Genomic DNA, 144,179 nt, shown 5'->3' with positions numbered 1-144,179 from the left:
AAAGGATGAAAAACGAGGATTTGAAAAAATGTTGAAAATCACTCCGAGACCATGGGCTATATATAGTCCATTGTCTCGGGATGATTTTCGTCTTTTTTTCAAATCCTCAAAAATGATGAAAAACGGAAACGGCAAGCTATAGTATGCCGTCCGAGACCATGGGCTATAGTCCATGGTCAAAAAGGATGAAAAACGAGGATTTGAAAACATTTTGAAAATCACTCCGAGACCATGGGCTATAGTCCATTGTCTCGGGGTGATTTTCGTCTTTTTTTCAAATCCTCAAAAATGATGAAAAACGGAAACGGCAAGCTATAGTATGCCGTCCGAGACCATGGGCTATAGCCCATGGTCAAAAAGGATGAAAAACGAGGATTTGAAAAAATGTTGAAAATCACTCCGAGACCATGGGCTATAGTCCATTGTCTCGGGGTGATTTTCGTCTTTTTTTCAAATCCTCAAAAATGATGAAAAACGGAAACGGCAAGCTATAGTATGCCGTCCGAGACCATGGGCTATAGTCCATGGTCAAAAAGGATGAAAAACGAGGATTTGAAAAAATGTTGAAAATCACTCCGAGACCATGGGCTATAGTCCATTGTCTCGGGGTGATTTTCGTCTTTTTTTCAAATCCTCAAAAATGATGAAAAACGGAAACGGCAAGCTATAGTATGCCGTCCGAGACCATGGGCTATAGCCCATGGTCAAAAAGGATGAAAAACGAGGATTTGAAAAAATGTTGAAAATCACTCCGAGACCATGGGCTATAGTCCATTGTCTCGGGGTGATTTTCGTCTTTTTTTCAAATCCTCAAAAATGATGAAAAACGGAAACGGCAAGCTATAGTATGCCGTCCGAGACCATGGGCTATAGTCCATGGTCAAAAAGGATGAAAAACGAGGATTTGAAAACAATTTGAAAATCACTCCGAGACCATGGGCTATAGTCCATTGTCTCGGGGTGATTTTCGTCTTTTTTTCAAATCCTCAAAAATGATGAAAAACGGAAACGGCAAGCTATAGTATGCCGTCCGAGACGGCATATAGTATGCCGTCCAAAAAGGATGAAAAACGAGGATTTGAACTTTTTTTTGAAAATCACTCCGAGACCATGGGCTATAGTCCATTGTCTCGGGGTGATTTTCGTCTTTTTTTCAAATCCTCAAAAATGATGAAAAACGGAAACGGCAAGCTATAGTATGCCGTCCGAGAACCATGGGCTATAGCCCATGGTCAAAAAGGATGAAAAACGAGGATTTGATTTTTTTTTGAAAATCACTCCGAGACCATGGGCTATAGTCCATTGTCTCGGGGTGATTTTCGTCTTTTTTTCAAATCCTCAAAAATGATGAAAAACGGAAACGGCAAGCTATAGTATGCCGTCCGAGACCATGGGCTATAGCCCATGGTCAAAAAGGATGAAAAACGAGGATTTGAAAAAATGTTGAAAATCACTCCGAGACCATGGGCTATAGTCCATTGTCTCGGGGTGATTTTCGTCTTTTTTTCAAATCCTCAAAAATGATGAAAAACGGAAACGGCAAGCTATAGTATGCCGTCCGAGACCATGGGCTATAGTCCATGGTCAAAAAGGATGAAAAACGAGGATTTGAAAAAATGTTGAAAATCACTCCGAGACCATGGGCTATAGTCCATTGTCTCGGGGTGATTTTCGTCTTTTTTTCAAATCCTCAAAAATGATGAAAAACGGAAACGGCAAGCTATAGTGTGCCGTCCGAGACCATGGGCTATAGCCCATGGTCAAAAAGGATGAAAAACGAGGATTTGAAAAAATGTTGAAAATCACTCCGAGACCATGGGCTATATATAGTCCATTGTCTCGGGATGATTTTCGTCTTTTTTTCAAATCCTCAAAAATGATGAAAAACGGAAACGGCAAGCTATAGTATGCCGTCCGAGACCATGGGCTATAGTCCATGGTCAAAAAGGATGAAAAACGAGGATTTGAAAACATTTTGAAAATCACTCCGAGACCATGGGCTATAGTCCATTGTCTCGGGGTGATTTTCGTCTTTTTTTCAAATCCTCAAAAATGATGAAAAACGGAAACGGCAAGCTATAGTATGCCGTCCGAGACCATGGGCTATAGCCCATGGTCAAAAAGGATGAAAAACGAGGATTTGAAAAAATGTTGAAAATCACTCCGAGACCATGGGCTATAGTCCATTGTCTCGGGGTGATTTTCGTCTTTTTTTCAAATCCTCAAAAATGATGAAAAACGGAAACGGCAAGCTATAGTATGCCGTCCGAGACCATGGGCTATAGTCCATGGTCAAAAAGGATGAAAAACGAGGATTTGAAAACAATTTGAAAATCACTCCGAGACCATGGGCTATAGTCCATTGTCTCGGGGGGATTTTCGTCTTTTTTTCAAATCCTCAAAAATGATGAAAAACGGAAACGGCAAGCTATAGTATGCCGTCCGAGACGGCATATAGTATGCCGTCCAAAAAGGATGAAAAACGAGGATTTGAACTTTTTTTTGAAAATCACTCCGAGACCATGGGCTATAGTCCATTGTCTCGGGGTGATTTTCGTCTTTTTTTCAAATCCTCAAAAATGATGAAAAACGGAAACGGCAAGCTATAGTATGCCGTCCGAGAACCATGGGCTATAGCCCATGGTCAAAAAGGATGAAAAACGAGGATTTGATTTTTTTTTGAAAATCACTCCGAGACCATGGGCTTTAGTCCATTGTCTCGGGGTGATTTTCGTCTTTTTTTCAAATCCTCAAAAATGATGAAAAACGGAAACGGCAAGCTATAGTATGCCGTCCGAGACCATGGGCTATAGCCCATGGTCAAAAAGGATAAAAAACGAGGATTTGAAAAAATGTTGAAAATCACTCCGAGACCATGGGCTATAGTCCATTGTCTCGGGGTGATTTTCGTCTTTTTTTCAAATCCTCAAAAATGATGAAAAACGGAAACGGCAAGCTATAGTGTGCCGTCCGAGACCATGGGCTATAGCCCATGGTCAAAAAGGATGAAAAACGAGGATTGAAAAAATGTTGAAAATCACTCCGAGACCATGGGCTATATATAGTCCATTGTCTCGGGATGATTTTCGTCTTTTTTTCTAATCCTCAAAAATGATGAAAAACGGAAACGGCAAGCTATAGTATGCCGTCCGAGACCATGGGCTATAGTCCATGGTCAAAAAGGATGAAAAACGAGGATTTGAAAACATTTTGAAAATCACTCCGAGACCATGGGCTATAGTCCATTGTCTCGGGGTGATTTTCGTCTTTTTTTCAAATCCTCAAAAATGATGAAAAACGGAAACGGCAAGCTATAGTATGCCGTCCGAGACCATGGGCTATAGCCCATGGTCAAAAAGGATGAAAAACGAGGATTTGAAAACAATTTGAAAATCACTCCGAGACCATGGGCTATAGTCCATTGTCTCGGGGGGATTTTCGTCTTTTTTTCAAATCCTCAAAAATGATGAAAAACGGAAACGGCAAGCTATAGTATGCCGTCCGAGACGGCATATAGTATGCCGTCCAAAAAGGATGAAAAACGAGGATTTGAACTTTTTTTTGAAAATCACTCCGAGACCATGGGCTATAGTCCATTGTCTTGGGGTGATTTTCGTCTTTTTTTCAAATCCTCAAAAATGATGAAAAACGGAAACGGCAAGCTATAGTATGCCGTCCGAGAACCATGGGCTATAGCCCATGGTCAAAAAGGATGAAAAACGAGGATTTGAAAAAATGTTGAAAATCACTCCGAGACCATGGGCTATAGTCCATTGTCTCGGGGTGATTTTCGTCTTTTTTTCAAATCCTCAAAAATGATGAAAAACGGAAACGGCAAGCTATAGTGTGCCGTCCGAGACCATGGGCTATAGCCCATGGTCAAAAAGGATGAAAAACGAGGATTTGAAAAAATGTTGAAAATCACTCCGAGACCATGGGCTATATATAGTCCATTGTCTCGGGATGATTTTCGTCTTTTTTTCAAATCCTCAAAAATGATGAAAAACGGAAACGGCAAGCTATAGTATGCCGTCCGAGACCATGGGCTATAGTCCATGGTCAAAAAGGATGAAAAACGAGGATTTGAAAACATTTTGAAAATCACTCCGAGACCATGGGCTATAGTCCATTGTCTCCGGGTTGATTTTCGTCTTTTTTTCAAATCCTCAAAAATGATGAAAAACGGAAACGGCAAGCTATAGTATGCCGTCCGAGACCATGGGCTATAGCCCATGGTCAAAAAGGATGAAAAACGAGGATTTGAAAAAATGTTGAAAATCACTCCGAGACCATGGGCTATAGTCCATTGTCTCGGGGTGATTTTCGTCTTTTTTTCAAATCCTCAAAAATGATGAAAAACGGAAACGGCAAGCTATAGTATGCCGTCCGAGACCATGGGCTATAGTCCATGGTCAAAAAGGATGAAAAACGAGGATTTGAAAACAATTTGAAAATCACTCCGAGACCATGGGCTATAGTCCATTGTCTCGGGGTGATTTTCGTCTTTTTTTCAAATCCTCAAAAATGATGAAAAACGGAAACGGCAAGCTATAGTATGCCGTCCGAGACGGCATATAGTATGCCGTCCAAAAAGGATGAAAAACGAGGATTTGAACTTTTTTTTGAAAATCACTCCGAGACCATGGGCTATAGTCCATTGTCTCGGGGTGATTTTCGTCTTTTTTTCAAATCCTCAAAAATGATGAAAAACGGAAACGGCAAGCTATAGTATGCCGTCCGAGAACCATGGGCTATAGCCCATGGTCAAAAAGGATGAAAAACGAGGATTTGATTTTTTTTTTTAAATCACTCCGAGACCATGGGCTATAGTCCATTGTCTCGGGGTGATTTTCGTCTTTTTTTCAAATCCTCAAAAATGATGAAAAACGGAAACGGCAAGCTATAGTATGCCGTCCGAGACCATGGGCTATAGCCCATGGTCAAAAAGGATGAAAAACGAGGATTTGAAAAAATGTTGAAAATCACTCCGAGACCATGGGCTATAGTCCATTGTCTCGGGGTGATTTTCGTCTTTTTTTCAAATCCTCAAAAATGATGAAAAACGGAAACGGCAAGCTATAGTATGCCGTCCGAGACCATGGGCTATAGTCCATGGTCAAAAAGGATGAAAAACGAGGATTTGAAAACAATTTGAAAATCACTCCGAGACCATGGGCTATAGTCCATTGTCTCGGGGTGATTTTCGTCTTTTTTTCAAATCCTCAAAAATGATGAAAAACGGCATGCTATAGTATGCCATCCAAGGCCATGGGCTATGGGCCTATAACCTATTTAGGTTCATCTTACGGTGGACATGTTTGCCTGAAAAGGAATCTTTGACATGTTTCATAGTTTTAGAAATATAGTGCTTTCAAATTTGAGAATTTTACAATGGGGCTCAATGGCAGATATTGGCACGTCAAAAAGGCACTTTCACCTAGAAACTCCGTTCACACTTTTTATAATTCAGCTTACTGTGGAGACACATGCTGGAACTTTTTACTTTGAAATGTTTTGTAGTTTCTGAGTTATTTAACTTAAACGCCCAATGCATTCTCAATGGCAATAGCACAAACTTTGGCATGCTACCAGTCCTACATACTTACACCTAGAAACCCCATTCAAACCTATTTAGGTTCATCTTACGGTGGACATGTTTGCCTGAAAAGGAATCTTTGAAATGTTTCATAGTTTTAGAAATATAGTGCTTTCAAATTTGAGAAATGTACAATGGGGCTCAATGGCAGATATTGGCAAGTAAAGATTTGAGTGGGGTTTGAACCCACAACCTCCAGATCATGTAACCAGTGTGATAAGTCACTGATCTACTTGCTATCTGCCACAACACAGTTTTTCTTTCCCTTTGAGTAACAACACTTGTACAAAAATAAAATAAAAATAATAAAATAACAGGAGATTTGTCTATTGTTTCTTGTGCTGTTGTTTATCTCTAGAGGTTTGAATGTTTATGAACCACAATGGAAACAAGTCTCTTCTATCATTATCTTTTTTGCTTTTAGTACACAGCAAGCACAGTGGCTCACTGGGTACAGAGCCTGCCTGGGAATCAGGAGGCCACAGGTTCAAGTCCTGGCTCTGACATAGTGCCCCAAAATCATGAAAAAATGATTCACGCCCAGACCATGGGCTATAGTCCATTGTCTCGGGGTGATTTTCGTCTTTTTTTCAAATCCTCAAAAATGTTGAAAAACGGAAACGGCAAGCTATAGTATGCCGTCCGAGACCATGGGCTATAGTCCATGGTCAAAAAGGATGAAAAACGAGGATTTGAAAACATTTTGAAAATCACTCCGAGACCATGGGCTATAGTCCATTGTCTCGGGGTGAATTTCGTCTTTTTTTCAAATCCTCAAAAATGATGAAAAACGGAAACGGCAAGCTATAGTATGCCGTCCGAGACCATGGGCTATAGCCCATGGTCAAAAAGGATGAAAAACGAGGATTTGAAAACATTTTGAAAATCACTCCGAGACCATGGGCTATAGTCCATTGTCTCGGGGTGATTTTCGTCTTTTTTTCAAATCCTCAAAAATGATGAAAAACGGCATGCTATAGTATGCCATCCAAGGCCATGGGCTATGGGCCTATAACCTATTTAGGTTCATCTTACGGTGGACATGTTTGCCTGAAAAGGAATCTTTGACATGTTTCATAGTTTTAGAAATATAGTGCTTTCAAATTTGAGAATTTTACAATGGGGCTCAATGGCAGATATTGGCACATCAAAAAAGCACTTTCACCTAGAAACTCCGTTCACACTTTTTATATTTCAGCTTACTGTGGAGACACATGCTGGAACTTTTTACTTTGAAATGTTTTGTAGTTTCTGAGTTATTTAACTTAAACGCCCAATGCATTCTCAATGGCAATAGCACAAACTTTGGCATGCTACCAGTCCTACATACTTACACCTAGAAACCCCATTCAAACCTATTTAGGTTCATCTTACGGTGGACATGTTTGCCTGAAAAGGAATCTTTGAAATGTTTCATAGTTTTAGAAATATAGTGCTTTCAAATTTGAGAAATGTACAATGGGGCTCAATGGCAGATATTGGCAAGTAAAGATTTGAGTGGGGTTTGAACCCACAACCTCCAGATCATGTAACCAGTGTGATAAGTCACTGATCTACTTGCTATCTGCCACAACACAGTTTTTCTTTCCCTTTGAGTAACAACACTTGTACGAAAATAAAATAAAAATAATAAAATAACAGGAGATTTGTCTATTGTTTCTTGTGCTGTTGTTTATCTCTAGAGGTTTGAATGTTTATGAACCACAATGGAAACAAGTCTCTTCTATCATTATCTTTTTTGCTTTTAGTACACAGCAAGCACAGTGGCTCACTGGGTACAGAGCCTGCCTGGGAATCAGGAGGCCACAGGTTCAAGTCCTGGCTCTGACATAGTGCCCCAAAATCATGAAAAAATTATTCACGCCGAGACCATGGGCTATAGTCCATTGTCTCGGGGTGATTTTCGTCTCTTTTTCAAATCCTCAAAAATGATGAAAAACGGAAACGGCAAGCTATAGTATGCCGTCCGAGACCATGGGCTATAGCCCATGGTCAAAAAGGATGAAAAACGAGGATTTGAAAAAATGTTGAAAATCACTCCGAGACCATGGGCTATAGTCCATTGTCTCGGGGTGATTTTCGTCTTTTTTTCAAATCCTCAAAAATGATGAAAAACGGAAACGGCAAGCTATAGTATGCCGTCCGAGACCATGGGCTATAGTCCATGGTCAAAAAGGATGAAAAACGAGGATTTGAAAAAATGTTGAAAATCACTCCGAGACCATGGGCTATAGTCCATTGTCTCGGGGTGATTTTCGTCTTTTTTTCAAATCCTCAAAAATGATGAAAAACGGAAACGGCAAGCTATAGTGTGCCGTCCGAGACCATGGGCTATAGCCCATGGTCAAAAAGGATGAAAAACGAGGATTTGAAATTTTTTTGAAAATCACTCCGAGACCATGGGCTATATATAGTCCATTGTCTCGGGATGATTTTCGTCTTTTTTTCAAATCCTCAAAAATGATGAAAAACGGAAACGGCAAGCTATAGTATGCCGTCCGAGACCATGGGCTATAGTCCATGGTCAAAAAGGATGAAAAACGAGGATTTGAAAACATTTTGAAAATCACTCCGAGACCATGGGCTATAGTCCATTGTCTCGGGGTGATTTTCGTCTTTTTTTCAAATCCTCAAAAATGATGAAAAACGGAAACGGCAAGCTATAGTATGCCGTCCGAGACCATGGGCTATAGTCCATGGTCAAAAAGGATGAAAAACGAGGATTTGAAAACAATTTGAAAATCACTCCGAGACCATGGGCTATAGTCCATTGTCTCGGGGGGATTTTCGTCTTTTTTTCAAATCCTCAAAAATGATGAAAAACGGAAACGGCAAGCTATAGTATGCCGTCCGAGACGGCATATAGTATGCCGTCCAAAAAGGATGAAAAACGAGGATTTGAACTTTTTTTTGAAAATCACTCCGAGACCATGGGCTATAGTCCATTGTCTCGGGGTGATTTTCGTCTTTTTTTCAAATCCTCAAAAATGATGAAAAACGGAAACGGCAAGCTATAGTATGCCGTCCGAGAACCATGGGCTATAGCCCATGGTCAAAAAGGATGAAAAACGAGGATTTGATTTTTTTTTGAAAATCACTCCGAGACCATGGGCTTTAGTCCATTGTCTCGGGGTGATTTTCGTCTTTTTTTCAAATCCTCAAAAATGATGAAAAACGGAAACGGCAAGCTATAGTATGCCGTCCGAGACCATGGGCTATAGCCCATGGTCAAAAAGGATAAAAAACGAGGATTTGAAAAAATGTTGAAAATCACTCCGAGACCATGGGCTATAGTCCATTGTCTCGGGGTGATTTTCGTCTTTTTTTCAAATCCTCAAAAATGATGAAAAACGGAAACGGCAAGCTATAGTGTGCCGTCCGAGACCATGGGCTATAGCCCATGGTCAAAAAGGATGAAAAACGAGGATTTGAAAAAATGTTGAAAATCACTCCGAGACCATGGGCTATATATAGTCCATTGTCTCGGGATGATTTTCGTCTTTTTTTCAAATCCTCAAAAATGATGAAAAACGGAAACGGCAAGCTATAGTATGCCGTCCGAGACCATGGGCTATAGTCCATGGTCAAAAAGGATGAAAAACGAGGATTTGAAAACATTTTGAAAATCACTCCGAGACCATGGGCTATAGTCCATTGTCTCGGGGTGATTTTCGTCTTTTTTTCAAATCCTCAAAAATGATGAAAAACGGAAACGGCAAGCTATAGTATGCCGTCCGAGACCATGGGCTATAGCCCATGGTCAAAAAGGATGAAAAACGAGGATTTGAATTTTTTTTGAAAATCACTCCGAGACCATGGGCTATAGTCCATTGTCTCGGGGTGATTTTCGTCTTTTTTTCAAATCCTCAAAAATGATGAAAAACGGAAACGGCAAGCTATAGTATGGTAAATGGTGCATTTATATAGCGCCTTTATCCAAGGGCTTTACATAGATTGTGCATTACATTCACCCATTCACACACACATTCATACACCGATTGCGGCGGAAGCCATGCAAGGTGCCAAACAGCACATCGGGAGCAATTTGGGGCTCAGTGTCTTGCCCAAGGACACTTCGACATGTAGACAGGAGGAGCCGGGATTCGAACCGCCGACCCATGGATCATTGGACGACCTGCTCTACCTCCTGAGCCACAGTCGCCCCTGTATGCCGTCCGAGACCATGGGCTATAGCCCATGGTCAAAAAGGATGAAAAACGAGGATTTGAAAACATTTTGAAAATCACTCCGAGACCATGGGCTATAGTCCATTGTCTCGGGGTGATTTTCGTCTTTTTTTCAAATCCTCAAAAATGATGAAAAACGGAAACGGCAAGCTATAGTATGCCGTCCGAGAACCATGGGCTATAGCCCATGGTCAAAAAGGATGAAAAACGAGGATTTGAAAAAATGTTGAAAATCACTCCGAGACCATGGGCTTATAGTCCATTGTCTCGGGGTGATTTTCGTCTTTTTTTCAAATCCTCAAAAATGTAGAAAAACGGCACGCTATAGTATGCCATCCAAGGCCATGTGCTATGGGCCTTTAACCTATTTAGGTTCATCTTACGGTGGACATGTTTGCCTGAAAAGGAATCTTTGACATGTTTCATAGTTTTAGAAATATAGTGCTTTCAAATTTGAGAATTTTACAATGGGGCTCAATGGCAGATATTGGCACGTCAAAAAAGCACTTTCACCTAGAAACTCCGTTCACACTTTTTATAATTCAGCTTACTGTGGAGACACATGCTGGAACTTTTTACTTTGAAATGTTTTGTAGTTTCTGAGTTATTTAACTTAAACGCCCAATGCATTCTCAATGGCAATATAGCACAAACTTTGGCATGCTACCAGTCCTACATACTTACACCTAGAAACCCCATTCAAACCTATTTAGGTTCATCTTACGGTGGACATGTTTGCCTGAAAAGGAATCTTTGAAATGTTTCATAGTTTTAGAAATATAGTGCTTTCAAATTTGAGAAATGTACAATGGGGCTCAATGGCAGATATTGGCAAGTAAAGATTTGAGTGGGGTTTGAACCCACAACCTCCAGATCATGTAACCAGTGTGATAAGTCACTGATCTACTTGCTATCTGCCACAACACAGTTTTTCTTTCCCTTTGAGTAACAACACTTGTACAAAAATAAAATAAAAATAATAAAATAACAGGAGATTTGTCTATTGTTTCTTTTGCTGTTGTTTATCTCTAGAGGTTTGAATGTTTATGAACCACAATGGAAACAAGTCTCTTCTATCATTATCTTTTTTGCTTTTAGTACACAGCAAGCACAGTGGCTCACTGGGTACAGAGCCTGCCTGGGAATCAGGAGGCCACAGGTTCAAGTCCTGGCTATGACATAGTGCCCCAAAATCATGAAAAAATTATTCACGCCGAGACCATGGGCTATAGTCCATTGTCTCGGGGTGATTTTCGTCTCTTTTTCAAATCCTCAAAAATGATGAAAAACGGAAACGACAAGCTATAGTATGCCGTCCGAGACCATGGGCTATAGCCCATGGTCAAAAAGGATGAAAAACGAGGATTTGAAAAAATGATGAAAATCACTCCGAGACCATGGGCTATAGTCCATTGTCTCGGGGTGATTTTCGTCTTTTTTTCAAATCCTCAAAAATGATGAAAAACGGAAACGGCAAGCTATAGTATGCCGTCCGAAACCATGGGCTATAGCCCATGGTCAAAAAGGATGAAAAACGAGGATTTGAAAAAATGTTGAAAATCACTCCGAGACCATGGGCTATAGTCCATTGTCTCGGGGTGATTTTCGTCTTTTTTTCAAATCCTCAAAAATTATGAAAAACGGAAACGGCAAGCTATAGTGTGCCGTCCGAGACCATGGGCTATAGCCCATGGTCAAAAAGGATGAAAAACGAGGATTTGAAAAAATGTTGAAAATCACTCCGAGACCATGGGCTATATATAGTCCATTGTCTCGGGATGATTTTCGTCTTTTTTTCAAATCCTCAAAAATGATGAAAAACGGAAACGGCAAGCTATAGTATGCCGTCCGAGACCATGGGCTATAGTCCATGGTCAAAAAGGATGAAAAACGAGGATTTGAAAACATTTTGAAAATCACTCCGAGACCATGGGCTATAGTCCATTGTCTCGGGGTGATTTTCGTCTTTTTTCCAAATCCTCAAAAATGATGAAAAACGGAAACGGCAAGCTATAGTATGCCGTCCGAGGATGAAAAACGAGGATTTTAATTTGTTTTGAAAATCACTCCGAGACCATGGGCTTTAGTCCATTGTCTCGGGGTGATTTTCGTCTTTTTTTCAAATCCTCAAAAATGATGAAAAACGGAAACGGCAAGCTATAGTATGCCGTCCGAGAACCATGGGCTATAGCCCATGGTCAAAAAGGATGAAAAACGAGGATTTGAAAAAATGTTGAAAATCACTCCGAGACCATGGGCTATAGTCCATTGTCTCGGGGTGATTTTCGTCTTTTTTTCAAATCCTCAAAAATGATGAAAAACGGAAACGGCAAGCTATAGTGTGCCGTCCGAGACCATGGGCTATAGCCCATGGTCAAAAAGGATGAAAAACGAGGATTTGAAAAAATGTTGAAAATCACTCCGAGACCATGGGCTATATATAGTCCATTGTCTCGGGGTGATTTTCGTCTTTTTTTCAAATCCTCAAAAATGATGAAAAACGGAAACGGCAAGCTATAGTATGCCGTCCGAGACCATGGGCTATAGTCCATGGTCAAAAAGGATGAAAAACGAGGATTTGAAAACATTTTGAAAATCACTCCGAGACCATGGGCTATAGTCCATTGTCTCGGGGTGATTTTCGTCTTTTTTCCAAATCCTCAAAAATGATGAAAAACGGAAACGGCAAGCTATAGTATGCCGTCCGAGACCATGGGCTATAGCCCATGGTCAAAAAGGATGAAAAACGAGGATTTGAATTTTTTTTGAAAATCACTCCGAGACCATGGGCTTTAGTCCATTGTCTCGGGGTGATTTTCGTCTTTTTTTCAAATCCTCAAAAATGATGAAAAACGGAAACGGCAAGCTATAGTATGCCGTCCGAGAACCATGGGCTATAGCCCATGGTCAAAAAGGATGAAAAACGAGGATTTGAAAAAATGTTGAAAATCACTCCGAGACCATGGGCTATAGTCCATTGTCTCGGGGTGATTTTCGTCTTTTTTTCAAATCCTCAAAAATGTAGAAAAACGGCACGCTATAGTATGCCATCCAAGGCCATGTGCTATGGGCCTTTAACCTATTTAGGTTCATCTTACGGTGGACATGTTTGCCTGAAAAGGAATCTTTGACATGTTTCATAGTTTTAGAAATATAGTGCTTTCAAATTTGAGAATTTTACAATGGGGCTCAATGGCAGATATTGGCACGTCAAAAAAGCACTTTCACCTAGAAACTCCGTTCACACTTTTTATAATTCAGCTTACTGTGGAGACACATGCTGGAACTTTTTACTTTGAAATGTTTTGTAGTTTCTGAGTTATTTAACTTAAACGCCCAATGCATTCTCAATGGCAATATAGCACAAACTTTGGCATGCTACCAGTCCTACATACTTACACCTAGAAACCCCATTCAAACCTATTTAGGTTCATCTTACGGTGGACATGTTTGCCTGAAAAGGAATCTTTGAAATGTTTCATAGTTTTAGAAATATAGTGCTTTCAAATTTGAGAAATGTACAATGGGGCTCAATGGCAGATATTGGCAAGTAAAGATTTGAGTGGGGTTTGAACCCACAACCTCCAGATCATGTAACCAGTGTGATAAGTCACTGATCTACTTGCTATCTGCCACAACACAGTTTTTCTTTCCCTTTGAGTAACAACACTTGTACAAAAATAAAATAAAAATAATAAAATAATAGGAGATTTGTCTATTGTTTCTTGTGCTGTTGTTTATCTCTAGAGGTTTGAATGTTTATGAACCACAATGGAAACAAGTCTCTTCTATCATTATCTTTTTTGCTTTTAGTACACAGCAAGCACAGTGGCTCACTGGGTACAGAGCCTGCCTGGGAATCAGGAGGCCACAGGTTCAAGTCCAGGCTCTGACATAGTGCCCCAAAATCATGAAAAAATGATTCACGCCGAGACCATGGGCTATAGTCCATTGTCTCGGGGTGATTTTCGTCTTTTTTTCAAATCCTCAAAAATGATGAAAAACGGAAACGGCAAGCTATAGTGTGCCGTCCGAGACCATGGGCTATAGCCCATGGTCAAAAAGGATGAAAAACGAGGATTTGAAAAAATGTTGAAAATCACTCCGAGACCATGGGCTATAGTCCATTGTCTCGGGGTGATTTTCGTCTTTTTTTCAAATCCTCAAAAATGATGAAAAACGGAAACGGCAAGCTATAGCATGCCGTCCGTCAAAAAGGATGAAAAACGAGGATTTGAAAAAATGTTGAAAATCACTCCGAGACCATGGGCTATAGTCCATTGTCTCGGGGTGATTTTCGTCTTTTTTTCAAATCCTCAAAAATGATGAAAAACGGAAACGGCAAGCTATAGTATGCCGTCCGAGACCATGGGCAAAAAGGATGAAAAACGAGGATTTGAAAAAATGTTGAAAATCACTCCGAGACCATGGGCTATAGTCCATTGTCTCGGGGTGATTTTCGTCTTTTTTTCAAATCCTCAAAAATGATGAAAAACGGAAACGGCAAGCTATAGTATACGGTGGACATCTTTGAAATGTTCCATCTCTGAGCCTCTCTGGCTCAGAGAGGCTGAGTGTGACCGGTGACGTCAGACGCCGGTTTGACAGCTGTCAGAGAGCTAAAGCGGTATACAGTTTGGTTGACAGAAAACTCAAACTATAACTTGTAAGTAAACAAGAAATATTGTGAAAACTTACTACAAAAAGATACAATGCCACCTAAGAAGAATGCCGTCCAAAAGTCAATGGAGGACGACATCGAGGATATTAAAAACTCACTCAACTATGTCACGGCTGAGCTGAGCACCCTGGTCAAGCAGCAAGCATCGCTGCTGGAACTGGTGAATGAAGTCAAATCATTGAAAAACACCATCAAAGAGAGGGACAAAAGAATAGACGCATTGGAGCATAGGCTACATGATGTGGAACAATACACAAGGATGGAGGACGTGATCATAAGCGGGCTGAAAGTGAAGCCAAGAACCTACGCCGCAGCCGCGGCTGTAGGCAGAAGCGATGGCGAAGACGCTACGATTGAACATCAACAATCACTTGAATCACAAGTAATCACATTTTTCGAATCGAAGGAAATCACGATTGATCCGGGCGACCTTGTGGCTTGCCACACTCTCCCGCGTAAGGATCTGGCCGGGAAACCCACCGATCCCAACATCATCATTCGTTTTTGGAATAGAAAAAAGAAAACTGAATTGCTGAAGCAGTGGAAGAAACTACTAGACTCTGAGGTCTTCATGAATGAACATCTAACTAAAAAGAACGCTGAAATCGCCAGGGCTGCCCGTTGGCTAAAGAAGCAAAAGAAAATCAATTCAACGTGGACCAGGAACTGCAGAGTAATGATAAAGCTAAACGGGGACACACCAGAAACAGCCAAGGTTCTTACGGTAAGAGACATCAATGAACTCGAGTCTTACAAATGAATGGCAATCGACCTTCTGGTAATCATTCCCTAAACTTTATGGACCATTATTTTTTTACTCTTTTCTTCCGCTTAACATATTTTTCTTTTGTGCATACTACCACTGAGAACCCCCCCTGCTGGCTGAAGGATTTATTTTTGTATAACTATGCAAAGACCTATAATAGCCCAGACTACTTCCATGTAGGGCTATGGCTTTTGATTGGAGGCCTTCGGCATATTTTTTTGCTTCTTAAATATCGCACTTCCCGTGCATATGCTTTCTCTAAACTATTCCAGAAGAGAGACATGAATGGATTAACCTTCATATACGAAGAATTGACTACATCAATCGACAATAATAAATATGCACTAGGCATTTTTATAGATTTAAAAAAGGCTTTTGATACAATAAATCACGAAATATTATTACAAAAAATGGAAATCTATGGGATTAGAGGGGTAGGGCTAAATTGGATCAAAAGTTACATTACAAACAGACAACAGTATGTCCAGATGGGTGAGTACAGGTCAAGCAGCTCACCCATCAGATGTGGCGTACCGCAAGGCTCTATTTTAGGACCTAAACTTTTCATATTATATATTAATGACATATGTAAAGTATCAAGTACTTTGAAATATGTTGTGTTTGCCGATGACACATCTTCTGCGCCGGAAAGGACTTACAGCAGCTGTTGGAGGAGGTCTCCACGGAATTGGGCAAACTGAAACTATGGTTTGACAGAAACAAACTATCACTAAATTTGAAAAAAACCAAATTTATGATCTTTGGGAATAAAAAAATACACTCAAACATATCTGTGGAATTAAAGATAGACAACATAAAATTGGAAAGAGTATATGAGAATACCTTCTTGGGAGTAATTATTGACCATAAATTCACTTGGAAACCCCATATTAAATATGTCCGGACCAAAATAGCTAGAAGTGTTGGTGTTCTATGCAAAACTAGGTATGTATTAAACTATAAGTCACTGATGACATTATACAATACACTAATATTACCATATCTATCCTATTGTGTGGAGGTTTGGGGAAATACGTATAAAAGTAACCTCCAGCCTCTAGCCACATTGCAAAAAAGAGCCATTAGAATAGTACACAAGGTGGATTTTTATGAACACACAAATGAACTGTTTTCAAGGTCACGTACACTGACGTTTTTTGATTTAGTAGAATTTAAAACATTTAAAGGAAGTAATTTTTTTCTTACTTTATAAATAATAAGAGCTTATTATTTATAAAGTAAGAAAAAAATTACTTCCTTTAAACATCCTGAAATGGTTTAAGGACAGGGAGGGGGGGCTACCAGTTGAGGTGGGACTTAAACTTCCAACAACCCAGTACAAATACCACTCGAAAAAGTATGTGTATCTCTGTCTGTGGGGTGAAGATTTGGAATGGCTTGACAGAGGATGTCAAACACAGCAGTAATATATCACAATTCAAAACATTGCTCAAGCGTATTACCCTGGCTAAATACAGTTTATCATAGGTGTGTGTGTGTGTGTGTGTGTGTGTGTGTGTGTGTGTGTGTGTGTGTGTGTGTGTGTGTGTGTGTGTGTGTGTGTGTGTGTGTGTTTGTGTGTGTGTGTGTGTGTGTGTGTGTGTGTGTGTGTGTGTGTGTGTGTGTGTGTGTGTGTGTGTGTGTGTGTGTGTGTGTGTGTTAAACAATACTAATATCTAACTAAAGCAGTCATAATCACTATGGATCCTGGTGGATCTCTACAGTGACACGGGTGTGGGTTGGGTGTAGGGTTGTTATTTGTTTTTCTCTTTTTTTGTCTCTGATTAATGTATTGTTAAACTGATAATTATGCTGAGTATTTCTAATGCTGTGCTGTGAGTAGGATGGGCACTTATAAGCTTTTAAGCTTCAGCCCATGCCTTTTGATCACCTTCACGGGTCTTCATTATTTTTTCCTTCTCTGCTGATGTAAACCGTGCACTTGAATCTGTTCTGTGAAGATGTTCAAATAAACTAACTAACTAATGTTCAAAAAAAAATATATATATATATATAGTGCTTTCAAATTTGAGAAATGTACAATGGGGCTCAATGGCAGATATTGGCACGTCAAAAAAGCACTTTCACCTAGAAACTCCATTCACACTTTTTATAATTCAGCTTACTGTGGAGACACATGCTGGAACTTTTTACTTTGAAATGTTTTGTAGTTTCTGAGTTATTTAACTTAAACGCCCAATGCATTCTCAATGGCAATAGCACAAACTTTGGCATGCTACTAGTCCTACATACTTACACCTAGAAACCCCATTCAAACCTATTTAGGGAAAATCACTCCGAGACCATGGGCTATAGCCCATGGTCAAAAAGGATGAAAAACGAGGATTTGAAAAAATGTTGAAAATCACTCCGAGACCATGGGCTATAGTCCATGGTCTCGGGGTGATTTTCGTCTTTTTTAAAAATCCTCAAAAATGATGAAAAACGGAAACGGCATGCTATAGTATGCCATCCAAGGCCATGGGCTATGGGCCTATAACCTATTTAGGTTCATCTTACAGTGGACATGTTTGCCTGAAAAGGAATCTTTGAAATGTTTCATTTTTTTGAGACAGACAAAAAAAAAAGACAATACGAAAAAAAGAAAAGGGAGAAAAAAAAAAAAAACACAAGGCTGCATTTTTCATATTACAAGATACATTCGTTGAAATCCTCACACATTAATGCTAGGCTGAAAGAAGAGATCCCACTTTTCCCACTTTTTATAGAACTTATCCTCTTGTAGTCTAAGTATGAATGTTAGTTTTTCCATAACATACAGTTCCTCACTAATGTCCATCTGATATTCTTCCGTTGGTGGGTCCTGTTGGTACCAGCGTCGTGGGACCGCTTTCTTACTTGTTGCTAAGAGGATCTTGATTAAATATTTATCATGTATTAGAAACTCTTCAGGGATATTTCCCAGCAATAAAAAGGAACAAGTCTGAGGTATCTTAAAACACAGAATGGTCTCCAAGGTGGAGTGGATATCCTGCCAGTATTTCTGAATTTTAGGACAAGTCCAGAATATATGAGCGTGGCTCTCCAGCATGGCTGTTGTTTTCAATTGTCTCAATTTTAGGTGTTGTAAAAAATCTCATTAGGTTCTTCCAACATAATTCTCTCCACATTCTTGAGTTGGTAGACGTAATTTGTGTTTTGCACATATTTACCCATTCCTCTGTAGTGATGGTAATCTCCAACTCTTTTTCCCAATTAGTTTTGTTTCATAGTTTTAGAAATAGTGCTTTCAAATTTGAGAATTTTATAATGGGGCACACTGGCAGATATTGGCACGTCAAAAAATCACTTTCACCTATAGAAACTCCCTTCACACTTTTTATAATTCAGCTTACTGCGGGCACACATGCTGTAACTTTTTACTTACTTATTAAATGTTTTGTAGTTTCTGAGTTATTTAACTTAAACGCCCAATGCATTCTCAATGGCAATAGCACAAACTTTGGCATGCTACTAGTCCTACATACTTGAGAGAGAACACTAACACACAAACACTGTCATAGTAAGTTACTTTCATATAGTGTCATAGTAATAGAGTTTCATAGTGAGTCTCATGACTTTCATAGTAATAAAGTTAATTTCATAGTGTCATATAGTGAGTTTCATAATTTCATTAATGAAATTAGATTTCACTGACCCAAAAAGTGTTTCCTTAAAGTGTTTTCCTGTGATGCGTTTTTAAATTTTTGTGTTTTGTATGCATAGCTTATCTCTCAACATGACTTTTTATTTACAGGGATAAGCTAGCATATCACAATTTTATGCAGTGTCTTTCTATTAGATGTATGCGTTTCTGTAGTGGCGTCCTTCAGATGACATTTTCCACAGATCCCAGTGTCAGGTACTCCTCTCCATGTCTCTCATGGCACCACAATTCAGAGGTGTCCTCATGATGCATCAGGCAACCCAGAAAAAAAAAAAAAAAGCAAAAGATTTAAAGATTTAGTTACACAGACATAACAATTAACATCCCTAGCTGGAATACTGTAATTGTGAGAAAAAAAACAAGCAGTGGTGTGTCGAGGTCGTGCACGGCACCCCCTGTCTACTAATCCAATATTTATTAAATAATCACTAAGAAAATGAGCTATTGCAGCCCTAGTTTTGCTTAATGTTCTCTCCATGTCACTGACAGTCAGTCCTTCAGGACCTCCAGAACTTTGAGTAGAACTTGGCTGTACTGTATGCCACCTTCTCCAGCTGTACTTCCACTGTATGACACAATGACCGTGGTGCCACCAGCACTATGAGTAAAACTTCCACTGTCTGACAACTTGGTGCCGCCAGGACTTAATAGAACGCAGTACCTTGGCACTACACGGCATAGTGACTCTGTAGTGACAGAGAACATTGGAGCAAAACTAGGGCTGCAATAGCTCGTTTTCTTAGTGATTATTTCATAACTATTAGATTAGTATTTAGTAGACAGGGAGTCGCGCCGTGCACGGCCTCGACACATCTGTCTGAATGTGCCATACAGCTGAGTTCTGTCCTCACAGTTGTGAACCACATAGCAGTGGACAGAGTATATAGCTGGCAACTATAGACAGCTGTATGGCACCTTCAGACTCTGGTAACTTACAGTCATGTCTCTAATCGGCAATCGCACCACAATTCCGCAGCTGGTGTAGAGGTCAGAGGTGTTTCGCCAGATAGTTTGTTCTCCTCCTTTAAGAACCAGCACATCTCTCTGTGAATTGACATTTGTTAGTTGATCATCGTCCAAGACACCCTCTCTCCTCCCTGACATTTTTAAACATGTTTGAAATAATTAGCAAACATATTTGAAATAATTAGCACAAAATATGAACTGGTCTCATAGTCCCATGTAGTTTATCAGTAAAGTAAAAACGGCATGCTATAATATGCCGTGATTCTTATGAATTTCATCTTTTTCGCGTTTTGACCTTTCTAGCGATGAAAAAAGCGCATCGTGGCGGTTTGACCTTTCTAGCGATGAAAAAAGCGCATCGTGGCGTTTTGACCTTTCTAGCGATGAAATAAGCCCATCGTGGCGTTTTGAACAGAGTAAAGTCAGTGTAATATCGAAGTATCAAGTCCGACTTTACATGGCTGTACAATTTCCATGGTCTCAACTACTTTCATAGTAGTTATTTAAAAACTGTCAAACTGGCTGTTATAGAATATTAGATGATATGTGTAACCTAAATGAAAACATTTTCATACATGACTGACTGAATTAGCTTCTTAATTCGATATTGTATGTCCCATGCCAGCAAGGTTATTGGAAGCCAATTTAAGATAAGGGTTAGTATTAGACAACTAATCAAAAGGGTTTTGTGTGTGTGTGCGCGCGTGTGCGTGTGTGTGTGTGCGTGTGTGTGTGTGTGTGTGTGTGTGTGTGTGTGTGTGTGTGTGTGTGTGTGTGTGTCATGTCCAGGGAGCTGAGAGGGTGGAATATCGACATCGCTGCCCTGTCTGAAACCCGCCTGGCCGAGGAGGGGCAACTAAAGGAGGAGAAATGGGGATATACCTTCTTCTGGAAGGGAAAAGCGGCTGATGAACCCAGAATCCATGGAGTGGGATTTACCATCAAAAACATCTTCAAAACACCCTGTCTGTGAGACTCCCGGAAGAATATCCTGAGGATGTGAAAGAACACTGGAAGGATTTTAAGACCACACTACTTGAGACCAGCAAGGATACCATTGGCTACAAGACCAGGAAACACCAGGACTGGTTTGATGACGACAATGAAATAGAACATCTAATCGATCCAAAAGGAAAGCCTTTTGTTCTTGGCAGAACTACATCAGCTGTAGGGACAAAAGGCAGGCCCACGCCAAGGCAGAGGCACTTGTCCAGAGCGGAGTGAGAGAGCTGAAAAACCAATGGTGGATGGATCGCTGACTCTGGGGACACCAGGGGTTTCTTCAATGCCATCAAGGCTGTCTATGGCACCACAATTCCACAGCTGGTGTAGAGGTCAGAGGTGTCCTCATGATGCATCAGGTGTCCTCATGATGCAAAGGGGCTCCTGTATTTTAATATCAGTTATTATGGTGGTACTTGGAGAGCCAAATATTTTCTGAGGTGGTACTTCAGTATGATGCATCACCCAGAAAAAAAAAAAAAAAAGCAAAAGATTTAGTTACACAGACATAGCAATTAACATCCCTAGCTGGAATACTGTAATTGTGAAAAATCCTAGCAGTGGACAGTCTATAGCTGGCATAATGTAGATGTGTCGAGGTCGTGCACGGCACTCCCTGCCGACTAATCCAATAGTTATAGAATAGTCACTAAGAAAATGAGCTAGTTTCACTTAATGTTCTCTCCGTGTCACTGACAGAGTCACTATGTTGTGAAGTCCTTCAGGACCTCCAGAACTTTGCGTAGAACTCAGCTGTATGACACGTTCTTCCAGCTGTCCAGCTGCCGCCAGAACTTTGAGTAGAACTTGTTGCAAACAATTACACTATACACTTATTACACTATTACACTTATTACACTATTATGGATCCCTTTTTTCTAAAGCTATCTGCACCTATTATTGTGGACCACATTGCTTTTATATTTAATTTGTCTCTGTCATCAGTTATAGTCCCCAATGTTTGGAAATCAGCACATGTTGTCCCACTGCACAAAGGTGGTGACAGTAATGATCCCAATAACTACCGGCCAATTTCAAAACCCCCCTGTCTCTCAAAAATGTTGTAGTCTAGTAAATAACCAGTTAAAACCATACCTTGCCCAACAGTCTATTCTAAGTCCTCATCAATCTGGCTTTAGAGCTAATCATAGCACTATTACAGCTGTCACCCTAGTTCTGGATCATTTATTCACAGGTTTAGACAAAAACAAACATGCTGCAGCCATTTTTATTGACCTCGCCAAAGCATTTGACCACAGTTCACCACTGCACATATCAGGCTTTGATACAGATGCCTGCAACTGGTTTAGGAATTATCTGTATGGTAGACGTCAATGTGTTAAGATGGGTGATGGACAATCTGGGTTCCTGCCAGTTACATCCGACGTACCACAGGGATCCATTCTAGGTCCTATCCTATTCACTATATACATCAATGAAATAGTTTCCTCACTATGTGATTGTCAAATTCATCTCTATGCCGATGACACAATTTTATACTGTACCGCTGACTCCACTGTACTGGCCATTGAAAAGCTACAACTCGCATTTAACTCATTACAGCGCTCTTTTAGCAACCTTAAATTAACACTCAATGACAATAAAACAAAATTCATGGTCTTCTCTAAATAAAAAAACAGACTATTCCAATCTCCATATCACCTCCACCAATGGATCATTTTATTAGACTTATTACACTATTACACTATAGCACTCATTGCACTCATTGCACTAATTACACTAATTACACTATTACACTATTACACTTATTAGTTATTATACTATTATACTACGTATTGCACTCAGGTTGAGGGACTGAGGGAACAGGGCTTTGAATAAAATGATATGTTAGGGACCATGGGACCATTGAGAGAGGGAACTTAAATAATATGTCATAAAATAAATACTACTGTAGCCCATATAATATATATAATTTTTTTTGTATCATTGCTCTCACTCTCATGGCTTTGTCACTGTTAGAGCTGCATGCAGCATGATTATGGCAAAAACCTATTATGGGTCCATATTTAAATCAGTTATTATTAAAACAATGCCAATCTTTTTTTAACAACCAAAATCGTATCATAATTAAGATAATTAACTAAAAGCTAAAATAAGTATAAGTTAAAGGTAACAAAAGTTTTCAAATAATTGTAGTGGAGTAAAAGTACAATATTTGCCTCATTCCATCATCTCAATTTTTATTGACATCTTAAACATTTTCTAAATATGAATTTAAGACACTAATGGTTTGTTGTAGTTAGTGGTGTAAAGCAACCACTGGTACTAGTACCACTAGTCACTAGTGGTACTAGTACCAGTCTAAGCCTTAGACCAGTCTTAGACCATAGCTATTCCTTCCTTCCATCCCACACACACACACACACACATTCCTGGTACTCAGCTGTTCATTGTTAAGCAATTAACACTTTGTGTGCCCACACACCACTTAAAAAACCCCAGAGTGCCCACGTTTTACATTCATTTTTTTGACATGTTTTTTTTTTTATTAAAAAAAAATATATATATATTTGTTTTAATAAATGGCCGGCGGGCCGCATTGGGCGGCTCCGCGGGCCGCATGCGGCCCGTGGATCGCCAGTTTGACACCCCTGCACTAGTGGTACTTGAGCCCCCCTCTGGTGAGTCGCCCAAAAAGGAGAAAAAAGACAAAAGTGGAATGAAATATTTATTAGACAGGTAGTACTTCTGACCAAGCAATTGGTTGAAATATGCTATCCAGTCGTGCTGAAATGAGCATAACAGCACACCTAGACATTAATAGAATATTTGAGAATGGATTAATCACATTAGAAATATCAGCAGTCGTGCTGATTAGTGATTAGACCGAGTTTTGGAATGGAACAAAAGGGGCTCCTGTATTTTAATATCAGTTATAATGGTGGTACTTGGAGAGCCAAATATTTTCTGAGGTGGTACTTCAGTATAAAAAGGTTGGGAACCAATGGTGTAAAGTAACTAAGTACATGAGTATTTCCATTTTCCAATACTTCTATAGTTCTACTCCACTAGCACTAGCATGTCTGAAGTAAAATCAGACAGAAGCAGAGCCGGACTTACCGTTGGGCTAGGGTGGGCTGCAGCCCACCCCAACTAGAACCCCCCCCCCCCCCCCCCCCCCCCCCCCAAAAAAAGCGATACGCGATAGAAAATTGATAAGCGATAGAAAAGCGATAGAAAAGCGATAGAAAATTGATAAGCGATAAGCGATAGAAAAGCGATAAGCGATAGAAAAGCGATAGAATTGAGAGCTTCTCCAGCCCGGGGGCCCTCAGCAAGGTAAATCCGGCTCTGAAGTAGCATGTGCTTAAGACACTCAAACAAGTGGTGTTCATGTCAACAAAATAAGCAGAATGACACTTTAATGTTTTGCCATGCTGTTGCCTCAGTAACCAAGGCTAGCATCTAGCTAGCTTAGTGGTTAGCATCTTGGTTTGCATCAAACTTAACACTGTAACATTGTAGTGATGTTTATGAAGAAGTTTGATGCTTGAATATTGTCTTGGTGTTTTAATCGTACTTTAGTGACTAAAGTACGATTAAAACACCAAGACAATATTCCCAGGTTGTTTTTGATCAAGTATCTGGACTCAAATGAGCAAATGAACAAGCAAATGAAGTATGTTATGACATGGTTAGCATTAGCAACAGGCTTGGGGCCTAGTGTGGTTTCACAACATTAAACTTGACTGAATTCTCTTTGCTTCAGGATCACAGTATCGACTCCAATAAGAGTTCAGCTCTTACTGTATGTATTATGGAAATAATCAACAACAAATGAAAATTCTGTGTCTTTTTTCATACCACTTAGTTGTTCACAACTTGTTCTCAGCCACCAGGCATCAATTCACCTGGAAGGAAGTGCAGTTTACAGAACAGGAAGCCGTTTCCGAATATATAGTGTAGGCCAGGGGTAGGCAACATTAGGCACGGGTGCCAACATTGGCACAGGGGAGGGTTATCACTGGCACACTGGCATACAGTAAGTGTGAGACAGAGAAGGTTTATTATTATTTGTAATTAAATATTCCATAAAAAGGTTTAATCAGTTCAAATAAGTCCACTCACATATACATACCGTATTACTTCCTGCACATAATTGTACATTCATTCAAAATCATGACATCATGAGGAGGAATTCTGGGACATAGGTGCACTGCTCTGAGTTTAATAATCCATAAGATACACAAGGTTGATGTGTATCTTATGGACAATCAAAATCAGTTGGTAATATTTAGATGTGGTGTCATAATTATATATGATTGGCACAATCACAAAAATGAAAACAGAGCACTTCAAAAGGTTGCAGACCCCTGGTGTAGGCTACAATTGTTCTCTGGTGAGAACAACAAGCAATTCAATTCAATTCAATTCAAAGGGATGCCAAAGCAGAAAGCACAATACAACAATACAGCAATACAATCAAAACAAAAAATATGTACATTTGAAAGTCAGAATCTTCAATAGATCAATTTCTATTTCTATTAATTTCCTAACAAGCAACAACACCTCTAAATCCTAATGATCTCCTAAGTAGGCGTGGTTTGCTTCTCCTCCGACAGATCGTTTATTATCACAGCCTACTGCTGCACAAAGTTTTAGCATTGTGACATAGTCAATCAAACTCGTCTTTATATAGAAAAGCATGTATCTTTTTTTCACAGTTGTTGTGAATGACCGGATTGTGAATGTGAACATATAGGAGAAATAAAATGGCAAATGTCATGATTCCCAAATCAGCCCCCATCAACCAAGATTATGGACATTTAAATTATTAAACATTGGAACACACATTTTATTTCACTTTTAATGTCCATTCGTTTATGATGGTTTTCGACGACTTACTATAGTATGTCGTTTTTCATGATTTTCGACAATAAAAACAAATTGATGAAAATCAATTTGTATGTAACATGTCAGCACACTTGTTTGCATGCGTGCTTACGTGCATACAGACAGAAAGATACCAATTATACTGTATGTGCACGTGTGTGTGTGTGTGTGCGTGCGTGCGTGCGTGCGTGCGTGCGTGCGTGCGTGCGTGCGTGCGTGCGTGCGCGTGCGTGTGCGCACTCACACACAAAGATATAAAATAACAGAGACATTTTAATTGCCAAAGCTGTGTCTGAATATTAAGTACACAGTGACACATACCCTGTGCAAACGGAATTCAGCATTTTTTTAAGGCTCAGTGCATAATTACTGCAGGTTCTAATTAGCCATTAATCATCCATTAAAATGTCTGGCTAGCAGAAACTCCTGGTTAATAATGAACAGGATTGTGAGTAGGAGAGAAAGTTCTATTCAAATCCCACACTAGCTCATTATCATAAGAGAGGACAAACTGTGTTGTTCATCAAAACACCTTAGAATTATCAGCACAGTCATTAGCATTAACAGAATAACAGACTGAACTCTCGCTGCAATGTCAAAATATAATAGTACTGTGATAGAAATACTGCACAACTGTAGATGATGGTTTTCGACAACATACTATAGTATGTCGTTTTTCATGGTTTACAAAAAATGATGAAAATCATAAAAGAATGATGAGAATTTGACAATATTTGCCTCTGAAATGTAGTGGATTATAAGTATAAAGTATTGGAAGTATCAAGTAGAGCAAAAATATCTCCGAATTGTACTTACTTGAGTACATGTACTTGGTTATACTTCCCACCACTGTCCACTGCCCAGTCCACGCGGCCACACACGCTCTCTTTACAACCCACTGAACCCGGGAAGCTAACAGGCCCTGGCAGCCGTCTGAATGGGAGGGAGGTGCATGCAGCCTAGATCTCCTGGTTAGACGCTCTCAGTGATAGCGTTGTAAACACTGCTGATTCATTGGCAACTTGGAGCAGCGAATGGATTCATTGATGCCCGGCGGGGTCACCGTGAAAGGACATCTACTTCTACTCTGGAACAGGTGAGGGGGCCTCAAAGACCCACAGGTGATCCCGATGAAAGAAACAACAGGATGGTTTGAGCACTTTGTTGTATGCCGTGTCGCATGCAGGCAAGAACTAGTGAAGCAACTTCAAAATCTGTCAATTTGTTCAACTGACACTTTCCCCTATGTTCAAACTAAGGTAATGTTTGGCATGTTCACTGACTGTATCATCTTAAATTACATTACTCTGTGTGTGTGTGTGTGTGTGTGTGTGTGTGTGTGTGTGTGTGTGTGTGTGTGCGTGCGTGCGTGCGTGCGTGCGTGCGTGCGTGCGTGCGTGTGTCCACATTGATGCACACTAGCAGGTTGTGGATGTGCATTGCATGGGAGTTTATGTGTGGTCTGCCTGGGTTGGAATACACATTTGTTATGCATCATTATGTTAAATATGAGCCACGCTCTAATAAGATCAATTTACTCGTGCCATGTAATAAAACTGGCAGCAGGGAGATTTATTGTCATACAATCATGATTGTGTACTTTTCAATTTTAAAGGCAATTTTTTTTTTTAAATCACTAAGATTAGTTATAATCCAATAGGCTACATGTAAAATCTCGCTCCCTCATTTCTCCAGCTTTCTTCCACATTTAGAGAGAGACAGAGACAGAGTTAGGGAGAGACAGACAGACAGACAGAGGACAGAAGGGGAGAAAGCCGGCAAGGGAGAGAGGGATGAGAGAATGAAGAAGAAGAAGAAGAAGAAGAAGAAGAAGAAGAAAACAGTTAAAACGGGGTGAGGGAGAAACAGAATGAGAGGCAATAGTACAGAAGCAGAAACAAGGTAACAGAGAGATTTGAAGATCAGAAAGCGAGGACTTGTCAAAAGAATGAGAACCTAATCCAGATACCAGAACAGACACATTACAAGTTTCAGCAGCTGACTGGATAAGAGAAATGAGACATTTGACCTGGGCTGTCACTTCAGAAGTGCTGAATGGTAAGTTGCCTCAAAAAGAGACACAGGAAAACAATGGAGCGAGAGTGAAGAATAAGAGTTAGAGATGTGAGAGCATGAGACAGATTACCCATTGCCTTTTATCTCTCCATGCACAAGTATTTTATATTTGAGACCGTTTTACTGCATGGTAAGTCCAGCTGGGCTTGGGTTTGTAGAGGTTTGTATTGACTTTGACAGCAGCAGGGAGTGTGCATCCTCTATCCTTGTATTTGCTTGCAATGCAATGCGAGGCTGCAGAGAAGCATGCAGCTGCAGTTGCAGATCCCTCTACCGCTGCTACGACTTGTGCACTTTTCGTTGAGCCAGCCAAAGATCAACCACTTAAACCCTGTATATACTTTGTTGACACGATGAGTCCCACAGTTGTCCATACTGTACTCTTTCCTTTTTTCCCCTGCCCTCTACACCAATCATCTTTGTCCAACATCGTGACCTTATAGATATATTTTCGCAGAATGTTTTCCTTAGAATATAGATTTATTTATTTATTTTGTATTATATATTTTCTACATAATTATGTGTATACGTGTGGACCGGGCCTTAAGACTGGTCTTCTATTTGTGGTGCTTTTATTTGTCACATTTTAAGATAGAATTTGTCTCAGTCTCCTCTTCACCTTCGATCTGATCCAGTGTCCTCCTCTTTTGGTTGTCATGGCCTCTTGTGTCGTCTTGTGACCACAGCGTGTCCCTCTGGAGCTAGTCTTGCGTAGCCAGCCCAGAGATAGACAATCAGGCTGATAAGTCTGATAGGCGGTGATAGGCGGAGATATCTGATCGTCTGGGCTATGCGAGACTACTCTGTGGCTGCACTTTAACCCAGTCTGTATGATGAGGATGTGTGCACATTTCTGACGACAAAGACATTCTTTGTCACTTTGAATACATGGTTTTCACGGTCAAAGAGCAACATAATGTGTGCATGTTTGGGTTCCACTAGGTCTTATAATATTCCAGATAGACATCTCAGTGCTCTTACTGAATATGGTCATCCATTCATTCACATACAGAGCATAAAAGGCCTGGAGGCCTGAGCTCGGCGGAGTATAAAGTCTGTGTGTGTGTTTTTTTTAATAGATCTCATCCAACAGCAATGTTATACCCTGGAGACGTTTGATGGTTAGACTTAGAGAGGAAACTATAAAAGTGTGTCTAGGGTACTGTTAGTACTATACTGTATATGAGTGTATCTGGCTATTACAGAAGAGCAGTAAAGCCATTCCACCTACTGCGACTGTGGCTCAGGAGGTAGAGCAGGTTGTCCAATGATCCCTGGGTCGGCGGTTCGAATCCCGGCTCCTCCTGTCCACATGTCGAAGTGTCCTTGGGCAAGACACTGAACCCTACATTGCCTCCAATTGGTGTGTGAATGTGGGAAGTGAGGACACTGGCGTCGACTGTTCGCCGCTTCACCTCCCAATGTATGAATGAATGAACCATTGTAAAGTGCTTTGAGCACTTGGAAAAGCGCTATAAAAATGCAATTCATTATTACTGTACCACCCCCATGTATCTACAATGTAGACAAATGCATGGTGTGAGGTACATAACATAAAATGAATGGATATATTGGATAGAGGGCAAGGGCTGCCCAAAAATGTTGAGAAGCACTGATCTACAGTTGAGACCAGGAGGCAGCCTTGCGGCAGACCTTTATAAGTTTAATACTCGGGTAGGTATCAGATAATTATGTGGTGTTCTAATGGGAGACTCACCATAGCTGTTGTCACATAGTGAGCTTGTAGATCTTCTTTTTTGTAGCCTACTAATAAAGCAATCAACAGTATAGTGGTTGATGATATCAGGATGCAGGGGCGGGACTTGACTACTGCAGGAATCACTGAAGCTGTGATGATTGACAGATTGAGAGACAAAGTGGAAGATAATAACAACTCAAATGCGTGACGATGCATGCATACGTCCATTTCATAATTCATGCATATACACACAGGCTGGTCGGGGAAGAAGAGTGACTGACAGCTCTGTGGGTGTCAGAAAAAAATCAAGTCAAGTCATAGCACATTTAAAAACAACAGGAGTTGACCCAAATGTAATGTAATGCTTGTAATGTAGTAGTAGTTTAATCTGAATTGTATGTGAATTGCCATACATACTTTTGTTGTATTGTGTTGCATTGTAGCTATAATGTTCTCTTTCTGTGGGAATCTACGAGAGAATTATGCACTGCACTGACATTTTGAGCAATTAAGACATGCCCAAAGGGTATCCTGGGTGAAAGTGGTTAATGCAATATGACAGCTGCCTATCCTCTTCATTTAATAGAGAAAAACACACTTCATTTAAAAGAGATACACAGTATATTTTGTTTTGCTGTGTTATAAAGCAAGTAGATTATAATTTTGAAGCAATTCTGTTTAGCTGTATCATACATCCATTGCTGACATAGATCCACTGAACTGCTTTGAATTATGTTTCGGTCTTATGAAAAATATGTTGAAAATGATATTTGTCGAGCTGAGCACCATGCCAAGAAAAACATGTTTTTGTTGAAGCATAAATTAGGGTCCCTACAGTTTCAGATAAGACATCCATATAGAGCCAGAACCACCAGGTCCAATGCTGATCCCGATTTTCCTAGTCCTAGACAACTGACTTGACCACTATCAACAAACAAAGTGAAAAAAATATATAAAATAGATTAAACTTAAATATCGGTATGTGAACATTTAGTATATTAAATACACAAAATAATTTTACTAACAGTGATTTGTAACTGTGAGTGAACACATGTAATGGTACATTTGGTTAGGTTTGTACACTCACAAGAGTTACAGTAAATGAACACTGATGCTTTTACTGTGTAGGACAGTCAAAGTATGTAGTGATTTTAGTTTTGTTGTGTTTTGTTTTTAACTTGAAGGACTTGCTGCCAAGGATAAAGCATAAAGTATTTCTGGCTCAGGAATGAATATGAGGTCAACCCTATTGCCTGATGGGAAAATCTCTCCTAATGTTGTTCCTGTTCTTTTTCAGGATGAGAAAAAATGTCTTTTATGTAATCATTTTATCTTTAGTTACACCACTGGACTGGATGACTTTGAAACTCAGAAAAACACGATAGGAACACAGACACGCACGCACGCACGCACGCACGCACGCACACACGCACTTTGCAGGATTCAGATTCAAAAGTAGCAGAATAAGTTGCAGATCTACAAGCTTGTAAATGCTTTTGATGCTTTTGTGTGACACTGTAGTATTTACGAAAAAACACGAAATGTTAGATTATGGAGATATGAGGTTTCTGCATACAGTAGGCTACTGTATAATTGGTGTAATGGATAGGTTCTCTAAAACCTTGCCGTGGCCTTTTAAAGGCCAGGCACAGAAAATAATCAACAAAAAGTGGGGGAATTAAGTCTTGCAAGACTCATTGGAAAATGTACTCAAATGATGATTTAATGAAACGACAACAAGTCATATACCTCAATACCTAATAATGACATTCAGTCATAGAACATTTGAACATTGAGTTTTTTGCTGAGCTTTCTTGCTTGTTTCACTCAATTAACGAACTGAGATTGCTGGCTGTGAGTAGAACTTCATATAGTAATCACACATTAGGAGATTGTTGTGGTTTCCATTTTAACTGCATTTCCACTCATTGCAATAGTGGTGGTTCTGCATGAACTCCTGACACTTTAAATGAGGAAGCAGGACATGTGCTCGGCAGCCAGCCTCGGCTGTCAAACTGTCTGCCAGGCACTTCCATACACAGTAGTCGTCTGTAGGTAATGTCATTGCAGCAATTCTAAAAAAATGTAGATCAAAATAGCAGATGTAGATCTGCTATCTGAAAAGTGAGTGTAGTATTGTCAGTATCGTGTCAGTATCATGTTCATCATTGTCAGTATCTTGTCAGTATCATGGTCGGTGTCATGTCAGTATTATAGTCAGTATCATGTCAGTATTATTATATTAAGTATCATGTCAGCATTGTAGATACAGTATAATACCTGTGACATGTTTTGTACTGTGTGCATTGCAACTGTGGCAACAGTAATTTCCCTCTGGGATCAAAGACCACTGAGTGAAGGCTCAAGTCATTTGTTTGCAGCGACTGAAATGAGAATGCCTCCAGTATCAAATTATTTCACTGAACGAAATTCTTGTTCATTGGCAGGGATACACAGTCACTGAGTGAGAGACCGCTTGCTTCGTTCAGAGAACCAGATCATTAATTGTTACCCTCACTGAACGAGATCATCAGTCATTTCGTTCACTGGAGGAGAACATCAGTTGTTTCGTTGACTAAAGGAGATCATCGGTCATTCAGTCGCAGAAATACACAGTCGCTGAGTGAGGGACCACCACCGTCGTTCAGGGAACAAGATCATCAGTCGTTCCATTAACTGACTGATTCAGTCATCATGAATCATTGAATCTGCAGGGATACACATAGTCAGTCACTGAGGAGTGATACCCGGTACACAAACAGAGCCCGCCCCCATATATCGTGAACATAACATCCAATCACACGTTGAGGGGCCTCAATAAAGTGCACCTCCAAAATGGCATTCGCTAACCATAGTGGCCACTGCAAATGCTGAAGGTTGAACTTTAGCATTTAGGTATACGGTATGTCATAGAAACGCTATTTTCTCCCGCAGCTTCCTTGGGTCTTGAAGGCTGCAACCCACGACTTAGACAGCCCTGGGTAGCCCACCCGAGATATGTGCTCTGGTCTTCTTTCTTTCTTTTTTTCTTTCTTTCTTTCTTTCTTTCTTTCAAACTGATAATTTGTGAAAGAAATAACTATGGGAGTGACCATGGCCAGTTTTGAGTTGAAAAATTAGAGTCTGACCAATTATGAGTACATCCGACACAGATGAGTACCATTCATTTTCCATCAAGTCCACTCTACTAATCTGCATTTAAGAACTGCAACGACCAACAACCAAAATATGGTTGTGGTTAATATACTGTACTGTATGCATGCTTTGTGTCTGCTCTCCATTTGTGACACAGTGGAAAGTTAAGAGGAACTTAGAAAACCCCCACTGTCTGATTCAGTGATTAAGATTATTCATTCTGGGGAAGTAGTAATTCTTCAAATACACTGAGCGCCGGAAGCCATTACTCAGTTGCTCCAAGATACCCAGTTCTATTCCTGACAATGTAATGTACTTTTTATGCAAAATGTCTAATTCCGAGAATATTCACAGTATCACTTAAATGCAGTGCAGTAATTTGAAATGGCCTTAATGAGACGTACCATAAGGTCCTGTGTAAAAAAAAAAGGAAAAAATAAATAAAACATAAAGTTTGGCTTGCCTTAAGAGAGGCAGGGAGAGGTAAGCCCTTATATAGACTAATATAGACCTCTCCCCCCCCCCCCTCTCTCTCTCTCTCTCTCTCCTCTCAACTCTCTCTCTCCCCTCTCAACTCTCTCTCTCTCTCTCTCTCTCTCTCTTCCCATCCCTCGGCGTGTTTCTCCCTTTCTCTCTCTATCACTCTGTCTCTGTTATTATAACACTAGGCCCAAACATTTTACAGGAGTGAGTCACAGACTAGGTTTGCCTCTGGGGTACTACATTAGCAGCCTATTTCTGGACACTCGTCAGATTCCAATATAGCAGCCCCTTATTCACTTCTCATTAGCACTCAAACTCTGTGTGCGTGCGTGCGTGCGTGCGTGTGCGTGCGCGTGCGTGTATGCGTGTGTTTCCCCTCTGTCCGTGTGTGCATGCGTGTGTTTGCCTCTGTCCGTGTGTGCATGTGTGTACACATACACTCGCTCATAAACTTGCCAGAAGTGGCTGGTTGCAGTGAGTTCGTCTAAAGCCATTTTATGCAACCCAGCATTTCCATGAAGCTTCAATGCCGCTGGTAATATCTAAATCATATTTTGTATTACCGTGACTATATCCTTAATTATCCTCCAGTGTGAGCTTGTAACAGAGTGCTCCTTCCCCTGTTCCTGAGACCTGCTGAGCAAAAGGGCAGACTTGAGAAAAGATGTACTGTACTGTGTGCTGTAATTATTTTCCATAAATCGGATCCTGAGTAGAGAAGAAACATTCCCCAAAGGGAGGACTCTGCATACAGGTCATCATTCTGCAGTGTTAGCACAGAAGGTCCTCAGTCAAGTCTCAATTTCAAATATCAAGGTTCAAGGTGCAAGGTAGTTATTGTTACATCTTGTGTACTGTGACAAGGACCTGAGGACTGTATTGGAAGATTGGACGTCTGTCCTCAGCATAAGACTCAAAAGGTCACTATTCTTCTCGAATCAGTCCTACTCTACAGCTCGGAGGCGTTGACCCGAGCTCCCGACCAAGGCAGAGAAGTCACAATAGTTGCATAACTGCATGTTGCACATCGACCATCATCATGACGCATGCTAAGAGTAACAGACAAGATCAAGGATTGTTGTCTGAAGCTTGCTGGCCACCGTGTGTCCAACACTGTGAGCTTTCCGCCTGCCCGGCTATACTGTGGGAGCCCCAGCGGGCCTCGAGGGGGAGAAGAAGGCCCACCTACAGTATGTAGAGAACAGCTCAAGATGGACACTGTCCTCAGAACCGCAGAGGAGCTGCACTCCTGTGGGTATGGACAGCTGGAGGAAGAGGTCTAATATGTTGCCCTGATGTGAAGAGTGTTGATTTAACTAATTTAACCAGGAATACACATTGACCAGGGCCATTGACATAAAAGACATGGGAAACATGCAAGGGCTTAGTATGACTTGAGAATATGGCTTTCCATCATGGAAAATGGAGGCTCACCATAGCCTAAGCTAAAAGAATATGCTTTCAGCCAAGGAAATATATTGCTAGTCGTCACAAATATATTTTGTAAACTGTTTTCCGAAAGGGAAAAGGAGAACATAGTATGTTATTCTGCTTCCTTTTTCCTGATAATGAACTTAAAAGGATCCCTGACTAATACGATATTTTATTTCTTTCATAAATAGAGAATCTTTCACTCAATAGGGAGTGCTCCCGTCGCAAGTTGATGATCATAATGCCCATGTGTGGTGTTTTTATTTTATTTTTTTAGTAATAGAGGGCAAGTATAATGTTTTAAGACATATTTGTCGTATTAGCCAGGGGTCATTTTAAGCTGTTGCATAGCGCTGTAGCGATGCTGGTCTGTGCTGTCCACGTAATACAAATATGGACATACTGTACATTTCGCATTAAATCAAGATCATGTTTGCAAAGAGGAAATGGGACATAGTGTACATGTACAGTATAGACTACTGTAAGAGAGGGTTTCCATCAACAACATGGCATTCTGGATCATTAATCAACATAGGGAGAGGTGACTGTGTGCAATGTAGCAAGGGCTATTCACAAATGACTTTGCCGTGTCGTGTAGTGCTACACCCAAAGCCACTCAGCCAACACCCGTGCCGTGTGTGTGTGTTTTTTTTGTGTGTGTGTGTGTGTGTGTGTGTGTGCGTGCGTGCGTGCGTGCGTGCGTGCGTGCGTGCGTGCGTGCGTGCGTGCGTGCGTGCGTGTGTGCGTGCGTGCAATGCTGTAATGCATGTCTGCTTTTTTTTATCTAGGTGTTTTCCTTGGACGGCTCAGACACACCTGAATGCAGGGGCGGGCTTACCCCATCAATCTTTGTAAACATGCCCTGAAGCATAGCATAAAATACATCATGTTCATAAGTGGTTAAGCATTATGCAATTTTGGAAGAACATGTCCCTTCTCTTGACATTTCTGCTACTGGTGTCATTGTGAAGACATTTCCTGACAGGCTGATTACTTCACCATACAACAAATAGTGTAAATAGGCTAATAGCCAATCTACAAGCGCACAATGTATCACAATGCGATGCATATGCAATTTGTACTTTTAAAAAAAAAAGATATTTAAACATTTGAAACGTTTTAAGATTTTTGGGATATCTCAGAACTTTGGGACGTTTTTGGACAATTTTGACGTGCCCAAAACAAGGACGCCCGTTTGAAAGCGGTTAAACAAAATGTTTATACATGGTATTTATTGATTGAATGACCCCTTCTGCTCATACTACTGACCTGCTCCAACCATGCACGTGCGCGCGCACACACACACACACACACACACACACACACACACACACACACACCACACAATACAATGTACGCAAGCACCCACACATTTAATTTCCTTGGTTCAAAAAGTGAGCTTACTTCAGGTCAAAGACCCGCTCTTCCACTTTAAAGAAAATCCGCTTTTGCTTCACTGGACTGAAAGCAATTGATTTCAACCTTGCAGGCACAGTTTAACGTGTGTGTGTGTGTGTGTGTGTGTGTGTGTGTGTGTGTGTGTGTGTGTGTGTGTGTGTGTGTGTGTGTGTGTGTGTGTGTGTGTGTGTGTGTGTGTGTGTGTGTGTGTGTGTGTGTGTGTGTGTGTGTGTGTGTGTGTGTGTGGGTGGGTGGGGGGGGGGTCACTATTTTCAGTTCCAGACAGTGAGATTTGTGGAGCGTTAGTTTCAGTTATCATGACAAACAGAATCTGTGACTTAAGCCTAAGGTAAGATTGGGCAAAAGATTTCTCGGTGCATTTCTTTATTACATACAAATCTTCTAATGTAAAATAATATTTGTATATTTTCAACTAGAAAAAAGTATTGACGTGAAGTTGCCTGACACTCTTTTTCCCACCAAGGCTGTTCATTCTTAGGGTGTTGCATGAACATTAAATACCCCTGTGTTTATATCTGCATGGACTGAGAAAAATAAAACACAGTCTTGTCTACTATCTTTACTATTCGCATGTAATTATGTATTTGTATTCTGTTACTCTGTGCATGTTTTTGTAATATCTCACTCTCTGACATCACTCGGCTTGTGTGTGTGTGTGTGTGTGTGTGTGTGTGTGTGTGTGTGTGTGTGTGTGTGTGTGTGTGTGTGTGTGTGTGTGTGTGTGTGTGTGTGTGTGTGTGTGTGTGTGTGTGTGTGTGTGTGTGTGTTAGAAGTAACCACAAGAATGCAGAGCAAGCGCGCGTCACACCGGCACACACAAGCACAGAGGGCCCATTCTTACACACAGTGGGCAGGGTGCAGTGACGCTGCTTCCCACAGACTGACTGACACAGAGAGAGAGAGACAGAGAGAGAGAGAGAGAGAGAGAGAGAGAGAGAGAGAGAGAGAGAGAGAGGGGCCGAAAAGGAAAGAGAGTTGAGGCAGAAAACAGAAAGAGAGAGAGAGAGAGAGGCAAGAATAGGAGAAAGGAGAAGACAGAGATAGAGAGGAGGAACAGAAAGCGAGGACTTGTCAAAATTCTGAGGGTGGAGGGGTTGAAGAACAGAATCCATGATGCCAGAACAGACACATTACAAGTTTCAGCAGCTGACTGCGGATGAGAGGAAGGGGGAGACTGGATAAGAGCCTGTCACTTCAGAAGGGCTGAAGGGTAAGGTGCCTATACGCGCAAACATCTGTTGAGTCCCAGCATCTTGAGGCACTTTGAAAGTGTCTGGTCCTTTGATATAGCTGTTGATTGTTGTAGGTTGAAACAAGGCCACAACACAGTTCTGTGGACTTGTGAAGGAAATGGCTCTTTTGGAAACTCTTTTCTGTTGGGTAATTTTAATAGGAAGTTGCAGCTAATGGTGATAAGATAAGAGGCTCCCGGTGATAGGAAGGCACTGAGCACCACTGGTATGTGAATTTGTCCATTTTTTCAATTTCTGAAAGTTTCCATTTTGTACAACTTTTCCCAGATAATTTTAGACAGACTGTAGATACAGTTGAATTATTTTGTCAAAACCCTAAGCATGTTAAAAAGAAGTTTGTCAACTATGGTATATGAAGTGACTTTCTGATGTCACACTTGATAGACCATTTCTACAGTTCCTCTTTCAATGCAACATCGATGACGGTTTGTTGAAAAGGATTGCAAATGGATCTGAGAGGCTGTCATCATCTTAGTCGATACTCTCTCACTATTTAGCCATGTTTGTATTGATGCGTAATGGGATGAAAAAACACTGTAATCAACGCTGTCAATAAGTCCAGGGGAAGGAGAGTTTTGCATGAACTTGGTTAAAAATGAGTTAACAATATATTCTTATCATGGACATAGTAGTTAGAGAAAGTGAATGACTGCTGAACAAAAACTGTTCAAATAAACAATTTCTGATTGAAAGAAATATACAGTATGATAATGCAATTGGCAAAATAATTGATGCCAAACCTGACACATTACCTACGTTCAACCTGGCGTCCCTATTGTTGGCCATGTCATTATAGCAAAAGTATAAAACAAAAATAGTGGATGTTGTGAATTTTCAGATTGGCTCTTTTGGCTAATGAGAGGGAATGTGCGTGCGTGCGTGCGTGCGTGCGTGGTTGGGGGGGGTGTAAGCCCTAATTGTGCGCTGCTTGGGGCGAGTCATTAAAGATTCCTGCCATGCCTTCTGTCATCACTCTGTCTTTAGGTCGCACATGTTCCTTTAAATAGCCGCCGGAGCTAACTGAGCCCAATCACAACTTTCCTCGGCCCCCATCCTGGCTTTGTGTGGCTTTGTGTGGCCCTGCAATGGCCTTTTCCTGTTTATGAATTGGCCTGAGCAAACACAATGTCATGAGAAAGTACCCATTCATATAGCCTTTGTTTTGGAATGACAGTATTCTTTTACAGAACAGCAGGGAGCCCGCTATAATTTGGATTCAACACGATGGCAGCGAGAGGGAGACCTATACAGTACAGTCTGAGGTTATGACAGGATTCATCAAAGGGCCATCAGTGTTAACTGCTATGGCGTTTCAGGGAAATGTTATAATGATGTTCTGCATGTCCGTGAGGAACATTTCATTTGAACCAGTATATGGCTTGAGTGACAGTATGACAGTATGGGGGAAACATACAAAACCTGGGAGGTCCACATAAAACTGCACTCGCTTTGCCTCTTCAACTTGACGCCATCATTTCTCTTTTAGCGTGACACATTTATTCTAACGTGGCCGTGCAGGATTTTAGTTGTGTATACTTCTCCTTTATGTACCTCTCATTTGTCACAAAACTGCTTTGAACACACATAAACAAACGTAGAGGGCCGGCACCTTCAGTTAGTGCCGCATAGCCACAAATAAACAGAGCCTTGCTGAAAGAGGACTTGACAAGCAGTACTGATGATGATGATCGAATGCAGCGCGATCGTGAGCCAGAAATACTTCAACAACACTGCCTAAAGAGTGGCCAGAGAGCTGGGGCATTTTGCTGTTATGTTCAGATTAAGCTCAGATCAAGAGGTCACTCATACAAGTATGTGCCGTGAAATGTTGGTGTGACATGCTCCAGACTGTGTTAAAAGCAAGATACGATTATATATCTTATTATATCAGATTTTGTATTTATATATGCACATTATTATGATCAAATTATATAGATCAGAATAATGCATTCTACTGTATAACTGCGGCCCGTGGTTGCTATCGGTAAAGAGTAAAGACCTAATATAGTAAATGGTTAACGGTGCATTTATAAAGCAAAAGCACCTTTATCCAAATGCTTAATCCATCCATCTTCAACCGCTTATCCGTAGTCGGGTCGCGGAGGCAACAGCTCCACCAGAGTGTTCCAGACTTCCCTCTCCAGAGCAACATTAGTGACTTCCTCCTGGGGGATCCCGAGACTTTCCAAGGCCAGTGAGTCGATGTGTTTCCAACTTCCAACTGCGCCTTGGTCTGCCCCGGGTTCTCCTCCCAGTGGGACGTGCCTCAAGGACCTGTGTGCATTATACCTTCACCCACTCACACACACACACACATCGACAGGTCGACAGAGGAAACCATATAAGGTATCAACCTGTATTAGGAAGCAATTAGGGCTTCAGTGTTTTGCTCAAGGACACTTGAGCCGGGGATCAAACTGCATGGGAACCTTCCATTTCCCAAGCGGCCGCTCTTCACTGTCTGAAGTGAAGAGCGGCCACTTATTGCAGGTTACCACATTACAAGAGATACAGTATGAATTACCTTTGAATCCCCTTAAAGGTATATTCAGTGATTTGACTTAATTCAAATATCACTTATTTTTTCTTTTTTTCTGGATAATCCTCCCTACTATAGAGTGTGCTGACCATATAAGGAGTTCCTCCCTGTCCCCAGTGAGCCCCTGGGGTCAAAAAACCCTAGTTTCAGTTTTGGTGGCGGGTGGCAAAACCTTCATCCAATCAGGATGAGAGGGGCCTTCCTCCAATCATGATCGAGTGGGGGCGGGACTTGGTGCACATGCTGTTGGCCTGTTGCACTTCCCCCCACTGTAGAGCATGCATGTGCACATTTTGTTACGGGCGGACTGGGTGGTTTTCCAAATCACCCAAATCACTGAATGCTCCTTTAAGACATACATTTTGTTCTTGTGGATTATGGCCCCAAAACTTTAGGAATCCATGGTAATAGAATGTTTTGATAGGGCATAACTTTAAGATCCCTAGAGGGCAAAAATATGCTGCACGGAAATATAACAATTACATGGAACTGACGTCAATGATTAACCCCTTAAACCCCATTGTCCATGGTCCGACATGGGTCTATGTGTGGCCCAAACCTTTTTCCCTCTACTTCAAAGTCTCAAAGTGTGCCAGTCTACAAGCTCACAACACATTGCACGTGATATTGTACAACTGCAATTTCCGCTCTGGTTAATAATACATCTTTGTGAGATTCCTACTCATTGTGTGGGTTTGTGCATGATGCACTTGGCAAATAAACATGGCATTAAGTACAGTCATTGTTGTTTCTGGACAGGCAGAGACTGTTGAAACCATTTTGTTTCTGATTCCACCACATCACTTCTTAAGCTCTCAGTGTACGTACGTAGGTCATACCTATTTATGACACAATGAAGCTGTATGCTGCAACTCTTATTCTCAGCAATTGACTCCTATTTGTCAGTGACACTGCAGCGGCACTTGTTTACTGTGCTCTAATTCTAAGAGCAGGCCCTTTGCTATGATTATGGCTACAGTGGTGAGCCATGGTTATCTGCTATCGGGTATGCTTGACCAAGTGTTATCAAGCACACTGAAGAACCCACAATTCCACGAGAAATAAACAGCCTCGATTCCACACGGTTACACAGTAAAATACATATTTAACACTCAGTATTTTGCTGTCTACCAACCATGTACTGTATCTTCAGTATGCATGCATAAAGAGAATGGCAGTTCACTTGCTATGTGTGTTAAGCCAATACGATTGCTTGGCTAAACTTGCAATTTGTTGTTGTAGGCCTACAGGCAATAACAAATCTCTCTCTCTCTCTCTCTTTCTCTCTCTCTCTCTCTCTCTCTCTCTCTTTCTCGCTCTCTCTCTCTCTCTCTCTTTCTCTTTCTCTTTCTCTCTGTCTCTCTCTCTTTCTCGCTCTCTCTCTCTCTTTCTCGCTCTCTCTCTGTCTCGCTCTCTCTCTAGTAAGCTTTGCAGTGCCATGTGGCCCATAGGGCAGTAGCCTATCTCTTGTTACTGTAGTGTGAGGCAGCGTGACGTACAAGTACATCCCCTGGACATGACGCTAGTATGTCGTCGTCGTCCCCCCCCCCCCCCCACCGGTTGGATCGAGGTGCCAAGCAGAGAGGCATTGGGTACCATTTATATAGTCTAGGCCCTTATTTATCAACGCGGTGTACACACAAAATTGGGTGTACACGCGGTGTACACCCGGTGTACACGCAGTGTACACCAGGTGTACACGCGGTGTACACGCAGTGTACACCAGGTGTACACGCGGTGTACACCCAATTTTGGGTGTACACCGCGTTGATAAATAAGGGCCTATGATTGAACCCCAACCACCTCCCAATCTCAAGGCGGGACACTAACAACACTGAGCTGCTTGTTTCTCTAATTCCTAATGCCTATTTGTCATTGGTGCGTCTCAACTGTAATTCAACAATGAACTCTGAATAGAAATGAACACAACACCATCACTTCGAATCAGTATAGAGGCTGTTGTGAGTGAAATAGGAAGCGTTATCTCAAGACGACATGGCAGACTAAGTTCTCACAGCTCAGTTTCCTGTTGGGTAAATGAGCAGGAAGGAAATCCGAAGGCTGACCGTAAACCAATTTCACACATGAGCCCCACTGAGCTCTATTGCTCTATTCATACAGGTGCACGGTGCGCCTATAAGACGCAGTCAAATATGAGATGGAAATCTGACTAACGTTTCTCACTGTGAATCCGGAACACAGAGGCTGTGTTCGGAGGCCATAATGCAAAAGGAGAGCTTTGGTGAGAGACCTTCCTGTGAAGGTTTTTGTGCTGGTGAATTAACACTACAGTATAAATCATCATACCTTCACCTACTGTATGAAGGTCGAGGTGCAGCCTTTAACTACATGAATCCCTATTCTGGGGCGAACATTCGGTGAAAATAGCAATTTTATAAGCTTATATAAGCTTGTGGGCTGTAGATGGAGAAAAGTAGGGGGCCTAGTATAGACTCCTGGGGTACTCCGGTCAATAAGTATTATGTAGGGTTTTAAATGAAAACATGACTTTCACATTTTCAAAAAAACTAAATAATAATAATCAACAGTAACAGATTACGTAATGTTACAGTATATAACAAATTAATTACAAAAAATAATATACTTTCTGAATTTCCCCCCACCCTCTAAAGTTTAGAGTCTAAACAGTCAACAAACAGTCACTAATGACTAATGTAATAACCTTTTCTCTTTAGACTTGTATTCAATTCAATTTAGACTAGAGGATGCTGCAGCTTCTGCATTGTTTGTGTTTCATCACGGCATTGACATTTAGTCTGCCAAAATAACATTTTAATACCAATAACATTACTGTGTGTGGAGCGTTCGTCTCTATTCCACTTAGCCCTCTTCCGTTTAATCCATTTGAGGTAATTTTGTCAAAGTAACACAAAAGCAATTTAAAATGTTGGCACAGAAAGTAATCTAGTGAAAACAACTTAATCATTGAGTACTATAGACGAATAACAGTTTAGGTCAACACTAATATCCATAATGTATAAATGATGGATAAGGGGTCAGGACAACGAGGCCTTTCGTGGGGGGGTCAGATTAAAATTTGGACTTGAACCATAGTACCCTAGCATCCCTCACAGTCACAACACATTGCATTGTGATGCATTGTGAGCTTGAAGGTCAGCTTGGAGGTAAATTTTAAACTGGCAAGAGAAACACTGAACATAGGGAGGCTTAAATAGACACAGACTAACTAGACACAGGTGAAACAAAACTACAAACAACATGATTGGCTGAGACTGAACTGGACACAGGTGAAATACAATTGCAATTACAGACTGGTGAGACAAGACAGGTAGCAAACATTCGATCAGAAAGGAAAAACTAGGAACAAAACTACACAATAAAAGTACACAGTTCATGACACTTTCTGGCCTTGACAGTCCATACTGTGCATACAAACAGAAAAGTCCTATCTGATTGCATTAAACGGCACATACACTTTATGTATGCGCATATAGCCTCTATTAGTGTAAGTGGTTAAAACCGTTTGTGATGGTACTTTTATTAGCAGGATAAATAACCTGAGATGTTTCAAACCATTATCTGTGTATATTCAGATCCAAACCAGTTCTTCTCTCATCTCGTCTCCCTCTATTTCTATATCCTCTCTCTTTCTATGTCATTCACTTCTTAGTGAGACTCTTAGTGAAGATCTGTAGTGACCAAGGGGCCAGTGAGGCTATTCAACGTTGAAGCTCTGGGCCCTAGTGGTAGGAGGAGGGACTACAGGCGGACCCGTGGATTAATGACCGGGAAACCCCGTGCAGCTGGGCTTTAACATTGAGTGCTCGGTTGCACTTCCGCATTTGACCACCAAAATTTGGTGGAGGTGAAAGCAGTGGTGGAAAAAGTACTCACATGTTTTACTTAAGTAAAAGTATCAATACTGCAATATAGAATTCATTTGTTACAAGTAAAAGTCTGGAATTCAAAGGGCAGACATGTATAGTGCTGAAGTGATTAATGTATGTTTTCTAATAATAATCTAAGTTTGGAAGTTAACTAAGTTTTCATATAATAGTAGTAGTGGAGTAAAAAGTACAATATTTGTCTCTGAGATATAGTGGAGTAGAAAGTAAAGTCCGGAGGCTTAGTGAAAGGATAGTGCAATTGCAGATAAAAGCGTAATTTTTTGCATGATGGTTCGTTAGGGTCAGTTATTTAATTTTAGCCTAGGAGCCCTTGTCAAATATCTATTTTAAATATCAAATTGCAAGATTATTATTATCAATGAAATATGTGAAAATCCGCCTAGTATTTTTCAGACTATATATTATAGTGATAAAGTTGACTTATTTTGACATTATTAAAGTCACAGAACATGAAATATCATCAATAACACCTTTATTGCAATGAAGAATACAAATGAACTAGAACTCGACCGGCCATCGGACGGTCTCGCGCCACACCATCCAGGTGGCCAGTTGTCCGGGTGGCCACTTGTGCAGGGTGCCCACTTGTTCAGTCAGACTACATTTTGGGTGCGATACTGAACCATACTGTAGCGTACTGTACTGTACCATACTGTACCGTACTGTACAATACTGCACTGCACTGTACTGTACCATACTGCACTGTACTGTACCAGACTGTACCGCACTGTACTGTACTGTACTGTGCCGTGCCGTGCCGTGCCGTGCCGTACCGTACCATACCGTACTTTACTGTACCGTACCATACTGTACTGCAATGTACCATACTGTATGTTACTGTACCATACTGTATGTTACTGTACCATACTGTATGTTACTGTACCATACTGTATGTTACTGTACCATACTGTATGTTACTGTACCGTACTGTACCATACCGTGCTGCTGTGTGCGCGTGTGTGTGTGTGTGTGTGAAGTGAAAAAGGGAGGGGTCGGTGAATGTGGAAATTGGGTTATAATTTGCGTCACAGCAAAATGTTGCACAATAACAGTATGGCACACAAAAGCAATATTTGTACAATACATATGACAGGTGAGCGGAGGCAATGTAGTGCAGATGGATTCCTGTGGCATGTAGAATTCTGTTGTGCTTCTTCTTTTGTATATGTCCTTAGACCTTCAGCTCTATTGCAGCAAGCCAGTCCAGTGTGTCATTGTCTAGGTCAATTAAGACTTGATCACCATTTGTTGGCCGGTATGTGGGGCAGCTGGTCAGCACGTATTCCACAGTCTGTATATGGATCCCCACATTTGCAGTGGGCACTTTCTGTGAGACCTCACTTCTGCATGGATGCACCAAAGCGTCCCACACCCGTCCTCAGGCGGTTGAGGGTTGTCCACTCCCTGCGGGGGAGGTGCTGGCCAGGAACATCTGTGAGATCCTCGATGTAGTAGTGAAGCCTGGAAGGATCTGCTGCCTTCACTGGTCCCTCCATCTTGCCTTCACCCAGGAAGCCTTGGAGGTGTCGGCTGGTGTTGTACCGAGCAGTTCCTGGGCCTGTGTGGCAAAGGGCCGCCGGGACTTGAGACGCGTACGCTGTGGTGTCTCCGTGACGACCTTGTGGAGGAGGTGAGATTTGCTCAACTGTGCCTTCCGAGTGAGGGCCAGTGTGGCTGCTTCTCGCCTGACCTCTGCTGGGGCGATTCCAGCAAGGACTGGCAGTTGGTTGGTTGGCGTGGCTCGTAGGCATCCAGAGACCTGCATGTCCAGCTTTTGGACATGGGGGCTACGGCTCCAGGCTGAGGCACAGTATTCAGCGGCAGGGAAAACTAGGGCCTCGGTGGAGATGCGCAATGTCTTTGTGGTGACTCCCCACGTGGTGCCAGCTAGATGCCGTATCAGTGCGGCACGGGTGGTGGTCTTTCCCTTAACACTGTCCAGGTGTTGTTTAAAGGACAGTGTTCTGTCGAGCTTCACTCCAAGGTATGTCGGTGAGGACTGGGACTGTAGCCGGGCACCGTCGACCATGATGTTGATTTGGCGAGTTGCTTCCCTTTTGTAGAGGTGGAACATTGTTGCTACAGTCTTCTCAACACTGAGCTTGAGGCGGCAGTCCTTCAGGTATGAAGAAAGGGTGTTCATGTCCTCCGAGAGGCCTTCCCCTATACTGCTTCCCAGGATGGCTTGCTGAGCAGAATTGCCAGGTTTCGTAGGAGAAGCCGGACGGATAAACATATTGGTTTGCTCCCCCTTTCCATTATAGTACAAGGATATGCATCATAGTGTGAAACATGTTATAGAGCTTTCTGCCTAGCTGTCACAATTGCATTTGCAAAGTGGGGAACAGTCCAAATTTGCATTACTGCATTTTCAGGTACTACACTACAGTCACCTTTACAGGTGCATCTGATCAGCTCTCTGCAAGCTCTGGGAACCTCTGGAATGGTCAGCCAAACTGGCACCCATGACTCTTCTTCCTTAACCCACCCATAGTTCTGTGGAGAAGGAATCACTTGGTGCAGTTGGTGGCTTCGTGTGCTGGTGGCCCAGATGCCCGCTTGGTAGACTGCAATAGCCTAGGGGAACCCAAATCTCGAGCCCTGCCTATGTTTCACGCATATTCCGGTTGTGACACAACATATGCCTTAATAGCCGGGGAGCCAATCACCCAAAATGTGTTTTTTTTTTCTATTCTATTTGGTCAGAGCAGACCTCTCATTCTGTGTTCCTTAATGACCAAGTGAATAGAAAAAACACAAATAAAAAGTATGTCATGACATCACAGGTTAATCTCTATTACCGCTCCCCGGCTATTAATGGAAATGGTAAGAAGTCAGCTTGGCGGACCTGGCAAGCCTATGATGCTGCGACAGAAACATTCGTCAATCTGGCAAAGCATCCCTTCCAGCAACTAGATGTTGACTGCCAGCACTTCCGGGAGCTTGAAAGACTGACAGTAATTTTGTACGACCAATTCAGTCCTTTGAACTCCATCAACGAAAAAAGAAAATAACTCTTCTGTGAACAAAATCGAACGATAGAGAAATTACCTCCCACCCATGGTGCACTCACATGTGAAATGGGCAGTTTACCAAGCGGGCATCTGGGCCACCAGCACACAAAGCCATCAAATGATTCCTTCTCCACAAAACTATGGGTGGGCCAAGGAAGAAGGGTCATGGGTGCTAGTTTGACTAACCATTCCAAAGGTTTCCAGAGCTTGCAGAGAGCTGATCAGATGCACCTGTAAAGGTGATGTATACCTGCAAATGCAGCAATGCAAATTTGGACTGTTCCCCACTTTGCAAATGCAATTGTGACAGCTAGGCAGAATGCGCACAGCTCTATAACATGTTTCGCACTATGATGCATATTCATTTGTATCCTTCATTGCAATAAAGGTGTTATTGATGATATTTCATGTTCTGTGACTTTAATAATGTCAAAATAAGTCAACTTTATCACATTTGGAAGTAATCTGATCATTTTATGATGTATATAGTCTAAAAAATACTAGGCGGATTTTCACATATTTCATTGATATTGATAGTCTTGCAATTTGATATTTAAAATAGATATTTGACAAGGGCTCCTAGGCTAAAATCCTTTAGCATGACGTAAAGAAGCCTCATACAAAATGTGGCGCTTTTATCCGCAAGTGCACTATTCTCCTAAAAAAGTGCACTAAGCCTCTGGACTTTAAAGTACAGACATTTGGAAATACAAGTATAAAGTACCTAAAAATGTACTTAAGTACAGTATACAGTACTTAAGTAAATGCTTAGTTACTTTGCCCCACTGGGCGAAAGCCACGGTGGTGGTGGTGGAGGAGGGCAGGGAGGTTATCTGTAATAGACCCCTGCAATAGAGTTCACTCTGCTAACCTCTCCTCTTCATTTTCTTGTCCACAGGAATCTCCCTGCTCCATGCATCACCTCTCAACACGCTGAACGATGGATGAAGCAGAAATAAAGGAGAGGTGAGGGGGAGGTGGTACAAGTTAAAGGAGACTGCGGAGGACCCAGAACAAAGAGGGAGGAGGTCAAATACAAGTTGCCAAAAAGAAACAAAGGGTGAAGAGCGGGCAGTCTGGGCACCTGAGGTCTTCCACCGCTTTCATGAACATTTCAGGATTTCCAGGATAATATCATATTGAGTTCGAAATGCATCTTCTCATAAACAATGAAGTGTTTGGTCTCTCAGGCTTGTATAAACAAAGATTCCGTCTCTCCATAGCCCGCAGGCAGGGTACTTGAGGTTAGACGAGGTTGGATAAAGGCCAGCTCTGTGGTTTCCGGCATGCATCTGATCAAACACAAACATGTCAACAGAATCTTGTACAGTACGCGCCAGCAGCAACTCACCTTCATCAGATAACTCTGTGTTGGCAGTGTATTATAACTGTGCTCTGTCCCTATTGAGCTACAGCTCATGTAGGAAACGCACCAGAGGAGAGTTGTGAGTCACAGGCACTGATGTCTGACCTGAATAATCTTTTGGTTTTGGGTGATTGTTGCAAACAGCTGTTCTGACTGGATGGGAAATATTTTGATGACTATGACCTCTTGTAACCAATCAGTCATTTCTGATGTGGAAAACTTGCCCTTCAGACAACCTATAAGCTCTCTTCAGAAGTTGGATTTAAAAAAAGAAAATCTTCAGCCTGAACCAAGAAAGGGAGCTTTGCCAAGTTAATTAGCCCTGTCTTATTTCTTAATTAATTTGGCAGAGATTCAAGATATCAGAAGTGGCTCAATATCTCCAGTCGTCGTTTTTTACTGCGTTTATAAACTTCATGACCCAATAAAAGGGAATTACGAAAACTTTTACAGTCCCAGCCAGCCTCAATAAAACAAGGAGTTCTAACGAATCCTCTTCTTGCACAATAAATAATCATGGATGAGAAGAAAGACAGCGTCTTCCTGCACTTCTTCAGCCAGCTGTGGAGCTTCGTCACGGACAAACACGGCCAGGGGGTGTACAACTCGGTGTGCCTGGTGGTGCTCTTGGCCCTGCCCTTGCTGGTCCTCGTCACGTCCCTGGTGGTGTGCTGCCACTGCTGCTGCTGCCGCCGCCACAACAGCTGCGGCTGCTGCAGTGACGCCACCTACTCCACATCACAGTCAGAGACCAAGAAGAAGAAGAAGAAAAAGGACGGGAACGCCGAGGACTTGTGGATCTCTGTCAAAGCGGGACCGATGACACCAGACAGGGTCGGCATGGCCATGGTGTAGCAGTGCATGGTTCTGAAACTTTTTGTGAATGTCCCATTTGCCTGCGGAACCATATCTGAAAATATTGTGTGCCAGGGACCACCATACAAGATTTGTGGTGTTAAAATGTTTCCAAAAAATATTACAACTTTTCGCCACGTTTTTTCAAGAATGTTAAAAATCGATCTACAAGCTCGCAACATGTCGCGATGCGTCACACTGTCGAGTTTGTGGAATTGCGTGCTACATTAGCCTAACTAATTTAGCTGGGGACCTAGGATCGATTGGTCTTCTTGTGTGGTACTGTCGGAGGAAAATGGGATTAGCCTATCCCCATTTGGAACCTCACCCTCTGCTGTTAGCTCCGAGAAGAGGTTCCGTATGATTTTATACGTATCCATGCAGAGGGCGACATGGGGCGAGCCCTCCAAAAGCAGTATAGAGAAAACCCTTTTCACAGTATCGTATCCAAAAAGGAAAGGCATTTCTGAAGAGCTATAGATGATAAACCGGAAAGTACATTTTTTTAGAGCACGTTGAAACAACCGCTTACAAAGCTTATGAAGTCAGCCAGTACCATATGGTTTCCCAATGCAATCATACGGAAGCAGTACTGCACATGTGGATGAGGTTGACTGGCCACAGGCCATTTAAATAAGCTACAGTATTTAAACCTGATGTAAGCTGTTGTTTCATCCCACTCTAAACAAATTACTTTCCGGTCCCAAGTTTATCATCTGCAGCTCTTCAGAAATACCTTTACTTTTTGGATATCATATGATACTGCGAAAGGGGTTTTCTCACCCCATTTCGCCCTATGAATGGATAACTCTATACACTGACACCACGGCGCCTCAAACTGTGACTCCGCCCACCACCGGGGGAAGTTGTGATTTGCGCTCGTTCACTGCAATGCAATTTGCGGCATTTTCAAAACAATATTGAGCAGAGTAGCGATTATCAAACGTATTTGCAATGCCATGCGTTGAAAGATCTGTTGCCCGTGGACAAGGCACGCTACCTCCGCAAGTTAGATAGCATCGGCATAGATGTTTGTCCGTATGTGATTAAGGATTGGACGAAGTTGCATTGGCAGCCATAGAAAATTCTTACCCCAGGCTAAAACCGGATGTGACGTTTTTGGGCGTTCCTGTCTAGCGTGGTGTCAGTGTATACGGAACCTCTTCTCGAAGCTAACAGCGGAGGGTGAGGTTCCAAATGGGATTACCCTATGGCTGTTTTAGAACTCTGGGCAAGCTAAAGCAAACTTCTCAGGCAAACTTCTCAGGCCTGGTATTAGGAAAAAAATGCAGATATTGTACAGAGAGGACTAGTTTTGAATTTATATGATGCAATTTGCTAAGATTGATAATATTCGTAATGTTTTATGATGTTTTTTAGTGCATGGTACATAAGAGAAGCAAAATGGTCCAATATGCTTGAGGAAATAGTGATTTTATTCTGTGTATGCGTGCGTGTGTGTGTGCGTGCGTACGTGCATGCGTGCGTACGTGCGTGTGTGCGTGCGTGTGCGTGCATGTGTGTGTATGTGTGCGTGGGTGCGTGCGTGCGCATAACAGTGTTACTGTAGTGTGTGCACCGTGTTTTTAGAACTACTATGTGAAATTCATTGCCTCTATATTTTGGAGACAAACTCAGTTCAAGGACTGCCCAAATGTGTGTAGAATGTTCAGCTCAGCTATAACACTGCCAAGCTTTTATATTGAGGTTTTTATATTTTCCTTGCGAGGAAAATGCCTCTTCTTTCCTGACAGGTTGAAGCCATTCAATTCAGAACATATGAGCCCTTTGCACTTATATTTCCTTTTATTCATTTGGCTGTTATTTCTTGTCTTGTATTATCCTGCTTAATAGAGCAAATGGTGGCTGAATTAGAGCATCTGTAGTACATATTCCAATTATCACTAGATGTCAAAGGAGCACCTTTCCTAGTGTTCACTTCTGCATATTTATAAGAATGTTAAGGCAGTACCTCTTCAGAACTAACTTCAATGGTATTTTAACCACATACACCAGTGGCGTGCACAGACATTTAGAGGGGCAGGTGCTCAAGTTAAAAAAGGGCACCTTGTGCAGCGCGTGGAACCGGCCGGTTGCCTTAATCTATTTTGGGCGGGAACCCCTTTTGGTGTTAGCATTATGTTATGCTTTAGCTATTGAAAAATAGCAGATCTACAAGCTCATAGCGCGCCACCGAGTGGCGCGCTACGAGCTTGTAGGTCTGCTATTTTTCTTTATTTTTTTTTCTTCAAAAGGGCACATTGCCAAAAGGGCAGGGGGTGCTCTAGCACCCCCTAGTGTCTATCTGTGCACGCCACTGACATACACCCTAGGAAGAATGGTAGAAAATAGCCAATCTAAAAGATCATCCCATCGTGTGTTGTATTGTGAGCTTGTAAATCTGCTATTTTCAAATGGTTCAACTGCATGATTCTTGTATTCAGTTTTTTGGAAGTGTTTAACAGAGATGGGAAATTCAAATGACAGGGCTCTTCAAAGCATGTCAATTCACACCGGCAGGTCTTGACGTGTACGCGTACTTCCTTCACGCAAGGCCAACTCAATCAAAAGACATTTTAACGCCTGGATCATCTTTATGCATCAGCTGGTGATGATGATGATAAAATGATTGCTCTGTGCCGGTGCTTTGCGGAAAACAGGCCCCAGTCTCACTCTATCACTGTTCGAACAATCCCTGTGCGGAATGTGTGTTGCATCCAGTTTAGATAGATCAATGAAAAGATCAGATCTTGTGCTACACAATCTTATTTGAGCTGCCTATCATCAATTTGTGTTACTGCATCCCAAAGAAATCTGAACCTACCTACAGATTTAGTTTCCCCAATGGTCTGTATTTGCCAAACCTTGCAGTACGACTATTATCATCTCAACAAAATATGAATCCAGTTTGGCGTGCAGCAGCTCATTATAGGACCAGACACACAAAGCGGTGACAAATGTCACACCTGCGCTTGACAGGAGAATCACACAACCACAGGTCATATAATAATAGATACTCAATGACTGATGGCAAAACATTCCTGCCCTGACTGTATCACTGCAGCTGCCCATGGAATACCAAGAACCACCACCTGAACCCTACAGTCCCTGTTCTGGACTATGTCATAATAGGTGAGCAATTGGCGAAAATAGCAGTTGTAGCAGTTACAAGCTCACAGTGCATGAGCAAGCTCTATTAGTCTATTATTCGTCTTCCATGTAGTGTTTCAGAGCTAACCTATATTTCTGCCTGAAATATATGCCTGGTAGCTGCTAGGGATATATTTTTTGCATTCAGGAGGTCAGTCGAAGGAGCACGTTTCACTTTAATTTTATTTCTCTCCACATCTCTTAGGGTGTATTTGCGTTGTCTTTCAAGACAGTGCTCACACTCCCCTACCTTATATACTGTGCATTTAATTTGCTGCTGTAGCTTTGATAATATATCCGCAGAAAGTCAAGGGGTTAGAGAAAATATTCCTTTCCTTTGCTCAGCTTTCCTTGTCAGTTGGCTGTGATCACAGTGAGCTGAGTTGGGAGGGAGGGGATTTATCATTTGTTTGAACAGTAAATCTGTCATTCTAGATAGTGTCTCTAGCTAGGATAGCAGTACTTTTTTGATCTCACCCAATTATGCATGAGGATGTATATTTAGACTGTTTTTCTGTTGTTACACAGTGGGGTAAAAAGTGCTGAGGTGATCATTTTTCAAATAATGTGTCCGGGCCTTGCTTTGTTGGTTGTACTGCATGCATAATTTATCTTGACAGAGAGAGATAGAGTGATAAAGGCGAGCACAAAGTGGAAGAATCCCGGGGACGAAAATAAAGTATTTTTTCTAGCTTTGTTGAATCTTGTTTCCTCATTATTAAGATGAATTGAAGTTCATAGAGCGTTTTGTGCGTTATGGCATGCAGTTGCTGTTTTTACATTCAAAGCTTGTCACATGCTCTATAAGTAGACTGCTCCATTCAACAACTGCAGCCGACATAAGATAATAAGATATGCTGAGTAACTACACTTCATGTCCTCATGGTGTGTGTGTGTGCGTGCGTGCGTGCGTGCGTGTAGACATATCCATATGTCTATATATTCTTTTACTTTTGAACCTTGTAGACAGCATAGCTACAGAGAGTGGTAGCATGAACATTATCCTCTTGTCTCGTCTCCTCTCATCTTTCCTTCCCTCTCCTCTCCCCTCTCCTCCCCTCCCCTATGTCTCTTCTCCTCTCCTCTCCTCCCCTCCCCTATGTCTCTTCTCCTCTCCTCTCCCCTCTCCTCCCCTCCCCTATGTCTCTTCTCCTCTCCTCTCCCCTCTCCTCCCCTATGTCTCTTCTCCTCTCCAGTCTCCTCCTCTCCCCTATGTCTCTTCTCCTCTCCAGTCTCCTCTCCTCCCCTATGTCTCTTCTCCTCTCCAGTCTCCTCTCCTCCGCCACTCCTTCCATGACACATTGAGCTCAAGTGCTCCACCCTCTTGAACAAACACTGCCTTGTTAGAACATTACCATGGAAAAAGCACATCACACACAACCGTGGGCATCAGTGTGTCACGCACGCACGCACGCACGCACGCACGCACGCACGCACACTTCTTGAGCACAGATGGGAGATGGTAGGAGAAAGACAAATTACGACAAATGTGATAATCAGGGAGATGAAAGCGGCAACAATTATTCCTGTTCAATTGAAGCATGTCCCAAATTAGGTTCTCAATGGCCGCTTTTCAAACATCAGCCGAAGAACACAAAATTATGGATATAACTGAATTTGGAATGATGGAAACTCATATACCATTTCTAGGCCACAAAATCTTGAATTGCCATCAAATATTTCTACTTGAGAGATCCTTACCTAGCACATATTCCAGTAACCGCATGTTGACGTTTGACAATACAACGCAGAAATTTAACTCCAATTCTACAGAACTCGTTCACTTGGTTTCCTGTTCCCCGCGCTCAGTGTCTCGACATTCAAGATTATGATGAGTTCCTGGGAAACATACCATGAGTTCCCATCCATTATGTATCGACTTGCCACGGTCTGAGTCAATGTGGCTGACCAATAGCAACATTGGAAACATTCATTTTTAAACGATTTGAGCCGCGGTGTTTTGCTTGTTACCGACTCTCCAGTACATCTCTGGTATACGGTCTCATTATATGGGATGTGAACATACTGGATTCTACACAGACGTTATAAATGCATAGACGTTGAACCACTGCACCGTGGAGGGCCTGAGGGTGGCAGATAAGCATGGAGGAACCCAGATATACCACTGTCAAAGCACTGAGGCAGACCATTCTGCGTGCGCACACGCACACACACACACACACACACACACACACACACACACACACACACACACACACACACACGGTCTAAACATGTACAGCATTAAAAAAAAACTTTCCTTCATTCATTGTTTGGACATATTATTCAAGGTAGTAGGTACGTACTTTAGAGAGAAAGAGAGAGAGAGAGAGAGAGAGAGAGAGAGAGAGAGAGAGACATTTATTATACATGCATGACAAAACAGGGGGATATTTCTCAACACAATTGTGACAAAACTCACACAGAGTAGATGGAGGCAGGAAGGCAGAGAGTGAGGGTGGAGGGAGGTTACAGGTATATGGTCATACTGTAGTATACAGCCCATATTCCCCTCCCCGTCCACTTGGCCCTGCAGTGCAATGGCAGGAACCAATCTCCTTAACCCATTCTGATCTGAGATCAGATTCTAAAAATGTCTTCTACATCCTGACAGTTCTCTGAAAAAGCTATGTTTCTATGTCAGTCGTTCTTCGATTTTTCAAAAATAGCAGACCTACCAAAACTACCTCACCCTGGCCAGCCGGGGCGCCTGATGTGGGGGAAAGGAACTGGTGAAAAAACTGGGTTGCAAAATCGTGGGATAAAAATTATTAAAAACAAAACAAAAATAGCAGACCTACAAGCTCGTAGCGCGCCACTCGGTGGCGCGCTATGAGCTTGTAGATCTGCTATTTTTCAATAGCTAAAGAATAACATAATGCTAACACCAAAAGGGGTTCCCGCCCAAAATGGGTTAAAGTAGTGTGCAGTCACTGTGGCCGTCAGGGCCTATTGCATCAATAGGTTTTTGTGAGCTTTTTCAATTTCAAAATAAAAATGAAATGAAATGCTAGTGATATTATTCCTTATACCATGAAGTGTCATGGAGTTACTTTTCACTGCTCTTATTTGATTTGATCTGACTCAGACTGTTTTCCTTGTTTATTTGGCCTTTAGGGATGATGTGCTGCCTCCGTGGAATGCAATTTGGTTTTCTGAATATATCTGAATTGTAATAGCATTGCTGTTCTTCCCATAGGTTTAGTGACTAAAACTGTAGTGCCAAATTATAGCTTTAGGACGGTAGGTACTAAACTTGCGCAGAAGGAAATATTCTGAAGAGGAAATATTCTGACGAGACATTTCAAGCTGTGCTATAAGACAAGGCACCACACAAACTTCCTGTTACTGTCAGTATGACAAAAGAAGGCATATGACTCATGAGATGTTGCACGTTGCAAAACTGCAAACTATATTATGTTGTAGTTGTTTTGTGGTCTTGTTCATGCAACGCTCACGCTCGCTCACTAGTGTTACAAGAGACAGAACTTATGCTGAGGTTCTCTTGTTGGGGTCAGCAGTTTAATATATGCAAGCTCACGTTTTTTTATTTCACTGTAGACCTTTCTTTAATCTCTGTCAAATGAGGCGTGGGCTTCTGAATTATGTGTAGTTGCACATTGTTTTATTGGGATGATGGAAGATTGGCTAGATTTAAGCTTTTAAAGGTAGTGTTAAGTGATTTTCTTTGGTTAAAATAAGTGTTCAAAAGCTCTAGATTGTGATAGTACTCATTGCTATAGAGTGTTTGTTCATGTCTCTCCAGCTTTATTATAATACAGAAAATGCATTCTCAGGTCAGGATACCAATTTTATCCAATCAGGATAGAGAAAGCTGTCAGGATACCGATTAAACAAATGGAATTGGAATTGATGACACAAAGCAATGAGCAGACACATTTGGAACTGGAGCACTATAAAAATTAAGCTGAAAAATGGCTACTCTCTCGTGATTGGATGAAATTTCATCACGTACCTGAAAATTAATGTTCTGTTTATTAAAGAGCTGGAGACAGGGAGACTCCTATTACTGAACAAACACTGACTCTATAGCAATGATTACTATCAGAATATAGTGATTTAACCTTTTAACAAAATACTTTGTTACAGTTTGACGGCCGCTAATTGTTTACTCCAGTGTTCCCCCACTGCATACTACGACAGTCCCGCTATTTGTTTAATGCGTTTAATTCGCTGTATTTTAATAATTAAAAAGAAACTCCGGCTTTGCCGCGGACCTGGAGATGAGACCTTCATGTTATAATGTCGAAACCGGAAATCGACCCATGCGCTGGGCTGCTAGGGCTTCTGGGAAATTGAGTCCAATGCAAGTGAACGGGGGACACGGCCTCATGGAGGAGGGTCTTATGCACCCGTCTTGTGGCGTACCAAGATGGCGGGTGGTGCGATCATAAATAACACATGGAGGAACCTATTTTCGCAGATCAAAAGCCCAAATACTTCAGCGTATGATCTAAAGGTAATAAAACAATCTCGGCATATGTGATTCAAATGCGGGGTAACACGTAGTATGCCCTCAAAATGTTAACCAAAAAATATCACTTACTTGTTGAATGAGATTAAACCACATTCAAAACTTTAAATTCTAGTCAATCTGTTCAGTGTTGTTGTGTTGTGTTGTGTTGTGTTGTGTTGTGTGTTGTTGTGTTGTGTTGTGTTCATGGCAGTGTTGTCTGTAATAATTATGTCTGCATCATAGTTAATGGGCTGACAGGGCTTATAATTGTAACAAGCTTTTTCCTCTCTCTCCCTGGGAAGTAGGCTAATAATTACATAATAATCAAAATGGTACTGACATGGTTTCATATCAGATGACTTTAATTAGTTTTTGTTCTTTATTTGACAACTGCAATATCCATTTCAAAATAAAATCGTCAAAGCAGAGAGTATTTTCATAATATTTTGTTTTTAAATCTGTGACTTTTTTCCAGTAAAGTCAACTATTTAACTGAGGATTTAAAAACTTCAGGGGAAAAACTTCAGGGGAAACAAAGATTAAGAACAACAAAAACAACACAAATTAGATCACAGAACAAGTGTGTGATGGTCAGGGGGGTCTAAATCAATTCTATCACAACAAAAAATATTGATTGAATCGCTCCATCCTCGAGATATAAACTCACAAAGTCTCCAGTAAAGTGTAAACATGTAGGCTACTGAAGTAAAACATTTAAAAATCAAAGCAGTATTAATTTTCTTAGCGAGCTCTCCAAAATCGAAAAAACAACCGGCTATTAAAGCCATGAAAATGATAAAGGGAACTGGGATTAGAATCGTGTTGGTATATACAGATCGTTTAACACCGATTGAAATTCACTGTCCTTTCCAGAAGTAAGACAGGAGCAATATGGCTATTCCAGACAGCTGTTCAATTCTACCACCTAGCTTCTCCAACAGAGTCTAATGTGATGTGGCAGTGTGTTTATGGTACAGTGGCAGCATTATGTCACAGAGCCAGACAGACGCATAATCAATAAAGACGGGCCACGTTCTGGCTAATCGTCTTCACCTGACTCCGTCTGATAAAACAAGCAATCAATTTTGATCACTTTTTTCCCCCCTCTCCCTTTGCCATTATGATAATACTACTATACATATAAAATTGCTCTTCACCGCCTTCATAGAATTATTAGAATATGAAATAAACAAATATAATACAAATATCATATTCAAGACAAGGCCATAGCTGGGCTACCACCCTTGGGTAAAGAAAGTAAAGGTTTTAAAGTTAAATGGAGTTCTTGGTTGTCTGAAACAGACAATTCCACATGGAGTTGATTCAATTTGGAATCAGCATCAGGGTGTTTTTGCTGAAAGAAATTATTATTATTGTTTTAAAACAATGATTTCCAATACACCTTTTTGAACTATGGCGGTTTTCCTCACTTCAAAGAAGCAGAACCTGTACGGACTTAAGTTAAGAATAAACCGCAAAAGAGATGTCTATTGGCTGTTTTCCCACAATCACACTAAACCCGGGAGTTTGTCATCATAGTCACTTGACAATTGACATCACTATGTAATAGGTTCAGTGGTGCCAAATAAAGTACTTGTGTCCCGCTAGTTTTCATAATGTCACACATGTTGGACTATGAGTTCCTGTAGCCAGAGGGGAGTGTGTACATTGTGTATCGTTTAGCCTGATTTATACTTAAGTTTGTGGCGTGTTACTGATTGATTGATTGATTGATTGAATACTTTATTAGTCAGAAAAATTAGTCAAACACTTAGTCTAAAAGGACATCACCGGGAAAAAAAAAGAAACCTTGCGGTCTCGTTTCCATTCAGGTCCTGGGTATTCAATTCATAATCATGACATCACGCCCCAAAAATATCAGATCTACATTGTGAGCTTGTAGATCTGCCACAGTATATTCGGTAATGTGACACCCACGTGCAACTAAGTAGAAATCAGAAATATGTCTGTTGTTTAAGTCTCACACAGGTTATGCTTAGTGAATACCACTCTAACTAGCAGGGGGAACCACCAGAATCTAACGTGATGACAAGAAAACAGCTAAGGCCAGTTGGTGTGGTGGTGGTGGTGGTGCAGCGGAAGGTATTCTTTGATCTTATTTCTTGCCCGCAGAGGCTGTGGTACTGTTCCGCTCCTTTGCCGTCAGCGATCTCTTCTTTCTGCTGGACAAGGCCCCCACCGGTCGGATCTTCATCTCCGTGAAGTCCAGGGACGTGAGGTGGCCCTTCCATGGCTCCCAGTTCACTCCCTGACAGAGTGTGTGTGTGTGTGTGTGTAGGGGTGTCAGGAAATGGATAGAATATAACAGAGAGAGACAGAGAGAGAGAGAGAGAATCACACACCCTGTGAGATAGCAGATAGCCGTTCCCGTTCCTAACAAGAGTTTCCCGACCATACCAGCAGCCGACCTGCTGTCGCAGTTAAGTCATCAACACACACCGGCGGAGATACTGAGAAGGCTGTCATTTTGGATGGAGTAATAACTGCTTTTCCGTTGCCCCGTCAGGCTGCAAAAGGCCACTGGCCATTTTGGTATACGCACTTTGAGGAATGTGTTCTGTTATCAGAGGTGATGGATCCGGGCCGTATTCCAGTTTCACCTCAACGATCCAAAACAAAACTGCAAATTTAAATCGCCTCGAAGTGAAGTTGTCTTTGCACGCCAGGGATCAGAGACACTTCTCATTAGGTATGGTACCTGTCTAAAACATTAACAACTATTTTATGAATAGCAATCAAAAACGTAATCACATGAAATGCAGAGTCCCTATTCTCAGGTGAGAATTTGGCAAAAAATAGAAGCTCACAAAGCATCGTGACGTGGTGTGTGAGCTTGTAGATCTTGTAGTTATTTTCATCAAAGAGATTTGGCACAGAGGGACAAAAGGAGTGGACCAAATATGGAGTATAGCCACGGTCAATTAAGTATACGGTCTAATTTAGTGCTCAACTCATATAGGAAAGGTCGGATTTCAAATTTAAATGATGAGACCGGCGCTGGCCTACTCAGGTAGCCTGGCAGGAACATGTGAGCGAATCCACGTCATGCAACAGGAACGATACAAGTCAGGAATACAGTACCTCTCTTTGTTGTGAATGTTATTATTATTGTGATTTATTATTGTGATTTTAATAGTCAACACATGTTCTGAGATACCATATGCTGTAACTATTTATTTGGATCACAATGGAATTAAGTCCTCCGACTTTTTGTGCTATCCTGAGAATTATGTACTGCACTTTTGTGAATTGTATCTTGAATATCAAATAAAATATCACAAACGTGATATGATGCTCCGCCAATCTGTGAAGCCGACAGTTTGGGTTGGCCAATCACGGATGCCGATGCATACAATCTCCCAAACGCACAGAGAATGTGTGCATTCTCTTCAGATCCGCAGGCCGACAGAGATATTCGTGATACTCATGGTTTTTCGCTCATATGAGACCGAACGCGGTGAACTGTCTGGTGCTCGGGAGGCCGGGACAGAGTGACAGACACACATACAGACAGGACAGAGTGACAGACACACATACAGACAGGACAGAGTGACAGACACACATACAGAGATTTGGTAAATTGTAGTATAAAAACCCATGAATACACCCATAACTTGTTGTGTTGTTTATTTTCTTGTAAATGAATGCCCTACTTATAAAAGTAGCAGATCCACAAGCTCGAAACACAGCGAAAAGCGAGACGTTTCCTTTTACCTTGTAGATCTGCTACTTTTGCTGGTGTCTGTCTGTCTGTCTATCTGTGTGAGCACCAAATGTCTGTTTGTACCATGACCTATTGACCTGCAGCTGCTGCTGCCAACTGCCTGATTGACACGCACGCACGCACGCACGCACGCACGCACGCACGCACGCACGCACGCATGCACGCACCAACTGCCTGATGACAGCACGCACGCACGCACGCACGCACGCACGCACGCACGCACGCACGCACACAGAGGACAGGGAGGAGGGCTTTAGCAATCTTGTGTACAGTACAGTACAGAATAATAATACTGGTACTATAATATGAATAGTACCAGTACATATACTGTAGTTGCACCGCTCAGTTCACACAGGTGTGATTTTTTATTTGAATCCTGATAAGTCACAGTTTTGGTTTCCACCCGACAAGAAACGATATAATATAGATAGATGACAGCATTTGTAGTTGATGATGATTATGATGTAACGGTGATGATAATGGTTAACAGCATTCATTAATTCATATGACACCCCAAAAAACAAACACTGAGAAGAAAATACAAGAAATCACTATTCCCTCCACTACTATGTTCTACTGAGCAACTTGAGGCTCCAACTGGCTGCTGGATCCTCTATTAATATGCTGATAAATTAAAGAACACTTCAGGTAAGATTCTATTTGCAGCTAGACTTTCCGAGACGAATGCCCTTGTGGGTACTGAGAAACAAAGTTTTAGAAACTGCTCAAATGAGCTTCGTTCTAAAAGATGAACTCTTTGTGTGACCCCATCAGCCGGGTATTAATGGATGCGTCTCATACAGGGTTTGAGAAATATCTTCTCCTATGGAATTTGATGGATTCAGAGCACACTTAACACTTTCCAAGACGCCTTGAGGATAAGCTTGGCAGAGGCTAAACCTGACATAAAATGCTATTAGTGCCATCTGTTGGCGTGATCATGCACTACACCAGAGGCACTCACTTAAATGGCTTCAGCCTCCGAGCTGTGCGTGCGTTTGTGCGCGCATAAATTCTGCAGCATGCAGCTAGAAATAATCTGTCCGTTACTGACCCAAATTAGAAAGATAAAAATGAGAATAAATAGTATACAGTTATAGAATATAACCCTGAAGCAGACTAGTAAATTATCCACTGTTCCTGTGCTTCAAATAGTTCTTACATTGGTAGGAAAGCTGCTGTTCAGGCAAAATGCAGTTCTAATTATCTAAAGCCCAGTGCTAATGAATGAAGCACCCAGCAGTGCTAAAGGAGCATTCTTATTATACTGTAATACTTCAAATGTGATCTCTCCTCTCTCAGTGGGTTCCTCTCCAATCACACTGTATATCCAATCACTTATAGTGCAATGGTTCTCATTATAGGATCCAGGGACCAGCAGGGGTCCTTGGGGGGGTTTCCAGGGGGTCCCAAGCTAAATGACTGATATCCTATTTAGGAGCACCCCCTTATGGGTATATAACTCTCTGAGTGTACACTCTCTGCATTCAATTGACATTGTGGATTTAGTCTGGGGTCCCAGTGATAATATTACAGGAATGTTATACATTATATAACATTCCTATTGCATGGGGTCTGAGGCTTAAGTCGCATTCACACCAGCACTGCTATACTATACTGCTATTAAAACGAATCCTGCTGCGTATTGTCGGAAAGTACGCTTCGTTTGGCAGGTGTGGGCATTTGATTCAGTGGCAGATGGAGTGGAGTAAACACAGTTGGAGACGGAGAAGGCATATTTTATGCAGCGCAAAGATGTCGTGTTACCGTGGATAGACGTGGTCGAATGAGGAGACCGAAGCCCTCATCTAAATATGGTCAGACGAGCACATTATAATTGCTTAAGGAAACACATAAAAACACTGCGTTGTACAGAATAGTCTGTCTGTCTGTCTGTCTGTCTGTCTGTCTGTGCGTGCGTGCGTAAACATGGAGGGCTCAGGCTGTCACTGTGTGTGGGGATCCGAGTGGAGACTCATCTTGTTTAAATATAAATACTACACTACAGTGGCGTGCACGCACACATACACACAGTCAAATCTTAACTATTACTCGAAGTATCTTTTATTAACACCATATATTTCACTGTGTAGTGTAGTTTATGACACATTGATAAAGTTACCTGCTGCATTTCTCTGCTGCGGTTTGACACAGCCAGCTGCCAGTGTGAAGGCAAACGCAGCTAATTAAATATGCAAGAATGATGCAACTTCTCCACCCATTCGCATCGAGTCTACCTGAAGTAGAGGTGTGAATGCGACCTTAATGATCACTGACCCTGCAGTGGATGCTTCTGTTGCACACCGACAAAAACACTTGCCGCCCACAGCTACGCTTGAATCGCACTGTAGGCCAGTCCCTCCATGTTTTGACATGTTTGAGCACAGCATGTGAATGATGTTTCTCTCTGAGTGAGAGAGAGAGAGAGAGAGAGAGAGAGAGAGCACTCTCCTTCAGTCTGTTTATGCTGAAGTGATTTGATTCTGTCCTGTGCTTAGAGTATATATGAATAGAGACGGCACCCGGAGGAAACCCTGAGGCGCAATGGACATAGTGGCCGAATTTGGTATTGCAGCGCTGGGCCAAGAACATGAATGCGCTGGTCCGTTGACTATCATTGCGCACGTTCATGATGACACGTGAACACGGTTTCAGTGCAATGGCAGCGCGTTCATGTCTTTGGCCCAATCAATCCCAGAATGCACTCTGTTCCTAACCGGAAGGAGGAGTGAAATCGCCTCATGCGCTTCTGAGCAACTTAATGCAAGTGGATGAAAGGAGAACTCGGGTGCCGTCTCTATTCATATATACTCTAAGGTCCTGTGTCTGACTGAGTACCTTGTGGTGGATGGGGACACCTGTGCATGTCGCGTATTAACGAACTAAATAGAACACCATAGCGTCCACCTTCACTCACCATACTGTGCCTGTTGTCTCCCCATCTTCCATTGAGGTTGGCCAGGTGACAGTTCTTGTACCACCAGGCACCACGGTGGGTCAAGGCGCAGTTCCCCAGGGCGATGTCATTGTCCGAGTCCACTGTCGACCAGGGACGGCCCTGATGGTAGATCATAGCATCACCTGGGGGGGGGGGGGCAAAGAGCAATGTCAGCCTTTACAGTATACAAAAAAAGACCAACCTCTTCACTTTTAGTTGACTTTTAAAATCTGTTTCAATTCCTGTACACTGATTTGCTGCCATTTTATGTTTTATGTACTTTTAACTGCTTGCTTGTTTTATTGCTATTTTATTTTTTTGTTTTGCTCTGTAAAGCACTTTGAGCTGCATTTATGTATGAAAGGTGCTATATAAATAACATTTATTAGTGTGGTTGGCAACCAGACTATAGTAATTGTAACACTTTATTCTTTCTTTCTTTTCTTCGTTTCTAGAGCAACCCCAAAGTTTGCCGGACTACTTGTCCCACAGTTTTGGTGGCACGGACTTGAGCCATATGTCAAATCCGAATGACTGGCTTCATCGGGAATCGTGTGCTTGTATTGAGAGAAATGTTGTATAGTTCAATTGATATTAATTTATTCGTAAGTTTCCCTATTGACATGAATGGGAAAATGTGAAAACTCACATTGAAGTATTTTTTTCCCCAGAGATCGTAAGGGCTATAGTTACAAAACTTGGAGGGGAGGTTCATAATATTTACTACAATTAATTAACTTATAATTATATCGGTCGGCCTCATGGTGGCGCTATAACAGCCCACTTTACATTTTGGCTTATAACTCTTTCTATCCCTAGATGCAGTCTGCAGCCTCTCTATCTCTGTTTGCACCCTGTTGAAAGACGTGCCATATCGCATTTTAGCATAATAAGCAGAATACCATTAGCAGAATTTCTCCTGCATAGTTTTCAGCCTGGGTTGACGCCCACACAGGTCTAATTTATAAAATTGTTGTTATTGTTATTTTCGGTCATAGGACAAAGTACAAATTAGACTTAATACAATTTTGCTCAGACATCACGTTTACTGTACTCCGTGCCTGTCTGTCAACCTGTCAAGCCCCTGCGGTCTGGATTTAATTTCCTGAAAGTTGAGCCTCCGTATTTGGCTGGCTACAAAGCCCCCCAACGCCCCAACCAATGTTTTAATGGACAACCTTCCATGGCATGAACTGAATTAGTGATAATGTAATGTAGTAATTGTAGTGCTGGTTTACTATTTACTCTTCAAGGGGCAATGCTGTGTGTGTCCCTCAGGGCCTTTATTGGGCCTGTGTTCAGCTGTGCTGCTGCATTTCAAACTCCTGTCTATTACACTGTGTTATCCCATCTCATCAGCTTTAGTTTCAATTTTTTCATAATTCCGTTCAAAACAATTCACCCAACAGCTGTGCTTGTCTAACTGCCTGGCTTCAAAGGCGGGGGCTTCAAAGCCATTTCGGTGCTGGCTTTGGCGCCTTCTCTGTGCAACCCCCCTCCGTTGTTCACGCTAGTTGAGAAATCAAAATGGCCTCACCAGCTGTCCCTCTGTATTTGCCGATGGTGAGCTTGAACTTTTGCTTGACCGGGGCGATCTTGAAGTTGTCGTACACGGCGTACGCCCTCTCAGAGCCCAAGCCCAGCTCAACTCTCAGCTCATACTGGGTGGGAGTGTTAGTCAGCTCGTGTATCTTATCCATCCCTGGGGAGATAGAGGAGAGATACTGCACTGACTACGTATGTCTCACACAGTGTTTCTCAAACTTTTTCATGCAAAGGAGCCCCAAATTGAATAAGAGAAAGAAATACAAAAATAGCAAATACAAGTTTGCATTACAGCACAAAGTGACGCACTGTGAGCTCGTACACCTGCTAGTTTTTTTATGTTTTTTTTTGTGGCTTTCGCCTTTATTTTATATTTTTTATGGAGGGACAGACAGTAGCTGACAGGAAATGGGGAGAGAGATGGGGGGGAAGACATGCAGTAAAGGCCATCGGGATCGGGAGTCGAACCCGCGGCACACTGCCAGACTGGATTACCAGCCAAGGTGCCTGGACCACTGAGCCATGGCCCAGGCCTACACACCTGCTATTTTTGAATAGCCAACAAAAATGGATAAAGTTGGTTAAAATGATTGTGATGTATCACGCTACATTAACGAATGCCTGGAACCCCGCCAAGGACCCCTAGGTGGTCCCCGGGCCCCACTTTGATAACCAACTGGTCTAACAGGTCTATATGATTGCAGTACAATGTAGTGAATGTACAACCTTTCAATTGTGCGCGTTTCAGTTTCAAAGCGTTCTGATATTTACCGAGCCAGAACTCATCTGTCATGTTGCCAAAGCCAGCTATGTACTGTCTCCAGCGCTTCATGAAATCCAGTCTGCCGGAGTTACGTCGCTGAAATACCTGGAATAGCACAGGACACAAGGTATTGTGTTTTTAGAATAGCTGTTCTACAGTCACACTGTGGCTTCTGTGTGTGTGTGTGGGTGGGTGGGTGCATGAGCATACAGTACGTGTGTGTGTGTGTGTGTGTGTGTGTGTGTGTGTGTGTGTGTGTGTGTGTGTGTGTGTGTGTGTGTGTGTGTGTGTGTGTGTGTTATGAGACTTCCTCTTTTAATAAATCTGCATTTATATTTTTAAGCTCATTCCACAGTCAAATGCATCCAATCAGGGTGCACTGCTACGATGTTCTCTAGTGTAATGGACATCATTTAATATTAGGCTGATGTCCGAGTCGTTTGATGTATACATCACATAAATAACAATACCAGCCAACCACCGCCATCGTTGTCCATGTCACAGAAGACCTCTATTGGTTTGGAGCGATCACTGTTGATGTAGACAGTGTAGATGCCACTCTTCCTATTGCCATTTTTCATGATCTGAACACAGTCCATGGGGAAGGGGTAGACCAGGCCAACTAAGGACAACAGATATACCGTGAATCAAGACGTTACACGAAACAACACATCACAACATGACAAAAAAATTGAAAAAAAAAAAGTGTTCCCTTTAGTCGTTGCTGTATTTGCTACGGTACATTTATTTGAATTATAAACCCATATAGAATGTTCCTATTTGCCCATCCAACTATTAGGAGCAGGGGGCACAATTAACACATTTTGTGCCCAAAACGTCTGTGGACGTCCTGGGTATTACCGCACGTGCATAGCCCAAGACGTCTGTGGACGTTTAATTAAAAAAAATCAGAAAAATCAAAACACTTTTCTTTTTTTTTTTTTTACACGTGGTGCCAAAGTTTGTGTTTTCGCCATTGAGAATGCATTTGGCGTTTAAATTAAATAACTCAGAAACTATAAAACATTTCAAAGTAAAAAGTTCCAGCATGTGTCTCCACAGTCAGTTGAATTATAAAAAATGTGAATGGATTTTCTAGGTGAAAGTGATTTTGGGCAGTATTGCGTGGGCTCTCAATGTGTTAAGACAGCTGATTTAGACCCTAATATAGCGTGTAGGCCTACTGACCTGTTTTAAAGACTGTCTCTACCACCTTGCTTCTCTTGACTCCCCTGTAGGCCATAATGGTGACCAGATATCTCTTGCTCATCTCCAGACCAGATAGAGAAAAGCGGCGCTCTCCAGCTCCAAGCTGCTTTTCAACAGTCTGACCACAAGAGAGAAACATTAAGCCAAATAAGCATGATTTATACTTTACACAATATATAAGTATGTGTATATTATACAAGCTCACACAACGTGCCGTGCTGCAAAGCATTGTGAGCTTGTACATCTGCTATTTTAGGCGTTACACTCAAGACAACATATACACTACCACATCTGTAAATGTTTACGTTTAAGGTATGAAAAAAGTATGTTCATTTACTGTAGCCTATGTTATAGGCTGTAGACGTTTAGTTTAGTTTAGTGTAATTACACCATAATAAAAGCACAGATGATGTTGTTAATTTTTGTCTCTCTGCATGGCCTCTGCCCTGTGTTCCACATTTCATCACAATTCCAGCTTAAACTTAGCCGACTTGTGTTTGTCTCAGTGGGTAATGTATACATGTCAAAATATATATTATTCAAAGCACTTAGAATGCACTACACCAGAACGTTAACCATTGCTGCATGATCAGAACAACATATGTACAGTGCTTTGAATGGAAATTTGTCATAATTTGCCACTAGAGGTCAGCGTTACACAGAGCTCAGATTTATGTCCCCTGTGTTATTTGGAAGCAAAACTCTGAAAATAATGGAATGTAATTCAAATGGTATTTGTACAGTATACTTACTAAATACTAATAGGTATGATTGTGGCCTCAAATGCAGAGATATTATATACTTTCATCTGATTTATACAAGATTCACTGAGACACTGTATAATGTATATATGTCCCTCAGTTCTGAGTGTCTGTATTGGTAATTGGTATAACTCCACAGTGTTGTACTCTGCTGATCTGATCTGTAGGTCATTCAGCTTCAGTACACATTGATGTTTTATATATCAAATACACACTCAAATGTACTATATTACTGTGTGCAGAAAAGTGCCTATCCTCCACTGACACATAGCCTACTTTCCAGATGATAAAAAAATACATTTTGAATCTCGACTCTATGTTGTTGCATCTAAATGTCTTCACTCGTCCCCATTTCTAATCAAAGTGTCACACTAAATACTGACAACAAATCACGATGTAACCTTTGAAGTTGGCCCGAGCAGACTTCAGAATTGTGTGTGCGCGTGTGTCGTGCATGTGTGCATTTGAGCGTTTATTTGCTTGCAAGTCTGTCAATGTGAACTGCAGTCTGTCCTACCTCCATGGTGCCGTCCTCAGATCTGTATGTGAGGATGTAACCGTCGATGTCGGCCAGGGGGGCATGCCAGCTCAGGACTGCAGAGTCTAGGGTCACATCTGTAGCCTTCAGATCCTTGGGGGCATCAATGTCTATAATGTAGGTGAGGCGACAAGACAGAGTTGAAATGGACCAGAAGTGTAATGTGTGTTCACACTAATTTGTTCAGTCAGTCAGTCAGTTCGTCATTGTACAGTACGTAATTTACTTATTTACGGTTTTCAAATGCCAAACAAAGAAAAAAAAACATTGACTGATTAATAGATTCATTCATTCATTTATCCATACTGTCATTCATTAAACTGCTCTTGAATTCTTGCTCATTAAGTGCAATAAAGAATGAACCTGTGGCCGGTATGTCAGGGCCATTGTGATTAGAGAAAATAAAGAGTTGGGTTGAACTGTTTCTCAAACACAGAAAATAATTTTGATGGTAATATTTCCTTCTGTCAAATCATTTATAACACATAATCGCAGACATGCACTGTTCATGAATCAACAGTCCTGTCACCAAGAGATTAACACATTGTTCCATCTCTTCTTCCAACCATTATGTGCCTCCATAGATAAAGTGGACGTTATTCTCTCCAGTGATTGTCTGCTTCATTTAACTGCTGTGGGAGATTATTAGTCTCCAACAGGCTCTGGCTGTCAACATGAAGCCCCAGGGAAGATGATGTGTCCCATACATGAGGTTGTACAGATGGTTATTACCTCGGTTATCTCCCAGAGTTAAGTGGCTTGCCCTCTGCACTACAAAGTGCAGGGTGTAGTGTGCTAGGGCTCAAACTCTCAAAGCTGCAGGGATTCTGGTGATTATCCAATAAAGAAGAATGTAGCACTGCTACCTTATGTCTGGTATAGATAAACCACGTTTTTTTGACCAGAGGAAGGTTTTAACCACTTTAAACCCAGCATGCCTAGCCTATTCTGGTGGTGAACATTCACCAAAACATAGCAGATGAGCTTGTAGATCAGCTATTTGTGGCAAAGAGATTCGGTGTAGATGGAGAAAAAAAGCCTGTTTCACATCTAGACTATAGACTAGAGGGTTTACGTAGTTAAGAGCTACTGGATGAAGAGGACGACAATTGAAAATGACAGAATAGAAAATAGAAAACAGAAAATTGACAATTAGATTAAAAGAATTCTATTGAAGTCAATGTTGCTTTTAGAAAAGTTTTGACTGGCTTATTTATGGGGCCTGTTATTAGGTTCTGTAAAGTCACAAGCGTAACAACACTGGTTTTTATGCATCCCAGATGACCTCTCCTGGCACAATGGCTTCCCTATCCGAACCTGGCCCCCGAACCTGCCAGTAGCGCCGGCTGCTTCTGATGAGTTACGACGAGATGAGTTTATATTCCACGACTCCAGTCGCATGCTGTCTAATTGAAAGAGATGCCGCATTCACTTAGAGCTCCCAGATGATTTTACAGATGAGCTGGCTTCCCATCATAACCCTTAGCACCATGTGCTGACACCACTGCTCCTACACTGCACACGTGAGTTACGACAAACAACCAGTGACCTGGCACGGCTTGTTGGGAGCATTTCCTCTCCTGCAGCTGGTATAGGAGGTTCAGCTCTTCATGGGAGTGAAGTTCAAGTGAAATACTTGTGAAAGCCATGTGCACAGCAGCATGTATAAGCACCATGTATGCCTTGTTTGGTGGAAGCTAAAACAAGATGATATGTTACTGTCCGAAAGTCATCAAAGGTCTACGTCATACAATAATGCAGCGGATGTTTGATGATCCTGTTTTTAATTGAACTTAGTTTAGTACTAAGTTTCAACATAAAGACCTTTAAATCTTGTATTCCCATCTGTTTGTAGAATTTATCATTTTAGATATAATTCACGTTTTCTTTTTTAATTAATTTTTATCCCACGATTTTGTAACCCATTTTTTCACCCAGTGTCAATTATCTAATGTAATCATGGGCGCTACACTTCCTCTGCCAACCTGGGGGGGCAGCGGACTGACCTCATGCTTCCTTCTATGCATGGAGTCCAAGCTGCTTCTTTTCACCTGACAGGGGAGAGTTTCCCCGGCCGGACGTAGTGCGTGGAAGGAACACGTTATTCCGACCAGTTCCTTTCCCCTCCATCAGGTGCCCCGGCTGGCCAGAGGGAGGTAGTTTTAGGGACCAGGATTACTGCATGTTTTTGTGAGGGTACCTACCCTAGGGCACACGAGGAGAACATGCAAACTCCACACAGAAAGGCCAACCCCGCCTCGGGTATGGGCACTGATGACGCGGAGGAGGGAACACGCCCCCAGCGCCCACGGCGTCCCCAGCGGGAATCGAACCCAGGACCTTCTAGCTGTGAGGCAACAGCACTACAGAATGTGCCACCGTGACCCCAATAATTTACGTTTTCTGAGTGGTTGTGTGGTGTGAAGCATAATATATTCCTGTTCTCAAACAATATTAACCTGTCTCCCCCTGTGTAGAAGTCTTCCTGCTGGCCTTGTTCCCCCTGACAGCCCAGACGTAGACAGTATAGAGGACTCCAGGCTTCAAACCAGTCAGCCTGTATGAGGCGCTGTCAGGCCCCACAGAGATCTCCTCACTGGAACCCTCAGCAGAACTGTAGCTCAACACGTAGCCCTCGATGTCTGCCTGGACTCGATCCCACGACACAAGGAAACTGGACTCGGTCTCTTCTCTGGCCAAGAGGTTAGTAGGAGTGTCCAGCTCTAGAGGGAGATGTTAGTGGGTGAGGTAAGGCAAGTACTAATGCAAACTACAAGCTACAAATGATGTTTCATTTCCTATTGCCTTGAAATGAAAGCATTTGTCATGCAGTGTCTACAACAGATCAGATCATATAAAATTATTCTGTTTGCATGATCTTTTGCAGCTGATGTTGACAAATCTAAATCTAAATCTAATCACTGTAGACTACAAAACATACCAATGGATTAAGCCAAATAATTCTTATTGTTATCAGAATCAACCTGTCTCGCCCTGTGAAGTGATATTGCTGGACTTGTCCCCCAGATAGCGGGTCCGATCAGTATGTGATGGAATTTGGTTTTAAATTTCATAAATCTTGTTTTGTTTTTGATCATTTCAACCAGAATTTGACCATAGTTGCTCATAGAAGACCACTATCAGAAACTATCAGATTAAAGACCTGTCTCCCCCTGTGTAGAAGCCATCCTGCTAGCCTTGACTCCCCTGACAGCCCAGATGTAGACGGTATAGAGGACTCCAGGCTTCAGACCCAGTAGCCTGTAGGGAGAACTGTCAGGCCCCACAGAGATGCCCTCAATGGAACCCTCAGCAGAGCTAAAGCTCAACACGTAGCCCTCAATATCTGCCTGGACTCGATCCCACGACACAAGGAAAGTGGCCTCGGTCTGTTCACTGGCCAAGAGGTTAGTAGGAGCGTCCAGCTCTGCATGGGGAGTTATGGTTAGTTAAAATGGTCAAGTAGTAGAACACCAATGCAAGCAAAGTCATTTGAGCAACAGGATTATTTTCACCTAATATTCATCTATAGTATATACAACTGCAACAGGAGTTCAGTCTCAGGCAAAACTCTGTCTGGCATTGTATACGGCAAAGTATGCTGTCAGCTGTAACAAGTTTAGAGTTTTGGCGAAACTGAGGTTTGCCACTGCTGCTTTTAGTTATGACCATATCTGTTGGTCAGACCAGCAATGGAACATGATGTGACCGCTCCAACATCTGCTGGGTTGGACTGGGAGAGAAGATAAAAAAGATATGCCCTTCATCCCAACTCAATTCATGAAATTAGGCCTGCTTATTTTTATGCATTATTTATTAACCACGACGACTCGTTTTATCTCTATATGGGACTTAATGTCTTTTAGATTTTACTGTTACATTCTTCATGAATATATTTGACTTAATATGACTTTAGTTATAGTATATTGTCTATATAAATCAAGTTATTTTTGTTATGGCATGAAGTAAATCTATAATGCAGATGGATGCTACAACCACATGCTCTCATTCCAACTCTTGGCGGTCGTCTTGGTAGTTTAGCTTTACAACTGTGACAAATTTGCCATTGTATGCTACAGTATGACTGCTTTAGCTATGCTACATAAACAGTACAGTAGCTATGGTCCGTTTGGATAGATGTGAATATTGTTATAGCAGTCTTTACGCACCCAGAAGGGTTTTTTACTACAAAGTTCATGCACAGGGGGCGATTAGGTTATGCAATGCTCCCAGCACGTTTCTAAATGTGCTATGTATTTCATGTTGTCATGCTGTATTGCTGCAGTAGGGACAAGGGAGCATGCATGCCCAAAGTAAAACAATACCACCAAGCCAAACTGTATTGCTACAGACAGTATATACTGTTTGCTTGTTTTTTCTTTTGAGAATTTCAACCAGAAATTGGCATTCTTGTCTCCCCTTCCAATCGTTGCGGGACTTTTACAGAAAGAACATAGAGAAAAGGCAACTATAAATCAGGCTTTAGTTGCTCAGATCAGACCATTGTCCTTTTAGCAGAAACGATCAGATTAAAGACCTGTCTCTCTCTGTGTTGAAGTCTTCCTGCTGGCCTTGTTCCCCCTGACAGCCCAGATGTAGACAGTATAGAGGACTCCAGGCTTCAGACCAACCAGCCTGTATGAGGAGCTGTCAGGCCCCACAGAGATCTCCTCCCTGGAACCCTCATCAGAGCTATAGCTCAACACGTAGCCCTCGATGTCTGCCTGGACTCGATCCCATGACAGAAATAAAGTGGACTCGGTCTCTTCACTGGCCAAGAGGTTAGTAGGAGCGTCCAGCTCTGCATGGGGAGTTTATATGGTTAGTTGAATGGTTAAGTAGCAAAACAATGCAAGGCAAGCAATTTCATTAAACAATTAAGATGTGTTTGGCCTGGTTTTCATCTGCACAATTGCAACGGGATTTCAGTTTCGGGCAAAGCTCTGAGACTGCCTGGCAATGTACGCTACAGCGTCCTGCTGTAACTAGATTAAGTTCTTATTTTTGGCATCAGTTGAGCCAACTGAGGTTTGCCTCTGCTGGTTTTAATTTTAACTGCATCTATTGATCATCCCAGCTGTGGAATACACTGTGGCCACTCAGAATCTGTTGGGTTGTGAGTCCGAAAATTGACATTTTAAGTATAGCCTATTCTTTTACTCCCTTTCAGGTTTTTGTAATAGCCCAATTTATCAATTTACAGTATAGGCCTGTTTATTTATTTTTTATCTAAGTATAGACTAGAGTATGATAGTCTGTTCCATTTCTTGATGTGAATTTAATGTTTATTATCTCCTTTAACTATAGCTCCTCAATGGCCTCATTGATTGATTTATAAATCTCATGGTTTTCTATTTTAAATGTACCGTCTAAATTAATTTTACTTAACATGACTTTAGTTATAGTGTAGTTTCTATTTAAAAATCATTTTTGTAATGGCGTGCCATACATCTAGACTGTAAAGATCCATGAGCTTGGCTATGACCGCATCCTCTCACAGTTAGAAGAGCCAGGTAGCCACTATTGACAATTTAACTTTACAGCTGTGACAAATTCGCCATGAGATAGAATGACAGAAGATGGATTTGCTGTGACTGTTGGCTGCGACCACTGTTTAGCTTAGCTATGGTCAAGGTGATATGTTGCTATATTGCTGCAACAGTGATCATGAGTACAACACTGCCACCAAGTCAAACTACATATATTGCCATCACCATATCCAATAAATGTAATAACGAGTGATTCCCATCGACAGAACCAGACTACAGTATGTGTTGCCTACACAGGCTTTGAATATTACATGGCGATAAAGTGACGTAATATATTTTCTAAACAAGGTAGATTTTTGAATAGAAGCATCAACGTGTCTGAATGAGGCATCACCAAAATAATAGCTTGATGTGAAGTCTTCACAGATGCATTTTCATATTGTTTATTTATCATGCTGTCCCTACATCCCTTGCTGCAGGTCTGATCCGAATTCTGGATCAAATCTAAAATGGCTTAGGGTCAGAAATGAAATCCTGTGTTGTTTTGGGGAATTTCAACTAGAATATGGCCTTAATTGCTTAAATCAGACTATTGGAAGCGGAAACAGGCAGATTATGGCAGATTACATTTAGAGACCTGTCTCTCCCTGTGCGGAAGCCATCCTGCTGGCCTTGACTCCCCTGACAGCCCAGATGTAGACGGTATAGAGGACTCCAGGCTTCAGACCCAGTAGCCTGTATGTGGAGCTGTCAGGCCCCACAGAGATATCCTCAATGGAACCCTCAGAAGAGCTATAGCTCAACATGTAGCCCTCAATGTCTGCCTGGACTCGATCCCACGACACAAGGAAAGTGGCCTCGGTCTGTTCACTGGCCAAGAGGTTAGTAGGAGCGTCCAGCTCTGCATGGGGAGTTATGGTTAGTTATGAAAATGATTTAGTAAAATACCAATGCAAGCAACTTCATTTGACCAACAGGATTATTTTCACCTGGTTTACATCTACACAACTGCAACATGATACGCCAGCTACATAGCCAGTATTCATTTGGACTTGTCTATTGATCAGACCAGCTGTGTAATAAGCTGTGACCACTCCAAAGTCCTGTATTGTCTTGTACAAAGAGTTGTACTGAGTCCGAAAAGTATCTAAAATATGTATTCCTTCCTTAATGGGTTATTGTGTATTAATCAGACTCATTACCCAAAGCTCCTTATTGTATGTTTTATGTATCTCATATTGAATATATTTGATTTAATGTGACTGTATCTATAGGTGTATTTTCCTTTCAAATCAAGATAAAGTAGGCAAGATTAACAAAATGACACCATTCAGAAATTCCGCAGTGCCTTTCAGAACAAGGTTTAGACATTCTTGCACCTCAAAGAAGTTTTAACTAGCTGAAGAAAGTTCTGACAGAACAAACAAACACCTCTGTAATAAGCCTATCTCACAGAATTTCCCTGCCCCCTTAATACGCCCCCTTTCGGGGTTAGTGGTGATAGCGTGACGTCACTCCATAGACGCTACATGTTAACAGAGGTAATTTAAGAAGTCTACAACTTTTGTTTTCTCAAGGTAAGGTTTGTTCTATCTGTTCGAGCTGATTTACCATCTTGTTTGCTTCATAATAATATTGGTCTGTCACATTTTTACATTAGAAAATGTACTTAGATTCTCCAGAGAAAAAAACGTGTAAATGATAATGTTAAATGACACCACTATTTACCGGAAGTGGGCGTGGAAAGCGGGCTGTGAGATAGGCCTATCCCTCTCTGAGTGACCATGTATAGACACAACCCAACACAAGAAATGGCAAAACCTCCATTGCCTCCCTGACAAATGTCCCAGAGGGATCCAGGTGTTAAAACCACTAGTTCCAGTGTTGGCTGTACACTGCTTCACTATAGTATATGGGCAGAGTGGCTGGGACCTGGCAGTAGCCTAGAACACACTTTTGTTAGATCTGAACTTTCTTTGGATCGACAATCCCTTTTGAAACCAGAAAGAGATCTTGTTCGGTTGGACTACTGTATGTAGCTGCCTTTAGCCTATCACTCCTAATACATACTTAGAAAATCTTGGAGGTCCAAGAACTGCCGAAACTAACTTCGGCAAGGCAATATGTTTGTTTGATTTCTCCGCAATGATGCCATTTAGTTAGTTTTCAACTAGAATTTGGCCTTGTTTGCGTAAATCAGACCATTGTCTTTTAGCAGAAACTGGCAGATTAAAGACCTGTCTCTCCCTGTGTAGAAGTCTTCTTGCTGGCCTTGTTCCCCCTGACAGCCCAGATGTAGACCGTATAGAGGACTCCAGGCTTCAAACCAGTCAGCCTGTATGAGGCGCTGTCAGGCCCCACAGAGATCTCCTCCCTGGAACCCTCAGCAGAACTGTAGCTCAACACATAGCCCTCGATGTCTGCCTGGACTCGATCCCACGACACAAGGAATGTGGACTCTGTCTCTTCTCTGACCAAGAACTTAGTAGGAGCGTCCAGCTCTAGAGGGAAATGTTAGTGGATGAGATAAGGCAAGTACAGCTGCTAATTCAAACTACAAGCTACAAGTGTTCTTTCATTTCCCATTGCGGGGAAATGAAAGCATTCGTTATGCAGTGTCTACAAAATATCCAATCATAGAAAGAAAGGTAAGTAGAGAGAAGAGGAGTGGTTCAATGTTTAAGACACAATCACAGCTGAAATTAACAGATGCCTAATCATCGAATACTGATTAGGTATCTGTCAATTGACCATTAAACCTAATAATTCTGATTCTTATTAATATGAACCTGTCTCCCCCTGTGTAGACGTCTTCTTGCTGGCCTTTTCCCCCCTGACAGCCCAGACGTAGACAGTATAGAGGACTCCAGGCTTCAAACCAGTCAGCCTGTATGAAGAGCTTTCAGGCCCCACAGAGATCTCCTCACTGGAACCCTCAGTAGAACTGTAGCTCAACACGTAGCCCTCGATGTCTGCCTGGACTTGCTCCCACCACACAACGAAAGTGGACTCGGTCTCTTCTCTGACCAAGAGATTAGTAGGAGCATCCAGCTCTGGAGGGAGATGTTAATGTTTGAGGTAAAGCAAGTGCAGCTACTAATGCAAACTACAAAGTACAAACTACGAGCGTTGTTCCTTTTCTCATTGCAAGAAATGAAAGCAAATTGTCATGCATTGTCTCTACAACATATCCAACCCTAGAAAGGTGATTAAATGGAGACAATTGTTACCATTTTAAGACTACACTGCAGCAGGGATACCTAATCATCGAAGACCTGGAAACTTACCAATGGATTAAGCCTAGTCACTTTTATTTAGATCGATATTAACCTGTCTCTCCCTGTGTAGATGTCTTCCTGCTGGACTTGTCTCCCCTGATAGCCCAGACGTAGACAGTATAGAGGACTCCAGGCTTCAAACCAGTCAGCCTGTATGAGGCGCTGTCAGGCCCCACAGAGATCTCCTCACTGGAACCCTCAGCAGAACTGTAGCTCAACACGTAGCCCTCGATGTCTGCCTGGACTCGATCCCACGACACAAGGAAAGTGGACTCTGTCTCTTCTCTGGTTGAGAGGTTAGTAGGAGCGTCCAGCTCTGGAGGGAGATGTTAGTGGGTGAGGTGAGGTAAGTACAACTACTAGATGCAAACTACAAGCAACAAGTGTTGATTCTTTTGCCATTGCAAGGAAAATGACCCATTGTCAGCCTTCTGATTGCTCGATGACCGACCAACCAGTAGGCTCCTTCCGCCTTGTTCGCCCCTGCAGGTTCCGCCTCCTTCTGATTATTTATGATAAGTTTGCTAAAGATTAGAAAAATATCCAGTTTTGTGGGGGAAAAAATAAACAAAAACTAAATAAAAACCTGTTGTGCCCAGTCACTACACTGCACCCGAGAAGGCAGAGATGTTCCTTTTTACTGAGGCCAAGTTTAAATTAAGAATTACTTTACTTTACTTTAGTATGGATCCCCATTAGCACTTGCAAAAGCGTGGCTATTCTTCCTGGGGTCCAGAAATTGAGTACATTATATCAATACGAGGCACAAAGAGGGGCAGGACCACGGGCAGGACTTGACAAAGGGTCATTTAAAGCAACTGCCATGCATTGTCTACAAAAATCCGATCATTGAGAGGTGACTTAATGGAGACAACAATTGATTCGGTTTAAAGACCGAGCTGATATTGACATTATCAACAAATACTGTAAAAACTTTCCAGTGAATTAAACGCAATCATTCTTATTAATATTAACCTGTCTCTCCCTTTGTAGAACTCGTACTGCTGGACTTGTCTCCCCTGACAGCCCGGACGTAGACAGTATAGAGGACTCCAGGCTTCAGACCAACCAGCCTGTATGAAGTGCTGTCAGGCCCCACAGAGATCTCCTCACTGGAACCCTCAGCAGAACTGTAGCTCAACATGTAGCCCTCAATATCTGCCTGGACTTGATCCCACGACACAAGGAAAGAGGACTCTGTCTCTTCTCTGGTCGAGAGGTTAGTAGGAGTGTCCAGGTCTGCATAAGGAGTTAGGGTTAGTCCACACTACGCATATGCAAACATACAGCAAAGCAACTACGTTTGTATAAGCTACTACTAATGCATTTTAATAGAGGGTATGTGCATGCATAAATTGAGTGGAAAATCGAGTGGCAACGTGAGTTGAATGTCATTTAATGTTGTTTAATGCAATCAGATAGGACTTTTCTGATTGGATGTATGGGCTGTCAAGGCCAGAAAGTAGTTTTTTTGCCACTCAGTAGGCGTTCCCGCATAACTTCCGGGTATGATGATAACGTCACGCACATACCCTCTTTAATATCTGCTGAGTTGGTAGGGGGAGGTTATAAGGTTTCTTGTTGTTATCAAAATATAAATATCTAGTCAATGTCATTTTTCTGAGAAGTACTGAATGATGCTGTATGATACTTTAATCTCCATGTATGCTGTCAGTGTTATCAATGTATCACATTATGCCACCTGGAGAGCCTAAAGATGAATCTGGATGAGCCTTAGATCCGGCCCAGCTGCCATACAGGGTGATCCATGTTCCCAATTCATTGATTTCCATTTCCATTTGCCAGAGAACAGCCAGACGATGGTGTTGTCATTAGGGGTCATGCTGGTGAAATCACAAGCCTCTGCTTGGTACAGACACAATGCAGAACTTCTTCTACTTTTATTTTTCAAAATAGATTTGAAAACGGCACTGACTGAGCAGTGGGCTCAGTCAGTGCCTAAAAACTCGACAAACCAAATGTCTCACACAACTTTGTCACCATGTTGCTCTTCCACTAACACATACACACACACACATACACACACATTTTGCTACAACAAAACATACAGTATGAAAGGGGAAAAAAATAGTTTTGCTTCCTAAGGTGCATACCGGTATGTCACAGTTCATTAGGCCCAACAATTCTACAGGGGAAACTTGCACATGCGCACGCACACGCACACGCACAAACACGACCACCACCAGCATCCAATAAAGTGGGTTTCAAACCAATCTCAGATGTGAGCATCTGTGTGGAATCCCGCTGTTTGACTTATTACTCAGGTTATTGGAACTAGCATGCGTGCTTCTCACGTTTTCTCACTGAAATAACAGCAGAGTGAAGAAACATACTACAAAGATTGAACAAAGACTGGCAAAGACGTCGAAAGATATAGGAAAAAGGGGAAAAGTGCATGTATTGTTTTCCCGCTCCGTTTTAGCTTGTTTCTTCTGATCTAAGCCTCGTCCACCATGGGACAGTTAGGCTGACAGAAAAACTGATAGAAAAGAGGCCCTCATTGACAGTGGCGTGCACAGATAGACACTAGGGGGTGCTAGAGCACCCCCTGCCCTTTTGGCAATGTGCCCTTTTGGGAAAAAAATAAAAAAAAACTTTTTTTTGTCTTCTTTTTTTTTGATTTTTCAAAAATAGCAGACCTACAAGTTCATAGCGCGCCACTCGGTGGCGCGCTATGAGCTTGTAGATCTGCTATTTTTCAATAGCTAAAGCATAACATAATGCTAACACCAAAAGGGGTTCCCGCCCAAAATGGATTAAGGCAACCGGCCGGTTCCACGCGCTGCACAAGGTGCCCTTTTTTAACTTGAGCACCTGCCCCTCTAAATGTCTGTGCACGCCACTGCTCATTGACCAGTGATTACGAAAACAGACACACACACACACGCACGCACGCACGCACGCACGCACGCACACAAACACACACACGTCTTTGACAGAGAAATGAACAATGAAAGTGATCCCTTTGTCATTTCCCTGTTCAACACAGGCTCTACAATAACATTATATTCTGACTGTTCGCTGAGTGTAAAAACTTGGGATACATGCAAATCAGCCTTTTCCAAACCACAAGCGTCTCTTGACGCCTTAAGAAATGTACACTCAGTGCACAGCTGGTAACCATCCTAGCTGAAAGCCAATTTAAGAGACGGGAGAAACGCTTTCGTTCGCTATTGGTCCTTTTAGTCAGCGTTGTTGTGTGAGCTGCATTCTCTCATGGACATCTGACCCCAGGCCCAGAGTCAAACTGCTTTGAAAGCAGCCTCTCAGTCTAATTATGATAAAGTCTCTCTTCAACTTAAAGTGGAGGTTTCCCTTTTGGCAGGAAAGTGCTTCGGGTACAATATCTACCTCGAATGCTTTCAAATATTTTCCATTTCTGAAGAAGAGGAATGAAAAAATAAGTCTATAAAGCTCTATGGGAAAAGAAAAATAATAACAGACACATAGCCTACTGTACAGTAGGGACATGAATGTCTGTTATTTAAAATCTATATGAGGTGAGTAGAAAAAATACGACAACAACAAAGTAAGAAGCGGAGAGACTGAGCATCTCTCCATCTACCTTAAAACATAAAAAAACATGCCACCTGGGAGCATTTGATGAATGGTCAGTACACAGGTCATCCTGTGCACATGTTCCCCTGCTGAATCAATTTGCAGGGAGACTATGCGTGAGTGATTTATCATTGTAGACATGCCGCCGTGTGTTGTTGCGGGGTAAGGTTACGCCTTTAAACGTTACATATTACGGAAGGCCCGCCAGTGGGCGTCCTCCGCTGTAGTTATAAGCAGCCTATTGGAGCACCCCTGCCCTTTGTCCACCTGTCCTGTGGTGCAGCAGTTTACCTGTCTCTGCCTGTGTAGAAGACTTCCTGCTGACCCTGTCCCCCTTGACAGCCCAGATGTAGACGGTGTAGAGCACTCCAGGCCTCAGACCGAGCAGCCTGTACGTGGAGCTGTCATGCCCCACGGAGATCTCCGCGCTGGAGCCCTCGACAGAGCTATAGCTCAACACGTAGCCGTCGACCTCTGCCTGGATTCGATCCCACGTTACATAAGCGGTGTCTTCTGTTACCTCAATAGTGACTAGGTTAGTGGGCGCGTCGATATCTGTTTCAAGAAGAGGAGAGGAGGAGGACAAAAAAGATTGTTGTGATATTTGCTGACGATGTCAAAATCGGCACAGATGTTAATAGTACAAATGACAGAAGAGAACAAACAAAACAGGAACAAGTAGAGAGAGATAGATGATATGTTGGGGACAAGAGGTTAAGGAATGGTTCTGTCGTCGATCCAGCTATTTAGATGTAAATTTGTTCCAGAATACCCATCAAAGCTCTACTGTATTAGAATCAACTGCAACCCCCGGAATAAACACTGCATTTCATTATGTTCCTGCTTGCGGTACACCATAAGCGTTCCATTGTGCAGACACTGACGAGCAACAGAAGGTTCAGCTGGCAGATACTTCCTCAGATCCTGAATTGCGATGGCAGAACGTGTGCCATTTGGTGAGGACGTTTTTTTTTACCCAGACATCTTTCAGCACCATGAAGGCAAACATCTGTACTTGAGGTAACAGCTGCCCTGTTTGTCAACAACAGATGCTGCCCTACCAGGACGCGTCTGCTTTATGCAGAAGCGTTTGAGCCCTAGCTGGTGTTTGAGCTCCATAGGCACACCGGGAGCGCGGGAAGACCAGGAGGCTTGAGTCTATAACACAAGGCCTCTGTTTGTGCAAGGAAGCCAGTGAGGGTAGAATATTAGAGACATATGGAGGAGACAAGTAGTGTGTGTGTGTGTGTGTGTGTGTGTGTGCGTGCGCGCGTGCGTGCGTGCGTGCGTGTGTTTTGAGGGAGAGGAGTGAGAGGGACACAGTGGCAGAGGCTTTACACAAGATGAAGGGAATGGTGCAGTGAAGCAAGCTCGCAGAGACACACACGCGCGCGCACGCGTGCACGCGCACACAGACACACACAAAGAGAAGGAAAGAGAGACCGAGCGGAAGTGAGAAGAAATGTTAAAGCAATCATCATTTAGGGTTATTCCTCGGTGGTTCGGTCAAGGTCACTGTGCTGTCTGCATCATGAAAACTGATTAATGATGCATTCAGGGAGAAGAAAAAAACCTCTCTCTCTCTCTCGCCCTTGTGGCTATAGTGTTGGGCAATCTGTCAGCAGCTCAATGCAAAGTACAAGATGCATCACAGAGCCAGAACATTTTCAAGAGCAATTTATAATCTCTTACATCATATTAGGGTTGAGTGTTGTCTGCAAGGTCTTAAGAGAATACAAAAAATGAAAGCTTCCTTCAATAGTGTTTTAAGTGAGCACTTGTCAAAAAGCATCACATCATAGAAACACTCAGTATAAACACACACACACACACACACACACACACACACACACACACACACACACACACACACACACACACACACACACACACACACACACACACACACACACACACACACACACACACACACACACACACACACACACACACACACACACACACACCCCCCCCCCCCCCCCCCCCCTTGATAGCGGACAACAGACAAAGTGACAGGGAGCAACTAGCTGCAGGTTGCCGTCCATCTTACTCATGCAGCTATAAGAACGTGGACAACCTCAATGCCATATCCTGTAACCATTTATCTAAATGTGGTGGCCAAGGCAGTTTGAGCACTATAAAATAATAATGCAATTCAATGCCAACGGCGCTTTGTAATTCCAAACATTAGTTTGTAACAAATGTGTGTCTCACTTTGGATGCATGCGGTACTATATATATACCAGAAAATCTGATCCAGGTCCTTTCTTATTGTTTGTATTTGCCTATAGCAAGAACCCTTCTTGCTTCTACTGCGTTGCTTTTGCCCCCAACGTCGCAGCATGATGGATAAGGTTTGCCAGACGTTCCACCACAGTAGCTGCTTCACGACAGTGGCTACTAGACTACAAAACAACACTTGTGGCTTTGGCCATGTGGAGAACAGCTTATCCATTATGGGTGGCATGCTCAGCACAGCACCCGCCAAGGGAGCTACAGCAACAGACCGTTTTTCATAATTTACACCCTGCTAGCCTTGCTGTACGGTACCAGCCGCAAGTATCTGGAAGGGGCTTTGTGGAGATGCATGCCGATGGTGTGCTGTTTTTCTTGGGGTTAGACAGTGATGGGTGACGCGCACGCACGCACGCACATGCACACGCACACGCACACACACACACACACACCACACACACACACACACACACACAGTCCATTTGCACTGTAAGCAGTTAATGAGTCTTCATAAGCAAGAAGAGCTGATTGAGCTGCAAATAAAAGCTCTTGAGCCTTTTGACAGTATATTGTCATTATCTCAACTAGGCCATATGCCATGGTAACGAATCGATTCACCGGGAAAGCATTCCTTACTGGTTTGCAGTTGTCAGACAACTGTTTGTGTCCTTTCTATTCTCATATTCTCATTCATGGAGATCACTGTGGCTGTCTGTCTGTCTGGATTGATCAAAATAATGTTTCTTCTACATTCTCTAATTGTGACTTCTTGTAAAATAAATTTATGTAATAATAACAACATATTGATGACATTGGTGCATGTATGCATGCATTCCTCTGGGAGATAGTAAAACATCCATTGTCGTATTATAGTTCTGGACAACCTTTTTATATCAGAGGTATTTTAAAATGTAATTTTGGTAGGTATATTGCTACTTTAACCTAACCTCTTAAACCTTTCCAAAAATGTCCAATCTACAAGTTTACAACATCGTGTGAAATTATTGGATAATGTTCCCCTAGCCTAGAATTTGAGATGCTGAGGTTCAAATGGTAAATGTTTTCCCACCAGGTGGCAGTAAAGGGTTAATAGCTATAGCACAAGGAGGAGTTTCTCAGTGACGGAAATCTACTGAAACGAAAGTAAACTGTGAAAAGTTTGTTGGCCAGCGTGACAGGGACAAACACACTCTGGAATAGAAAACCAAAACCTTTCAACAGAACGTTTCATACAACTCTGACAACCTAAACACAGGTGAGTACTAAAGATACTGATCCATTATTCATAGAATAATGTTAAAATGTATCATGTAGACATGATCTTGCCCTATTTTCAAATAAATTCCCCAGTCCAATCATATAAGATTCAGAATGAGTCAATGACCCATGATCAGAGAGTCACAGATCTGACCGCAGATCTCTGCCTATAGCATTTGCAAGTAACACTAGATTTGTTTTAATGTTGTTGAATCTAGAGTTGCAACACCAGTTATTGACAGCCAATTCAACCAAACAAAGGTCCTATCTGATTGTATTATGTTAAACTCACCAACATTGCTAGCCCCATATGTGCCCTCTCCCTACGCTCATTCTGTAGCTCCGAGATGAGGTCACACACAGGGCCCCTCCCACCCGTTCAGAAACGGCGCATGTTTCCACAATTCCACGATTCTTACCTTTTTCTAAACGCCACTTCACGCGTGAAGTGGCGTGAAGGGTTTACACTAATTCAACGTCAACAACGCCAAAATCCAACTTTAAACGGTTACGAGCGTTACAGCGGTTGGTTTAGTCAGCCGCTTCCATGTTTATCAAGGGATTCGTGCGTGTGCGCGTGCATGTCGAGTGAACTGAAGTCAGTTGGACAGTTTTCGACCAGGGGAGGCCAGGGGAGGCGCCGGGGAGGCGCTAAAGCTTTTCAACTTCCTTGAAAAACATGCTAAACAACCGCTAGACGCTCGTGTAACCGTTTAAAGTTGGATTTTCTTTGGCGTTGTTGACGTTGAATTAGTGTAAACCCTTCACGCCACTTCACGCGTGAAGTGGCGTTTAGAAAAGGGTAAGAATCGTGGAATTGTGGAAACATGCGCCGTTTCTGAACGGGGTGGGAGGGGCCCTGTGTGTGACCTCATCTCGGAGCTACAGAATGAGCGTAGGGAGAGGGCACATATGGGGCTACAACATTGCAGGCTTGCAGCTGTAGGCCTACAGAAAGCTTGAATTATCTTCTATGTGCAAAGTTTTTGTTTAATAAAAATCCACCGTAGACAATGAACTACTTTCTGTCAAGAAATTCCATGCACGTGATAATTTGCGCTTGTTTTCAACCTCCTGTAGTCAAACATTGTGCAACACGTGGGTCGCGATCCCCCGGGAGGTCGCCACTCGCCAATTTATTTTGGTGGGGTCCCCCCCCCCCAAAAAAATAATGGCTGGATAATGGAAATTGAGAGTTTACAAAGCACATATGACTGCTACAATAACCTTATAATAGAGACAATACACCATAAATAAATACTGAAACCAGATATAATCATTAGGGAGGTGTATGCATATGTACTATGTGTACCATGTAAACTCTTCATTTCCATTTTCCAGCCATTCAGTTGTAAAAAAAAATAATAATTTGGGGACCCCCAAAATAATTTGGGGACCCCCAAAATAATTTGGGGACCCCCCCGAGGGGTTGCGACCCACGGGTTGAGAACCCCTGACATAGTGCATGCATACACTTTCCTTAATGATTATATCTGGTTTCATATTCGTATTTATTTATGATGTATTTTCGCTATTATTAAGGTTATTGTAGCAGTCAATTTGTATTGGGGGTGGGGCGGGGTTCGCGAGACATGGCCAAAGCATTTCCGGGGGTCCCCAGCCAAAAAACGTTGAGAACCCCTGGTGTTAGCAAAATGTTTGAAAACAAATTGAAGGCTAAAAGGGGAAGTGGCCTTTTATAGGGCCACCCCATGAGGCAATTTGAAACATTTGGGGTTGAGGTTATTCCTTGGCCTACTGGGAGTGTGTCAGCAAAGTTTCACACCGATCTGTCCAGTGGTGCCACAGATTAGCTGCTCAGAGAAACACAGACACACACAGCAAAACATAATTTCCAGCACACTAAACAATTATTTTTTCAAATTTATTTTCAGTGTGTAGAAATGGCGTCTGCCAGCTGTCTCCTGTCTGAAGAGCAGTTCCTGTGTTCTATCTGTCTGGATGTGTTCACTGACCCAATCACCACTCCATGTGGACACAACTACTGCAAAACCTGCATCACACATTACTGGGACACTAAGGATGTGTGTCATTGTCCACTATGTAACAAAACCTTCTGTAATAGACCAGAATCCTCTGTTAATAAAGTTCTCGCAGAGATGGCTGATCAGTTCAAGAAGTCAAAGCAGCTGAGACAAACTTCCAGCACAAACCCAGAACCTGCTGAACCAGATGATGTCTCCTGTGACGTCTGTATTGAGACCAAACTCAAAGCCTTGAAGTCCTGCTTGGTGTGTCTGACCTCCTACTGTGAGGCTCACCTGGAGCCTCATCACAGAGTCTTAAGGTTAAAACGACACAAACTCATTGACCCTGTGAAGAACCTGGAAGACATTCTGTGTAAGAAACATGACAGACCTCTGGAGCTGTTCTGTAAGACTGACCTCATGTGTGTTTGTCAGTTCTGCAGTGAGTCAGACCACAAGTTACATCAGATTGTATCTCTGAAAGAGGCATATGAAGGAAAGAAGACTGAACTGGGAAAGACAGAGGCCGAAGTTCAGCAGATGATCCAGGAGAGACAACGGAAGATTCAGGAGGTCCAACACTCAGTAGAGCTCAGTAATAAAGATGCAGACAGAGAGATAGCAGACAGTGTGCAGGTCTTCACTGCTCTGATCAGCTGTATTGAGAGAAGCCAGGCTGAGCTCATTGATGTGATCGAAGAGAAGCAGAAAACAACAGAGAAACAGGCTGAAGGCTTCATCAAAGAGCTGAAACAGGAAATCACCCAGTTAGAGAAGAGAAGCTCTGACCTGAAGCAGCTCTCACACACTGAAGACCACCTCCACCTCCTCCAGAACCTCACATCCATCAACACCCCTCCACCCACCAAGGACTGGACAAAGGTCAATGTCCTTCAGTCTTCATATGTGGGGACTGTGAGGACAGCTGTGGCTCAGCTGAAGAAGACACTAGGTCACGAAATTAAGAATCTTTGTGATGCTGAGCTAAGGATGATCCAGCGATATGCAGTGGATGTAACTCTGGACCCTGATACAGCACATCCCAAACTCATCCTGTCTGAGGATGGAAAACAAGTGAGTCATGGAACATTAAAGAAGAATGTCCCAAATAACAAAGAGAGATTCTCTCATTGTGTCAATGTCTTGGGAAAACAAAGCTTCTCCTCCGGGAGGTTTTACTATGAGATTCAGGTTAAAGGGAAGACTGCCTGGGATGTAGGAGTGGCCAAAGAGTCCATCGATAGGAAGGGAGCGATCACACTGATCCCGAACAATGGTTACTGGACTATAACATTGAGGAATGGAAAAGAGTACATGGCTTCTGATGACCCTGCTGTCCTCCTCCCTGTAACAGAGGATGTCCAGAAAGTGGGAGTGTTTGTGGATTATGAGGAGGGTCTGGTGTCCTTTTATGATGTGGAGGCCAGAGTTCACATCTACTCTTTCACTGGCTGCGCCTTCACTGACAAACTCTATCCATACTTCAATCCCATGCTTAATGATAATGGTAAAAACTCTACTCCTCTGATCATCTCTCCTGTCAATTTTACAGATTAGACTAATCCTCAACTTGACATGAAAAGGTTAGTTTTCATTTACCCATTTAGACCGGAACCCCCGGCCTATACATAACTATAACTTTCAATCCAGGAACCCCTTTTGAGGTTGTTGTTGTTGCTACAGTATAGCAACATAATTTATTTTGCAATTTTTGAATAAATATTAGTTTTTTCAGAAAACTTAGGTCAGGATTTAGAAAGTGTTTTTATAATCGGTCTAAATGGGTTAAGAAACAAATGTGTGTATAGAAGGGTTCATTTACAGGTTTATTGTCCTATTGTCTTATTCGGCTGCAACGTGCATCGTATTGAAGTTAATGGGGAGGATTTCAGTGTAATATGTATTGATTTGGGGGGTTTCTAAGTGTGTGTGTACGGAATTGCAGTTTTCCAATCTGTGTTATTTCACCGGGTTGGATCTGACCACACAGCACATCACACCCTCACGTCCTTGATGATACAGTTTGAAGACCACTGGTCAGATGGTCTCGAGATACTGTATGCGGCAGATTTCAATATTGCTCAATAAAGATGTGGCACATTTCAAATGAAACCACCGACTTTCAACCTAAATTCCATTGTTCTTATATGAGATCAATTGTGTGTGTATAGTCCTATGTCGCTGACATTGCAAAATGATGAAGAAATTCAAAGAACAAATTTAAAGGGGAATTAATATGACTGAATGAGTGTCAGTGTAGAGTGGAAACTATTAAATGAGATGTGACTGACAGCCATAGTAAAATACACACAGTTTCACTTGCAAACCCACAATTTGTATAATTGTCTGCAACTGAAGTCCAGCGGTTGTACTGAAAAGGGACATCTTAGCAGGATACAACACACAGCACTGGCCCACCCGCATACTGTCAGATTTAATTTAATTCAAGCTATTAACACGTTATTCTCATTCTCCCTCTCTCTCGTCTCCATCCCCACACACTCCAGTAAAGCAGAAATATCACAAGTGAAAACATATTGATGGACAAGTGTGAAAGCTGTCCCTCCAAACGGGTCACGGCAGGGTCCCCAGAGATGATAATATTATCTGTTATAACAGTCTCTCTCTCTTTACCTTGGCCAAGCCCATCTGTTTTATATTACAGCGTACAGGCCTCAGTGTAATCTTTATTGAATCAAATTCAGAATCAGTAACAGCTGTATGTTGTGTTTATAGACTTTATAGTCCTTTGGCACACATATTGACTTTGACAGCAGCCAATCTAGGCAGATATTCCATTGACATTGGGCTGTCTGCACGCGCTCATCTTATCACTATAGTTCATCCCTTCTTGTTGCCAATGTTTTTTCTTTGTCAAAAATATGATAATATACAGTATAGTACATACACTTAACCACATGCCCTCTACACAGAGATGCATAGGTTTGTTTTAAATGCATCCATGTGCACAAATCTTGGGGAAACCGATGCAGTGTATGCTATACTAGCCAGCTCCTGTACGTAACTGTGGATCAGTTGTGAGATAAGATCATTTATCAGATTTATTTGTTATTGTGTTTTTGTATCCCTTTTTCCAAATAAATGCTGTGATATTTAGCACATGTTTTGTCGGTCATTCATATTGAAAACCCATCTCCTGTTATGTCGTGACAATAAGCAAAGCGTGCCGTTGTTCTTGATGGTACAAAAAGGAGATTCATGCAGAGGTCCTGAGAGCAGTGGAATGTGGGTAAGAATGAAAGAGGTGCAAGAGGGATGAGAAATTGAGAGAAAGAGGCAAAAAGTGAAAGATTTGGGAAGAGAGCTGGTGGTGGGATGATGGAAATTGGCGGTCTAGAACAGTATTATAATGTATCATGAGTAGTCCCTTAGGACAAAGCTCAGTTTCACTGCAACACATTGTTGCAAGGTAAAGGCATTCCTCTAACTGTAGAACACATTCTAGAGAGATGCAAACCACCCTCCACACGCACATTTCTTCTTAATTCCTCAATTTGTATCTTGATCTTCTATTGCAGCCTTCACTGTTCAATGGCTACAACATTGATTTGATAATTTTGTCATTCCACAGTGTGACTGTAGCATCCCCCTTCTGGGGCTGAATTGTACTTCCTTAAGTGTTTTCTATCACTTCAATATTACCCCTTTTGTCTATTTATTTATCCTTTTCCGTTCCCTCTCCATTTTCAGTATGCATACCGTAACCATATCCCAAGTGGGACTTTGTGTAACATGATAACAGGTAACTGAGCTCCACATGTCCTCTAGAGCCCTGCCAGCCATATTGAACCAATAGCAGGGAATATTACCTTTACAAAGTATGACAAGAAGGAGCAAAGTGCTTTCCCCTTAAATCTCCCCCTAAGCCTTTTCGTGCAACACCCCAAATGAAGGATTGACTAAATTGGAGTGAAGTCAAGCCACCGACTGCCAGGGGCAGATTAGCACCCTCTTACTCGGGCAAATGTGCGTGTCACTCCTGAGTATAAACACACGTGCATGCACACACACACACACACACACACACACACAAAGTTATGGTGGAATGTTGAGGTCATGCTTGGTTCCCTGATTGGATTCAAAAGCAAAAGAGGAGCGGTGAGGCTCCAGAGGTATACACTAAGTAACACCCGTAAATGAAAGCCATTTACTGGGCCGCCCAAGGGTCTGGAAAAAGACGAGCTATCAACCCAGATGAACAGAGAGAATTAGTTGCAAACAGAAGCCAAATCACACTTTAGGTGAGAGAGGAAGAGAGGAGAAAAGTCCAGATATAGAGACACAGACAGAATGACAGAAAACTGGGGGGGAAAGCATAAAAGGGAAGATTAATGGGAGAAACTGAAGACCAAAATGTGCCATTGTGGGATATATATGTAATGGTCAGTCCAATAGCCCAGATTTAAGAGACAGTCTACCCAGACCAGCTGTTAAAATGAAAATCTTCAAATATATTCCTCCTCACGTCCCTCGTCAGGTCCAACACAGGGAGACCTGTGAGGAAGGCTCAGTGTCGTGCCACGAGTCCTCAATAGCGCCAGACGGGCCCGATAAATTATGGACTTCACTTGGCGCAATCAATGTGAATCATCCCAGAGAGGTTACATAGTCTCTACTGTGTATCATGATCCTCTTCAAGGATGGTGGATACCTCAGATATAATGATCAGATCATTAGTTATACGACCACGGTTGGGAAGTACGGGGTAGGTCAGACCGCTGTTATTTTTCTCCGCAACATTCTAATGTTAATGTATGCTCCGTCATACGACGGTGTCGCGCGCCAGAAATTGGGTTGTCTGCTACGGCAGTACTTTTCTCTCAGCGCGCCAGAAATATGCAATCTACAAGCTCGCAACATGTAAAACACCTAATTTCATCACACGTCGTCGTCATACATGTATGACTAATATATAAAGGCTTAAAACGGTTTTGTCCGGTCGCAAATCTTTGGTCAAGTCTCAATAGTCTTAACAGAATACATGCACTGCACTATAATGCCATAAAGTAAACACATTCTCTAATCATACAACTCTAATCATTTACAATTACAAATACAAATGTTATCTATGTTGGCACATCTAATGTGCCAGTTAAATTATTGTTTCTAATCAAAATGTGAGAAGGTCAGAAAGGCACACATGCATGTTGATACTTTGCTTAAAATCAAAAGATGGCAATCTTCATTGACGCTTTATTAAAGAACGTTGAGTTAAAACTATTGACAGTAAACAACACTGTGTTGTTCCAAGTGGACACTGCCTGGTTTTATGAGGTACACTAAATTTAAAACATTTAAAACATACAGTATATTTAAGAAATTAAAATTAAGTATTATTTTACTTATTAGAGGTTAGTAGTAACTAATCTGTAATGGACTACATTCCACTGATTGTGACCCATTACTGTACCCCTTACTAGCTGTATCACTTACTGAACTATTATCTTTGGCTGTTTGTGAAGGGTAATTATGGGTCATGTCATTATGGAAGGCAGATATGATACTTGACATGTTATGAGTATTTTCTATTAAATTCTGACCACAGTGAAATTGTGTGAGGTCAGACAGAGGCAATGCCTCTCCAGCCCTAAGAAAGAACTGGAATGTGTGCAGTTCGCTAAAACTCTGTTTTATTATCTCAAGCGACTGCTCAAATAATCTCCTACTTACTGTATTCCCTTGAAGAAATACAGTAAGCATTCAATTAAAACCATGCTAGTCTCATTATAAATATCTTTTACAAATCTTTTGAAGTGTGCACAGCTAAATCTATTTGATTTAACTTGTGTACAAGTACAAAGTGTACAAATTCAGTACCTATGTACGTTAGACCAGAGGTTCTCGAGGATGAATATCCTTCGGGACAATAAAGATTATTATTATTATTATTAAGTAGTGTCCAGGGATCCACAGAGTTCCTTGAGGAGGTTCCAAATTGACCCTTACGGGTCTCGGGGTCGCTGGAATTAAAATATTTGAATGTTCTAGACGGACATCAACACAGTAGCTTTATTAGTTTCTGACCTGTGACCCCAGTGACTGAGGAAGGCTTTCCTTCAACTCTCCCCTTGACCGCCTGGACTGTGATCTGGTACTCAGTTCCTGGATGCAGACCTGCAGGGGAGAAAACACACACACACGAAAACACACACACACACGAGAACACACACACACACACACACACACACACACGAAAACACACACACACACACACACACACACACACACACACACGAAAACACACACACAGTCAGTCACACACACACACACACACGAAAACACACACACAGTCAGTCACACACACACACACACACACACAAATTACAGTAGATGAGATTATATGATAGGCTACTGTGATTAGACGACAGTATTCAGCTGACTTGAAATTCACCTTGAGTTCCTATTGCAGTGTTGTGTGTACGTGCTTGTGTGTGCTTGTGCGTGCGTGCGTGCGTGCGTGCGCGCATGCGTGCGTGACTGTGTGTGCGTGCAGATTGGCTTAAAAACTCTGCCTGAAGACCAAAAGCCTATTTATCTCTGTGGCCAAAAGGGGATTCCATCTAAGCTTGTGGTTTTAAGATGTTTGGCTGTGACCCGGGTTTGACATAAAATGTATGTTACATAAAAGTGTGTATGCGTGCGTGTGCGTGTGCGTGTGTGCGTGCGTGCGTGTGTGTGTGCATGCATGGTGTCTGTCCCATGACGACCTACCCACGATGGTGTGTCTGGTGCGCGCCTCCTGGCTCATCCGGACATCCTGCTCCTCTTCCTGCCCGGCCGGGTCCACGTGGGTCAGTTTGAAGTGGTCCACGGTCGCAGACGGGTTCTTCCAGGCCACCTGGATGGAGTCCTCCGTCTGACCCACCACCTTGATGTCATCGATGGCCTCTGCATGCATGGGAGACCGCAAGAAACACTCCAGAGTGAGAGGAAGGAAGGCACTGGAGCAGTTTAAGCCCTTTTAATTCACAGGGTGCAAGTAAAAGGTGACTGTCACATCTGACATCTGTCACATCTGACATCTGTCACATCTTTGTCAGGTCACTCCAGTGTGACTGTGAGTGGTAACGTTCAGAGCTACAATGCATTAAAAAATAATGTTTTGTGAATAAAACGTATGTATTTTTCTTTAATGGTTGTCTATTGGATTTTGACGGAAGCATTCATTGCATACATATCCACGACATATACAGTAACATATTTGCCTCAGTATATTTGCCTCAGTAATACAGTATTAAACATGCCATTTTTTTCTCCCCAAATGAAAATCGTAAAGGACAAGAGTCTTACAAGACAAAAGTGAAATAAGATATAAGAAAAAAAAAAACAATAACAATACACAAAAACAACAACCTTAGTGGTTGTAGTTGGTCTTCCTGTATGCTGTGGTAAGAAAACAGAATATTGTTTTTTATGCGAGAGTAGAATGTTCTAAATCACTGGTTCTCAATGTCGGGTGCAGGGACTCCCATGGGTCCTTGAGGAGGTTCCGGGGATCCCCAGCTACATATTTATACAGTAGGAACCAAATGGACCCTTACGGGTCTGTAACTCTGAGACTGTACAAATGCAATCAAATGGACCTGTGGTCCATTTGGTTCCATTGAGGCGACAGAATGGAGCTCTAGTGTTGTGTGTTTTATACCACATGCTGTCCTGAGTTGACAGGGTTGGGAAGATTATTTTCAAAATATGTTCAATATTACTGATTAACATCTTTATTTAATTCAAGTAAACTCTGTAATGTAATAATCAGGTTATATTACTTTGATTAGTTCAAAGTAGTATAACCACATGTTGCATTATATCATTTGATTATGTTTTGAATAATGCATGGTCATAATGCATCCCTAAAACAAGACAATGACCTGTCCTAGAAAGTACTTGTGTATATTGTAGTTATTTACTCTCACAAATAGTGTCTTTAACTCAAAGTACTTTTTTTCTCCAATATAGCATCAATGAAGGTTGTCATGTTTTGAATTGAAGTAAATCAAAATGAATACAGAAGGCATTATTCTCTAAGGAAAAAAACGTTTTCTAAGTTACCAACCAGCCTTGAAGTCTTTCCTGCCTGCATGTGCTTCCCTGATCTTTGCACTCAAGTCAAGACGCAAAAATGTATAAGGCCTAGAGCATGGAAATATTATTGTTATATATTTGAGGTAATACAGTTAGTAAGTGAATGTTTAGAGCACTCACTAGTGAAAATAAAACACATTATAGAGCATAGCATTATAGTGCATATTGTGGTGGATTTCTTTGGACTGGAGAGGCATAATTGCCTCTATCTGACCTCATCCAATTTCACAGTGGTCAGAACTTAATAGAAAGGATTCATACTATGTCAAGTATCATATCTGCCTTCCATATGACACAACCTAGTATTAACCTTCACAAACAGCCAAAGAAAATAGTAAGTGATATAGCTAGCAAGGGCTGGGAAGGTTACGTTTAAAATGTATTGCATTACAGATTACTTATTACTCTCTTAAAATTGTAAAATAAATTCATGTTTTAAATTTGGATATTGCATTGATGCAAAAATTGTTGCCAGGCAGTTGGATTCAATATCCCGTCAATCCTGTGAAAGTGAGTGCTATCCTCCACCTTTTGGTGTTCATTAGTATTTTTGGGGGGCTTGGACTAATCATGCAAATATATATAAATTATATATTCATTATTAGAGTTACATTTGTTTTGTCACAATGGTAGTTATTTTGTCACTGTTGTTACATAATCCCTTATTTCCCAACCCTGGCTGTACAGTACCTGTAATCGCTGCAATTTTAAGTGTAAAAGTATCATGAAGAGAAGACAGTAGTAACCCATTACTCGAGAATGACTTTAGAACATTACAAATGCCGATATGAATACTAGCCCTTACTTCAAAATAGGTCCATGTACACGATGTAGGCTACATAACAATGCCAAGACAGAAAGATACATTGTCCAAACAAAACAAAAGAAACTGTACACACAGCTGGGAGTTTTTCTTTTGCTTTACTGCCAGCTGTGCTTTTCTTTTCGGGAAGAAGAAGAATACATAACCCATTTGAATCAGATGATTGTTTAAAGTTGAAAGGCCTGTAGGCAGAGGAGAGACTGTCTCATGCTGTTAGCTCCTCACACAGCTAAATGTCAGATGATGCCACATGTGTTCTCGTGCCAGCGGAGGAATGCCATGCTCTGTGTGGTTTGCCATGGCTAACCATAACCATACCACAGTCTCTTTCCCTTTTTTCTGTATCTCATTTTCTCTCCCTCTGTCTCCTTCCGTCCCTCTCCTCCTTTCTCTCCCGTTTTTACTCTCTCTCTCTCTCTCTCCACATCTGTGAACGCCTGCAGCATCCATTAAATGTGTCTGTGTGGAGTCATTGCCTCGTAATTACAGACTAATGTAATTACCCTTAAATGTAATGGTAAATAAACTTGAGCTTAATGAAACATTTAGAAATGACAGCCTTCAGCTTAATTGTTCATTGCCTTGTGAACTGGCAGGAGATTTAGAGGGAAGGGTAAATGGAAAAACATGTTTATCCCATGGGGGACATTTACATTGAAAGTGATCATGTATTAGTGAAGCTAATTGTTCATCCAGAGGCACAAGCAATAATATTTACTTTGAGGAAACTCCTGAACTTTGGACTTCGTTCAATTGAATGCCATCTCAATTTTATTTCTTCCAACCACTGGAAAATGTTCACATGTGCAAACAACAACAAATTGAGCAATGATGGAAGCAGCTGACATGAATACAGGTGACAAAGTATTCCTACTACAATATACTACCGGTATAAGTTTGAGTATGCAATTTTGTAGTGCAGCCATGATTTCTACAGCCATTTGAAACAAAAACACTTGCCTCTCTATTGCAAAGTGTGGACACACACACACACACACACCTGCCTATTTGTTCCCCCGTGCCTTTCTTAGGAGAAAGCTGCTTAATCCACAAATTCCCCACATTTTAAACTCACATATAGCTGCCTCTCATCCCTTCCCCCAAAGATTCAGGTAGGCTCACAACAACCATCCACATCACAGCTTACTTTCATCCTAAAATGTGACAGTTTAAGCCAAAGAAAATCTCCTTTTAAATCCACCAAGTCACACCTACGCTCTTTCAAATGTTTAACCTTCAACTGGTCACATCTACCGTTGCTCCTGTTTTAAGACCAGACCAACGGAGCACACCTGCTAATGTACTTATGAAACCACAGCCACATTTACAGTAAGTCCACCAGCTGTACTGTTCTCATTGTGCTCATTCCTCTTGAACTGCACTTCTCTCAAGAAACGTGCCTGTTTAAAGTGCAGACACACACACATTCACACACACACACACACACACACACACACACATTAAAGTGCAGACACACACACATTCTAAAAGCCACACGGTCCAAAACACATCTACAGCCTCCAGCTTGTAATTGCTTCTGTCGTCGAGTGTAGATTTGGCTTCAATTCTCTGCTAGTAGTTTTGATCTGTCCAAAGTTTGGTTTTCCATCCAAGAATGTCCATTAACAGTGTAATCCATGCTTGAATAAAGGATTTTTATAATATCTACCTCTGATGCTTTATAATTTATTTATTTTGTACTGTATCCAATAGCATGCGACTTACATTACAGGTGAGGTGGACATGAGTCCTTGTTTTGTTTTTCTTATTAATTACTTTCCCATCATCCTTGAAGAGCACCTGATTTGTTATTTCAACAGTACCAAAATATGTTGGTTTTTCTTTTACCCAATGTAGCACTCCCTATTTTTTCTTCAATGTCCAGTACTTTGTTTAACCACACGAACCCTAAGAATCCCTATTCTGGGCATGCCATAGTGCGCAAACGTTTGGTCAAAATAGGCGAGTGTCGGCCGAAAACAGCAGATCTACATCGCCAATTTTCAGCAAAGGCATTTGGTGCAGAGTGGGAAAAGACAGGACCAAGTATAGACCCCTAGGGGACCCCGGTCAACAATGTATAGGGTTTAAGTGGTTAAATTGATCAACCAGCGCACACTCATTTTGAGGCCAAAATCTCACCTGTGGTGGCCTCAATGCTGTCCGCCTCACTCTTGATCTGCTTAATGACTGCATACACCTCGACGATGTAGGTGACCCCGGGTGTCAGGTCTGTGATCAGGTAGGAGTTGTCTGCGTTGGATATTCTCACCTAGGGCAGAGCATGCAGTGGGTTGAGACAACTTCTACCACAGTGAATGAAGCTCTAGATGTGAGCTCTGTCACAAGCTGGTCACTTATAGGAATGCAATTCCCTGATGCTTGAATGAGAATCGTCTTCTATTGGCAGATTCACTTATTTCAATTTTATTGACTTACCTCTTCCAGTGCACTAACACCTTTGGGCTGATATGTCAACAAGTAATACTCTGCCCCGCGTACCGACTCCCACTCCACCAAGAGCGACACATCAGTCACTCGAACCAACTGAAGACCCTTAGGGCCCAGAACTGGGAGGGAGGGGAGAGAGAGAGAGAGCGAGAGAGAGAGAGAAGTTCATGAAGGTTGCATTAACTTTGGGACATACTATAGTCTCTTCTCCACTACTACCTCCCACAGGGTTCTACAGTATGTTCCCTGTCGCCTGTTTCTTTCTCCCACACATATATTTCCATTGTGGTGCATATTGGTCCTCCTCAGTATACTCACACATACTGTACTATATGCCACACTACAAATGTAAGTAACCTACTGAAATGTATACATTCTTGTTCTCTCATTTCTTTCACCCCCCTTTTGTGGGGGGAGGGGATAATTTCACGATTATGAAGTTTGACGTTTCTTCGAGAACCTGAGATGGAAACATGAAGACTATATTGCTTTTTTTCTGTGGTTACAATTGGGACACCATGCCATAACCCCTCAGTCTAGATGATGGAAAAAAATATATGTGTGTGTATGTATACTGCTGGGGTGGGTGGGCGGATGGGTGGGGAGTAGTGGTGGTGGGGCTGACCACATGAACCCCTGCATCCCTATAGAGCGTCGCTGTCCCGCCCCCTACCAGGGCCCAGGAAATGATTCTCCATTAATTTTCCTCATAGACATTTCAAAAAGTATTTATTTAAAGACGGTTACGCCGCGGACAAAGCCAACTCGGGTCGTGACAACTCATGACAGCAAACACAATATTTTGGACCAAACAAATAATTACAAAGAAGTGTTTTTTTCTTCTTTCTAATTATTTGTTCCGTCCAAAATATTGTGTTTGTTGTCATGAGTTGTCACGACTCGAGTTGGCTTTGTCCGCGGCGTAACCGTCTTTAAATAAATACTCTCTGAAAAGTCTATGAGGAAAATGAACGGAGAATCATTTCCTGGGCCCTGGTAGGGGGCGGGACTGCGACGCTCTATTCTGAGCGTGTCATAATAACATTCTGTGAAAATAGCTGTATTTATCGATCAGCTTTTTAGATTTAGTGTAGTGTGCGCCTTGGATAAAGGCGCAATATAAATGCACCATTTACCATTTACCATTTAGGGGGAAACAAGGAGGGCCCCCTCTAGAAGTGCCCTCTAAGCGGTTAAGATCAGGTAGAAAGCTACATTTGCAGTTCAATAGCAAAAGTCGGGAGTCGGAGTCGGGAGACAGCAAGTCAGCAATGTTGGGGAGCGAAACTTTCCACGAGCAAGGTAAAACTCAATGGTTGTATTGTATGACTTAGTGAAATAAATCTGGTTAGGCTGTGGTGGACTCTGGACTCTTAAGAACAAAAGCACAGTGGAGGCCACTCTGGGGGAGATCATGTCAAATGGGTGCTAATGGCATCACCGACCACACTTAACAGGAAAGAATGCACATCAGGTTTGGACATGGTTCCATATGGCAAAGTAAGAAAACTTAATGTTTCCTGAAATTCGGCGGGAGCTTTTCCATGCAGCAGCATCCCGTTTTTCACCGGGCGCGACAAATAACAATCTATCGCCTTAGACTGTTTTTCAAGAGAGCCACTGGGACAAATCATTTCAATAATATAAAGCTGGGAAAAGTCGACGCAAGTGGAATTTTGTGTCGTCCCTGATTGAGTCTGAGGAAAGCGGAACATTATTAACATAAAAAAGAAAATGTGCCTGATTAAACATATGGCATGACTTGAAAAGAACATTGTCAGGATAAATGAAATGGACTTCAATCAAATGGCCTAAAAATAAATGCAAACGTTTGATCGTTTGAACCTAGACACTTAATATTATTCACTCGCACTGTAAAATCATGGGTGTTGTATAAGAATTGAATTAACAACACTGATGTTTTTACAGTGCCGTAAGCAAGCATATGGATCCAGTTCACTTCACAAAGTGATCCAGAACTGGAAATGTGTCTGGTTTACTGTTCGAGGGGCATTTCAGTGGCTGCATTGTCCTCGAATGACGGAAAGAAAACAATTGAAAGCCACCCCTTAAGCATGCTTAAAATCAACACTAAAACCACAGCATCTGCACCTCTTTGATGTATATTCCATAAATCCACTAAACCCTCCAAAGGAACTCCTGTTAGACTGAACGGGCCTTTGATAATATATTATCATGAAATGACTGATATTATCTCACACATAGGCAAGCTATTACTATTGTTAAAGCACTGCAAAGTTCAACCTGCCTTTGATATTATAACTACAGGAAAACAGCATTAGCCTGGTACTGCTAAGATCACAGAGAGGAACTGAGTTTGACCTAAAGAAGTATTCACTTCTACACTCCGGCTATTACTGTCATCGCTGGGTAGAAGATTGACAGACATCACTGTACAGTATGTTGACACGGACATGGGCCACGTAAAACTAATAAATCCTTGTCTTTTCTTTTGTTATTCCTTTACATTCTTGCTACTTTTCTCCTGTTCCGTATTACTACTGTTATCACTAACACCTAAAATCAACACAATGTATCTTTTCCTTAGCTCCATCTATCCCTGCCTCCTTCTTTGCCTTCCGTTTCCACCCACACTGTGCCACTGTTGCTGTTGGAACCTGCTCAAAAGCTTCTACATACGTAGGTGTAAATCCAGCTGCATGCCTCTGCAGATCTACAGTATAAGCACAGCCAGGGGAGCCTGGACCTCCATCAGGAGAGTGTGATGCTGTAACTGATCTGCTAAAGGGCCTGTCCACTCCACACACACATCATTAGAACCTCAAGATATTTGTATGAATAGGAGTACCGAGTTTCAGGCCGAAATAGATTTGTCTGTATCAGTGAACAAGTGGGCTGGACGTTGTTCTGCAAACATAATCAAAGACACAGAAAAGGCAAATAATACAAATGTTACCACATTTAGTACATGTTTTGAAATACATCTGGTGTCTCTGCCTCATTTTTATGGAGTCTTTAATTAATATAATTCCCTGTTTGTCACTTTCTGAGCCAAGTATAGGGAACATCTGAATCTCCCAAGCTGTAAAAATGCCATGCTGCTGCTTGTTGTTTCTTCGCAATGAAACCGCTGTATGGTACAAAAGTGCACTCCGCTCCCCAGGTGGAGCTGAGTGTGCAGAAACATTATAGGTAGTGATGATACAGAAGGGCCTTCAAGCTAGTGGGCTCTGTTATGTTTGTGTGGTATTAGTGTCTGATGTCATATATTGCCAGGGGGGCAGCAGTGACCCTGGGGGGAAGCCCACAAATCCAACCTTGTAGGAGGGAGCAGCAGAAAGAGCTGTGAGAGAGATGTCGTGAATTCCTGAGCAGTAGGTCACTATGACCATTTGTATAACAGTCGTTAACTCATTGGACCATAAAGGTAATTTAGCTAAATATATTTTTACAGATTTGTGTTTATTTATTTGGCCAAGCTTATAAGTAGGTAACATCAGGGATTAGTGTCCATACATTTTATGGGGCCGTTGAACTATGTTTAGCATCTGTGTTTGTCATAAGATAAAGAATTGGGGTTCTGTGTATGTTGCCAGCAGACTTATAACAGAGGTGTTTGGAATGAATGGTGTATCTCCAGTTTCACAAGGAACAGTTTTAGAGTAATTCCGGGCCCTAGAGGATACAACCCTGGGCTCTGGATAAATAATTCATAAAAATATGGGTGACATAATGGTCTTCGGGGGACCAAACTCTTATGAAAAAAAAATAATGCTAATATTTTCTGACTAAAGCTCCCCGAGTATTATATAGCCTTAACAATTTGAATGTAAAGTTTCCAGTTTCCACTAGCGCCTGGCTGCAATGTTGAACATCTACAATAAATGGTTCCATACACAAGTAATAACGATTCTTTACTGCTCTCCATAGAGTCTACTACGAATTTGGTCATACTCACAGTATCCCATGAACATATACAAATTGTACTTTTAATTCATTTGAAACTCCGGGACACAGGTCTATTTGCATAGCTCAGCTGGGTTCCGAAATGTTCCAATGCCAGAGATTACGTGATTAACGTGAACAGAGATTTCATGCATTTATAGTAGGCTAAGCCTACTATAAATCCTATAATAACAAACCTACTAGGCTTATTTTTATTATTATTAATTTTCCTCTCTTTCCAACTGGCCTGATGGCATCCCCTGGTGGCCCACTTTGAAAACCACTGGCATAGCTTACCCAGAGAGCAGTCGTCTCCGTAGAAACCTTCCTCACAGACGCACTGGCCGTCCACACACCGGCCGTTCCCGACACAGTCATTTAGACACCTCTGGACGCCGCAGTCCTCGCCGGTGAAGTGTGAGAAACACACACACCTCCCATCCACACAGTGTCCCTTGTCGTTGCAGTTGTTCGGACACAGCAGTTCGCTGCAGTCGTGTCCGGTGAAGCCCTGGTGGCACACGCACCTCCCGTCCACGCACCGACCGTTGTCGTTGCAATCGTCGGGGCAGGCGGATACGGAACAGTCCGGGCCTTCCCATCCTGCATCACACAGACAGCTGCACGTTTCATGGGAGTAGGTACCATGACCACTGCAGCTCGTGTCCACACCTGGAGGGAGGTGAAGATGACAAGATTAAGAACATGTGTGAAAGGTGGTGGAATAGAAAAGTATAGTGAATACCCTTTCACCTATTTAGCATTTTGCTTCAGAAATGTTTTTTTTGTTTTAGTTTTATTTAGTCGCACAATAAAAACAGTACAGAAAGGTAACATTATTAAAAGAGGGAAAAAAATAAGTGCAGGTGAGAAAAACCCATAAAGGGCTTATACTGTACATGGTTAAACAAATAGTAAGCTAGACAACCGATTCAAACTCACATGCCATTAGGTTATCATCCTCCAGAGAGTATGAATGTGCTTCAGATGTTTCATGACATACACTACAGCCCATTGGATTTTCAGATTTTTGTGCAAGTGAACATTTTGGAATCAGGGTGGAGAAAAGGCCATGACAGGGTCACCAAAATAAGTGCGTTCATCCTCTGGGGAGCACAGTGAATCAGAGCCAGTAGAATGTTTGAGACCAAAGTGTTGGGCATACTCACACTGACATCCTAATAGAGCCCTGTTGTTGCTACCAGATATCGGTATAAAGGTAATAATTAACTGAACCAGTGTATAGCTAATAACATACAGTGGTGGAAAAAGTACTCAAAGTTCTTACTAAGTAAACGTATCAATACTGCAATATAGAACTACTCTGTTACAAGTAAAAGTACGGAATTCAAAATGTACTTGATGTAAAGTACAAAGTTATTGGCATCAAAATGTACCAAAAGTAGAAAGTACTCAAAGTACTCATTATGCAGAATGTCCGGTTTCAAGTTTTCAAATGTTTACACATCTATTGAAAATAGCAGATCTACAAGCTCACAATGTGTCGTGGTGCGACACATTGTTTTTATTAAAGTGTCCTACATCATAAGATGCCCAGCCCACACGGGCTTACAAGACACTCACAAAATTGTACATAATGATACATATACACAAATAGACAGTTACTTATGGATAAATCGTTCTCCAACGTAACTGCCATGCCTTCTCTATGAATTTTCCAAAAACAAAAACTTCATTACTGAACAACCAATTTAATATAAAACACTCAGACATCCAAAACAGATCTGGGTTCTTATCCTGAATTTTTTCAAATAAAGAGTTTCTTAAATCATGATATAAGAACATGATATAGTGGACAATAGAAAACAAAATGAAACTCATCCTCTACAACTCCCAGGTCACAAAGAGCACACAGTCGCTGCTCCTCAGGAATGCCAGTATATCTGCCCGCGCACCTCAACTGCCAGAGGTAAAGCACCAGATCTTAACTGGGCACAGAGGGACCTCTGTCCTCTTTTTAAATTAAATGCAACATAAGGTCATGTAGTCCTCTTTGAATTGAATATAACTTCTTAATTAAAGAAAGAAAATTGAGGAGACCTCTCTTATCCACGGATGATTACGATCTTTTATTCCAATTAAATATAAATTTCGTAAGCCTCTCTTCTGGCAGTTGGATAAGGCGATTCCATAATCTGATCATTTCACATCACTGCCTTGTCAGGCAGCTTTCCCAACCTGTGTCACCTTCAATGGCCAACTTAGTGGTATACTTATGCACCCCGAGAAAACACCTCAAAGCTCTACTCTGAATGTTTTTACATTCGGTAGCCTCCTCAAAGCCCCACACACCTGCTGCATAAAACAAAATGGAAGATACCATGGTGTCATAAAGCTTGGTAAATGTAGCAAAACCTAAATCAGGGCAAAATTTAATTTGACTTAATATGGCACCTAATGCTCTACCTGCTGAGTCAGCCAATACATTCCTTCCCTCAGAGAAACTCGTAAATTCATGAAAAACAAAACCTAAGTATTTGTATGAGGGGGAATAAGTCAAAGACATTGACCCGAACATAAAACTATGGTTACTTTGCTGTACAGCCTTCCTTATGAAGTGTATAATCTGAGTTTTCTCTCTGTTAATCGTAAATCTCCATTTACTGCACTATGGACGGTGCAGTAAATGGAGACTTGCGATTAACAGAGAGAAAACTCAGCCATGCAATATTCAGCATTTTTTGTAAATTTGACTCATTTTTGTTTGCTCATCAGCATATAAAATAATACTCAAATTAATGTTTTCCATTGTTATACCCAGATCTGCTATTTTCAAATGGCCGAAATGTATATAGGGCCGAAGTGGTTAATGTATGTTTTGTAACAATAATCAAAATCTCTCGAGTAAAGTACAAATACCTCAAAAATGTACTTAAGCACAGCACTTACAGTAAGTAAATGTACTTGCTTCCCACCACTAGCATACATAATGATGATGACACAGTCAGTATTGTTTTCGTCGACTAAAACTATGACAAAGAATGTTTGTCGACTACCACTGATGAAAACTAAATGGAAACTAAGCTATGATGACTAAAACTTAGACTAAATATACTGACAATTTTATCAACAAATAAAAACTAGACTAAAATGTTAGGAAGGGACTAGTGGACAAGAGATACGTCATTTTACACTTGGTTGCAACCAGCCGATATACAAGCTTGTATATCTTAAGTGTAAAAACAGTCATTACGACGGCATCAAGGCTCGCCAAAATACATTTTAGTCGACTAAATCAACTTAAATCCTATGATATTTAGTCGACTAAAACTAGACTAACACTAAGACATTCCAGGTGACTAAAATGTGACAAACTATTCAAGAGACTGACTAAAACTAAAACTAAAATGCTGCCAAAAACAACACTGGACACAGCCTACCTCCACTGCCGCAGCATCCTTGGCTACACTGGGTCTTCAGGTAGTTGACCTCTTCCTCCAGGCCGTTGACCCTGTACAGCAGAGACATGAAGCTCTCCGACTCCCCACAGTCACACTGGGGCATACGTAGCCTGATGTTATGGCTGAAGACAACATTGTCTCCCTCCACAGTGGTTACCACACCTGTCTGATCTGCACAACAACGGAACAAAACACGGACGGATTTAATAAGATACCGTACCAGCCATTTGGTGTCCAGCAAAGGTCCGGGTTAAGAAAATGCGGTTGTTTTTCGAGTCGAGACTCGAGAGAGAAAAACAACCGCATTTTCTTAAAAATATCTTTTAAGAAAATGCCATGTCCATGTGTCCCAAAACACACTTGATGTCCATGTGACTCCACACATGGACATCAATATTTTTCAAGGAGACAAAAATGTCAGCCATCAAGGACAGTGTGAAAACAGAAACGAAACGAATGTTTCAAAGGACATAATATACCGTACACATAATATTACGACAGCTCAATGTAAGGCAATTCTGAATTTACTCAATCATAATTTACTCAATCTTGTTGAAAATTACATTTCATTGCTGTCATGAATTACATTACTACCGGTTATTGCACACAATCGCAATCACACATGCACGCACACACACCCAATTGATTATTCCGTTATTAGTTACAGCTTGGTTGAATGCTCAATTACATCATGTCTGTCATTTCACGATAACAGGCCACTGCTCTGCCCCTTTACTTTGCAATGGAAGTGGAATTCTTGCAAGCGACTAAGCTTGTTTAATACAGAAATCGTAAATAGCTGTCTAATGAGAGGGATAAAATACAGCTTCGGATCAGATTCGCGGCCCTGCATATAACCCTGTCAAGGTTTATTTAAAAGAAATTACCGTCTCACTGTTGATTATCCCTTACATAAAACCTTTTAAATAAAGGTCATAATGAATTACCATACATTAATATTCACACTCGTTCGTATTGTCCCCATCATTCTGACCTTGTGCTCGGTCCTGGGATGGGAGACTCTCTACTTTACAGCTGGAGGTCCCTGGCGTGTCAATCTTGTAGACATGACTGAAGGTGACTCCCTTCCCCGAGGGCGCTTCGGAGGCTGGCACGTTCTCAGCAGAGCCGAGCAGGGTCACGATGTATAGTAGGCCGCCCAACAGGTACAGGGCCCTCCAGTGCAGTCTAGAGGTCATGTCTGTAGAGATGGGAGGAGAATATAGGGAAGATGCATTACATTTTAACGTTAACATTCTCGTTAAACATCCCTCCAAGACAAAGACACATGCACAAAACAGTCGCTGTTACAGGTAGGCAAACTGGGACGTGATACAAAGGACAAACTGTAGGGATGACACCACTAGCCTAGAGGGGGGCGGCGGTGGCTCAGAGGTAGAGTGGCTGGATGGTAACCGCAAGGTCGCCAGTTCGAACCCGGGCTCCCCCGGAGTTAGTGTCGAAGTGTCCTTGAGCAAGACCCCTAATTGCTCCTGATGTGCTGGTTGGTGCTTTGCATGGTTTCCGCAGCCATCGGTGTATGAATGTGTGTGTGAATGGGTGAATGTAATGCACAATCTATGTAAAGCGCCTTGGATAAAGGCGCTATATAAATGCACCATTTACCATTTACCTAGAGAACATCATTCACGCATGTCTGCTTCATGCTGTGGTGATAGTGGTTTTATTTATTTTTTTAGAAAATATTCTTTGGGGCTTTTTGCCTTTATTGATAGATTTTACAGTAGTTAGACAGGAAAGGGGGAGAGAGATGGGGGGGGAAGACACGCAGCAAAGGTCATCGGGATCGGGACTCGAACCGGCGACACGCTGGATTACCAGCCTAGGTGCCTGGACCACTCGGCCGGCCCAGGCCCGATAGTGGTTTTGTTGATAATAATCTCAAACCCTTTCATATTCATGGTCCTCAGCGGGTTCCGTGTGATGTAAATGACAGGGATGAGTGGTCAACAAACAGTTACCATAAACTGTGGTTACCAAAAACCAAGATGGTTTTGAGATCAGAACTAAACCTCCTTTATTACAGATCCAAAGTAGCATGACATGACTTGCTCCACTGGGGCTCTTCTGCCTTTATGAATTTCTTTATAAATCGCACCTTTAGCATTAAACCTGCTACTACTACCCGTGCTGCTTAGTCTTTATGAGTCCAAGTGAATCGTTTCCAGACATAATTTATAGACGTCTGAAGACAGAAATACAACCGGATGATGAATAGGTTATATTACGTTCAGCCAGGCAGGCCACCGTATGTTTATACTGGGGAAACATGATGTCAGCGAGGCGTGCACATAAGTAGGCCTGGCCTACGGTACGGTACTGTGTGGGTGTGTGTGTGTGTGTGCGCACACATGTGTGTGTGTGTGTGTGCATGCATACATCTGTGTGTGGCTGAGCTAATGAGCAGTGGTGTAATTAAGTACTGTACTTAATTACAATTTGTACTTTACTTGAGTATTTTCAATTTCCAATACTTTTACTGCTACTCCACTACATCTCAGAGGCAAATATTATACTTTTACTCCACTACATTTATTTGAAAACTTAAGTTACTAGTTACTTTGATTATTATTACAAAACATACATCAACCACCCTATTTACATTTCAGCCATTTGAAAATAGCTGATCTACAAGCTCACAATGTGTCGCATCGCGATCAGCTATTTTCAAAAGATTTGTATACATTTGAAAACTTGAAACGAGACATTGTGCACAATGAGTACATTCTACTTTTGGTACTTTAAGTACATTTTGAAGCCAATACTTTTGTACTTTTACTCAAGCACATTTTGAATTCCGGACTTTTACTTGTAATAGCGACTGTGGCTCTGGGCGACTGTGGCTCAGGAGGTAGAGCAGGTCGTCCAATGATCTATGGGTCAGTGGTTCGAATCCCGGCTCCTCCTGTCTACATGTCGAAGTGTCCTTGGGCAAGACACTGAAACCCAAATTGCTCCCGATGTGCTGGTTGGTACCTTGCATGGCTTCCGTCGCCATCGGTGTATGAATGTGTGTGTGAATGGGTGAATGTAATGCAAAATCTATGTAAAGCGCCTTGGATAAAGGCGCTATATAAATGCACCATTTTAAATGCACCATTTAACAGAGTAGTTCTACATTGCAGTATTGATACTTTTACTTAAGTAAAACAATTGCAGTACTTTTCCCACCACTGCTAATTAGTGGGACTTGTGCCCCAGTTAGTAGAGCTGCAGAGAGCAGTCACCACTTTGCCAAAAGCTCTCTTCTTTCAAACCTTTAATTGTGCTCAGTCCGGCGTTAGGGAACTTCAAAGAGCGCGGAAATGTGTCTTCAAAAGATGATATCATCGTGCCTGATGGCGGTGATGTCATCCGACCAGAGACCTTCCCCACGACTCCCTCAGGGAAGCCAAATTACACACTATCAAAATAATTGGCTTGATATATAATCATAAAAAAAACTTTTTTTAGACTTGATCAGAAAGCGACCCGTTCACCGACTATGTCACAATTAGACACTCCGGTGGAAAAAAATGGATTCTCAGCATCTGTAACTTTACGAGAGGGAAGTTCTGATCCAACTGTCTGAACTTGTGCGGTCTATGGGAAAACATAGAGAGACTTTAATCCTGGTAATAAATTGAAGGGTACCTACCACTAGCCTGGCATCGCCAGACCGACCGAGCTACAACATGCTGCTGTTTCCCAGGCTGGCTACCACACTAACTGCAGAGTAATACTGTACAGAGCAATTGAGCGCATACTGTATAGCCCAATAGTTTTTACCAAAGGTAGCAGCCAGAGACACCAGGGCAAGACGCAAACAAAACCGGACAACTTCTTTTGTGGTCCGATACAGTGCAAAGGAACAATCATTCATTGACTCCGCAATAGGTTGACAGTTGATCAGTGACGAGAAAATAAACAAAATATGTATAATACATTTTTCCACAAGGAGATAAATGTGTGTGTACAGGTGAGACTGCGACATACCTGTATAACCATGACGACTAGAAGCTGGGGAATGTCTTTATACTTTCAATTCTGAACCCAAACAAACAGTTTGCTCAAACTTTGCTTACCTAACACATCTTTGAACCCTTTCTTTTTTTTTTGAAGGGTCGAAATTAGCCAGTTGGAAAGCTCAAACATCAAAACATGGCTCACTGCACATCAAAGAGTAGAGAAGCAGATGGGAAAAACACACTGACACAAGTGGAACCCAAGGATCCCACTGGACACCGCATGAGTATTGCCCAGAACATAAAAACGTCGACAAGCAAATCTTAAAACTGCAAATCTTCCAGGTGCCATAATGCTATCGCTATCCCATTAGCAGGGTCTCCCTGTCCCCGAGGGGTGCTCAAAGACGCCAGGGTGCCTGACATTTTGAGTAGTACAATATGCCAGAGACTGCAGAGGACCTGAATGTGTGACATTTTAAATGGCTAATGGAAAGCTTCCTCGAAGACTCCATCGGATGCAATTATCTCTCAGTAAAATAAACACTTCCAGCCATTCATACTGGAAATATTTCAAATACTGTAGCTGGCTGCGCAATTCTGAAGAGTCTCCAGAATCATTGGTTTAGGAAGATTACACTGATCTATAATTAGTGTGTGCACTGTGTAGAAAGCTATCCAAACTCAACATGTATCATTCTTGTTTGCTTATTTTAGTTGTTTGTTTAACTGCCCACACCACAAATCCAAGCTATGATATCATGGGCATATTGCAATACGGACCCTTTGAACCACATACGGTAGAGTGGCCTTAGAGTTTATGGCCAGGCGCCAGGATATACATTGAAAAATAAAGAGAAAAAAAGAAAGGGAAAAAAAACAGAGAGAATGTAATGGAAATTCAGAGAGAGAGACATAACAATGAGCGTTTATACTGTAAGTGAGGTGGAAGGAAAGCGAGAGAGAATGAAAATAATGGAGAGTGAGGGGCAATCCATGGCAGCCCAGCACTGGGCCACATCACACAGGCCTTGCATTGGCCTTGTGGGATGGCACAGTGCGCTGCCTGGCACACAGGGATGCTTAAAGGACCTGTTTATTGCTCCCACAATCTGTCAAATGTTCATTTGATGCTCGCCGTTTTCAGCTGCCTTTTATTTGTGTTGGAGGAAACGCCGGCCTGACCTTCCAAACACAGCAGAGAAACTGCTAAGAATGTCCTGTTGTGGAACACTGTTGTGGAACGGAGGGAGACACCGAGTGATGAATGGATATGGAGGGAGGCAGCAAAGGAGGGATTCAAGTTAGGTTTGAGAAACTGTAACAGGGCCTTCTAAGACGGACGGATGGATTGAAGGATGGATGCATGGATGGATCAATCGATCAAGCAGGGACGGCCGTGCATAATGAGAAATGAGGCAGAGCGGCGACATCCTGCGTTTGGAACATTGAGAATGGGCAGGTTTAGGAATAAAGAAATGCCAAGACATATTTATGATGACTTCAAACTATTTGTTTTTCTTCCCCTCCCTCCCCCCCTCCTTTTTTGATGTCTTTACCTTACCCACTTTCAGAGCTGTCAGATATCAGCATCCACCCCTGTCAGGTGATTATAATGGAGTTAAGACGCCATTTCTCCACTCAACCTCCATACAGATAGTATTTCATACTGCCTCTCAAAGCACACAAGTATAATTCAGCATGTCCATAAACATGCTTGAAAATTCCCACCTGACAGTAACTTCTCTCCCTCAAAGCAGAGCTATGTCAATGAGCCTGTAAAATGCTTAGGACTGTACTGTATCCACTGCTTCTGTGTGGGCACTCTTTTGTAACGGTGTGTGTGTGTGTGTGTGTGTGTGTGTGTGTGTGTGTGTGTGTGTGTGTGTGTGTGTGTGTGTGTGTGTGTGTGTGTGTGTGTGTGTGTGTGTGTGTGTGTGTGTGTACCTTCTATTATCTATTTTATAGCTTACAGAAGAACAGCTTCCAAACACCCTAGAGACAATACTGTCTGGATCCTCAGACACCTTTCACTTAAGATGTGTGAACAAAACAGTGTGCGTGTGTATGCATGTGTGTGTGCGCGTGCGTGCGTGCGTGCGTGTGTGTGTCTATTACATGAAGCCACACGAGAGCCCTTCAACAGAGGTCCAGTTATTTTGGTAATCAGCTGCAGCTGACAGACCATGTGTCCTTAATAAAGATTGATTGATTGATTGATTGATTGATTGATTGATTGGATTGATTGATTACCAAATGGTCTCCTGTTTCCATCCCTGAACCCTGAATCGAATGCCAGATGTGTTTGTCCATTGTGTCGCCTACAATAAACTAGAATAGACTAGACTAGAATAGAATAATATTGATTGGATGCAGACTTGCAGAGTGTGTCCATCTTTTGGTGATGACAGACATAGCACATTTGGATGCCATATTGGCCACTAGATCGTACGCCAGCATTGTTGGTCGCCATGTTGGGGCTGCACCACATTGGCACACTGACCACACATGAATTACAGAGTGGCATTTCAGGAAAAAAGCTGTGCAAAACCAGTCCAGTCTGTTTTCCGAGGGTTTGAGCTCCCATGACAGTCAGCAATAACAAACCCCCTGTTCCTGTGCCAGGAGGACATACAGAGAGTTGTAATTAATTTTATTGTGATTTATGCTTTGCAAAACAGTTCTGTTCCAAGGGTTTTAGTTCCCAGTCCCAAGTTTCTTTTAGTAAAAGAAGGGCATAGTCTTAAAAAAAAATGCAAAAAACTTGAACATCAGGTAGAGCCTGGAGCATTTCTTTGCGTTTTGAATGAGTTTCCTGTCTCTCCCTCCCTTTTTTACACAGACCATGGATCTGTTCTTTTATCTTTGTTTTCTTGCCGTCTTTCTGGACGAGGATAAAAATGCCATAGTTTCACAAAATCTCAAAAAGCCCCCGAGTAGAGTATTGCACAGTATCCGACTGTGCTGTTTAGTTCATAGCATATTTATAAGAGGGAATAGAAAGGACGTGAATGTCTTAACCACTTATATGTGATAAATTTAACCGCCAGCATTTTTCAGTGAAACCCTTATTTTGAAGGATCCACTGGAAACGCGTAAACCGGAATTAACCTGATGTACCAGTATGGTGGACACACATAACAGCTTCTGGCAAAGTGACAAAGTGGCCAATGCGGTGTCTGCTTTGCAATAGTGTGTCTATGGTTGTCAAAGAAACAGCGGTAGGAAGCAACAAAAAAAAGGCAAAAATAGAAAGGAGACAAGGGGAAGGAAAGGTCAGACTGCGTGCAGAATGTCCCATCCTCTCCTGAGAGTCATTAAGCATCAGACAAAAGGCCGACTGTTCCACCAGGTTTCAGCTCCAGAGGAGCCTCATTGGACCAAAGCGACGAGCCCTGAGATGAGAGCAGGAGGAGAGGAAGAAAGAGTTGGCCAATGTGGAAAAAGATGCGGGGTACCACAGGGTCTCGGGGCGGTAGGTCGCGCATTTATGTGCGGTTGCAGCAGCAGCAGCAACCCCCGCAGCAGACGCTTGCTGAATTTTCCCTCTCTCACATGCAGCTTGTAGGCAGACGGGGAAAGGAGAGCGACCTAGAAGCTGAAAGCAATTACCGCCGGAGAGCCGGGCTTACATGTGCACGCGCCTGTCTGCCTCCGATGCCAGCGAGCAGACCTTGATAAGGGCCCGGGCCAGTCGCGATCATATTAAAGACATGGAAACGCACTTTTCTGGAAAAGGAAATCCAGTCAGCTTTCGGTGTAATAATAAAATCGGACCTATTTTCAGACAACCACGCATTTTTGAAGTTGCGTGCCCAGAGGGTCATGACATTTTCTCTGTACGTAAAGCGTCTGCTTAAACTTTCAATTTGAGCAATAAAAGTTGGGAGGTTTTTCATTCAGCAGCGGCATTATGCAAGCCTAACATTTTATAAACCTCACATTTCGGGTTGTGGGGGCAACTGGCAACAGCAAGACTCTGTTTCAGTCTCATCTCTCTCTTACACACACACACACACACACACACACACACACACACACACACACACACACACACACACACACACACACACACACACACACACACACACACACACACACACACAGTCTCTCTTCTACAGCTCTCTCTCTGTCTGTCTCCTGTCTGTCTGTCTGTGTCTCCAAGGCTGTGGGTCTACAGTACATCTGTAGTTCATTTTGCCAAGGCTTCTGTGTAATCCCTGAGCCAGCACAGTAGCATTAGAGGTAAGACCAGCCGCTCGGCCGTCCTGGGAGACTAAGCAGATACTTATTAACTATGAAAACGGAAAGGAAACGCCACTGACAGCTTTAGTCACGGAAAAACGCCATCATTTTGAATTCACTGACACACTGTTTGCTCGATGAGGCAGTCGGCGGTGATCTGGAATGCCTTGCAGCAGCACCACCACCACCACCAGCTTGGTGTACAAATTCTAAATATTAACCTGAACAACTTCCTGCCAGCGCCACACAGACCGCAGGGGTGTATGAAGTCATACCTCCATGCAAGCTGGACCTGCTCCATTAACTATTCCAGTAATGAGAGGCGGCCAGTCAGATGCCTGTTTTACATAGACAGTAGATGTGCTTAAAGTGCAGAACCACTGTAACCACTATAGAAGCAACAGGGGTTCTATAATTGCAGCACATAATGAGTAAAGGAACCCTCATTCTCACAGTATTCTCAGAACATGCGTTTGGTTTAGCCTCAATGTCATAACAAATTATTGTTCACCAATGAACTGTCCGATCGACTCCTGGAGTAGTAACATACTACAAAACAGATTTATGTATAAAGGAAGTCATTGGCCTATAAATACTAGCATGCCACAAAAGATCTGGCCTTTACAACTTCTCACAAGACCGTCTGAGGAGGAGAATAAGCTAGAAGCACTAACTGGGAATCACACTCATAAATAACACCAAGTCAAAGCATGAACCTGAAGATTCAGTTAGGATTCTCTGCCTGCTGCTTGACAGACAAGAGGCGAGGAGTGCTCCATTCATGCCTGACTACCCACCAGATCACTAGACAGATAGACAGACAGACAGGCAGATGGACAGGCAGAGAGAGAGAGAGAGAGAGAGAGAGAGAGAGAGAGCTTTTGGGTTACTTGAGAAAGGGCAAGGGGGTGGGGGGGGGGTCAGTGATACTGTCAAAAAGATGAAGTTAACAAAGGACAGAGTGAAAGACAAGTGAAGAGTTTAGAAGTGAAGAGTTTAGACAGGGGAAAGAGAAATAAACTAGAGGAATGAAAAAAAGAGAATGGACAGAGAGAGAGAGAAACAGGCAAGAAGAGAGGAAACGATGAAGTGTAACTACTTCCTTTACACATGCAGACCATTCCAGGAGATTTGTAAATAAACAAGAGGGGGGAGTTCAGTTGCAGAGTGATATAGCTGATGTCTCTCACTTGTCTATAAATTATCCTCACTGTTTTCCTTAACAAGAACATGCACAACTACAAGTCTCTGTTGACACTTGTTGTGAGTGATTCAACTGTATGATCTGGCCCAACAAGTCCAAGAAATGCCTGAGAATTCAAGTGGCATAAACATGTAATAAGTCATGAACTACCACAATAATTACCAATATCCAATTCTCATAAAACAATACTTTCTAGCAGGTTTGTTGGGTCATTTAGCAAGAATTGCACTCACTGCTGCCCTAATACCAATAAAGAAGATTTCACAAAACATTTGCATGTTGTAAAATTCCAATCAGCAGTACCTTCTCCGATGAATAACTCAATAATGAAACAAAATCTTTAACCGATTCAAGACAGGTTGTTGCTATGTACAGTATACTATATAGTATATACAACATAATATTTTTGTAATTTTTGAATAAAATATTTGACGTAAGAAAAACTTAATTTAGAGGGTGTTCAGTCCCCAGTCCTAAATGGGTTCAAATAAAAAGCAAAAAGTTGCCTTACCCTTGCTGCTTTTCTGTTACTTTCTCCTTCTGTCTCTCTCTTTCTCCTCTGAAAGACTGTCACTCACAGACTCTCCCTCTGCCACCTGTTGACAAGGCCAATAATCTGGAGACCCCTGCTCTATAGTCCCCTCTTTTCTCTCTCTCTCTCTCCTCCCCCGAACCCCCCCCCCCACACACACACACACACACACAACCCCTCACTCTCTTTACTGTGGCCGCCTCCCTCCTCTCCCACAACTTGTTAAAACTCCTCACAAAATGTCCCTAGCCAATGGGCAGCTCGTTTGGGAGTGTCTCCTGTCCTCCTCTGCTCAAAGGGATGAAATAGAGTTCCAGAGAGAGGGAGAATCAGATGAGGAGAGAGAGGTAGAGATGGAGTTGTTTCCCTTCTTTCTCTCTCTCCCTGAGTAAATCATCTTCTTCAAAGGTGCTTCCTACTACTAGCTACACCATACTTCAATCCCCTTCAACTATGTATCATGGCTCACATTCTCCATCTGCTTCTCTCTGTTTCTTTCCGTTTCCCTCTCTCTTTCGCTCTCTTTTTTTGTCTCTCTCCCCAGCTTTCCTCTATAACCCATCAACATTTTTTCTCACCTTTTTTGTTTTAAAACCGAGCTTCACCAAGGTCTCCCCCACCTATACATTTCCCGCTACAGTAGCAGGAGAGGATGAAATTAATCTCAGGGACGACTGGAGAGATCCTTGCTGAAGCCAAGAAAAACCCACAATTGATTCAGGGTATTCACGTTCTGAGCACTTAATGGTTAAATTGAGGACATAATGGTTGAAATCCAGGCCTTAGTTCCAGCCCCATGTTAAGCAAAAATGACAGCAGTACTGAATTTCAGAATTCAGCTGGTCAAATGGACTGCACCAGCTGAGAGAATAAGACAAAAGGAGGGAAGGAGGGAAAGAAGAATAAAATATGATGGGGTTATGGGGTTTGGGATCCCCCTGGAGAGGATTTATCCAAGGTCATCTGTTAAGTTGATGGTTAACAGATCAACCCAAAACCTCAAAAAAGAACAGAAGTCTTGATTCGATTTGCGCTCTGTGCATTGTTCTTTGTGAAACATTCTCACATTGGCTTCCTGAAAACAAGGAAGCACAGAGAAGCAGTAGAGAAGCAGTATAGGCCAACTCACTGAAGTCCAGATACAAACCACAGATCCCATTTCCATCCAAAACCCTTAAGCTGTGAAGCACAGAGACAGCTGAACTATTGCTCCTTGAGTCCTTGCCATATCAACATTATATACTTCAGTGCAAACACGCCAATTAGTTAACTTTTCAGCAACTACTGTATGTTGTTTGGATACACAGTAAAACTAAACCCAGTGTGGTACAAAATAACTATATCCAACAGCACTTCAATGTATGCAAACAATGTCAGTCAAGTGTTGGTGACATACTTGTGTAGCCTACTGGCATGCACACACGAACACACACTCACAAAGACCCTCATCGCCATCTATGAAGACCCCCAGGTGTCAAGGTTGGTGATATTTTATGCTGACAGTGGCTTTTTGTGTCTAAATATATAGCTATGGTTTCGCATTTCTGTGGAAACACTGGGGAGAGTGGGATGGCTCCGGTGAAACTGGAGCTGTTGCTGAAAGGCCAGGTGCCCTGGTTGTTAAAGGACAACATGCCACTCTGAGCCTTTCTTTTGTGCCTTCTCACCAACTGGAATAGTGATGTGAGACAATACTGTCTGTGGGGTCCAAGCTGTCCCCACATATTCTCTACAGTGATTTCTGAAAATAATTTAATAAGAGATCACTAGCAAAGAAAATATCCCGCTCCTTATTGCTGTGTAACGATGGCTTCAAATTAGTTTTTTCTTTTCTTTAAAAAGAAAAATGGTATCTACTTCTGTAAAGGAATCTTCACTTCATACGCATGGGGGGAGGGAGGGAGGGAGGGAGGGAGGGGGGGGGGGGGGGGGTAGATGGAGGTATGAAGGAAGAGATAGGGAGAGAATCTTAAACATAATGGCATGTCATTACAGACAGTTAACAGACAGAACGTGGAATGTCCAGTCCAGTGAATTCGTTGCACAGCCTGATTGGTTCAGGAGTGCATGCTTTCTCCCAAACAGATAGATAATTACCTGGTACTGGTTTCCATTAAAAAAAGTAAATTGAAGCTGAGGCTTTCCATTAAGTTATTATGTAGCATAACGGATGTATAACTGATTCTCATATTCCAGACTCACACTATTTTACTGTTTTTTAACAGTTGACAGTGACACTGATTAACAGTATTTGTAGTCATCTCTTCATAGTGGAGAGTTGATTAAAGGAAGATAATTCTATCGCCGTTGAGGACGGTTTTTCAAATTTGTATTCAGCGAAGAGTTATTTCTTCAGTGCCAGGCATTCAGTGCCTTTGCAACTCTATCTACATTCACAACAGGAATCTGTCAAGAACAATAAGCCCTTTACTATTTTTCACTGAAGTGGGCACTGGAGTCATTTGGTGCAAGTGCCTTGCTCAGGGCCACAACAACAGCATATGTTAAGGAAGCGGAGAATGTTAGTTTAGTTATTCACTTTCCCAGATTTTCTCATCTGGTTTGGATATTTTTGAACAGGTCACCCCCGACACTGCTTCCCCTAACAAATTAAATCCATTCCCCTTATCCCCATCCATTATAATGCTTCTTCAAAACCAACAAAAATGGTCTAATTTGAATAATTTGACAACTGAAAAATAATTATTGTCTTTTATACTCCCCGAGTCCAGGAAAATTCAGAATATAATTAAAAATCATCCTCCCCACATACAAATGCATTAATGGTCAGGCACCGGCATCATGTCATTGTGATTTATAACCACCTCCACTAGGACACTGCACTCCCTTTATGCAATTTCATGTGTTAGTTCCTAGAATCTCCAACAGTGGAAAGAGCTTTTACCTATTATTACCAAACCTTTTCCCAGTTTTGGCCTGATGTGCCAAGTACATTTGCACATACGGTAAGAATACATCTGGAATTCTGCATTTAAGCATACGGAGCAGTACATGAACTACGGGGGAACTATTGAACAGCCGGGAAGTGGTTGCAGTTCTATCTCTTGCTCAGGACAATAAATTGCAGGTGACCAAGGTGTCTGTAAGAGAAAGGCCTTTCTTGACTACTGTTACTAAAGTATCTTGAGACAATTTTTTTATGATTTTTGCACTATATAAATAACTGTGTGTGCGCGTCCGTGCGTGCATGTGTGTGAGTAGTTCTTATCTTGTATCAGAACGAACGGTACTTTTCTACCTAATCTGATCCCAAATCAACGTCCAGAGGCGTCATGAGTGACACAGGATAGCAGGAATGCAGAAGAAAACAAACAACAAGCTTGACATTCACTGTCTTGAGGAACATCTTTGACTTAAATCTTTGTAATATGTGAAATAACTTCATATTTGCCTCTATCAAAGGCTCAAGCAATGTTAAGAAATGCACGCCATCCTTCAACGGAAACAACAAATCCATTCACAAAGGGGGTATTTTGTGTCCTCTTTACTTTCCATCATATCCCGTGTGATGGAAAGTAACGGCCGATTCTCACAGAACCCTCATTAATAGTGGCAGTACACCTTCTTCTTCCTTACTCTGTTATTCATTCTCTGTTCATTGTCGGTAAGATTACAGGGCCATGGGCTCATAGTGCATTTCAGGCCACTGACTGACGGCGAGTTTAACTGCCTTTAGCTATAAACAATCACAGACGTAAAGGTCAACCACTCTGCTAGATAGGCTAATCCCACAGGTTTGTGCTGCAGGCCTGCAGGGTGCATACGATGCTCATTTCATTCAACTATGTGGATCAGTCACAGATGCATGGTCTCTTTGACCTGCACTCTCGCTCTCTTTTCTCTCTCTATATCTATATCTCTATATCTCTCTCCCTATCTCCCCTCACCCAGTGGCGGTGTCTCTCTTTCCCTATTAAAGCTTAAATCTAAAAAGCTTAAATCTAAATCTAAATATGGAGTATTTGTCTGGTTCCTAAGGGAGAATGCCACAGGACAGGAAATACCCTGCATAATATATATATATTTGAAATATATTACTCTAGATCCCATCATTCCCCATCCCATATCTCATCTTACTGTACGTATATATTACAATAATATTAGGTATAGACAATATGATATTTTATACAAAGTGCAATACTGTATTGCACTTTGCATACATACATATAATACATGCATACAATGCATTTACAATGCAGAAAAATACCGTAGTAGGGCATTGCTACTGTCTACTGAATGCTTCACTGCTTCACTTCACTACGGTATGTGCGTGTGTGCGCGTGCATGTGTGTGTGACTGTGCATGTGCACAGAGATACTGGAGTACGGCTTTTAGCGGCATATCAACACACAAAAAGTCAAATATACAACGGCATATAAAAACATGAATATACAAAACATATTCACCACATAAAAACATGTCTGGGTTTGTATTCTGTGGAGGGGAAAAAAGACCAAACTTGCAGTCTTGACCTGCCTTTACCGATTTGTGTTGAGGACTGCCATGCAGTCACAACCTTTGATCTGGGCTCTGGGCAGAGAACTCCATGCCAGTAAAAGATTCTTCTGGGCATAGTATATAATGTAGTAGGCGAACATTCATAAAAATAGCTGATCTACAAGCTGTGTTGTGCAACGTGATGTGTGGTGAACATGTAGATTGGTGGTTTTTAGTGAATCCATTTGGCATGGAGGGGGAAAAAAAAAATAGGGCACCAGAGGGACCCCGGTGGTCAATGCAGTATATAAGGGTTTTCTTAAAACCAAATACTAGTCTTGGTTATACAAAAGGCTAACAAAAATGTACCTGCTTCAGAAGAATAACAGAAAGTACGTGCCTCACTGGATCACCAAAGTCTATTCAAACGGCTTCAATGCACATTGGCATAGTTCCTAACGGTGTCTGGAACTGTATTGGAGGGATAGGCCTACAGCATCATTCTTCCATGAAACATTCAATCGTCTCTGTTCTGTTGTTATTGACTGTTGTCAACCATTATTTTGGAATGTCCTTTATGTGTTTAGTTGGTAGAGAGCTACCCAACAATATGACAAGGCAATATAGCATGTGGCTAGCATCGTTTTTGTCCTCATCAAAATGTTTACTGCTGTAAAATGGAAACAGTGATCAGCCGGGAAGAGAGCAGGTTAAAAGTTACTAATGCTTCACCACGGTCCCTGAAGATGGTGATGGATTAACCTCACGTCACCAGGAGGAAAGCCTGGTATTCTTTTTATCTAGTCTAGAAGAAAGAAAATGGGTCATGTGCCAATGGGGGGTTCCGGTTGGCGTCGCATAGTTTTTGTTCCCCACATAATGCAAATCAATTATAGTCTCGCTACTCGCGCTACGAGTTAGAATAAAAGATGGACATATCAAACGATTATTATACCAAAATAAATGAAACTATCATTATACTAAACTAAACCAATTTTAAACCCGACTCATTTTAAACCTGAATCATTTTGGATGTGCACGGCGCCGGAGGTTCTGGTCGTGGGTTCCGGACGCCTCGTGACCAGACCAGATCAGAAAATCAAAAATGGTATTGATCCCAGGCTAGTGTCAGATTAGATGGCTAGACCTAGTCTTACTACACCGGACTGGCCTTCACCCTACGTGCCTCCACCTTTGAAAGGTAGACTTCAGCTTAGTTCGTTGTTAAGCCCAATTTGTACTTTGTTGTACAGTCGCTGACCGAGAATGGCCGATATATAGCCGAAAATATATCGGTTATGAATATATACATAAATATAGATCTAGAATGAGTGTCAAATAGGTTTTTGATAATATCCATACGGTTTGACTGTAATTGCCTTCAAAATAGTGGTCAGGGGCTATTTCTTACATACTTCTTATTTGATCACAGATTTTCAAAAATGAAAATAGCAGATCTATGAGCTCACAATGTGTGGCATCGCAACAGTTTCGCTATAAATTCAGGTGTGCTTGAGACTTTGTCTTGGCCATTATTGTGTGCCTTGGCGCAAAATCTTGAATGCCACTGAGGAATAACAAAATAAAATGAAAATGATCTCAGTGCATGGTTTCAATGTACCTTCCATTGTGTTCTGTTCTCATAATTATGAAGGGTCAGATGAGATTTAGATTTCATAAGAATATGACATTGCCCCAAAGCTCAGTTTCTGTAACTCACATGCCTTTTATAAAAGGTTCCATTATGGGGAGAAAAGGAAGAAAGGAAAAATAATCTGTATGCTGAGAGATGCTTTGCTGCACTTCCACTGAGTTTCAAACAAAGCATTAATTTATCTGGTGTTTTATTGATTGAAGTCTAATGTAGCCGTGGTGGTGATCATTGCTGACGTGCATGCCTTGATCTTTCCCCTCAGACTGTTTGTGTAAGTAGGCAGAGTTGAACGCTTATTAAATGCCAAGGGTAATTTATTGAACACCTCTTACTGCAGCACTTGTATATCGTCTTGTTTTTGCTCCCATGCAGGCAGTATAAATAGTCGTCCTCCTGATGCTCATATATTTCACGTTAGGACAGCCATATGTGAAAACTTGCAAGGATTGTTAAAAATGAGCAGATCCTCAGCTCGCTGTAGGCACGGTGCAGTCAATCATGTAAAAATTACCCACCAATGAACCACTTACTCCCTAGAAAACCACATAAAAGTGAGGAGTTATGATTGTGGTATTTCCTGAGACGTTATTAGTACACAAACTCTGACTTTAAAACAGTTGTGGTGAAATTGACATACCTCTAAGACAAAGAACACATTTAGTTGATATTTCTACATACGTCCAAAGACTAAACACTGCTCTATAAAATAGACAAAACATACTTAACTGTATAGCGGTGTAGATGGATGTTTTTCCACCCATCTACCATTAGCTCACCATAGCATTTCCTGAGTGCCGACCACATCAGTGTTAAACACATTTTGATGACATCAGCATATATGCAGCTCATTGTTTCTTTACGTTGACTGTACGTCTTAACATAAACCCCAAAACACATTTCGGTCTGTATACAAAATACACAAGAAGTGCATACATATATCCTTAGGACCATATGGTGTACATTTATGCACCCCAACCAACTGTGGTCGTGGGGATTTGCAACAGCACTGATTGCATGTTTCCTCGTGGATACGGAAACTGTTGATTGAAGAGGCTGATTTGATCAGAAAGGGGGTTGCTCTGAGGGGCCGCTTGGAAAATAGGCCCTGACAGATAGATCTAAATAGCACCCGCAAAATATCTAGCACATGAAGCATGTTTAAAGTTGGAGTAGACGTCATGTCTGTACTGTACAGACCAGTCTGACCGCTTTCTTAAATCAGACTACTTATCATCACTTAGTTGCAACGCTACATTCCATTGTCGTAGACGTATGGATGGATTTGTTTTTACGTCTGGATACCCCGGTTAAATCATTTTGATTGAATGTGTTTAATTTGTGTTTATTCAGCAACAAAATTAAATTTGAGAAAGCAGGATAAAGCATGATCCAGTTACCGGTATTCTTGTGTGCCTATGTGCACCGGTCAATTCTTTTCGAGACAGGTAAATTTTTGCTAGCGTGTAAACTGGGCCAGAGTTACACTGGTGCAAAGGAAATCAGATTGGAGCCAGCAGTGTAGACCAAGCCTCAGTGAATTATGAGATAAATAAACTGGAGCCATATGGTTCCGTGGTGAATGTGTATTCCCTTTAAGACGTCGTTATGTGTTACGTTTTCTCTGAATGCTTGCCATAATGAACATTTATGCATGCACAAACAGTCACAGACATGTTCCTGATATGTGTCCACTTATCTCTAAAGTGTAGGCCTACCACAATTGACTTAAATGGTCTCTTGTCTGAAACACACAAACAGGCATGCTAACATATGCAGGGCAAATGTAATGCAAGTATCCATGGTCTTGTGCCGGCTTTTCGGGTTTCATAAGGTTTTAAATACAGCCACATTAGACACTGTTTTAGTTTATTGCACGTTATTGTCTCTACCAGGCCGAAGGCATGGGGAGAGAGTATTTATTACACTCAGTCCGTCCGTGTGTCCGTCCGTCCGTGGACAGCTAATCTCTGGCACCGTTGGCTTGATCACAGCCATACTCTGCACACACACACTCCCTGAATGCCACAGTTTGTTGAACCTCTGCCCCACGGTTTTCACATTGGCCTCTTATAGCGTCACCAGGAGGCTGCTTTGTGCAAAACAATTTTTTGGACAGTACACCTACAGATTTTGTTCAAACATCACGCAATTTGGTACACAGTCTCTCTAGAGCCATTCAACGAAACGGGTCTTTCAGATTTTTCAGACTCCATATGCCTAAGATTGGCTTCCAAAGTTCGCAGGAGTGCTCAGTTTCAAACAAAATGCCGCAAATCATGAACACATCGTGTGATTTCCGTGAAATTGTGCACACACATTCCCACTAGGCCGAGGAAGAAATGTCACTTGAACATTTTCAACTCAGCCTCATGGTGGCGCTAAAACTGGCCGATAAGTGTTTTTACCTCTAACTGCACGGATCTGTGTAAAACTTTGTATGCACACTCCCTAGAGACCATGGAAAAATCTTTGCCTCGAATCTGCTTTTTATAGCGCCACCAGGAGGCCGACATATGTAAAACACATTTTCTAATATTACTCCTTCAGATTTTATCCAAATTTCACGCAAATCGTGAAATTTAATCTATTTTTTCGTATTGGATACGATTGGCTTCTAAACTTTTCAGGAGTAGCCCGCTTTGTACCTGTTTTGTACAAATCGCCTCAACTCCTCAACGCAGCGTCCGATTGCGGTGAAACTGTGCACGGATACTAGGCTGAGGAAGAAATGCCACTTGACAGTTTTCAAATCAGCCTCATGGTGGCGCTACAACAGGCCAAGTCGTCACACACACGTTTAGATTACTCCTAAACATTTTACCAAACATCACACACACTCCTATCCTCCTGGTGGAGACCTGTGCCCAGAAGGGCACTTTTTCTAGTTCCATATGATGTTGAAACAGAACTTGTTGAATCCAATTGGCAGGTACTTGTAATATATTACAAGAAAGAAAGACAGACATTGCAGTGTGCTGTGCCAAGTTGAAAAATGTGTGGCAAGGTCATTTTCCGCATGACTTATACCATGTTAAGCCCACGCAGTTTGGGAAATTACAAGGTGTGTGTGTGTGTGTGTGTGTGTGTGTAGGCCAATGTATGAAATACTACCTTTTTTGTCAGATGGCTGTGGACGCCTCAAGTACAAAATTGTTCAACATTTGAGCACCACTCATCAAATGTCAAATTTTTGACCAACCAATCAAAGTCAGGAAAAATAGGAAATATGAGATAATAGTAATTGTGTTATTTGTGGGGGAAAGAGAGAGAAAGAAAGACAGAATGAGAGTATGAGACACATCTGTGATTTCACTTACAGTATGGTGTACAATACTGTTGGCGGACCACCAAGACTGTAGGAATTCTTGGCCCAGGCCAGTCACACTAAGGGTGACGTCGGGTGTACATTTACAAAATCAAAATAATTTCCTTTGTCGGGGATGGAGTGATGGTTGACTGGCGAGCTGCTACCAATTCTCAACCCTATGACAACATGCACTGTAGATATTAATGTTTCTAAACCCGTTTCTTTTCTGCGGGGCCAAACAAACTGCCAGTGACCCCAGTGAGGATTGGCCTGTGCCAGCTAGTGGTTTGGGGTCATCTCTCTGCACAGCGTCCTGTGACAGGCCTGACCCAACCCTGAGAACTGGTATCCACATTCACTACAGGAAACTCAGCTGTCAACGCCTGCTCATCAGTCAAACTACTGGTTCAATGCGGTCTGTCCTCTCCAAATAAGCTCATTTTGATATTGTGCCACAGTGCCATGACCATGAATATGAATGAGCATACAGTGATTCTCATTCAACTTGACATTCTGTCTTCCTCGCCAGTGTTTTCCCCATTCATTTCTAAATAGCGGTTATATTGGAATTACTCGTTTTAGGCTTGCGTCAATTAGATTTGATATACGTTTGTCCATCATTTAGACATCTTTTTGCGAAATGAGGAGACAGAAATGCATGCTCACGTAATTTCTGTGGCAAAGGCTCCCGGTTTTCTATGCCGTGATTGAAGGCAGATGTTTCAGAGGCATCCTTGTGGCTCAGGTTGAGGTGCCTACTATGTATGGATGATGGATCTGAATCCAGAACTCAGCCATAGTCACATGTCATCCACAGATCATCTGTGTCATTTTGAGTTACTTTGTACGGCTGTATGCTGTCAGGGCTGTTTTCACAGAAAGCTACTTTTTCATGGCGGGGCACTTTGGATAGTCACCCAGGAGTCTATACTTTGGTCCCCTCCTTTTGAGGGGCTCCTATGTTCAGCATTAGTGTAGATTTCCGTCCTACACAAACATTAAATTCCCATTGATAATGGAGAATTTTACGTCATATAGTGTCTGAGCAAATCGGCTTAGTGTATATTTTACGTTATTATGTACGATGATGAGAGCGCCCCTCACTTCACATGGGTGTGATTTTCCCTCTACACCAAATCTCTGCATCTAAAATAGCCAGTCTACAAGCTCACAACACGTCTTAATGCAACACGGCGTGAGCTTGTAGATCAGCCATTTCCGCTGAATGTTCTATGTAAGGTTTCTGTGGTTAATTTATGTCCCTGCAATACATTTAATGTGGTGCTTGTGAGTTGAGCTACACATACTGTACACAAATACTGTACATATGTATACCCTCATGGAGAAAATAGTTACAGGAGAGAAGAACTTAATGTCCTGCAGCGAATGGATTTGCGTGCAAGGCCAAACACATTATCCTATTCCTAAACCGTACACAAACATCTCACTTGAGTTTATTAGAACTTCAACAAAAATGTTCCACGAGAGCAGGAGGCATGCATTCAATGAAATCTCCTTTGTGGTTACTGGGACAATTATTATGATGGTACTCTATCCGTCTTGACAGCAAAGCGATATAGCAGATTGAAGTCAAAAGCTAGGGAGCAGCCATGTTTCAGCCTATGTACGTATCAGCAGCACATGTATTGGATATTGTTAATATTAAGTAAACAACACCATTATCAGTGTCAACACATTAAACCTCTCTTGTTTATTGTTTTAACTGGCCCATTGATTTTACTTTGAGGACCATGACAATATAACTTCCAGGAAATCTCTTACCCTGTACTGTGTGGCCCCTAGAAAACATAAATCTCTTACCCTGTACCGTGTGGCCCCTAGAAAACATAAATCAGACAGAACTAACAGAGAGGAGGTCATCTTGGTAACAGACCAAACAGTCAAATCTGCAGCTCTATGAATGCACCTGTCTGTACGTTGACATTTCCAAATATAGGCTTGGTGATCTCATGCAGTCACGTGTGCCTCCCTGCATGTACATACATGCCCATATGTATGTACATATCTGACCTGACCAAGCCAATGAACTGACCTGACCAAGCCAATGAACTATCTCTCTTTCTGGAATGCTAGATTCTCTCTCTCTCTCCAGGGGGAATGCTAGACATTCCTAAAAAGGTCTAGGGAAGCAGGGACCTCTGAGTCAGTCAGGTCACGGCCTCTCACTAAATGGACTGTGTCCACTTCAAATGTCCACTGATTACTATGGCCGGGGGTGGAGTGGGGTGGGGGCTCCCATGCCGACATGTCATGGTTGGTTAGAGAAGCAGCATAAATCCTCCAATGTTGCTGATTCGGTCTCTGGTATGTAATCCCCATATCACCCGTGTGTCAAAGTCCCATAAAACATGTGTCAAGAAGATAGTTATGTATTAAATATCTGGTTCTTCCTTCAGTCTGTGTCCTGCACTTTGATCTCATTTCTGTGTTGAATATTGAAATAGGATAGTATTAGCTTAATTGTGATTGAATCACTCACAGGCAATGGATGCAATGCTATGAGCAACAGCCATGTCATTGGATCCATCCTACTCATCGAAATTACACAATTACAACAAATTAGAATGTTATATGAAAGAAAATAGAATATTTGTGATAGTAAATTGATTGTTTTTAAAGTGGCTTGTATGCTTCCTTGGTTTTGATGCATGCACTATTATGTATATGTACTGTATATGTTTGTTTAATAATGTGAGAGCACTGCAGGTATTTTTCCATTCTCAAAGTATCAAAGTATGAATAGTTTGCTGTTCAAGCGATTTATTGAGCTACCTATATATGAATATATTCTGTGCCCTATTCCCTTTCATCGGCAGAAAGCCTGCAAGAAGGGCGGGGATAATTGCCTGGGTGAAAAGCTTGAAAACGTTGGCTCCTCCTCTGAAGAGGTTTACGACATCCTGGAAAGAGGGAGTCATTCATTGCACATGGCGACATAAATATAGGATATTGAATTCATGTACATTTTTCTCCCTATAGGCAATTTTTTGAAACAGGTAAAATACTGAGCTTTAGTTTATGGTTTCATATGAAAATAGTGAACGCCATATAATATTTCAAATTAATTGCATCACCGTACGTACAGTACCATGTTTTGTGACATACTAGCCTGCATAATAGGTGACAGATAACATACAGCATTAGACAAAGGAGATTATGATAGTATATATACCTCAAGTGAAAACAGAAGCTCATAGGAAAGGGCCTAATGCTACAAATTAAACTAGGTGTCACATGGACAGACTACAGACATGTGCTCCTCTGCGGGGACCAGTATACTGTACCACGGGTCACAGACCAGGTCAGAGCGAGAAGGATGAGACAGGGCAGAGTTCCCGAGGAGTCCCGAGTTGGTGAAGGCTAGGCCGCACTCTCGCATCGCACACGCTGCACGGCAGTGCACGCACGTCAGTGCACGCACGTCATTCTGAACCATGTGAATGTTGGGTTTCAACGTGATCGTCAACATTGCCATGATCAGCTGACTGAAGATTATTATGCACACACATAAATCATGTTAGCATACAGGTTGGATCCTTTTGTTTTGGGAACTAAACAATGTTATCTAAAAATTGCTTAAAATACCATCACAGTTGGTGAGCTGGCAGCACTATAGGACCTACCTACCCTCGACTGTACACAGTTAAAAAAGTTGTTCAGTCATGTTTTTACCAGCTTAGAACCATTGCGAAAATCAAATCCGTCCTGTCATTTGCAGACTTTTTGCAGACTTTTTATTCATGCCTTTATAACCTCCCGGTTACATTACTGCAATGGTCTGTACACCTGTTTATCACAGAAATCCATCTCCTGCTTACAACTGGTCCAGAATACCGCTGCCAGACTCCTGACCAACACCAGAAAACACGCCCATATCACCCCCAAAATGGCCCCCCAGTACATTAAGGATCTGCTCCCGCCCCCTATATTCCACCTCACACTGAGATCCTCAGAGGAGACCCTACTACAAGTTTGTGCAACACGCGTAGCCTAGTCACCAAGGGTGACGGGGCTTTTGCCGCACGAGCACCAAAAATGTGGAACGCCCTACCCCTGGCGATTAGAAAGGCTGATTCTCTGGCATCTTTTAAAACACTTTTGAAAACCCATCTATTCAGGAAAGCCTTCCCCTAGACTACCAAAATTGTATTGTATGTTTATATCCGTTTTAGTCATTGACACCTGCACTGTTTTAATTTTCTTAGTTTACCAATTGTCTATTGCGTAGCTTGAACCAACTTCTTGTTAGTACATTATTTTCATAGGCTTTTTTCTTAATCTGTTTTTATTTTACTCTTGTTTCATTACACTGCTATAATGTAATTAACTGTTGTTCAGCACTTTGTAACGCATGTTTTAAAAAGTGCTATATATATATATAAATAAAATTACTATTACACATCATGGAAAGTCATTATGTAATTTTCAAAATGCAAAATTAAAACTATTTGACTTTTACTGCTATTTTGCTCTTGTTTTATGTGTTACTACTTGTGTGGCTTTATCCACAGCACATGGTATGCATAGCAATGGACAAGGCATAATGGCCACCCACCTAGAGAGGCAGTCATTTGTTTACAGTATAAGCACTGAAATGTGCCTATAAAAATGCCAACTTCATCAGGAGAGCTGTAGCCAATATTTTATCAGAATGTCTAACCTGAAGCCGAGGGTAAATGATTGTTTTCCTGCATGGTTCATATATTTTGACATCAACACAGTCACATACAGTAACTAGTAAAAGTGTTAAGTGACACAGGATAAGTTGTGCAGTGCACTGTGCAGTACATTCCAGTAAACCAAGGTTTCTCATTTCTTTGAATTCCACAAGGATCTGGAAACAAACACCAACAAATTTAGTTAGAAAATAGAATGTCCATCTGATGTTTTCAACCCTGGGTGGTTGCTTGAGATGAACACACTTCACTTAATGAGGCCCTCAGGTTAATGTCAGAAAACTGATATAATATTGGTTTCAGCTGTTTACAATTCCACGACATGCAAACATGACCCGCTTGAATTACTTCAGTCTAAATTAGTAGATCAATGCTCAACACAAGTATAATTAAAGGCATTTGAAATTACATAAACATTTTCATTTTCAGGATTCCAATTCAAAAATAGCAAAAATGTAAGATTTCAATTCGAATATAGCATAAATAGCCGATCTACAAGCTTGTAGATCGGCTATTTATGCTACGACAGTAATATATGGCCCTAGGGAGTGAGTGTGGAAATATAGTGGCCCTCTCCATCGTCAAAGTTGCCCACCCCTGCTCTAATCTGTTTGTTTAAGACAATTTGAAGGAAGTCTTAAAACTCTTCCACCAGAAGGTAGCACTAATGAGCAACAGAAAGGCTTTTGGTACTAGCTGGCTGCCTGCTGCCTATAGCGTCAGGATGTGGCATCTCCTGTTCACCGTGAACAATATTTAGGCATATTTAGGCAGTAGGCTAAGCCTCAAACTTGCATTTTTTTCAGTCTGAGATGCACATTAGAGCCACCCCATGCATGTGTGGATTCTGAGATCCATTGCACCGCCCCCACTCTGACATTCATTATGATCTGATAAAAAAGCACGATTAAACTAGTTTTTGCAGGCGTTTAAAATTAGAAGACATCAATTGCTGCTGAACCTTGAATGATTTTCTTTCCTTTCTAAAGTTATACGATATGGATGCACTTTAGTGACTAGTAGTTCAGACTGATGTCATGTGGTCCTTTATTTTGAAGGCAATGTTTGCGGTCATATGTTTGTATTTATACATCAATACAATGAACACATGGCCTCACAATGCTGATTGGCTGGGAAAACTTTGATGTGGATCTGGTTGTATTGTTTTCAATGGAACCATTTGAGGACAGTGTCTTTCTGAATCATGTGGCGCAAGAGGACAACAAAACACTGGTATTTGCATGTCTTCGCTTTGTATATTAAAAGGTCTTCGCTTTGAACTTAAAGGAATTGTATTGTTTGTGGCATCGAGGGAGGGGTTTAGTTATATGATATCTGTATGCTCAGAGAGCAGCTCCCACAGAACTAGACTGCCATCTTTTGGTCCTTCCTCATTGAAAGTCCATGATTACCTCAATATGACACACACACACACACACACACACACACACACACACACACACACACACTATATTGACTCTCTACCCCCATCTGCTGGACACCAGTGTGCTCTGTCCCTCTCACTATGCACATCAAAATAATACCATAAACCTAAAACAGGCCATCTTCATAAAGAATTCATTCTCACTGCCTGTGCTTCCAGAGGGGTAAAATATGCCAGCCATTCGACACCCCTGCTCATAAACGTTATTGGTATACCATACCAACACATTCATATGGTTTAGACAGGATTCCACTTTATCACTTTGCTTCCCACATTACAGAGCCTGAGCTCTGTGCATATATCCATCCCGTATGATAGATAGATAGACTGCGTATCTGATAGACTGCTCAATTCAGACAGAGACCCCACCCAGTCAGGGGTCATCAATATGCCCGTACACAGACAAAGGTGTCCGTGGCAAGACTTGTCCTTGTGCGTGGCATATTCTAGATTATTTTGATCACACCACCCCATTACTGAATGTCAATCTTAAACTCTTCCACTAGAAGGTAGCGCTAATGAACAACAGAAAGGCTGCCTGCTGCCTATAGCAGAAACAGTGTTTGAGTCAGGATGTGGCATCTCCTGTTCACCGTTTTAAGGCAGTAAGCCTCAAACTTGCATTATTTCACCCACACCGATTGCTCAGGATAGATGATGTCAAGTCACAACTGTAACTTCTAAATGCAATGACACAATACAATGCTGAGCCACAGTGCACAGTGACCTACATATCTCATACAGATTTTCAATACTGTACTGTGCAAAATACAGACAGGGAAAGTGAGAGACTCACCTTTTGGATAATCCTCCAAAAGGAAGTTGAAGTGACCTAGCTGACAGAACATCTGTCCACGTTCCCCTCTGCTTTCAGGATGAGAGCATCATAGCAGCTGAGAGCCAAGAAGAGGGTAAACAGCCCAGTCGGGTTAGAGGATAGTCTGGGAAAAAAGCAGAAGCAAAGATTTGATTTAATAACGTTCGCTGTGAAAGAATGTATATTCAAAGATTTGCGCCACATTTTCACGATTTAAACTAAATGGATCTACAAGCTCGTAGCGCGGCTATGAGCTTGTTTTCAATTGCTAAAGTATAACCTCATTCTTAAAACACCAAAAGGTGTTCCCATCCAGAATGGTTTAAATTGCAAAGCAATAACAACAACTAGGCATACTGTAGTTGTATAGACTTCGTCGTACATCGAACTTCAAAAATAGACTGTTTGCACCGTTGTTTCGGCCTTTGTTTTTCCTGTGGAGTGTTTTTATGGAGTGGACCATAAAAACACAAGTTCCCACCTTCTTGTATTCATCCACATTGGCATTTGTATTATTGCCTTTTAATGATTTTTCTATTCTAGAGATCTAGACAATCTAGATGAGAGTAACACGTGAGCTTGGATTTTGTTTTGACACATACCGACATTTGACTCAGTCGATCTTCAGCTACAACATGTAGCTCTAGATTAGAATGGGGTCCCCAAATGAATAATGTGACGTTCATAATATTTACCGTTTTGACCTCTGTGTCATTGTCCAAGCCATACACTGCCAGCTCTCTACCATTTCATCATCATCATTTTTCGACCGCGGTCGAGATCATGGATTTCACAATGCCACGCCAGACTTTCCGGTCCTTTATTGCCATCCCCAGTTCCTGCTTACTGATGCATGTGTCCCTAGCGATGACATCAGGGAACGACAGTTTTCTACTGTTTTCTACTGCTTTGAGGCAGGACTCCAGAGAAGAAGGGAAGATACAACCTCATATATAACCTCTACCATTTACTGAGGGCGTGTAACCTCCAAACGGAGCCTGGGCCCCAAATACATCATAGAAGTTAATCCTACAGACAGACAGAAAGTCATGTACATAATTACAGACAAGTATTTTAAAATGTTATTGAATGTTTGGGATCCGAACGTAATTCCGACGGAGCATTAGTCCGCCCTGCGGGAACAACGGTCGGACTACCGCTTGAACATGAGCTGCTCCCGTGCTTGCGGTTATGGTTAGGAATAGAGGTAGGTTGTCGCCGTCGGTCTAATGACCGTCGGACCAAAACACGAGTCGAAACATAGAACTGCACCCAAATGTTTACCAGATTTTCCATAAGAAACCACACTTTTTTTCAGTAAATATGAACTGGGATCTGTTAGTGTTTTTGCAAATTGTCTATAAACAACTTACATACTTTGTCCTTACACAAGTAGCAAAGATCGACAAACTTAGGATCTACAAAAGTAGTAGTGGTGTGTTTTACCAGACGGTTCCAGCACGAAGAGCTTTAGGGGCCGGGTACACGAGGACGTCGCGGGCTGTTCCCCGCCTAAGTTTGCGAACGATATAAAACTTTACTGCGTCTACATTGCGGTTATGTTAATTATGTAAGACGTCCACTCGAGACCGGTAAACTGCTTCCGAAAAAGCTTATTCTAAAAGTAGGCTATATGAAAGCGTTGGTATTTCACACAGGTGTTGCCAAATAACTAATTATCTTGATCAGATGCGCATATGCGTCATATCAATTTAATGAGCAGAGCAGTGCTGCTTCTCTCTCTGAGTCTGCACACACTGACTGACCAGCTAAAGTGTATGCCTACTAAACCATAATATATGACAAACCTTGGATCAATTCTTCTGAAAACAGCAGCAAGCACAAAGTAAGTGTGAGAGAGAGAGAGAGAGAGAGAGTGTGAGAGAGAGAGAGAGCGTGCGCACCCCTTCTATTTTTTAACACGCAGCATCTCTCGCTCTCTCTCTCTCTCTCTCTCTGTGACTGTGACTGAGACGCGGTCAATAATATATAGCATAAATAATAGGCCAAATATAACACTTTCCCTCTATCTGTGATCAGCTCCTCACACACAACTCCTCTCGTGCATGCCTGCTCAATCTCAGCAACTGTTTGCGTGCGTGCGGGCTGCAGATCGGCTATTTTTGGAGAAGAGATTTATAGACATTATGTGCAAATATAAAATAGCTGTGATACTTATATGTAAGTGGTTATGGTGAAATAAACCATTAACACTGGTTAGTTTGGAGGGGGCGAGGGGACTATGACATCACCTTTTCAGCAAATTAGGCGGCATTCGCTGTACACACGGAGACGTGAAAGTCGCGTCTCCAAACTTTCCCACTCTGGAAGGTAGTTTCAAAATTAGCCGTTAAAGTCCCCCAAAACGCCGTCTCCGTGTGACAAAAAGGGCAGATCGGCTAATTACTTGCCCGAGAAACACCAAAATCGTCCTCGTCTGGATTACCCCTTAGAGATGTAGTGAGCCTCGTTGATGAGCAGCTGCCAGGCCGTATCTACTGTTACTGGCTCTCTCCACAACCTCCTCCAATGTCTTGAACTTCACAATCTGCATCACTGGACCAAAGATCTGCAGACAGTAGAAGCCTTTACGTTTAAGAGCCAGTTGCACCACCTCACATGAAGTTAAAACTTATCCTAGTCATAGCTTAAAGTGACACTTCACGCCTTTTGCAACCAGATATCATATATAAATATGTTTGGGAGACAATTAAGAAACACTTTCCTAGGGTGTTTATGTGGGTAATATGTGTTTTTAGATTGTGAAGTTGGCCGATTGGTCAAGGCTCCAAAAATGTCCAGAGATGCAAAGTTTTGGCGTTTTATTTTCTCCCCAAACGAATCCTCCAACAACAATTACAGTGCAGTATAAATAGTGAAGGCCTTAAATAACAAATGAAACTAATACTTGACAGCAAAACTAAACTTATGAAAACAACCTAGGAACTTAAGATACTGTTAAACAGGCAACACCCTTACAAGACAAGGGCCCTGGCAGCTCTCCCCTAGGTGCTTACAGCTTGTTGCTCCAAGCCCAACTAACTGAATGCCCCTGCAGTCTCCCTCTTATAGGGAGTGGATCCTACCACATGGCACGCAATCAATTAACAGTCATTAAGCCAGCTATATAGAGCGTCGCAGTCCCGCCCCCTACCATGGCCCAGGAAATGATTCTCCGTTCATTTTCCTCATAGACATTTCAGAAAGTATTTATTTAAAGACGTTTACGCCGCGGACAAAGCCAACTCTTACAAAGAATTAGAAAGTAGAAAAAACCGGCAGGTTACAACACTTTTTTAAATTGTTTTTCTTCTGTGTAATTATTTGTTTGGTCCAAAATAGTGTTCGTGTTGTCATGATTTGTCACGACTCGGCTTCGTAGGACGCTTAAAAGGTCTTTAAATAAATACTTTTTGAAATGTCTATGGGAAAAATGCATTGTGATTCATTTCCTGGGCCTGGCGTCGTCATGAAAGGGGGCGGGACTGCGACGCTCTATAGTCTCATAGCCTATGACTAACCTCACCTTTAAAGGATGTTGTACAACATGCTATAAATTACATTTTTCACCCAACATTATATTCAACAGACTAAAATATTGCTCTTAAATACAGACAGACAACACACCCCTCCTCCTCTACAATACTTGGCACCCTCCAATTTAGAGAGGCGTGCCCGCACTGATGAGGTGACCAATCAATCAAACAGAACACTTCAAACATTAAAATGCATTGGGAAATACCAGGATGTACCACTGTCCATGACCAACACTTCCACACAGTCATTTCCAAAAGCCTGCTGTGTACTTAGAAGTGTACATTGTCCTCAGTGTATATATGTATAGGGCACGGGCTGCCCCATGACAGATATTTTAGTATTTCAAAGTGTCCATGATATCATGGACACTTTGAAATATATGTCATAGATGCCTGCTTTCGAACCAGACGGCAAAACAACAAGGAGGCGCAGCCTTTGCGCTTAAAGGACGTAAATTCATTAGAAAGATTGTTTTTATTCCATCTATCCACCCATATGATCATCCATCTGTCTATCTCTATCTATAAACATATGAGGTATCTCAGCGTGTTAATTAGAAATATTTCCAATCGCATTCAAATACGAACTAATATAACTACCGGTATAATAATAATAACTAGAAAAGGATCGCTGCAAGCAGCGATAAGGCCGGACCAAGCAGGAAGGCAATAAGAATAATATGCACAAGAAACATGGAAGACTAAACTTGAGAAAAAGACCATGGAATTGTGACAGGGTCGGTTTTTTATAGTGGGGGCAGGTACGGGTTCTTGAAGACTCATACACAGAGTTGGCGGTGCCCAGATTTGAACCCATGACATTGTGTTGCAAAGGCAAGAGCTCTACCTGCCGAGCTAACAAGCAAAATCATGCAGTGTTTTTGTAGCAAGTTGCACAAGGAGAACTAATGATAAGGTGGGTAAAGATAAATGAATTGACTGCATATAAACCAGAAAATTTACCAGATTCAGACGAGGAGCTCAATGAGTGAGTGAAAACCAATGAAATGAGTCTGAAACAGGGATTAAAGGTTAACTGAAAAATTATTATTAAACTTCACAGAAAATAAACAGCTTTGAATTCATGAAAAACAAACAAATGGGGCCCACTTTAAGTTGTTGACTTGAAAAGTCCCAGTTCAGTTCCTATTCAGTTCAGGGAAAGCAGTCTCTCCAATTTGGAGAACCAGATTACCACATTTGTGGGTGAAGGGGGGGTTCAGAGTTCCAGGTCGGCTCGCCAGGTCTGGGTACCATCCGGGACCAGAACCATCCATGCAAGGGAATCCTTTCAGGACACAAAAAACCTGAATTGAAAGGCCAGGTGTCCAAATCAGTCTGTTTCAAAATCATTGTTGTACAACATCAAATAATCTATCAATTCATGAGTAAAGAACCTGATTTGATCAGGATCAAGTTCTTTATACATGTTTCTCACTAAACAAATCAGTTTATAGCATTGTTACGGCCCTTTAAACTTGGCTCAACCAAGGGCTAACATAAAAGGACACAAAGTTAGATCAAAAGTTTACAAAGATATTACACATTTATTTAAAATCCTGCATTGCAAAACAGGGACTGATGGACAAGAATACAGTACTTACGACCAGCCCATCTGAAACTTAACTAATAACAGCAACAAAAAGGGAACACAACTGTTCAGTTTGGGGGTTTGGGAGACAATGAGCTGCTGGCCACAAGTCCTCTTATATAGCCTGCAACTAATCAAGAACAGCTGACTAAGGGTGGGGCTCAGGTGATTGACAGGTGAGGCACTTTAGACCAGCAGAGGTCAGCAAAGCCACAGGCACTACAACAGAACAAAGTAAAGACAGAATTTCACAAAACGGCAATTTTCATTGGCTCATAAAACCTTCATTTTTTCACTTACAAAAACTTTCAGAACTGCTTAAAAACGGAAGCTTGTGTAATGATTGTGCGATCTGCATGCCTGCCAGGCTCTTAACAGAGCGTTACAACTGACAACTTCCAGGAAGTAAGTGAGCCCAGTGTCCATGACAAAACATCATGGACAATTTGAAATACTAATATTTCTAAAAACACATATTACCCACATAAAAACCCCAGGAAAGTGTTTCTTGTCTCCCAAACATAATAAAAATAAGATCTGGTTGAAAAGGTGAAGTGTCCCTTTAACTAAATGGCTTTTAAGTCATTAAGCTATAACTAGGCTAAGTTTGAACTTAGTGTGAGGTGGTGCAACTGGCTCTAAGTGCCTAACCCTTTACGCAAATACAATCAAAATCTCTCAAAGTTCAAGTGCTTACTTAAACTTTACTCAAACTGTAATCCTCTCATAAAAATACTACTAAAAGCATTGCGTATTAATCCACACAATTCTATATGTGTAAGGTATGAAATAAAAATGTCTGTCCCGATTCCACGCCGGAGCAGACGTACAGTACCTCCTCCCTAGTGAAGGTCATTGTCATGGATGTCTCCGAACACGGTGGGCTGGATGAAGTACGGTACCCAGGCTCTGTCTAAGGACACGCCTCCTCCACACATCAGCCTGGCTCCCTCCTTCTTCCCACTGCTGATGTAGCCCAAGATCTTCTTAAAATGCTCCTCATCCACCTGCACAGAACAGGTTGTGTTCATATACTGGCTCTTTACATTTCACCATCGTCATGCCTCAAATCATCAGTGCATAATCAATACTAGTAGTTCGACCTCTGACATTCAGCCACTGACCCCCATTTTATACAACCTTTATTGATGAGATCCAAATCTACACTGACATTTTTAATTGAACTAATTTAGTGTGACCCTCTTTTTTCATTAACCCAATAGGACCCAAGGCCGATTCTACAAATCCCTTCTAAATCAGTAGTTCTCAAATTGATATGCATTTGGCCGCAGACCACCATGTGAAACACTTCAAGATTTGTAAAAATGTTCACAAATGGCAGATATGAGCTTGTATATCTGCTGATATCCAATGTGTGTGTGTGTGTGTGTGTGTGTGTGTGTGTGTGTGTGTGTGTGTGTGTGTGTGTGTGTGTGTGTGTGTGTGTGTGTGTGTGTGTGTGTGATTTACCTGGGGTCACTGCTCAGTGTGCATGTTGTAGGGGTCTCCCATTACGCACCTCATAGCATGCTCCACAGTGGTATCTCCTTGGACGTCTGCCTGGAGTGTTTTGGATCCTTGTGATGATTTCTGTAACAGGTTTGTTTTATCTACGGATTGTCCTTAGTCTGATCCCTTACCCTTTGAGCTGTCCGGCATGGTGGAACCTGCCAAGACCAGCTCTCTGGGTAAGAAATACGCAAGCTCCCCCACCAATGTCAAGGTGACAACCCATGGGAGGAGAACCCAATTTAGTCATGGCCAATTCCCAATTGCCCCAAGTGTCCTTGAGTCCCTGTTGCTGGCACCACTACCCCCACAGCTGGGGAGGTATAAACTACTGTGTGCATCCTCCCATACACACTTGCAAGTAGCTTCTGCAGTGCAGCAAAAGGGACGGTCACTTGATCCGTCGCCAGCTTAAGTTCCCACCCGTAAACACGGCCAATTGTGTTTGATGGAGCGCCAGGCCAAGCTGGAGGCACTGCAGTTACTGCTGGGCGTTGAACCCAGCTTTCTGCTGCAGTGGTGGGAGTACTTTACCTCTTACCACACCCAGACGCCCCATAGACAGACAGACATGCTAAGCACTCAGGCGCAAGACGCAACCTAGAGCCTGGCCCAGCAAGACGCCAAGGCCAGTGACCATCAGTGTTCCAAGGGCACCTCAAGCTAGCCCGCCAGACGCGAGGAAAACTGACTGGTGAAGATGACACCTTGTCACACCTATAATATCTGAGAGGACCAAATAACCAGGCCAGTAGTAGGGTAAGTTTGTTTTTACTGTTCAACTGTCAACATCACCAAACGGACCTCAAAACATACTGAGTGGAGAGTAACACTGGATTTGAACAGCACTTAAAGGAACAGAGACTATACTTACACAATTAGCCAACAACAGCAACTATGCATGATTAATACACAACACCACCGAGCAGCAACACGCAAGACTCAGTCACTCAGTTATGAAAGAATACGAAATTGGATGGTCTCAACAGGTGTCGTTTATTTTTCTTCAGGCATAGATGAAGGTCATTTGAACACAGGGAAAACTATAAAAATAGAATAAATAAATCATAAACATTTCATAGTTTCACTCACTCAACAATAAATCAGTGCATTAGATGAATCACTACTGTATACAATCAATACATTGTTAATTTAAGGTCAATTACAATAACTAAATTAATTTCAATGTAAGACAAATACCAAGGCAAATGCACATTGCACAATAACCAAGATATACCAGAGATGTATCAAAACAAAATACCAAAACAAAATACAATAAACCATAAATGAGATCATAAAGAACTCAAATGAAAACAAACAAACACACTCCTGTATTGCTTCGCTTATCGAGAGTGCTATGGGCTGGAAAGGCCACCTTGAGCTTCATACAAAGTCACAGCAAGCAGGCACTTTGTCACCAAACGATCACACACTGTGACGGGCACGGGCACTGTGGAGAATAAAAGCGGTTCAGTCCACTGAAGCTACAAACATCTTGATAGTTCAAGTGTGTTAGTGTATTACTGCATCAGTCCCGTCACCTCCTGCCCCTCCTGTCCTTCAGGTGGTGACAGCCCGTTTCCTGCTCCTCCACTTCTAAGTGGGTTTCCTCCATCTCTGAATGGGTGTTTCAACACCCCAGGTCTGTCTGAGTTACAGTCTTAGATGCATCTTGCTTCTAGGAGTGCCTCTGTCGATGTTCCCATCGGAATCGGTCTTCCTCTTCAGAGAAGGGGAAGGCTCCCCGTCACTAAAGACGAAACGCCTCCGTACCTCCTCTCCGGGGAAGCTACAGAACACAGACAGCTGCATCTGTCCGTCTGTCCTGTAGACAGTCACCCTCCACTGGCGTGGGACCACCCGTCCCCCCAGCTCCCATGTGGCGGAGACACCGGAGATGACTCTGGCCAGCTGCTGGCCGTTTACCTCCACAAGGTCATACTGGTTGCCGTTGCGGGCATTCCCGCACCTGAAGGGTGGTGTTAGGGTGTCAGGGTGGGGCATAGTCACCAGAGACCCGGAGAATTCCTGGAAGAGAACATTGTTTTGGGTGGTCACCACCGCCGGTGGCGGCGTAGGAGGCCGCACTGGCACCCACGTCTTAGTACGGGGGACGTAGCGAACACAGACACACTGCGGGATCCTAGGTATGAACGCTGGCCTCCACTGCTTAGTACGGCGATCATAGCGTGCGTACACCGGCCTCCACTCCTTTGTACGGTGGTCATAGTAACATGCACAGGGTCTCTCCTCAACAACGGGTGTGACGTCCTTTGGAGGTCTGAGGAGCTCCTTGCCGACCAGTACGAGTGAGGAAAGGTCACTCATCTTATCGATCCGGCGGTACAGCTCGGGAACGCACGCTGTGATGGTGGCCATGTCGTCATCAGTCAGGGGGCGGTTCCTCAGGTTGTCCATGTGAACGTTGATCTGCCTTCTGGAACGTGCACGTCCAGAAGTAGACGGCTCCTTGATCAACTTGATGTGATACTGCTCCATTCAGAGAGAGAGTTGTGCAAGGCAAGCTCTGATACACCTGTGAAAGAGAAATATACATTTATACAGTTAGTTTATTTATCAGCACAGCATTTGTACATACAGAATAATGGTTCCCATATTATACAGTTGACCGAAAAGGTATATACATCAGTTTATACAGCAGTCAGTTGTGGTACTAACTGTATGTAGCCCAAGTAAAATGTAAATAATAGGGCATCTCCATTTTTGAGGGGAGCCTACTAGCTTCTAAACTGTTAGACATTTAACTCACGCTACAAACAAACACACAGAGTTTTAAACTGCATAGGCTAACATAGCATTGAAATGACCGTTCTCCGGCTTACCAGTTGAAGAGGAAAAGTTAGTTGAAAAGCAACAAATATCAGCACTGCTGCAAGTTAAACGCTGGTTCCTCTCGTGGTTGTCGATGTATCCTCTCTGTTGGAAGTCTCAATGCGGTCTGAAGGTAAAACGGTGCGAGCGACTTTTATATCTTCAGCTCCTACGCGAGCTGTGGCCCGCCCCTCGTCGTTGATTATTCGGCTGTGGGCTGTCCCTGGTCGTTGATTGGTCGGTTTCAATGTCAAGTAATTTTTCAAAACTTCAAAGTTCAAATGCTAGTATTTGAACTTTGTCTACTGTCTTAACGTAAAAAAATTGGTTTTGTGTGTTTATTTTTGCGTTTTGCAATTGTTATTTTTTTTTAATTAAAGTGACACATACGTTACGTTTATTAACGTAATTAACTCCTGAAAGACAAGCCAATTAGGAACCGTTCTGTAACTTCTTTATCTACCTCCTATGACGATTTCCTGTTTTTGGCTATATAGAAAAGTATATTTGTACTCTCTAATTGTTGTGATGAATTGAACATGGTGGGCCCTATTGTAAACAAGTGTAATACTTTATGGTGTCGTCCACATAACAGTTTTGTATTGAGTTGTGCTTGAAATGTACTGTAATTCTCCAATCTGTTAATACAATCATCAATCAATCAATATGTCATGTGGGCTACATTTACATAATTAACCGAATGCCCCATTCATTAAATGTAGCCCACATGACAGTACTGAGTACTGTCATTTGAGTACTGTCATGTGGGTGTGCTACATCTGTCATGTGGGCTACATTTACATAATGAATGGGGGGATTCGGTTAATGATGTAAATAGTAATTAGTTAGTTTACTATCAATAGAGTACTGAGTATAGAGTACTGAGTACTCTATTGATAGTAAACTAACTAATCTATTCAATACACAGAAACACCCCTGTTGTGTGAAGTTAAGGCCTTCGGTCTTGAACTTGACAGGGAACCTGAGGGGGGTTCAGGGGAGACCCTGCAACATGTGTTTACTAATGCTATAGCATCAAAATCAGTAGGCTACTTTAACTACTTAACCCTACTCACATCATCTATTTTAAAATAACTGATCAACGAGTTCACAGGATGGGTAAAATGCAGTGGACGAATTTCACCAATATATGGTAAATGGTGTATTTATATAGCGCCTTTATCCAAGGCGCTTTACATAGATTGTGCATTATTCACACATTCACACACACATTCATACACTGATGGCGGAGGAAAGCATGCAAGGAACCAACCTGCTCATCGGGAGCAATTCTCCAATCTGTTAATAAATTCATCAATCAATCAATCAATCTGTCATGTGGGCTACATTTACATAATTAACCGAATGCCCCATTAATTAAATGTAGCCCACATGACAGTACTGAGTACTGTCATCTGAGTACTGTCATGTGGGTGTGCTACATCTGTCATGTGGGCTACATTTACATAATGAATGGGGGGATTCGGTTAATGATGTAAATAGTAATTAGTTAGTTTACTATCAATAGAGTACTGAGTATAGACTACTGAGTACTCTATTGATAGTAAACTAACTAATCTATTCAATACACATAAACACCCCTGTTGTGTGAAGTTAAGGCCTTCGGTCTTGAACTTGACAGGGAACCTGAGGGGGGTTCAGGGGAGACCCTGCAACATGTGTTTACTAATGCTATAGCATCAAAATCATTAGGCTACTTTAACTACTTAACCCTACTCACATCATCCATTTTAAAATAACAGATCAACGAGTTCACAGGATGGGTAAAATTGCAGTGGACGAATTTCACCAATATATGGTAAATGGTGTATTTATATAGCGCCTTTATCCAAGGCGCTTTACATAGATTGTGCATTATTCACACATTCACACACACATTCATACACTGATGGCAGAGGAAAGCATGCAAGGAACCAACCTGCTCATCGGGAGCAATTAGGGGTTCAGAGTCTTGCTCAAGGACACTTCGGCACTAAAGTGCATTATTGGCTATTGCACACTGGACGCGTTTTCTGATTTTTAGCGGCGTTTTTCCATCGGTTTTCCGAAAAACGCGGACCTCTTTGGTGGGGACGTAAGAACTACAATTAAAGTAAGAAAGCCTTCTAACTCTGGGGGGATCCCGGGATCGAACTGGGAACCTTCTTCTGGTTCCCAACCCCTAATATACCCCTTAGACAGAGCCTGGGTACCGTACTTCATCCAGCCCACCGTGTTCGGAGACATCCATGACAATGACCTTCACTAGGGAGGAGGTACTGTGTGTGTGTGTGTGTGTGTGTGTGTGTGTGTGTGTGTGTGTGTGTGTGTGCACGTGCGTGTATACTGTGGGGTATATTAGGGGTTGGGAACCAGAAGAAGGTTCCCAGTTCGATCCCGGGATCCCCCCAGAGTTAAAGGAGAATTCCATGCTAGAAGGCTTTCTTACTTTAATTGTAGTTCTTACGTCCCCACCAAAGAGGTCCAGGTGTTATTTTGTGCAAAAGTGCATTATTGGCTATTGCACACTGGACGCGTTTTTCGGAAAACCGATGGAAAAACGCAGCTAAAAATCAGAAAACGCGTCCAGTGTGCAATAGCCAATAATGCACTTTAGTGCCGAAGTGTCCTTGAGCAAGACTCTGAACCCCTAATTGCTCCCGATGAGCAGGTTGGTTCCTTGCATGCTTTCCTCCGCCATCAGTGTATGAATGTGTGTGTGAATGTGTGAATAATGCACAATCTATGTAAAGCGCCTTGGATAAAGGCGCTATATAAATACACCATTTACCATATATTGGTGAAATTCGTCCACTGCAATTTTACCCATCCTGTGAACTCGTTGATCAGTTATTTTAAAATAGATGATGTGAGTAGGGTTAAGTAGTTAAAGTAGCCTAATGATTTTGATGCTATAGCATTAGTAAACACATGTTGCAGGGTCTCCCCTGAACCCCCCTCAGGTTCCCTGTCAAGTTCAAGACCGAAGGCCTTAACTTCACACAACAGGGGTGTTTATGTGTATTGAATAGATTAGTTAGTTTACTATCAATAGAGTACTCAGTAGTCTATACTCAGTACTCTATTGATAGTAAACTAACTAATTACTATTTACATCATTAACCGAATCCCCCCATTCATTATGTAAATGTAGCCCACATGACAGATGTAGCACACCCACATGACAGTACTCAGATGACAGTACTCAGTACTGTCATGTGGGCTACATTTAATTAATGGGGCATTCGGTTAATTATGTAAATGTAGCCCACATGACAGATTGATTGATTGATTGATGAATTTATTAACAGATTGGAGAATTGCTCCCGATGAGCAGGTTGGTTCCTTGCATGCTTTCCTCCGCCATCAGTGTATGAATGTGTGTGTGAATGTGTGAATAATGCACAATCTATGTAAAGCGCCTTGGATAAAGGCGCTATATAAATACACCATTTACCATATATTGGTGAAATTCGTCCACTGCATTTTACCCATCCTGTGAACTCGTTGATCAGTTATTTTAAAATAGATGATGTGAGTAGGGTTAAGTAGTTAAAGTAGCCTACTGATTTTGATGCTATAGCATTAGTAAACACATGTTGCAGGGTCTCCCCTGAACCCCCCTCAGGTTCCCTGTCAAGTTCAAGACCGAAGGCCTTAACTTCACACAACAGGGGTGTTTCTGTGTATTGAATAGATTAGTTAGTTTACTATCAATAGAGTACTCAGTACTCTATACTCAGTACTCTATTGATAGTAAACTAACTAATTACTATTTACATCATTAACCGAATCCCCCCCATTCATTATGTAAATGTAGCCCACATGACA

The 144,179-nt window shown here is 41.9% G+C and overlaps 3 protein-coding genes across 8 annotated transcripts; 2 read left to right on the top strand and 1 right to left on the bottom strand.

The window, feature by feature from the left end:
* The first annotated feature begins 36,982 nt into the window (after positions 1-36,982).
* Positions 36,983-49,652, top strand: kiaa0040 (KIAA0040 ortholog). 2 transcript variants are annotated; one of them, XM_079529747.1, is made up of 2 exons: positions 36,983-37,172; positions 47,557-49,652. In XM_079529747.1, the coding sequence occupies exon 2, from the start codon at positions 48,541-48,543 to the stop codon at positions 48,877-48,879; it is 339 nt and encodes a 112-aa protein (XP_079385873.1). In that variant the 5' UTR covers positions 36,983-37,172; positions 47,557-48,540; the 3' UTR covers positions 48,880-49,652. The 2 variants fall into 2 exon arrangements, with proteins under 2 accessions (XP_079385873.1, XP_079385874.1); XM_079529748.1 differs by having other exon boundaries at positions 36,983-37,177.
* A 7,182-nt stretch (positions 49,653-56,834) lies between these two features.
* tnn (tenascin N) lies at positions 56,835-114,607 on the bottom strand. 5 transcript variants are annotated; one of them, XM_079529161.1, is made up of 24 exons: positions 114,483-114,607; positions 105,552-105,758; positions 104,537-104,728; positions 101,433-101,807; positions 97,197-97,327; positions 96,900-97,029; positions 92,564-92,740; positions 91,877-91,966; positions 80,643-80,906; positions 77,748-78,011; positions 76,825-77,088; positions 76,284-76,547; positions 75,732-75,995; positions 74,132-74,395; positions 72,543-72,806; positions 71,169-71,432; positions 70,465-70,728; positions 67,985-68,115; positions 66,686-66,824; positions 65,968-66,119; positions 65,506-65,602; positions 64,727-64,891; positions 63,169-63,332; positions 56,835-58,775 (listed from the first exon to the last, which is right to left on the bottom strand). In XM_079529161.1, the coding sequence occupies exons 2-24, from the start codon at positions 105,754-105,756 to the stop codon at positions 58,623-58,625; spliced, it is 4,677 nt and encodes a 1,558-aa protein (XP_079385287.1). In that variant the 5' UTR covers positions 105,757-105,758; positions 114,483-114,607; the 3' UTR covers positions 56,835-58,622. The 5 variants fall into 5 exon arrangements, with proteins under 5 accessions (XP_079385287.1, XP_079385288.1, XP_079385289.1 ...); XM_079529162.1 differs by lacking the exon at positions 71,169-71,432; XM_079529163.1 differs by lacking the exons at positions 70,465-70,728; positions 71,169-71,432.
* Positions 83,718-88,861, top strand: LOC306942967 (E3 ubiquitin-protein ligase TRIM21-like). The gene is made up of 2 exons (XM_079529167.1): positions 83,718-83,841; positions 85,739-88,861. The coding sequence occupies exon 2, from the start codon at positions 85,748-85,750 to the stop codon at positions 87,386-87,388; it is 1,641 nt and encodes a 546-aa protein (XP_079385293.1). The 5' UTR covers positions 83,718-83,841; positions 85,739-85,747; the 3' UTR covers positions 87,389-88,861.
* Positions 114,608-144,179: the final 29,572 nt, after the last annotated feature.

This window comes from Electrona antarctica (genome assembly GCF_951216825.1).
Source record: "Electrona antarctica genome assembly, chromosome: 19".
NCBI lineage: Eukaryota > Metazoa > Chordata > Actinopteri > Myctophiformes > Myctophidae > Electrona > Electrona antarctica.
Note: the sequence above shows the minus strand (reverse complement) of the source record. Positions and strands in the feature narration are given on the sequence as shown.

What these genes read in the sequence shown, in the direction of transcription:
- tnn (XM_079529161.1), bottom strand. Translation starts at nt 105,756, where the DNA reads ATGACCTCTAGACTGCACTGGAGGGCCCTGTACCTGTTGGGCGGCCTA. An exon ending in TTCTACACAGGCAGAGACAG is followed by an intron (nt 78,012 to 80,642) that starts GTAAACTGCTGC and finishes CTCCTTATGCAG; the next exon opens with ACCTGGACACTCCTACTAAC. An exon ending in TTCTACACAGGGAGAGACAG is followed by an intron (nt 74,396 to 75,731) that starts GTCTTTAATCTG and finishes CTCCCCATGCAG; the next exon opens with AGCTGGACGCTCCTACTAAC.
- LOC306942967 (XM_079529167.1), top strand. Translation starts at nt 85,748, where the DNA reads ATGGCGTCTGCCAGCTGTCTCCTGTCTGAAGAGCAGTTCCTGTGTTCT.
- kiaa0040 (XM_079529747.1), top strand. Translation starts at nt 48,541, where the DNA reads ATGGATGAGAAGAAAGACAGCGTCTTCCTGCACTTCTTCAGCCAGCTG.